General features: G+C 37.9%; 1 protein-coding gene across 1 annotated transcript; it reads left to right on the plus strand.

Annotated features, from left to right (window-relative positions):
* The first annotated feature begins 63,598 nt into the window (after positions 1-63,598).
* Positions 63,599-67,894, plus strand: LOC119878025 (spindlin-4). The gene has a single exon (XM_038586513.1). The coding sequence runs from the start codon at positions 64,222-64,224 to the stop codon at positions 64,969-64,971; it is 750 nt and encodes a 249-aa protein (XP_038442441.1). The 5' UTR covers positions 63,599-64,221; the 3' UTR covers positions 64,972-67,894.
* Positions 67,895-144,179: the final 76,285 nt, after the last annotated feature.

The following is a 144,179-nucleotide window of genomic DNA, read 5'->3' on the forward strand; positions in this document are numbered from 1 at the left end:
AGCCCCAATAGATGCTTTCATTTCCCTTGCCTCAGGAGACATTCCTAGTGAGAATTTGCTATGGCTGATGTCAGAGCAGTTACTGTCCTAGGATTTTGATGGTTTCCTGACTCACATTGAGGTCTTTTACCAATTTTAAGTTTATTTTTGTGTATGGTATAAGAAATTGGTCAAATTTCATTCTTTTGCATGTTGTCCAGTTTTCCCAACAACATTTGTTGGAGAGACATTTTTTTTTTTCCGTTGGATATCCATTCCTGCTTTGTTGAAGATTAATGGTCTACACATTGTGGGTTTATTTCTGGGTTTTCCATTCTATTCCATTGATCTATGTGTCTCTTTTTGTGTCAGTATCATACTGTCCTGATCACTACAACTTTTTAATATAGCTTGAATTCTGAAATTGTGATACCTCCAGCTTTGGTTTTCTTTTTCAGGATTGCTTTGGTTATTCAGAGGCTTTTTGTGGTTCCATACAAAGTTTAGTACTGTTTCTTCCAGCTCTGTGAAGGAAAGGTATTGGAATTGTGATAAGGAATGCATTAAAGGCATAGATTGCTTTGGGCAATAGAGACATTTTAACACTATTTTTTTCTTCTAATCCATGAGCATGGAATAGGTTTCCATGTCTTTGTGTCATATTCATATTCCATGTCTTTGTGTCATAATAAAACAGTTCATCACTGTTTTATAGTTCTCAGAGTACAGGTCTTTCACCACTTTGGTTAGGTTTCTTCCTAATTATCTTATTAGGTTTGGTACAATTATAAATGAGATTGTTTTCTTAATTTCTCTCTCTGCTGTTTCATTTCTCTCGTACAGAAATGCAACAGATGTCTGTATATTGCTTTGTAGACTGCAAGTTTACTGAATATAACTTTTCATAATCTAATTATTTCTATTTCTTTGGTGTTGGTTATTATTTCTCCTCTTTCATTTTTTATTTATTGCAATCTTTTCTATTTTCTTTATGATCAGTCTGGTGAGGGGTTTATCAAGTTTCTTAAATTTTTCAGAGATTCAGTTCTTGGTTTCTTTTATTTGTTGTATTGTTTTTTTTATCACTTCTATATCATTTATTTGTGCTCTAATCGTGATTATTTCCTGTCTTCCACTAGCTTTAGGCTTCACTTGTTGTTCTTTTTATTGCCCCTTTAGGTGTAAGTTGAGGCTTTTTATTTAAGATTTTAATTTTTTTTAATTTTTTTTTTTAATTTTTTTTTTTATTTATTTATGATAGTCACAGAGAGAGAGAGAGGCAGAGACATAGGCAGAGGGAGAAGCAGGCTCCATGCACCGGGAGCCCGATGTGGGATTCGATCCCGGGTCTCCAGGATCGCGCCCTGGGCCAAAGGCAGGCGCCAAACCGCTGCGCCACCCAGGGATCCCTATTTAAGATTTTAAAATACTTGCTTCATAAGGTGGGCATGTATTGCTATATATTTCCCTCTTAGGATAGCTTTTGCTGCACCTCAAGATTCCGCAGATTAGGGAAGTTTTCAGTTATTATTTACTCAAATAAACCTTCTGACCCCTTTACTCTCTCTTCTTCTTTTGGGACTCAAAAAATATGAATGTTATTATGTTTGATGGACTCACTGAGTTCCTTAAGTCTATTCTCATTTTCCATAATTCTTTCTTTTATTCAGCTTCATTATTTTCCATTAATTTGTCTTCTATCTCACTTATTCCTTCCTCTGCTTATTCCATACTTTTGTTCATGGCATCCACACATTTCTAATCTCAGTTATTGCATTTTTCATTCTAACTCACTTTTTTTAACAGAGGGGAGGGGGAAAAAGGAGAGGGAGAAATAGAGTCTTAAGCAGGTTCTATGCTCAGCACAGATCCCAATGCAGAGCTCAGCACAGACCCCAGTGCAGGGCTGGATGCTTCACTGACTGAGCCACCCAGGCACCTCTCTGACTGACACTTTTTAAAATTGCTTTATCCCAGTGATAAGGGCCTCTTTGAAGTCTTCCATTCTTGTCTCAAACCCGATGAGTATCCATATGATTGTTGCTTTAAATTCTCCATCAGGCATGTTACAAATATGTTTTTCATATAGATGTCTAACCATGGTCTTATCCTGTGCTTTCATTTTTGATAAATTCCTCTGTGTTGGCATAAGTTAGCATAAGTCTCTCCCTTCTTCTCTGTGTTAGGAAAGCCCATTGTGTCTCCTGTCCTTAACATAATGACCTTATGAATGTGAGGTCATGTAATGCCTGGGCCCTAGCACTTCAGGGAGTCTGTGCTGCCTGCACTCTGCTGTGGTGTTTTGGCTGCTCTATACTTCAGGGCAGTCGTCCATAGAGGCTCTCCTTGCCTGCAGTTGGCAGTGTTTTGTCCTTGGCCAGAATGTCACAAGTTAACTAGGTGTGCTGTGGTATGCTTTTGAGGTGAGACTTGATGATACTCCTACTAGAACTGGAGATTTGCAGAGACATCTGGGTGGCTCAGTGGTTGCGCATCTACCTTTGGCTCAGGTCGTGATTTGGGGGGTCCTGGAATCTAGTCCTGCATCAGGTTCCCTATAGGAACCTGCTTCTTCCTCTGCCTATGTCTCTGCCTCTCTCTGTGTGTATCTCATGAATAAATAAAATATTTAAAAAATGAACTAGAGATTTGCAGAACCATGGTCAGGAACTGTGGTGTGGGCATGGGTTTTTACTTGTCTTCTGGGAGAAGCCCGCCACACTAGGACTAAGAACATCTGGATGGGCAGAGCACGTAGATGTGGGACCTGTTAGCTGATAGGAAGCCATTGTTGGCACTGTGCTGATGATTACTGAAGGCAGTTTTCTGTTTATGCTAAGAGGTGGGGGAGTGAAATGGTGTTAGCCAGCTCATTTGTCTTCTCAGAGGGGTCTCTTTGCTTGCTGCTTTCAGGAAAGAACTCCAAGAAGAGTAAATAATCTTTCCCCTGTGTATTCCTGTTGTTTTTCAGATCCCTAATTTCATATTGTCTACTTCTGTGTTGTTTGCTTGCCTTCTTACAGAAACACTACCCTCTCATCTCTACCCTTGCCAAGCCTGTTGACTGAAAACTCAAAACTTTAGGGATCTCATGTGAGCAGTGGCCTTTGATGCTTTTCTGAGGGAGGGTCTGGCAGTGCTGGGACTGAGGAAGGTTCAATTAAGAAGGATAGTCATGCCAGTGTCAGGGACAGAAGAAGCAGTCTAGGCAGCCAGTGTCAAGGTTGGCAAATGGCTCTGCTTTTATGCTGAGGAGCGGGGAGGGAAAGGGTGTCTGCTGTCTCCTTTATCCTCATAACAGCATCTTCATGAATGTTATCTCTCATGGACATGCTCCAAGAAGAGCAAACAATCTCCCCACTGCGTTCCCTAGTCATTTCTCATGTCACTCCATCTGCTCCCTTGTTGTTTGCCTGCCTTCTCTCCTTGAGATGTGGGCGATACCGACCATTCTACATGAAACATTGAAGCATACTATTATTTTTCCTGCCAATTTCTTCCTGATATAGATAGATATAGATATAGATATAAAGATAGAGAGACGGACCACATCTTCTTTACCCATTCATCAGTCGAAGGACATCGAGGCTGCTTCCACAGTTTGGCTACTGTGGACATTACTGCTATAAACATTGGGGTGTAGGTGTCCTGACATTTAACTACATCAGCATTTCACTGGATCTGGATCTTTGGGGTAAATCCCCAGTAGCGAAATTGCTGGGTCCTAGGGTAGCTCTATTTTTAACTCTTTCAGGAACCTCCATGCTGAATTCCAGAGTGTCTGTACCAGTTTGCATTCCCACCAACAGCACAAGAGGGTTCCCCTTTCTCCACATCCTCTTCAGAATTTGTCTCATGTCTTGTGAATTTTCACCATTCTGACTGCTGTGAGGTGGTTTCTAATTGTGGTTTTGATTTTCCTTTCCCTGATGGCAAGTGATGCAGGCATTTTCTCATGTGCATGTTGGCCATGTCTATGTCTTCCTCTGTGAGATGTCTGTTCATGTCTTTTGCCCATTTCATAATTGGATTGTTTGTTTCATTGCTGTTGAGTTTAATAAGTTCTTTATAGATCTTGGAAACTAGCCTTTTATCTGATACGTCATTTGCAAATATCTTCTCCCATTCTCTAGGTTGGCTTTGAGTTTTGTTGACGGTATCTTTTACTGTGCAGAAGCTTCTTATCTCGATGAAGTGCCAATAGTTCATTTTTACTTTTGTTTCCCTTGCCTTCATGGATGAATCTTGCAAGAAGTTACTGTGGCCAAGTTCAAAAAGGGTGGTGCCTGTGTTCTCCTTTGATGGAATCTTGTCTCACAGTTGTTTTCTTTTTAAATTTATTTATGATAGACACAGAGAGAGAGAGAGAAAGAGGTAGAGACATAGGCAGAGGGAGAAGCAGGCTCCATGCACTGGGAGCCCGACGTGGGATTCGATCCTGGGTCTCCAGGATTGCACCTTGGGCCAAAGGCAGGCACCAAACCGCTGCGCCACCCAGGGATCCCTTGTCTCATATTTAGATCTTTCATCCATTTTGAGTTTATCTTTGTGTATGGTGCAAGAGAGTGGTCTAGTTTCCTTCTTCTGCATGTGGATGTCCAATTTTCCCAGCACTATTTATTTTTTCCAGTGGTTAGTCTTTCCTCCTTTGTCGAATATTAGTTGGCCATAAAGTTGAGGGTCCACTTCTGGATTCTCTATTCTGTTCCATTGATCTATGTGTCTGTTTCTGTGCCAGTACCCCACTGTCTTGATGACTACAGCTTTGTAGTACAACCTGAAATCTGGCATTGTGATGCCCCCAGATATGGTTTTCTTTTTTAAAGTTCCCCTCGCTATTCGGGGTCTTATCTGATTCCACACAAATCTTAAAATAATTTGTTCTAACTCTCCGAAGACAGTCCATTGTATTTTGATAGGGATTGCATTAAACGTGTAAATTGCCCTGGGTAACATGGACATTTTCACAATATTAATTCTTCCAATCCATGAGCATGGAATATTTTTCCATCACTTTGTGTCTTCCTCAATTTCTTTCAGAAGTGTTCTATAGTTTTGAGGGTATAGATCCTTTACCTCTTTGGTTAGGTTTATTCCTAGGTATCTTATGCTTTTGTAAATAGGATTGACTCCTTAATTTCTCTTTCTTCAGTGTCATAGTTAGTGTATAGAAATGCCACTGACTTCTGGGCATGGATTTTCTATTCTGTCACCCTGCCAAATTGCTGTATGAGTTCTAGCAATCTTAGGGTGAAGTTTTTTGGGTTTTCTATGTAGAGTATCATGTCATCAGTGAAGAGGGAGAGTTTGACTTCTTCTTTGCCAATCTGAATGCCTTTTATGTGTTTTTGTTGTCTGATTGCTGAGGCTAGGACTCCTAGTACTATGTTGAATAGCAGTGGTGAGAGTGGACATCCATGTCTTCTTCTTGATCATAGGGGAAAGGCTCCCAGTGCTTCCCCATTGAGAATGATATTTGCTGTGGGCTTTTCGTAGATGGCTTTTAAGATGGTGAGGAATGTTCCCTCTATCCCTACACTCTGAAGAGTTTTGGTCAGGAATCGATGCTATATTTTGTCAAATGATTTCTCTGCATCTATTGACAGGATCATATGGTTCTTGTTTTTTCTCTTGCTGATATGATGTAGCACATTGATTGTTTTATAAGTGTTGAACCAGCCTTGCATCCCAGGGATAAATCCAACTTGGACATGGTGAATAATCTTCTTAATGTATTGTTATATCCTATTGGCTAGTATGTTGTTGAGAACTTTTGCATCCATGTTCATCAGTCTATAATTCTCCTTTTTGGTGGGGTTTTGTCTGGTTTTGGAATTAAGGTGATGCTGGCCTCACAGAATGAGTTTGCAAGTACTCCATCTCTTTTAATCTTTCTGAACAGCTTTAGTAGAATAGGTATGGTTTCTTCTTCAAACGTTTGATAGAATTCCCCAGGGAAGCCATCTGGTCCTGGACTTTTGTGTCTTGGGAGGTTTTTGATGACTGCTTCAATTTCCTCCTGGTTATTGGCCTCTTCAGGTTTTCTAATTCTTCCAGATCCAGTTTTGGTAGTTTGTGGCTTTCCAGAAATGCATCCATTTCTTCTAGATTGCCTAATTTACTGACGTATAGCTGTTCATAATATGTTTTTAAAATCGTTTGTATTTCCTTGGTGTTGGTAGTGATCTCTCCTTTCTCATTCATGATTTTATTAATTTGAGTCTTCTCTCTCTTCTTTTTAATAAGGCTGGCTAAGGGATAATCTATCTTATTAATTCTTTCAAAGAACCAACTCCTGGATTTGTTGATCTGTTCCACAGTTCTTCTGGTCTCTATTTCATTGAGTTCTGCTCAAATCTTTATTAACTCTCTTCTTCTGCTGGGTGTAGGATCTATTTGCTTTTTTTTCTCTAGATCTTTTAGGTGTAAGGTTAGCTTTTGTATTTGAGTTCTTTCCAGTTTTGGATGGATGCTTGTATTGCGATGTATTTCCCCCTCAGGACTGCTTTTGCTGTATCCCAAAGATTTTGAACGGTTGTATCTTCATTCTCATTAGTTTCCATGAATCTTTTTAATTCTTCCTTAATTTCTTGGTTGACCCTTTCATCTTTTAGCAAGATGGTCGTTAACCTCCATGTGTTTGAGGTCCTTCCAAACTTCTTCTTGTGATTTAATTCTAATTTCAAGGCATTATGGTCTGAGAGTACGCAGACAATCCAATCTTTTGGTATCGGTCCAGACCTGACTTGTGACCCAGTATGTGGTCTATTCTGGAGAAAGTTCTATGTGCACTTGAGAAGAATGTGTATTCAGTTGCGTTTGGATGTAAAGTTTTATAAATATCTGTGAAATCCATCTGGTCCAGTGTATCATTTAAAGCTATTGTTTCTTTGGAGATGTTGTGCTTAGAAGACCTATCAAGTGTAGAAAGCGCTAGCTTGATGTCACCAAGTATAAGTGTATTATTATCTAGGTATGTCTTAACTTTGGTTATTAATTGATATATTTGGCAGCTCCCACATTCGGGGCATACATATTGAGGATTGTTAAGTCCTCTTCTTGGATAGATCCTTTAGTATGATATAATGTCCCTCTTTTCTCTCAGTACAGTCTTCGGGATAAATTTTAGTTCATCTGATGTAAGGATGGCTACCCCTGCTTTCTTTTGAGGACCATTGGAATGGTACATGGTTCTCCAACCTTTTATTTTCAGGTGGTCAGTTTCCTTATGTCTAAAATGAGTCTCTTGTAGACAGAAAATAAATGTTTCCTGCTTTTTTATCCAGTCTGAAACCCTGTGCCTTTTGATGGGGTCATTAAGCCCATTCACGTTCAGAGTTACCATTGAAAGATATGAGTTTAGTGTCATCATGATACCTATTCAGTCCCTGTTTTGTGGATTGTTCCATTGGAGTTCTTCTTAAAGAGGAATTTTAAGAGTCCCTCTTAAAATTTCTTGCAGAGCTGGTTTGGTGGTCACATATTCTTTCACTTACTGCCTATCTTGGAAGCTCTTTATCTCTCCTTCTATTTTGAATGAGAGCCTTGCTCCATAAAGTATTCTTGGCTGCATGTTCTTCTCATTTAGGACTCTGAATATATCCTGCAGCCCTTTCTGGCCTGCCAGGTCTCTGTGGAGAGGTCTGCTGTTAATCTAATATTTCTCCCCATTAAAGTTAGAGATTTCTTGTCTCTTGCTGCTTTAAGGATTTTCTCTTTATCTTTGGAATTTGCAAGCTTCACTATTAAATGTCGAGGTGTTGAACAGTTTTTATTGATTTTAGGGGGGGATCTCTCTATTTCCTCGATCTGAATGCCTGTTTCCCTTCCCAGGTTAGCAAAGTTTTCAGCTATGATTTGTTCAAATACATAATCTGGCCCTCTGTCCCTTTCTGTGCCCTCGGGAACCCCAATTAAACGTAGATTTTTCTTCCTCAGGCTGTCATTTATTTCTCTTAATCTATCTTCATGATCTTTTAATTGTTTATCTCTTTTTTCCTCATTTTCCCTCTTTGAAATCAACTTGTCTTCTATGTCACTCACTCGTTCTTCCACCTCGTTAACCCTCGTCGTTAGGACCTCTAGTTTGGATTGCATCTCATTTAATTGATTTTTAATTTCTGCCTGATTACATCTAAATTCTGCAGTCATGAAGTCTCTTGAGTCCTTTATGCTTTTTTCTAGAGCCACCAGTAGCTTTATCATTGTGCTTCTGAATTGGCTTTCTGACACTGAATTGTAATCCAAATTTAGTAACTCTGTGGGAGAGAGGACTGTTTCTGATTCTTTCTTTGAGGTGAGGTTTTCCTTCTAGTCATTTTGCTCAGTGCAGAGTGGCCAAAAAGAAGTTGTATTGGGAAAAGGAGAAAAAGAGAGAAGAGAAAGAAGAAAAGAAAAAGAAAAAAAGAAAAAAGGAAGAAAAAAAGGGAAAAAAGAGAAAAGGGGGGAAGCAAAGAGAAATCAAAAAACAAAAAACAAGGGGGAGTATCCTCTGATCTGTATACTGTAACTCCCTCGACTTCCCCTGGAACTTTCCAGTATGCTTGGTCAATAATTTGTTTTTCCCCTGTCGGTTTAGGTGGTCTTCTTGGGGAGGGGCTTGTTGTGTTGATTTTCAGGTGTTAGCACTTCCGGGAGCTGCTCACCCCCTGCCTGGTGCAGGGCTCAGTGAGTGATGTTTAAGCTGCTTATCTGGTGAGGCCTGTTGTGCTGGTTTTCAGGTGTTAGCACTTGGGGGAGCTGCTCTGCCCCCTGCCTGGTGCAGGGCTCAGTGAGTGATGTTTAAGCTGCTTATCCAGTGAGGCCACCGTGAGGCTCAGTGGGGGTTGTTTACCCAGTGAGGCCCCAGGAGGAACAACCACAGTGGTGGCGGCCAGCTCTGGAGCCCTGGATTCAGCTCCCGCAGTATCTATGGAGCTCTCAGTCTGTAGGGGCCTGGATGCTCCGGAGGTGGAGGCCTCTGCTCAGGTTGGGGCCGCCCGGAGGCTGGAGCGTCCTTGCTGTCCTGTGCCCTCTTGGCTTCTGCCTGTCTCAGGGGGGAGCACTGGATCTTGGGCTGTGTCCCGGCGTCCTGTGCTTCCGGGCCTGTGCTGTTGGAATGGAGCTCCCCCCGCGCAGCCCCTTGTGTGGAGCCTCTGACAGAGCAGCTTAGGAGCTGCTCCCGGGACCTCATAGCTCCCTTCCCACAGAGCCTCTGCCAGTGCCACCTCCGAACTGCTCCTGGGCCCGCGGGGTGCACACTGGTTGTCTGTTAGTGCCCCTGGGAGCCTGAGGGCATCCCCACCCCTCTTGGTATCCTGCTCTAACTCCCTGCCAGCACCTTTCTGTCTGGGAAGATTCCCCTGCTTCTCCATGGCGGGCCTTTCCTGTCCTGAGGTCACTCGCCCGGCCTTAGCCGGGCTCCTCGCGGGGCCCCTCCCCCTTGGATGCCTTTTGTTTCTTTATTTCTTTTTTCCCCTGTCTTCCTACCTGATACAAGCCTGAACTCTTCTCACTCTAGCAATCTCTTTAAATCTCAGGCCAAATTCCTAGGTTTTCAAGATGATTTGAAGGTTATCTAGGTAATTTGGTGGGGACAGGTGACTTGGGGACCCTACTCTTCCGCCATCTTGTTCTGCCTCCTATTAATCTACTCTTACAACCCAGGAGTAAATCTCATATGATCATGGTGAATTATTTTTGTTGTATTTTGTTATATTTAGTTTGGTAATGTTTTATTGAACATTTTTGCATCCATGTTCATCAGAGTTATTGGCTTGTATGTAGTTCTCTTTTTTAGTGAACACAATATTATTTTTTTGCATACTCTTTTTTTTTGATGGTCAATTTGCCAACATATAGTATGTAACACCTGGGGCTGATCCTGTCAAATGCACCCCTCAGTGCCCATCAACCAGTCACCCCATCATCCCACCTTCCTCCCCTTCCACTACCCCTTGTTCATTTCCAAGAGTTCAGAGTCTGTCATGTTTTGTCAACTCTCAAATTTTTTCCTACTCATTTTCCATCCTTTTCCTTATAATCCCTTTCACTATTTATATATTCCCCATATGAGTGAAATCATGATTGTCCTTCTCCGAATGACTTAATTCACTCAGCATAATACCCTCCAGTTCCATCCACATTGAAGCAAATGGGGGGTATTTGTCATTTCTAATGGCTGAGTAATATTCCATTGTATACATAAACCACATCTTTATCCATTCATCTTTCGATGGACACCAAGGCTCCTTCCACAGTTTGGCTGTTGTGGACATTGCTGCTATAAACATTGGGTGTAGGTGTTCCGGTGTTTCACTGCATCTGTATCTTTGGGGTAAATCCCCAGCAGTGCAATTGCTGGGTCGTAGGGCAGTTCTATTTTTAACTCTCTGAGGAACCTCCACACGGTTTTCCATAGTGGCTGTCCCAGTTCACATTCCCACCAACAGTGCAAGAGGCTTCCCCTTTCTCCACATCCTCTCCAACATTTGTGGTTTCCTCTCTTGTTAATTTTCCCCATTCTCACTGGTGTGAGGTAGTATCTCATTGTGGTTTTGATTTGTATTTCCTTGATGGCCAGTGATGCGAAACATTTTCTCATGTGCTTGTTGACCATGTCTATGTCTTCTTCTGTGAAATTTTTGTTCGTGTCTTTTGCCCATTTCAGGATTGGATTGTTTCTTTTTTGCTGTTGAGTTTAATAAGTTCTTTATAGATCTTGGATATTAGGCCTTTATCTGATAGGTCATTTGCAAATATCTTCTCCCATTCTGTAGGTTGTCTTTTAGTTTTCTAGACTGCTTCTTTTGCTGTGCAGAAGCATTTAATCTGGATTAAGTCCCAATAATTCATTTTTGCTTTTGTTTTCTTTGCCTCCATGGATGTATCTTGCAAGAAGTTGCTGTGGCCAAGTTCAAAAAGGGTGTTTCCTGTGCTCTCCTCTAGGATTTTGATGGATTCTTGTCTCACATTTAAATCTTTCATCCATTTTGAGTTTCTCTTTGTGTATAGTGTAAGAGAATGATCTAGTTTCATTCTTCTGCATGTGGATGTCCAATTTTCCCAGCACCATCTATTGAAGAGACTCTTTTTCCCAGTGGGTAGTCTTTCCTGCTTTGTCGAATATTAGTTGACCATAGAGTTGAGGGTCCACTTCTGGAATCTATTCTGTTCCATTGATCTATGTGTCTTTTTTTGTGCCAGTACCACACTGTCTTGATGATCACAGCTTTGTAGTACAACCTGAAATCTGGCATTGTGATGCCCCCAGATATGGCTTTCTTTTTTAATATTCCCCTGATGATTCGGGGTCTTTTCTGATTCCACACAAATCTTAAGATGATTTATTCCAACTCTCCTTAGGAAGTCCATGGTATTTTGATAGGGATTGGATTAAATGTGTATATTGCCCTGGGTTGCATTGACATTTTCACAATATTAATTCTTCCAATCCATGAGCATGGAATATTTTTACATCTCTTTGTGTCTTCCTCAATTTCTTTCAGAAGTGTTCTGTATTTTTTAGGGTATAGATCCTTTACCTCTTTTGGTTAGTTTTACTCCTAGTTATCTTATGCTTTTGGGTGCAATTATAAATGGTATTGACTCTTTAATTTCTCTTTTCTCAGTCTCATTGTTAATGCATAGAAATGCCATTGATTCCTGGGCATTGATTTTGTATCCTACCACACTGTCGAATTGCTGTCATATTGCTGAATTGCTGTATAAAGAACTCTTTAAACTCAACACCCAACGAACAAATAATCTGGTCAAGAAATGGGCAGAAGACATGAACAGATATTTCTCCAAAGAAGACATACAAACGTCTAATAGACATGTGAAAGAAAATGCTCAATATCACTTGTCATTCGGGAAATCTGTATCAAAACCATAATGAGATACGACCTCACATCCGTGAGAATGGCTAAAATTAACACGTCAGGAAACAACAAATGTTGGAGAGGATGTGGAGAAAGGGGAACCCTTTGGCCAAAATTTTTGCTGGAATAGCCACTCTGGAAAATAGTGTGGAGATTCCTCAAATAGTTAAAAAATAGAGTTACCCTATGGCCCAGCAATTGCCCTACTGGGTCTTTACCCCAAAGATACAAATGTTGTGATGTGAAGGGGCATCTGCTCCCCAATGTTTATAGTAGCAATGTCCCCAAAGGCCAAACTATATCAAGATCCCAGAGTTCCATCAATCATGAATAGATAAAGAAGAGGTGGTATATATAAAATAGAATATTACTCAGCCACAATACAAATGAAATCTTGCCATTTGCCATGACATGATTGGAACTAGAGGGTATTATGTAAAGCAAAATGAGTCAATTAGAGAAAGACAATATAGGATTTTACTCATATGTGGAATTTAAGAAACCAAACAGAGAGTATAGAGGAAGGTAAGGAAAAATAAATCAAGATGAAATCAGAGAGGGAGACAAACCATAATAGAGTCTTAACCAAAGAAAAGAAACTAAGGGCTGCCAGAAGAGAGGAGGGCTGGGGGATCAAGTATTAAGAAGGTCACTTGATTTGATTAGAAATGGGTGTTATTTTTTATATACAACTGATGAATTACTCAACTCGACCCCTGAAACTAGCAATACATTGTATGTTAATTAATTGAATGTAAATAAAATAAAATTAAATTTTAAAAATATATCTCATTTTTCTTCCCTTCAGTCTTTGTGTTCTAGTAGTCACAGTGTGATTTTTCAGTTTGTATTTATTTAGTAAATTTTAAAATTAATTTTTATTCAGGGTAAAGGGTAATTTTCTTAACACCTTTACCATATTGCTTTAATGTGTGTATGCCTATATATTTATTTGTGATTTGTGTGATTTCACATATTTTCATATTTTTGTTTAGCACATTTTATTTCAACTTTAAATTTCTTTCAGTTATTTCCTCTAGGTCAAGGTCTGGTATTGAAAAAATCTGTCAATTTTATCTGGAAAGACATTATTTCATTTTATTTTCTGATTTAATACAAGTTTTAGAATTTTACTTATAGGATAATACACAGTACAGAAAATTTACCATCAGCTATTTTTAAGTGTACAGATTAGTGATGTTGAGTACATTTATATTTTTGTATAACATACACTACCATTTACCACAAAACCTCATAACTTCTTTTTCCATTTTGTAAAACTGCCAAGTTTCATTAGCAATAACTGTATTCTCCCTTCTAACCAGCTCCTTACAACCACCATTTTGCTTTTTCTCTGCATGATTTTGACTGCTCTAAGTACCTTAATTATATGAGATTGTATATACTTGTTTTTCTGTGACTGGCTTATTTCACTTAGCATAATGTCCTCAAGTTCCATAAATGTTTTAGCTAATTGCAGTATTTCATTTCTTTTTAAGTCTGACAAAAGGAGGTTTTGTCAGACATTTTGCTTATCCATATTTCTGTTGATTAACATTTGATTTGCTTACATGTTTAATCTATTGTGAATAATAACGCTATGAACATGGATGTGCACATACCTTTTCAAAATCCAGATTTTGCTTCTTTTGTGTATATACACAGCAATGGACTTTCAGTATCATGTGTCAATTGCATTTTTAAATTTTTGAGAAACCACCATTCCGTTTTCCATTGTGGCTGTACATCTTACATTCCCCCTAAGTATACATAGGTGCTCAAAGATCTTAATATCCTTGCTGATACTTATTTTCTGTTTTTTTTTCCTTTTATCTTTTTCTCTTATTGTAGCCACCCTAGTGGGTGTGAAGTAGTATCTCATAGTAATTTTGATTTGCATTTTTCTAATGGTTAGTAATATCGAGCATCTTTTTTTGTAATTTTGGCCATTCATTCATATATCTTATTTGGAAAATTTCTATTCAAGTTCCTTGTCCATTTTTTAATCAGGTTGTTTTTGTTGTCAAGTGTTAGGTTTTCTCTTAATGATCTGGATTTTAATGATATATATATATAGATGGATGTAGATATAGATAGATATAGATATATCTATAGATATAGATAGATATAGATAGATATAGATATATAAATATATTTTCTCCCATTCTGTGTGTTGTGTTTTTAGTGTCTATAGTGTTTTTTATTGCATATTTTTCCCATTTTTTTTTGTTCTCTATGCCTTAGGTGTCATATCCAAAAAGATATTCCTAAATCCAAAGTCATGAAGTTTTTATCCTAGTTTTTTTTCTAAGAATTTTGATGAAATAATTCTTCCACTTAAGTACTTTATCCATTTGGAGTTGTTTTTATTAGGCAAATAATGAGGTGTTGGATAAGCGTCCAGCATCATTCTTTTGCTTGTGGAAATAGCTTTTTCCAGCAACAGTAGTTGAAAATACTATCTTGTCTTTACTTAATTTTTTGGAATCTTTGACAAAAATCATTTTATAATATATGCAATGGTTTATATCTGGGATCTTTATTCTGTTCCATTGGTACATATGTCTGCCTTTATGCCAGTGCCACACTATTGATTACTGTAACTCTGTAGTAAATTTTGAAAGTAGTGAGTCCTCCAGGTTTTCTCCTTTTAAAGATTGTTTCTGCTATGCAGAGTTACATGAGATTATATATGAAACTTAGGATGGGTTTTCTTATTTCTATGAAAAAAATCTGATTTTGATAAGGATTATAGTTTAATTTGCATTTCCCTGATGATTAGTGACATTGAGTATATTTTAGTGAATGTTTTGGCCCTTTGTGTGTCTGTGAAACTTCTTTGTAACTAGTATGAATTTATTAGTTTACTCACGGTCAGTTCAAATATAACTGCATATCTTTTAGCCTGCAAGGCATTTTCAATGGATTGATAAACCTAAGAATGACAAAGAACCACTACAATAGGTTAGTATTTGGGAATGAACAGAAACCAGTTTATTTATTGATTTATTTTTTATTTTTAGAAACCAGTTTATATGGGCATTCTGTCCAGGATTCACAAAGATGAAAGTACATGATGTTAAAGCCCCAAAGTCCCAAAGTACAGCCTGATATTTCTGATAATTTACATCAATAGCTGAGGCACATTATTCATTTGAAGGTGTATGATACATGGATCTAATGTATCTCAAAATTGCAATAAGTTCTCTTGTAGGATTTGGCATCTGTAGAATGTTAGAGACTCTGTTATGTGGCTAGTGTGTTTATTTGAGAGGTAACCTTCTGAGAGAATTTCTTGTTTTACTATAATACTTTAATCAATGTGTCTGTAGGATAAAGAAAAGCCAATTATTCCTTTGTCTGAAACATAAATTGGTCATTTTATCAACTCATAGTTCATTGGCAGTTTACTCACTGGATGCTTTTGGACCTAGTGCTCAAACCTGATATAATCCTATGGAGAGAGGGAAGCAAGGAGGAAACACAAGTGCAGTATATAGGCAACTTTGCCCCAGAAACAGCTCCATGTCACTTTTTTCAGTTGAGCTAAGAACAAGGAATTCCTTTCAAAAAGGGCAGTAGCTATGGAAAGCAAAAGTAAATGGGTTGCTTGTTATACCTAGTAAAAATCAACTTCTCCAGTACAGACCACAAAATATGCTAATTAGCCTCGACAGACATATAAAGAAATGTGTTCAAGACTATATATAAAACATATAAAATAAATATTGATCATTAAGTATAGTGTATGGAATTTTATGCAAATATTTACTGCTAACTGTGCAAAGGACACCAATTCAATACTGTGCAGTAAAACAGTTACATAAATCCAGTATCAAACAATAGCATATGGGATAAATCTAAAGCAGAGCACCATGTGCCTTTGAAACTGATTATCACAGAACATAACTTAGTTCAGACAATTCTTAAGAACCCGAAGAGCTCTCTCATTTAATATTTAGTTATCCAGAAGCAACTGCTCTTGGTTTTGTTTTTTATTTTCCAGAAAAAAGTGAAAGTTATTTCAGTTCTGCACGGTTTAGTATGTGTGACATCTGAACCAAAGAAATAGTTTGTATGATTTATTCCTTTTATCAACTGGAACCATCAGGTAATACAAAGTTGACAAGCTGGCTGACAGGAAAATAGCTGAATACAATGAAATTATGCTCAATATGGGGCTAGCTGTACATCCATCTCAATTTCCTTATCCACAACCAAAAGACCAAAGAGATGAAGGAACACTTCATTTCATAAGGTTAAAAAAAACCAGAAAGACATAAAAGAATCAGTCAACCAATTATGAAGTCTCATACTGTGATTAAAGACAATACAGGAAACTGGAGAGAACAGTCTCATTGAAAAACTTATTAGGATTTATTTATTTACTTATTTAAATTTGTGTATTTTTTTATTGGAGTTCCATTTGCCAACATACACTATAAAACGCAGTGCTCATCATATCAAGTGCCGCAGTCAGTGTGCTTCATCCAATCAAGCCATCCCCCTGCCCACATCCTCTACCACGACCTCTTGTTCCTTTCCAGAGTTAGGAGTCTCTCATGTTCTGTCACCCTCTCTGATATTTCCCACTCATTTTCTTTCCTTTCCCCTATGATCCTTTTCACTATTTTATTATATTTCCCATATGAGTGAAACCATATAATAATTGTCCTTCTCCAATTGACTTACTTCACTCAGCCTACTACCCTCCAATTCATCCACGTCAAAGCAAATGGTGGGTATTAGTCAATTCTAATGGCTGAGTAATGTTCCATTGTATACACATACCACATGTTCTTTATCCATTCATCATTCGATGGACACTGAGGTTCCATCCACAGTTTGGCTAATATGGATGCTGCTGCTATAAACATTGGGGTGCAGGTGTCTCAGCTTTTCACTGCATCTGTATCTTTGGGATAAATCCCCAGCAGTGCAATTGCTAGGTCATAGGGTAACTCTATTTTTAACTCTTTGAGGAACCTACACACAGTTTTCCAGAGTGGCTGTGCCAGTTCACATTCCCAAAAACAGTGCAGGAGGATTACCCTTTCTCCACATCCTCTCCAACGTTTGTTGTTTCCTGTCTTGTTAATTTTCACCATTCTCACTGGTGTGGGGTGGTGTCTTATGGTTTTGATTTGTATTTCCCTGATTCAGGGAAACAGTCAACAAAACTCAAAGACAACCTACAGAATGGGAGAAGATATTTGCCATGGACATATCAGATAAAGGGTTAGTATCCAACATCTATAAAACTATTAGCTCAACATGCAAAAAACAAATAAGCCTGTCAAGAAATGGGCAGAAGATATGAAGAGACATTTCACCAAAAAAGACATACACATGGCCAACAAATAGATGAAAAAATTCTCAACATCACTTGGCATCAGGGAAATACAAATCAAAACTGCAATTAGATACCACCTCACACCAATTAGAATGGCTAAAATTAACATGTCAGGAAACAACAAATGTTGGCAAGGGTGTGGATAAAGGGGAATCCTCTTACACCCTTGGTGGGAATGTAAACTGGTGCAGCCACTCTGGAAAACTGTATGGGAGTTCCTCAAAAAGTTAAATATATAGCTACCCTATGACCCAGCAATTTCACTATAGGTATTTAACCCTAAGGATACAATTGTAGTGATTCAAAAGCGTACATGTACCCCAATGTTCATAGCAGCAATGTCCACAATAGCCAAACTATGGAAAGAGCCAAGATATCCATTAACAGATGGTTGATGGTTGGATAAAGAAAAGGTGATATATATATATATATTATATATATATAATGGAATATTACTCAGCCATCAAAAGGAATGCAATTTTGCCATTTGCAATGACCTGGATAGAGCTAGAGGGTAACATGCTAAGCAAAATCTGTCAGATAGAGGAAGATGAACACCATGTAATTTCAGTTATATATGGAATTTAAGAAACAAATAGATTAACATAGGGGAATGGAAGGAAAAACAAAAGATAGAAACAGAGAGAGAGGTAAACCAGAAAGATCTCTTTAGGAAACTCCCTGAGGTTTACTGGAGGGTAGATGGATAGGAAATGGGGTAATTGGGTGATGGGCATTAAGGAGGGCACTTGATATAATGACCACTAGGTGTTATATGCAACTGATGAATCACTAAGTTATATCCCTGTAACTAGTAAATAACAAAATTTAATTTAAAAATGAATCAGAGAAATGTACATTTGTTTCCTTAATTTATTCAAATATTTCTATTTGAAACTATAAGACATATATGTTTCAAATATAGGCCTCTTACATTTTCTTCCTGCTCTAATTTGTCTCTCCAGGGTAGCTGGAGTAGATGCTAAAGGTGTCCTGAGTTTAAGAAGCCAATTGGATCTTCCCATGATTAGCATACTCTACTATCTGAGGCTTCATCTGTCCCCTTAGAATTTTATTGGCACAGTCTTTAATTACTCATATCTCAGGCTCTAATGATTTAATAAACTTACCATTTTATTGGTTGATTTATGGGAATAGGCATGTCTTCAACTATTTATGATATATCCAGGGAAGTCATAAAATACTCTCCTGATATCTTACAAGAAGCATATTGTTTACTGTCTTAATCTTTTAAAGGAGTAATCTGTTCCTGTCAAAACTTTGTTCTGTTTCTCCAGATGAATAATTTCTTGAGGTCATTTTAGAAGGCTTGACTATCATAATTGTTAATAAAATATTCTAAAGTTGCATGTAACTGTGTATTGGTAAGTATTAAATTTTATTTATGGAATGCCAATTGATTAGAAAAAAATGATGATTAGAAAAAATTTGAGATTATACAGTAACTGCAGGTGTTAGAAATGCTTGGTTACCTGTTAACAAAACATTGCAAGATTTTTGAATTTATTAACATAAACACTTAGGTAAAAATAATTGGCTCACTGCTGCCCTGGCCCCACATCTTTCCTGAAGTGATACAATATAAGTTTTGACTGTGTCGGGATCCCTGGGTGGCGTAGCGGTTTGGCGCCTGCCTTTGGCCCAGGGCGCGATCCTGGAGACCCTCGATCGAATCCCACGTCGGGCTCCCGGTGCATGGAGCCTGTGTCTCTGCCTCTCTCTCTCTCTCTCTGTGACTATCGTAAATAAATAAATAAAAAAAAAATTAAAAAAAAAAAGTTTTGACTGTGTCAATTAAAATAGGGCAATCACTTTAACAGAGCCTTGTGTCCTGAATGCAGTGGTGCGTGACTTACTTATGAATTCCAGCTGTTGGAGCCTTGTTCTCTCTGGCTGGGAAACAGATGGTCCAGAGATTAGAAGCATTCCCCTTATTCTCCACTTACTGTGCCAAATTTGTGTCTCTTTATCCTGCTAAAATTCCCAACCTCTTTTTTTTTGCGGGGGGGAATCTGGAAATTAGGGGTGGTGATTACTGGAAGAAAATAGTGTATTTGTCTAAGTGCCCATTCAGAATTTAATACAGAGAAAATTTACTCTTCACATATTTCTTTTGTGCATATCTCTAATTATCTTCCTTTTAGTTGACACTGGCATTTATTTACTGACAAGAAGTGGACACATATGCAACTTAAAAAGGATTTAGTAAGGAATCAAATGACACAGGAAAGCTTCAGGGGAACATAGTATAAAGTAAAATTTGAACTTCCATTATGGGTAGCATCTCCTATTATAGAAAGAAAATATTGGGTTTTTTTAAATTATTTACTTACAATAGTCAGAGACACAGGCAGAGGGAGAAGCAGGCTCCATGCACCGGGAGCCCAATGTGGGATTCGATCCCGGGACTCCAGGATCGCGCCCTGAGCCAAAGGCAGGCGCCAAACTGCTGCGCCACCCAGGGATCCCAGAAACAAGGTATTGTTGAGAGGGTACTGATACGGTAGCATAACATCATTTATGAAATAAACTTTTTAGATTAACCGTGATCCTGAATGCTCTAAGTAAAAGTAATGCAGTCTTAAAGGAGAATGTTTCTTAACTGTTCTTGGGTAAAAGCTGCTGACATTAAGGCCAAGAATAGACAAAACAATAATACCTAAGTGTAGTGACGTATGTTACCCTATCCCTTCCTAGTCTGGCTTCATGATTGTGAGATACATGGATCTTTTGAAAGTAACATGATGAAGTAAATAAAGAATTGTTATGAGAGCATATATTTATTGCCTAAAACAGTTGCCAGTCTTGCCGATATCGATATCTAAAATGATCTTTACGGTGCCTGGGTGGCTCAGTGGTTGAGCATCTGCCTTTGGCGCAGGTCATGATCCCGATGTTGTGGGATCGAGTTCTACATCAGGCTCTCTGCAGGGAGCCTGCTTCTCCCACTGCCTAAGTCTCTGTGTCTCTCGTGAATAAATATATACAATCTTTTAAAAAAATGATCTTTACTTAATTCAAGTATGGGAAAGAACTCAACTGGAATTTGCTAGAAATTGAGCAGTGTTGGAGAGAGACTAGGGAGATGGGATTAAAAGGGAGAGAAAAGGTTCTGTGCAATTCCAATACTAGCTGAAAAAGTTTTAGCATGGATGAAAGCTTCTACATGATGTGATTATGCCATCATTTGCTCCCAGTGAAGTTGCCTTTGGAAAGGTTCTTTTCTTACTCTTGTTTTGCATACATAGAAAAACAAAACAAACAAAACAAATCAGGGCTCCATTTTCTTTTTACCTTGACTGCCCAGGATAGTTTACGCTGCATTTTAAAGTTCTCTTGTTGAAGTTGCTTGTAATTAGATTTCGTCTTCTGAAGTATTGGCAACTATACCCAATTTCCTGTCACCTATAATTTAATTAATAGTTCTGTAATGCACTTTGTTACAAAAACAAAGAAACTTGATCTTCTTGGAATTGAGTCACTGTTTTTGTACAGATTTATGATCTAGACATCTAAAAGTAATAGATTAAAAACCACTCATCATTAAGTAAATCTGGATTAAATCTTTGCTTTGTTCTAAACTTGGAGTTAATATTAATGAAGCTGTTAATCCTTTCAATATTCTTATGATCAATTCCAACTACATTTATTTTTGCTTTACTCACTTTCTAATTAGAGGCTAGCCTTCAAATGAGCATGTACTTAAGTGAGTATAACCATGGTTATAAATAATGAGGGAAATTACTTTTTTTCTTAACTTTTATAGTAATAAGATCTACTTTCTTAACAGTATAGAAATCTATACTTGGTCTAGAAAACATTGTCAAACACATTGTTGGCTTAAATTAAGCTCTAATGAGTTCTACTTTGTTTCATATCTCTTTTCCTATATTTAACAAAACATAGTATCCCATTTACATTTTAGCTTGCATTTCTTTGACTACCATACAAGTTAAATATTTTCTGGCAACTACCTTCCTTCAGGAAATCATAACTTGTGTTGCAGTCAAGCTGACCTTCTTTTTCACCCCTTCACTAGCAGCCCTATTGTTTAACTCTGCTCCCTGATATTTAGGAGTTCTGTTATCCTAGTCCTTTTTAAGGAGCATCCCATGGTATGATATAATTAGTGAAAATGTTTCCTCAAAGTTATAATTGTCACTTTAAAAAAATAAACTGAGGGGACACCTAGGTGGCTCAATGGCTGAGTGTCTGCCTTCCGCTCAGGGTGTGATCCCAGAGTCCTGGGGTTGAGTTCTGCATCCGGCTCCTTGCATGGAGCCTGCTTGTCCTCCCTCTGCCTATGTCTCTGCCTCTCTCTCTTTCTATCATGAATAAATGAATAAAATCTTTAAAAAGATAAAAATAAAAAAATAAAATAAACCGAAGCTCCAGTTTATAAAACAGCTTTGAGACTGAAGTTTGCATAAATAATTCATTAAGACTTAATCAGAATAGTTTAAACTGAAACAAAAAAATATTTTTAACTGCAAATCTGAGGACAAAATTCAGGGGTTAAAGCAGCAGTGAAGTCACATTTTCAGTTACTCAGTTAAATTTTACTTATCTTGAGCCACTGTATTCTGTACCCACTATATGTTTAATATTGCTAAGTACTGAGGGTGCTCTAGAAATGCAGATCTTCTGCTTCAGAAAATTTATATTTTAATTAAGGAGTTTAAGCAGTTTGAGATGGCATATAATTAAATGTTAAATTGTGTAATAAGTAAGGGTTGTAGAAATTTAGAGAAAGGGTAACATTCCACTTGGACTTAAAAAATAATATGTGCTCACTTTATGTTTATAAAAATTGAAGCCTAGAACTGGTAAAAAAAAAAAAAAAAAAAAAAAAAGACTTGGCCAGAGTCACATAGTATTTAGCTTCACAACTGGTACTATAATCCCTATCTTTAGAATCATTCTAAGCTTCTTTCCACTAAAGGACATTCTCAGTTTGGGTCCCAGTTAATTCTTGGATAATGATTTCAAGAGAAAACTTGGGCCAGATTCTTTAAAAACAATACAAAACTTATTTATTTCTTTATTAGAGGGGGGGATCATGGGGGGAGCAGAGGAAGAAGGAGTGAGAATCGGAAACAGACTCCCTGCTGAACACAGAGGTGGGAAGCTTCAATCCCATGACCTTGAGATCACGACTTGAGCTGAAATCAAGAGTTGGACGCTGAACCATCCAGGTGCCCCTAGGCCAGATTATTATTTCCCAGAGATTTACATAATATTTTGGCATCACATTAATAGATACATATTGAATATTATAAATTAACAAAATCAATAATAAAAATAAATGAAAAGTAAATAAAATAATTATATCCATTTATAAATTATGTTAACTATATAAGATTAATTAAGATAGAATAGCTGAATATAAATGTTCTTTTTAAGGAAATGTACTGAAAAGCTGGATTCACTTAGATTCTTAAATAATAGTCCAAAGAAATTGGGATAAAATATGCCCTCTTTCTTTTTTCTTTTTTTGGTCTGGTAAATACCTCTGAAACAATTCATCATTGTTCCAAGAATGATTGAACTAAATTCAAAATTAGGGTTTTCTGTTTTGAAAATTTTTCATGTCATTTTATATGCATTCATATTTCTGAAGAAGTTTTAGTGTCATGTATTTGGAAAGAGGCAGTTTCAAAGCAATGTCTTCTTTTCTGATCTATTGCTCTTTCATTTCAACAAAAACAGCTGAGTCATTTCAGTTATAGACAGGCTTATCAGTGATGGTAATTGATATAATGAGGAGGGATTTGGGCTTTAGTGTTGGCATCAAAACAGTTCTTAGGCAGTCTAATAGAAATTTTGGCCACAAGTGAGGGAACACAAGTCAAGATATTTTACATCAGGAATTTTCTATATACTTTACTGAATATGAGGGTTGAAGAAGAGGCTAAAAAAAGGGAAGTACTGTGTGTTGGGCAGAAATGGGCAAGTGAAAAGGAAATTCTGCTGCTGATGATAAAAATAAACATGCATGTTTGTATTGATGCCTGCAGGGATAGTAAAGATCCTTGAATGACGATCTGGTGCCCTTTGGTTGATGTTATTCCTTATTACACCCTATCATGAGCCCACATATGTCACTCATCCCATCTCATCATATATTGTTTTGTGCTCTCTAGAGAAAGCTTTGTTTTGTTTTATTCTGTTTTTTTTTGAAAATGAAACTTGCAATTATTTCTTATGAAAACTATTCCTGAAAAGTTCACTGCAAGGGAGAATTGAAAAACCAAACAATCCTTGGTACCTGTGAGATTCTAGGAGACAGTGTTTCTGAGACACAATGTTTCTGAAACACCTATGTAGGCAGGAGCAAATTGAAAAGTAGCTAGTGGGCAGGGGTCATGCAAAGAGTATTTACATTTATTGTTATTGTGTGTGATTTTTTTTCCTCTCAATTTCTATTTTCATGCCAACTTTCTCTACTGTGAGTATGGAGCTTGAACATATTTTCCCAACTGGAGCACACATATTCCAGAGTATCACAATACAGCTTGCTAAAAGCTTTCACTCCATCTGCCTTACTCCCTTTCTGCGATAATATGAGCTCTTTGAAGGATGTTTATTTCTTACTGTGTCCTAAGGAGTCCCTAAGATTGACTCTTAGATAAAGTCTGGGCATCAATCAGCCTTTGTTGAAATTATTTACATGTTTTCCTTCCATACACATAAAGCAGAGTATGAGGAAATTAAGGGAGGAAGTATGATATAGAGAAAGAAAGAGGACAAACACCAAAGAAAAAAGGGCATGTGAATGAGGTCTTTCTTGAGAGAGTTTAAATGGTAAAAGATTAGAGAAAATATCCAAAGGGAAGAAAGATAGTGGGAACTAAAGTGACATCAGGTTGGAGAAGGGCTGTGAGAGTAAGAATTCATTTTTTTGTATGTGCTATCTAATTTCTGCTTTTCTTATTTTATTTTTAAAAATTGTAATCAAAATGCAATATTAAATATTCATGGGATACTTAACTATATATTTTAACACATTTGAAAGCATTTTTCAAATCCAGATTGTAGGAGAAAATAAATATTTTTCTCCACAAAAAGAATAGGCAGATTGCAGTTATCAGCTTTTAAAAATTTGAAAGACTATTCAAAATTCACTTATGTTCAGAGGTAGAGTGTGTCCTTAAATTTTTTTGTATGAGGTTCAGAAATCATTTCATAGCTTGAGGTATGCTGAATAATGTCCTCCAATGATACCAAGTCCGAATCCCTGGAAATTAGGAACGATGACATTTAAGATGGAGCAAATGTCAGTAAATAAAAGAACTTGAGATATTGCATTATATGCAATTACAAGTGTTATAAGAGAGAAGTAAAGGGAGATTTGACCCAGAGAAAACAGTGTGACCTCTGAAGCAAGATGCTATGCTACTGGTTTTGAAGACAGAAGAGATCACAAGCCAAAAAAAAAAAAAATGTAAGGGATGCAGCTCTAGAACTGGGAAAGAAAATTAAATTGATTCTTCCCTAAAGCCTCCAGAGGGTTTGTAGCCAAGTCCATATTTTGATTTCATATCAGTGAAGCTTATTTCAGTATTCTGACATACAGAACTGTAAGAGAATAAATGTGTGCCGTTTTAAGCCACTGAATTTTGGTGATTTCTTAGAGTAACCATAGAAAACTAATACATAACTCTTTTTGTTACTAATGAAATTATCTTAGAATCTAAGATATTCTTTGGGCATGACTGTACTACAGGAATATAGTATTTACTTAAAATATGCTGTTAAAATCCTTGAGAAATCAAAATACAATCTTCAAAAATGCTGCAGCCTTCCTTTTTTATAGTTAGTTGTATAATCACTTTAGAAACAAAGATTATTTTTCTGAATATTTTCACATCTTAAATGTGTAATAATTTTTATTAGTGAATTTATTACATTTTCACCACATTTTGAAATGCTTCAGAAAAATCCAAATATAAAAGATTTTGTATAATAAAATGTATGTAAACCTAAATTATGTAAATACCATTATCTAACCTGAAATTCCTACTCATTATCTCTGATTTGTCTTACAGAATGGAACCAAGTTAAAGGAAAAGGAAAAAAAATAAAGTGCTATCATTGTGTTAACTATTGATTTTTTTATGTAAGATACTGTGGTAGAGAAAAAGAAAATATAATGGGGATAAATAGGAAAGATGTTAAAATTGATGTAGATTTTCTAAAAGAATTTTTATCTTTTTTATTAAAGTATAATTAATATACAGTGTTTTATTAGTTTCAGTTGTACAACATAATGGTTCAACAATTTTTACATACTACTCAGTGCTCATCACAATAACTATAGTCACCAGCTATCACCAAACAACATTATTACCGTATTATTGATTATATTCCCTATGCTATACTTACCATCTCTCTGACTTATTTATTTCATAACTGGAAGTTTGTACCTCTTAATCCCCTTTATATCACCAATTCTCCTACCTACCTCTCCTCTGATAATCACCACTCTGTTCTCTGTATTTGTGAGTCTGTTTTTGTTTTGTGTTGTCTTTTCCCTTCTGTTTCTTAAATTACACATTTGAATGAAATAATGTGGTATTTATCCTTCTCTGCCTAAATTATGTCACTTAGCATTATACCTTCTAGGTCCATCCATATTGTCACAGGTGGCATGATCTCATTCTTTTTTGTTTTATTTTTTTTTAAGATTTTATTTATTCATTCATGAGAGACAGAGAGAGACAGACAGACAGACAGAGAGACATAGGCAGAGGGAAAAGCAGGTTCCCTGTGGGGAGCCTGGTGTAGGACTTGATCCCACAACCCCAGGATCATGACCTGAGCCAAAGGCAGACGCTCAACCATTGAGCCATCCAGGCTCCCCTATTTGGATTCTTTTTTCCCCTTTTGATAAACCTGGCTAGGAATTTATCAATTTAATTAATATTTTTCAAAGATCCACCTCCCCCAGTACCCCACAATCATGACGTGAGCCAAACGCAGAAACTCAACCACGGAGCCACTCAGGTGCCCCCTTTCTTGTTTGTTTTAATATAGATATTTGCAGCTTTAAATCTAGTGTCATCTTAGTGTTGCTTAGGCTACATCTTCTGTTTTGGTGTCATAATTTTTATTTATACCAAAGTATTTTTTTAGTTTCCACATAATTTCTTTTTTGATCAATTATTCATAGAATGTGTTTAATATATACACATTTGTGATCCAAATTTTCTTCTGTTATTAATTTCTAATGTCATTGCATTATGTGTGTACTGTTTGTGCTTATTATGATTTCATTAAAAAATAATTGTGGGAATTCGGCCTGAGAATTAAAGAGAGAACACCTGGAATGCTACAGTGAGAAGAGTTTGCGCTTCTATCAAGGTAGGAAGATGGGGAAAAAAGAAATAAAGAAACAAAGGCCTCCAAGGGGGAGGGGCCCCGCGAGGAGCCAGGCTGAGGCCGCGGCGAGTGTCCCCAGGACAGGAGAGCCCCGTCCCGGAGAAGCAGGAGCTGCACCAACCTTCCCGGGCGGAAAGGGGCTCGCAGGGAGTTGGAGCAGGACCCAGAAGGGCGAGGATGCCCTCGGGCTCCCCGGGACAGTAACAGAGCAACTGCGCGCCCAGGAGAGTGCGCCGAGCTCCCTAAGGGCTGCAGCGCGCACCGCGGGACCCGGCGGGACCCGGAGCAGCTCGGAGTGGCTCGGGCGGCGGCTCCGCAGAGGGGGCTGCGCGGCCCCGGGAGCAGCTCGGAGGCTTGGGCAGAGGAAGAGGCTCCATGCGGAGGGGGCTGTGGGGCGGGAGCAGCTCGGAGGGGCTCGGGCGGCGGCTCCGCGGAGGAAGCTGTGGCCCGGTAGCGCGAATCCAACAGCACAGGCTCCGGAGCACAGGGCGCCGGGACACAGCCCAGGATCCCGCCTCCCCCGGGACAGGCAGAGGCCGGGAGGGCCCAGGACAGCAAGGACGCTCCTGCCCCAGCTGAGCAGATCAGCGGCCCCGCCCCGGAGCGTCCAGGCCCTGCAGACGGAGACCTCCGGAGTTCCTGCGGGGGCTGAATCCAGGTTTCCAGAGCTGGCCCCGCCACTAGGGCTGTTGCTCCTGGGGCCTCACGGGGTGAACAACCCCCACTGAGCCCTGCACCAGGCAGGGGCAGAGCAGCTCCCCCAACTGCTAACACCTGAAAATCAGCACAGCAGGCCCCTCCCCCAGAAGACCAGCTAGACTGACTGACAACTTCCAGGGGAAGCCAAGGGACTTAAAGTACACAGAATCAGAAGATACTCCCCCGTGGTTCTTTTTTTTTTTTTTTTCTTTTCGATTTGTTTCCTTCCCCCACCCCCCTTTTTCTCCTTTCTTTCTTTTTCTTTCTCTTTTTCTTCTCTTTTTTCTTTTTTTTCTTCCTTTTTTTTCTCTTTTCTTTCCTTCTTTCTCTCCTCTCTTTTTCTCCTTTTCCCAAAACAACTTGCTTTTGGCCACTCTGCACTGAGCAAAATGACTAGAAGGAAAACCTCACCTCAAAAGAAAGAATCAGAAACAATCTTCTCTCCCACAGAGTTACAAAATCTGGATTACAATTAAATGTCAGAAAGCCAATTCAGAAGCACTATTATACAGCTACTGGTGGCTCTAGAAAAAAGCATAAAGGACTCAAGAGACTTCATGACTGCAGAATTTAGATCTACTCAGGCAGAAATTAAAAATCAATTGTATGAGATGCAATCCAAACTAGAAGTCCTAACGACGAGGGTTAACGAGGTGGAAGAACGAGTGAGTGACATAGAAGACAAGTTGATAGCAAAGAGGGAAACTGAGGGAAAAAAAAACAAACAATTAAAAGACCATGAAGATAGATTAAGGGAAATAAACGACAGCCTGAGGAAGAAAAACCTACGTTTAATTGGTGTTCCCGAGGGTGCCCAAAGGGACAGAGGGCCAGAATATGTATTTGAACAAATTCTAGCTGAAAACTGTCCTAATCTGGGAAGGGAAAGAGGCATTTAGATCCAGGAAATAGAGAGATCCCCCCCTAAAATCAATAAAAACCATTCAACACCTCGACATTTAATAGTGAAGCTTGCAAATTCCAAAGATAAAGAGAAGATCCTTAAAGCAGCAAGAGACAAGAAATCCCTGACTTTTATGGGGAGGAGTATTAGGGTAACAGCAGACCTCTCCACAGAGACCTGGCAGGCCAGAAAGGGCTGGCAGGATATATTCAGGGTCCTAAATGAGAAGAACATGCAACCAAGAATCCTTTATCCAGCAAGGCTCTCATTCAAAATGGAAGGAGAGATAAAGAGCTTCCAAGACAGGCAGCAACTAAAAGAATATGTGACCTCCAAACCAGCTCTGCAAGAAATTTTAAGGGGGACTCTTAAAATTCCCCTTTAAGAAGAAGTTCAGTGGAACATTCCACAAAAACAAGGACTGAATAGTTATCATGATGACACTAAATTCATATCTCTCAATAGTAACTCTGAATGTGAACGGGCTTAATGACCCCATCAAAAGGCGCAGGGTTTCAGACTGGATAAAAAAGCAGGACCCATCTATTTGCTGTCTACAAGAGACTCATTTTAGACAGAAGGACACCTACAGCCTGAAAATAAAAGGTTGGAGAACCATTTACCATTCGAATGGTCCTCAAAAGAAAGCAGGGGTAGCCATCCTTATATCAGATAAACTAAAATTTACCCCAAAGACTGTAGTGAGAGATGAAGAGGGACACTATATCATACTTAAAGGATCTATTCAACAAAAGGACTTAACAATCCTCAATATATATGCCCCGAATGTGGGAGCTGCCAAATATATAAATCAATTATTAACCAAAGTGAAGAAATACTTAGATAATAATACACTTATACTTGGTGACTTCAATCTAGCTCTTTCTATACTCGATAGGTCTTCTAAGCACAACATCTCCAAAGAAACGAAAGCTTTAAATGATACACTGGACCAGATGGATTTCACAGATATCTACAGAACTTTACATGCAAACTCAACTGAATACACATTCTTCTCAAGGGCACACGGAACTTTCTCCAGAATAGACCACATATTGGGTCACAAATCGGGTCTGAACCGATACCAAAAGATTGGGATTGTCCCCTGCATATTCTCGGACCATAATGCCTTGAAATTAGAACTAAATCACGACAAGAAGTTTGGAAGGACCTCAAACACATGGAGGTTAAGGACCATCCTGCTAAAAGATAAAAGGGTCAACCAGGAAATTAAGGAAGAATTAAAAAGATTCATGGAAACTAATGAGAATGAAGATACAACCGTTCAAAATCTTTGGGATGCAGCAAAAGCAGTCCTAAGGGGGAAATACATCGCAATACAAGCATCCATTCAAAAACTGGAAAGAACTCAAATACAAAAGCTAACCTTACACATAAAGGAGCTAGAGAAAAAACAGCAAATAGATCCTACACCCAAGAGAAGAAGGGAGTTAATAAAGATTCGAGCAGAACTCAACGAAATCGAGACCAGAAGAACTGTGGAACAGATCAACAGAACCAGGAGTTGGTTCTTTGAAAGAATTAATAAGATAGATAAACCATTAGCCAGCCTTATTAAAAAGAAGAGAGAGAAGACTCAAATTAATAAAATCATGAATGAGAAAGGAGAGATCACTACCAACACCAAGGAAATACAAACGATTTTAAAAACATATTATGAACAGCTATACGCCAATAAATTAGGCAATCTAGAAGAAATGGACGCATTCCTGGAAAGCCACAAACTACCAAAACTGGAACAGGAAGAAATAGAAAACCTGAACAGGCCAATAACCAGGGAGGAAATTGAAGCAGTCATCAAAAACCTCCCAAGACACAAGAGTCCAGGGCCAGATGGCTTCCCAGGAGAATTTTATCAAACGTTTAAAGAAGAAATCATACCTATTCTCCTAAAGCTGTTTGGAAAGATAGAAAGAGATGGAGTACTTCCAAATTCGTTCTATGAAGCCAGCATCACCTTAATTCCAAAGCCAGACAAAGACCCCGCCAAAAAGGAGAATTACAGACCAATATCCCTGATGAACATGGATGCAAAAATTCTCAACAAGATACTGGCCAATAGGATCCAACAGTACATTAAGAAAATTATTCACCATGACCAAGTAGGATTTATCCCTGGGACACAAGGCTGGTTCAACACCCGTAAAACAATCAATGTGATTCATCATATCAGCAAGAGAAAAACCAAGAACCATATGATCCTCTCATTGGATGCAGAGAAAGCATTTGACAAAATACAGCATCCATTCCTGATTAAAACTCTTCAGAGTGTAGGGATAGAGGGAATATTCCTCGACATCTTAAAAGCCATCTATGAAAAGCCCACAGCAAATATCATTCTCAATGGGGAAGCACTGGGAGCCTTTCCCCTAAGATCAGGAACAAGACAGGGATGTCCACTCTCACCACTGCTATTCAACATAGTACTGGAAGTCCTAGCCTCAGCAATCAGACAACAAAAAGACATTAAAGGCATTCAAATTGGCAAAGAAGAAGTCAAACTCTCTCTCTTCGCCGATGACATGATACTCTACATAGAAAACCCAAAAGTCTCCACCCCAAGATTGCTAGAACTCATACAGCAATTCGGTAGCGTGGCAGGATACAAAATCAATGCCCAGAAGTCAGTGGCATTTCTATACACTAACAATGAGACTGAAGAAAGAGAAATTAAGGAGTCAATCCCATTTACAATTGCACCCAAAAGCATAAGATACCTAGGAATAAACCTCACCAAAGATGTAAAGGATCTATACCCTCAAAACTATAGAACACTTCTGAAAGAAATTGAGGAAGACACAAAGAGATGGAAAAATATTCCATGCTCATGGATTGGCAGAATTAATATTGTGAAAATGTCAATGTTACCCAGGGCAATATACACGTTTAATGCAATCCCTATCAAAATACCATGGACTTTCTTCAGAGAGTTAGAACAAATTATTTTAAGATTTGTGTGGAATCAGTAAAGACCCCGAATAGCCAGGGGAATTTTAAAAAAGAAAACCATATCTGGGGGCATCACAATGCCAGATTTCAGGTTGTACTACAAAGCTGTGGTCATCAAGACAGTGTGGTACTGGCACAAAAACAGACACATAGATCAGTGGAACAGAATAGAGAATCCAGAAGTGGACCTTGAACTTTATGGGCAACTAATATTCGATAAAGGAGGAAAGACTATCCATTGGAAGAAAGACAGTCTCTGTAATAAATGGTGCTGGGAAAATTGGACATCCACATGCAGAAGAATGAAACTAGACCACTCTCTTTCACCATACACAAAGATAAACTCAAAATGGATGAAAGATCTAAATGTGAGACAAGATTCCATCAAAATCCTAGAGAAGAACACAGGCAACACCCTTTTTGAACTCGGCCATAGTAACTTCTTGCAAGATACATCCACAAAGGCAAAAGAAACAAAAGCAAAAATGAACTATTGGGACTTCATCAAGATAAGAAGCTTTTGTACAGCAAAGGATACAGTCAACAAAACTCAAAGACAACCTACAGAATGGGAGAAGATATTTGCAAATGACATATCAGATAAAGGGCTAGTTTCCAAGATCTATAAAGAACTTATTAAACTCAACACCAAAGAAACAAACAATCCAATCATGAAATGGGCAAAAGACATGAACAGAAATCTCACAGAGGAAGACATAGACATGGCCAACATGCATATGAGAAAATGCTCTGCATCACTTGCCATCAGGGAAATACAAATCAAAACTACAATGAGATACCACCTCACACCAGGGAGAATGGGGAAAATTAACAAGGCAGGAAACAACAAATGTTGGAGAGGATGCGGAGAAAAGGGAACCCTCTTACACTGTTGGTGGGAATGTGAACTGGTGCAGCCACTCTGGAAAAGTGTGTGGAGGTTCCTCAAACAGTTAAAAATATACCTGCCCTACGACCCAGCAATTGCACTGTTGGGGATTTACCCCAAAGATACAAATGCAATGAAACGCCGGGACACCTGCACCCCGATGTTTCTAGCAGCAATGGCCACTATAGCCAAACTGTGGAAGGAGCCTCGGTGTCCAACGAAAGATGAATGGATAAAGAAGATGTGGTTTATGTATACAATGGAATATTACTCAGCTATTAGAAATGACAAATACCCACCATTTGCTTCAACGTGGATGGAACTGGAGGGTATTATGCTGAGTGAAGTAAGTCAGTCGGAGAAGGACAAACATTATATGTTCTCATTCATTTGGGGAATATAAATAATAGTGAAAGGGAAAATAAGGGAAGGGAGAAGAAATGTGTGGGAAATATCAGAAAGGGAGACAGAACGTAAAGACTGCTAACTCTGGGAAACGAACTAGGGGTGGTAGAAGGGGAGGAGGGCGGGGGGTGGGAGTGAACGGGTGACGGGCACTGGGTATTATTCTGTATGTTAGTAAATTGAACACCAATAAAAAAAAAATAAAAAAAAAAGGTACAAACCACCATTATAAAATAAAGAAGTCGGAGAGATCTACTGTAAAAAAAAAAAAAAAAAAAAAAAAAAAAAAGACTGTAGTGAGAGATGAAGAGGGACACTATATCATACTTAAAGGATCTATTCAACAAAAGGACTTAACAATCCTCAATATATATGCCCCGAATGTGGGAGCTGCCAAATATATAAATCAATTATTAACCAAAGTGAAGAAATACTTAGATAATAATACACTTATACTTGGTGACTTCAATCTAGCTCTTTCTATACTCGATAGGTCTTCTAAGCACAACATCTCCAAAGAAACGAAAGCTTTAAATGATACACTAGACCAGATGGATTTCACAGATATCTACAGAACTTTACATGCAAACTCAACTGAATACACATTCTTCTCAAGGGCACATGGAACTTTCTCCAGAATAGACCACATATTGGGTCACAAATCGGGTATGAACCGATACCAAAAGATTGGGATCGTCCCTGCATATTCTCAGACCATAATGCCTTGAAATTAGAACTAAATCACAACAAGAAATTTGGAAGGACCTCAAACACGTGGAGGTTAAGGACCATTCTGCTAAAAGATGAAAGAGTCAACCAGGAAATTAAGGAAGAATTAAAAAGATTCATGGAAACTAATGAGAATGAAGATACAACCATCCAAAATCTTTGGGATGCAGCAAAAGCAGTCCTAAGGGGGAAATACATCGCAATACAAGCATCCATTCAAAAACTGGAAAGAACTCAAATACAAAAGCTAACCTTAAACCTAAAGGAGCTACAGAAAAAACAGCAAATAGATCCTACACCCAAGAGAAGAAGGGAGTTAATAAAGATTCGAGCAGAACTCAACGAAATCGAGACCAGAAGAACTGTGGAACAGATCAACAGAACCAGGAGTTGGTTCTTTGAAAGAATTAATAAGATAGATAAACCATTAGCCAGCCTTATTAAAAAGAAGAGAGAGAAGACTCAAATTAATAAAATCATGAATGAGAAAGGAGAGATCACTACCAACACCAAGGAAATACAAACGATTTTAAAAACATATTATGAACAGCTATACGCCAATAAATTAGGCAATCTAGGAGAAATGGACGCATTCCTGGAAAGCCACAAACTACCAAAACTGGAACAGGAAGAAATAGAAAACCTGAAGAGGCCAATAACCAGGGAGGAAATTGAAGCAGTCATCAAAAACCTCCCAAGACACAAGAGTCCAGGGCCAGATGGCTTCCCAGGGGAATTTTATCAAACGTTTAAAGAAGAAACCATACCTATTCTCCTAAAGCTGTTTGGAAAGATAGAAAGAGATGGAGTACTTCCAAATTTGTTCTATGAGGCCAGCATCACCTTAATTCCAAAACCAGACAAAGACCCCACCCAAAAGGAGAATTACAGACCAATATCGCTGATGAACATGGATGCAAAAATTCTCAACAAGATACTGGCCAATAGGATCCAACGGTACATTAAGAAAGTTATTCACCATGACCAAGTAGGATTTATCCCTGGGACACAAGGCTGGTTCAACACCCGTAAAACAATCAATGTGATTCATCATATCAGCAAGAGAAAAACCAAGAAACACATGATCCTCTCATTAGATGCAGAGAAAGCATTTGACAAAATACAGCATCCATTTCTGATCAAAACTCTTCAGAGTGTAGGGATAGAGGGAATATTCCTCGACATCTTAAAAGCCATCTATGAAAAGCCCACAGCAAATATCATTCTCAATGGGGAAGCACTGGGAGCCTTTCCCCTAAGATCAGGAACAAGACAGGGATGTCCACTCTCACCACTGCTGTTCAACATAGTACTGGAAGTCCTAGCCTCAGCAATCAGACAACAAAAAGACATTAAAGGCATTCAAATTGGCAAAGAAGAAGTCAAACTCTCCCTCTTCGCCGATGACATGATACTCTACATAGAAAACCCAAAAGCCTCCACCCCAAGATTGCTAGAACTCATACAGCAATTTGGTAGCGTGGCAGGATACAAAATCAATCCCCAGAAATCAGTGGCATTTCTATACACTAACAATGAGACTGAAGAAAGAGAAATTAAGGAGTCAATCCCATTTACAATTGCACCCAAAAGCATAAGATACCTAGGAATAAACCTCACCAAAGATGTAAAGGATCTATACCCTCAAAACTATAGAACACTTCTGAAAGAAATTGAGGAAGACACAAAGAGATGGAAAAATATTCCATGCTCATGGATTGGCAGAATTAATATTGTGAAAATGTCAATGTTACCCAAGGCAATATACACGTTTAATGCAATCCCTATCAAAATACCATGGACTTTCTTCAGAGAGTTAGAACAAATTATTTTAAGATTTGTGTGGAATCAGAAAAGACCCCGAATAGCCAGGGGAATTTTAAAAAAGAAAACCATATCTGGGGGCATCACAATGCAAGATTTCAGGTTCTACTACAAAGCTGTGGTCATCAGGACAGCGTGATACTGGCACAAAAACAGACACATAGATCAGTGGAACAGAATAGAGAATCCAGAAGTGGACCCTGAACTTTATGGTCAACTAATATTCGATAAAGGAGGAAAGACTATCCATTGGAAGAAAGACAGTCTCTTCAATAAATGGTGCTGGGAAAATTGGACATCCACATGCAGAAGAATGAAACTAGACCACTCTCTTTCACCATACACAAAGATAAACTCAAAATGGATGAAAATCTAAATGTGAGACAAGATTCCATCAAAATCCTAGAGAAGAACACAGGCAACACCCTTTTTGAACTTGGCCATAGTAACTTCTTGCAAAATACATCCACGAAGGCAAAAGAAACAAAAGCAAAAATGAACTATTGGGACTTCATCAAGATAAGAAGCTTTTGCACAGCAAAGGATACAGTCAACAAAACTCAAAGACAACCTACAGAATGGGAGAAGATATTTGCAAATGACATATCAGATAAAGGGCTAGTATCCAAGATCTATAAAGAACTTATTAAACTCAACACCAAAGAAACAAACAATCCAATCATGAAATGGGCAAAAGACATGAACAGAAATCTCACAGAGGAAGACATAGACATGGCCAACATGCATATGAGAAAATGCTCTGCATCACTTGCCATCAGGGAAATACAAATCAAAACCACAATGAGATACCACCTCACACCAGGGAGAATGGGGAAAATTAACAAGGCAAGAAACAACAAATGTTGGAGAGGATGCGGAGAAAAGGGAACCCTCTTACACTGTTGGTGGGAATGTGAACTGGTGCAGCCACTCTGGAAAACTGTGTGGAGGTTCCTCAAACAGTTAAAAATATACCTGCCCTACGACCCAGCAATTGCACTGTTGGGGATTTACCCCAAAGGTACAAATGCAATGAAACGCCGGGACACCTGCACCCCGATGTTTATAGCAGCAATGGCCACGATAGCCAAACTGTGGAAGGAGCCTCGGTGTCCAACGAAAGATGAATGGATAAAGAAGATGTGGTTTATGTATACAATGGAATATTACTCAGCCATTAGAAATGACAAATACCCACCATTTGCTTCAACGTGGATGGAACTGGAGGGTATTATGCTGAGTGAAGTAAGTCAGTCGGAGAAGGACAAACATTATATGTTCTCATTCATTTGGGGAATATAAATAGTAGTGAAAGGGAATATAAGGGAAGGGAGAAGAAATGTGTGGGAAATATCAGAAAGGGAGACAGAACGTAAAGACTACTAACTCTGGGAAACGAACTAGGGGTGGTAGAAGGGGAGGAGGGCGGGGGGTGGGAGTGAATGGGTGACTGGCACTGGGGTTTATTCTGTATGTTAGTAAATTGAACACCAATAAAAAATAAATTTAAAAAAATTAAAAATTATTTATTTATATATATTTATATATATTTATAATAATAATTATAATTATTATTAAAAAATAAGAAATGACAAATACCCACCGTTTGCTTCAACGTGGATGGAACTGGAGGTTATTATGCTGAGTGAAATGAGTGCTAACTCTGGGAAACGAACTAGGGGTGGTAGAAGGGGAGAATGGCGAGGGGTGGGAGTGAATGGGTGACGGGCACTGGGGGTTATTTTGTATGTTAGTAAATTGAACACCAATAAAAAATAAATTAAAAAAATAATTGTGGCTTATTTTATATTCTAGCATGTTATATCCCCCCAAAATCATATCCTAAATTCTTAACCTTCAGAAACTTAGAATGTGACTATGTTTGAAGATAAAGCATTAAAAAGGTAATTAAAATTAAATGAGGGCATATGGATGGGCCCTAATCCAATATGGCTGGTGTCCTAATAAGGAGAAGAAAGGACACCAGGGTTCTACATGCACAGAGGAAAGGAAATGAGGACATAGTGTAAAAAATGCTCATATGCAAACCACCAAGAGAGGCCTCAAAGAAAATAAACCTGTTAAAACAACAACTTTAATTTCTAGACTGCAAAACTGTGCAAAAAATGAAGTTTTGGTATTTAAGCCCCCCAACTTATGGTATTTTGCTGTGGCAGCTCTAGCAAATTAATAATACTCTTGATCTATCACGAAGAACATTTCATACACACAAAAAATAATGTACATTGTACTGTTGTTGGCTCGATTGATCTAAGGTTAGGTCTAATTTGCTTATTTAATTATTCAAATCTTCTGTTTCTTCTTTGATCTTCTACCTAGTTCTAATCATTCTTTTATTTTTTAACTTCAAGTTTTTATTTAAATTCTAGTCAGTTAACATATAGTGTAATATTTGTTTCAGGAATAGAATTTAGTGATCCATCACTTACATATAACACCCAGTGCTCATCACAATAAGCGCTCTCCTTAACACCCATCATCCGTTTAGCCCATCCCTGCCCGCCTCCCCTCCAGCAACCTTCAGTTTGTTCTCTATAGTTAATAGTCTCTTATGGTTTGCCTCCCTCTCTCTCTTTTTTCTCCCTTCTCTTAATCTTTAATTAATGTTTTGTCTTAAATGTCTCATGAGTTAAATCATATAAAAATTGTCTTTCTTTGACTTATTTTGCTTAACATGATACATTCCAGGTCCATTTACATCAATACAAATGGCATAATTTCATTCTTTTGTTTGACTAATATTCCATTGAATATATACACCATATCTCTATCAATTCATCAGCTGATGGATATTTGGTCTCTAACCAAAAATTGGTTATTGTTGATAATGCTACTATAAACATTGGGGTGTGTGCATCCCTTTGAATTAGTATTTTTGTATTCTTTGGGTAGATACCTAGCAGTGCAATTACTGGATCATAGGGTAGTTGCATTTTTAACTTTTTGAGGAACCTCCATACTGCTTTCCAGAGTGACTGCACCACATCACATTCCCACCAAAATTGTAAGATATTTCCCCCTTTTCCGCTTTCTCACCAACACCTGTAGTTTTGATTTGTATTTTAATTATGATGAGTGACTTTGAACATATTTTCATGTATCTGTTGGCCATCTGTAAGTCTTCTTTGGAGAAATTGCTATTCATTTATTTTAAGCAATTTTGAACTGGATTATTCATTTTTTCAGTGTTGGGTTTTATAAGTTTTTTGTATATTTTGTGCACTAACACCTTATCAGATATGTTATTTGCCGATATATTCTCCTATTCCATAAGTTGTCTTTGGTTTTGTTGACTTCACTATGCAGAAACATTTTTTTAAAAATAAACTCCCAATAATTTATTTTTGTTTTTGTTTCCCTTAACTCAGGAAGTATATCTATGGCTGAGGTCAAAGAAGTTTCTACCTTTGTTTTCCTCCAGGATTTTGATAGATTCCTATCTTGCATTTAGGTCTTTCATCCTCTTTGAATTTATCTTTGTGTATGGTGTAAGGAAGTGGTCCACTTTCATTCTTTCAAATGTTGCTGTCCAGTTTTCCCAACACCATTTGTTGAAGAAAGTATCATTTCTCCATTAGATAGTCTTTCCTTCTTTGTTGAAGATTAGTTGACCATATAGTTATAAGTTTGTTTCTGGGTTTTCTATTCTGTGTAATATATGTCAGTACCATACTCTCTTGATTGCTATAGCTTTGTAATAAATACAACTTGAAGTATACAATTGTGATGCCTCCAGCTTTGCTTTTTTCTTTTTAAGGATAGTTTGGCTATGTGGTTCCATACAAATTTGATGGTTGTTTGCTCTAGCTCTGTAAAAAATGTTGTTGGTATTTTGATAGAGATTCCATAAAATGTGCTGTGGGTAGTGGGTAGTATAGGCATTTATATTATATATATTCTTCCTATCCATGAGCATGGACTATCTTTCCTTTTTGTTATGTCATCTTCAGTTTCTTTCATCAGTATTTTACAGTTTTCAGAGTACAGAAACCTTTGGTTTCTTCCTAGATATCTTATGGTATTGGTGCAAGTATAAATGAGATTCTTTTGTTCAGTACTCTTTCTGCTGCTTCATTATTGGTGTATAGAAATACAACAGATTTCTGTATATTGATTTTGTATCTCATCACTTCACTGAATTTATTAGTTTTAGCAGTTTTTTTTGTTTTTTGTTTTTTTTGGTGGAGTCTCTAGGGCTTTCCTTATAGAGTATCATATCATCTGGAAATAGTGAAAGTTTTACTTTTTCCTTGCTGATTTGGACATATTTCATTTTTTTGTTGTCCAATTGTTGTGTCTTGGACTTACAGAATTATGCTAAGTAAAAGTGGTGAGAGTGGACATTCTTGTCTTGTTCCTCACCTTAGGGTGAAAGCTCTCAGTTTTTCTGACTTTTGTATGATGTTAGCTGTGTGTGTGTGAGTGTGTGTGTGCGTGTTTTATGTATCATCTTTATGTTTAGGCATGTTCCCTCTAAACTTACTTTGTTGAGTGTTTTGATCATGAGTGGATGCTGTACTTTGTCAACTGCTTTTTCTACATCTATTGAAATGTTCATATGGGTCTTATCATTTCTCTTATTGATGTGTTATATCAAATTATTGATTTGTAAATATTGAACCACCCTTGCATACCAGGAATAAATGCCACTTGACCATGGTGAATAATTTTTTCAATGTATTGTTGGATTCTATTTGCAAATATTTTCTTGAGGATGTTTGTGTCTATATTGATGAGAGATACTGACTTGTAGTTCTCTTTTTAGTGAAGTCTATATCTGTTTTTTTTAACTGGATGATACTGGTCTCATAGAATGAATTTAGAAGTTTTCTTTTTTAAAAATATTTTTTGTAATAGTTTGAGAATAATAGGTATTAACACTTCTATAAAATTTTTGGTGGAATTCACCTGTGAAGCTGTCTGGTCCTGGACTTTTGTTTTCTAGTAGTATTTTGATTACTCAGTCTCCTTTCTGGTAATCAGTATATTGAAGTTTTCTATCTCCCTGCTTCAGTTTTGGCAGTTTATACGTTTTTAGGAATTTATCCATTTTTTCTAGGTTGTCTCATTTTTGGCACATATTTTTTTTCAAAATATTTTCTTTTTTTAATATTTTATTTATTTATTCATGAGAGACACAGAGAGAGAGAGAAAGAGCCAGAGACACAGGCAGAGGGAGAAGCAGGCTCCAACATGGGACTCGATCCTGGGTCTCCAGTATCACACCCTGGGCTGAAGGGGGCACTAAACCACAGAGCCACCAGGGCTGCCCCAAATATTTTCTTATAGTTACTTGTATTTCTGTGGTGTTGATTATTTCTTCTCTCTCATTTTTGATTTTATATACTTGAGTGTTTTTCTCCTTTTTTTATGAGTCTACCTGGCTAAAGGTTTACGAATTTTCTTTATCTTCTCAAAGAACAAGCTCCTGGTTTCATTTATCTCTTCTGTTATTTTAGTTTCTATATCACTTATTTCCACTTTAATCTTTATTAATTCCTTCCTTCTGCTGTTTTGGGTTTTTCTTTATTATTTTTTTCTAGCTCCTACGTGTAAGGTTAGGTTGTTTATTTGAGATTTTTCTCGCTTCCTGAGTTAGGCCTGTACTATAAACTTCCCTCTTTGAATAGCTTTTGCTGCATCTCAAAGATTTTGGATCATTATGTTTTCATTTTCATCTGTTTCCATGTACTTTTGGATTTTTTCTTTGATTTCTTGGTTAGTCCATTCATTGTTTAGTAGAATGATGTTTAACCTTCATGTATTTGTGGTCTTTCCATATTTTTTCTTGTGGTTGTTATCCAGTTTCATAGCATTCTTGTTAGAAAAGATAGATGTATGACTTTGATCTTTTTGAAGTTGTTGAGACTTGCTTTCTGGCCTATTTTTGGCATATTCAGGGGAATGTTCATATGCACTTGAAAATAATGTGTATTCTGCTGTTTTAAGATGAAATGTTATTAAATATATTTGTTAAATCCACGATTCAACGTGTCATTCAAGGTCATTGTTTCCTTGTTGATTTTATGATTAGATGATCTGTCCAGTGAGGTTAGCAGAGTGTTAATAATGCCCCCCTACTAGTATTGTATTACTATTGATTAGTTTTTGTATGTATTTTAACTGTTTTATGTATTTGTATGCTCCCATTATGGGTGGATAAGTGTTTACAATTGTTTTAGATTCATGTTGGATTATCTCCTTTATTATTATATATTATTTGTCTTTTATTACAGTCCTTTTTTAAATATTTTATTTATTCATGAGAGACACACAGAGAGACAGGCAGAGATGCAGGCAGAGGGAGAAACAGGCTCCATGCAGGAGCCCAGTGTGGGACTCAATTCCTAATTCCATTAGGATCATGGCCTGAGCCAAAGGCAGATGCTCAACTGCTGAGTCACCCAGGAGTCCCTTTTATTACAATCCTTAAAGTCTATTTTTCTCTGATGTAAATATTGCTACACAGGTTTCTTTTAACATCCATTTGCATGAGAAACATTTCTCTATCCTCTTAGTTTCAATCTGTAGGTGTCTTTAGGGCTAAAAGGAGTCTCCTGTAGGCAGCATATATATGTGTTTCATATATATGTTTTTTTATATGTGTGTTTGTGTTTTTAATCCGTTTTGTCACCCTTGGTCTTCTGAGTGGAGCATTTATTACATTGCATTCAAAAAATCATGATTGATATATATTGACATATATTGATTGATATATATTGACACTTTATTATTTGTCACTTTTTCTGACCTTTTTTCCTATCCTTCCTTCTCTTTCTCTTTCATGATTTCCAAGCTTTCTGAATGATATATTTGAATTTATTCTTTTTATGCTTTGCATAACTATGAGTGATTCAGATATGTTATTACCATTAGGTTTGTATATAACATCTTCTGCATATAGCATTTATATTACGATGATAGTTGTTTAATACTGAATCCATTGTTTACTCCTATATTCCCTATGTCTTAGGTATATGGTGTCATATTTTACATCCTTTCATTTGGTGAGTTCCTGGACTAAACTTTTACAGAAATATTAACTTTTACTGCATTTCTGTTTCCTATTTTCATACTGCTGTGTAGTTTTCTTTCCACTCAAAATTTTCCCTTTAATATAACCTATAGGGCTACTTTAGTGATTATGAACACTTTTAGTTTTTGTTTGCCCTGGAAACTTTTTTATCGCTCTTATTTTGGATGATAGAATATTATTGGCTGCAGACCCATGCAGCACATTAAACATATAATACCACTCCTTTCTGGCCTAGAATGTCTGCTGAAAAATCTACTGATAGCTTTATGGGTTTTCCTTGTATGTAACTGTTTTCTTTTTTTCTTCCTTCTTTTAACTTTTTTTCTTTATCACTATATTTAGCCATTTTAATTACTATGTAACTTGATGTGTATCTGCTTTTGTTGATTTTGTTGGGGGTTCCCTGCATCCCTCGGATGTGGATATCTGTTTCCTTCCCCAGAGTAGGGATATTTTCAGCTATTATTTCTTTAGATAAATTTTCTGCCCTCTTTTCTGTCTCTTCTTCCTCTAGGATGCTTATAAAGCAAATACATTTGACAGATTTGCTGAGTTCTCTAAACCTATTTTCTTTTTGCATAATTCTTTTTACTCTCTTTTGTTTAGCTTGATTACTATCCATTACTCTACCTTCTTGGTCATTAATTTATTCCTCTGCTTTTTCCTGCCTGTCATGAATTCTATCAAGCATGCTTCTATTTGTTCATTGAGCATATTATTTCTATTATGTTGTTCCTTATCTGCCTGTTAGGGGTCTCACTGATGCCTTCCACTCTTTTCTCAAGTCCAGCATCTTTATGATAATTTATTTGAATTTTTAACCTGTCATTTTTAATTTATAGCTGTCTTACTTAGAGCCGGGGCCTTATCCTGTTATTTCATTTGGGTTAAATTTTTCTGTTATCTCACTTTTCCAATCTCTGTAACTGTTTTGCTGTTTAAGGGGTCAGCTATGTCTCCTGTTCTTGAAGTTAATGGCCTTAAGAAGAAGAGATCCTGTAGTGCCTGCTGTGTAGTGATTCCACTTCTGCAAGGCATTGTGTTTTATTATATAAATAGAGATTTGCCAACATATACTATAACACCAGTGCTCATCCCATCAAGTGCCCTCCTCACAGCCTGACACCCAGTCACCCCATCCCCCTGCATGCCTCCGTTTCCACTACCCCTTGTTCCTTTCCCAGAGTTAGGACTCTAGTGTTTTGTCAACCTCTCTAATTTTTCCCACTCACTTTCTCTCCTTTCCCCTATAATCCCTTTCACTATTTATTATAGTCTCCATATGAGTGAAACCATATAATGATTGTCCTCTGATTGACTTATTTAACTCAGCATAATACCTTCCAGGTCCATCCACATCAAAGAAAATGGCGGGTATTCATCAATTCTAATGGCAGAGTAATATTCCAATGTAAATCTATACCACATCTTCTTTATCTATTTATCCTTTTATGTACACTGAGGTTCCTTCCACAGATTGGCAATTGGGGACGTTGATGTTATAAACAATGGGTGCAGGTGTCCTGGTGTTTCATTGCATCTCTATCATTGGGGTAAATACCACTAGTGCAATTGCTGGGTCGTAGGGTAGCTGTATTTTTAACTCTTTGAGGAACAGGCCGATAACCAGAGGGGAAATTGAAGCAGTCATCAAAAACCTCCCCAGACACAAAAGTCCAGGGCCAGGTGGCTTCCCAGGGGATTCCTATCAACTGTTTAAAGTAGAAAGAATACCTATTCTACTAAAGTGTTCCAAAAGATTGAAAGGGATGGAATACTTCCAAACTCCTTCTATGAGGCCAGCATCACCTTAAGTCCAAAACCAGACAAAGACCCCACCAAAAAGGAGAATTATAGACCAATATCCTTGATGAGCACAGATGCAAAAATTATCAACAAATTACTAGCCAATAGGATTCAACACTACATTAAGAACATTATTCACCATGACCAAGTAGGATTTATTCCCGGGACACAAGGCTAGTTCAACACTCGTAAAACAATCAATGTGATTCATCATATCAGCAAGAGAAAAACCAAGAACCATATGATCCTCTCAATAGATGCAGAGAAAGCATTTGACAAAATACAGCATCCATTCCTGATCAAAAATTTTCAGAGTGTAGGGACAGAGGGAACATTCCTCAGCACCTTAAAAGCCATCTACAAAAAGCTCAAAGCAAATATCATTCAAATGGAGAAACACTAAGAGGCTTCTTTCCCCTAAGGTCAGGAACAAGACGGGGATGTCCACTCTCACTACTGCTGTTCAACATAGTACTAGAAATCCTAGCCTCAGCAATCAGGCAACAAAAAGAAATAAAAGGCATTCAAATTGGCAAAGAAGAAGTCAAACTCTCCCTCTTCGCAGATGACATGATACTCTACATAGAAAACCCAAGCCTCCACCCCAAGATTGCTAGAACTCATACAGCAATTCTGCAGAGTGGCAGGATACAAAATCAATGCCCAGAAGTCAGTGGCATTTCTATACCCTAACAATGAGAATTAAGAAAGAGAAATTAAGGAATCAATCCCATTAACAATTGCACCCCAAAGCATAAGATACCTAGGAATAAACCCAACCAAAGAGGTAAAGGATCTATACCCTAAAAGCTACAGAACAGTTCTGAAAGAAATTGAGGAAGACACAAAGAGATGGAAAAATATTTCATACTAATGGATTGCAAGAATTAATATTGTGAAAATGTCAATGCTACCCAGGGCAATTTACACATTTAATGCAATCCTTATCAAAGTACCCTGGACTTTCTTCAGAGAGTTGGAATAAATCATCTTAAGATTTGTGTGGAATCAAAAAAGACCCCAATTAGCCAGGGGAATATTGAAAAAGAAAACTAGAGCTGGGGGCATTACAATGCCAGATTTAAGGTTGTACTACAAAGCTGTGGTCATCATGGCAGTGTGGCACTGGCACAAAAGCAGACACATAGTTCAATGGAACAGAATAGAGAATCCAGTAGTGGATCCCCAACTGTAAGTTCAACTAATATTCAACAAAGCAGGAAAGACTATCCACTGGAAAAAGGACAGTCTCTTCAATAAATGGTGCTGGGAATATTGGACAGCCACATACAGAAGAATGAAACTAGACCATTCTCTTACACCATACACAAAGATAAACTCAAAATGGATGAAATATCTCAATGTGAGAAAAGATTCCATCAAAATCCTAGAGGAGAAAACTTGGCCACAGCAACTTCTTGCAAGGTACATCCATGAAGGCAAGAGAAACAAAAGCAAAAATGAATTATTGGGATTTCATCAAGATAAGAAGCTTCTGCACCACAAAAGAAACAGTCAACAAAATTAAAAGACAACCTACAGAATGGGAGAAGATATTGCAAATGACCTATCAGATAAAGGGCTAGTATCCAAGATCTATAAAGAACTTATTAAAATCAACATCAAAGAAACAAACAATCCAATCCTGAAATGGGTAAAAAACATGCACAGAAATTTCACAGAGTAAGACATAGACCTGGCCAACAAGCACATGAGAAAGTGCTCCTCATCACTGGCCATCAGGAAAATACAAATCAAAACCACAATGAGATACCACCTCACACCAGTGAGAATGGGGAAAATTAACAAAGCAGGAAACCACAAATGTTGGAGAGGATGCGGAGAAAGGACCTTTTTACACTGTTGGTGGGAATGTGAACTGGTGCAGCCACTCTGGAAAACTGTGTGGAGGTTCCTCATAGAGTTAAAAATAGAAGTGCCCTGCCACCCAGCAGTTGCACTGCTGGGGATTTACCCCAAAGATACAGATGCAGTGAAACGCCGGGAGACCTGCACTCCGATGTTTATAGCAGCAATGTCTACAATAGCCAAACTGTGGAAGGAGCCTCGGTGTCCAACGAAAGATGAATGGATAAAGAAGATGTGGTATATTAGTACAATGGAATATTACTCAGCCATCAGAAACGAGAAATACCCACCATTTGCTTCGACGTGGATGGAACTGGAGGGTGTTATGCTGAGTGAAATAAGTCAATCAGAGAAGCACAAACATTATATGGTCTCATTCATTTGGGGAGTATAAAAAATAGTGAAAGAGAATAAAAGAGAAAGGAGAGAAAATGAGTGAAATTATCATTGAGTGTTATAAAAAATGAGAGACACCTAACTCTGGGAAATGATCAAGGGGTAGTGGAAGGGGAGGTGGGCGGGGGTTTGGGGTGACTGGGTGAGGGGCATTAGGGGGGCACTTGGTGGGATGAGCACTGGGTGTTATGCTATATGTTGGCAAACTGAATTCCAATAAATAAGATAAGAAACAAACAAACAAAAAAAGATATAGTGCCGAATACCATAAGGGAATGGAGGGAAAAATGAATGGGAAAAAAGTCATAAAAGGAGAGAATCCATGAGAGACTCTTAATTCTGAGAAACAACCTGAGGATTGTTGAAGGGGATGTGGGTTTGTTGTTGGAATAAGTGGGTGATGGTCATTAAGGAGGGCACATAATGTGATGAACATTGGGTTTTATATGCAATTGATGCATTATTGAAAACTACATCTGAAATTAATGACATACTATATGTTGGCTAATTGAATTTAAATAAAAATATAGAGAAATATTTTACTGAAAGAAAAAGATAAAAAGTAATTGAGGGGATAGAAAGTAATTTATCAATCAAATGGACAACAAAAGAAACCAGAGAGGTAATACCTATATTGGACAAACTGGACTTTAAACCAAAGACTAACAAGAGATTAAGAAACTCACCATATCTTAATACTGAGTACAATCCACCAAAAAGATCTAATAATTGTAGACAATCGTGCACAAAACTTGGGAGTGTATAACAAAAAAGAAGTCATTGATAATATAATAAGAGTAAGGGAATTTAACATCCCAATTACATTAAAGTACAGATAATATAAGCACGGAATGAACAAGGAAACAATGGCTTGGAGTCACACACTGGACATGATGTACTAAACAGATATATTCAGAATATTATTACCCTAATGCATCTGGATTCTTATTATTTTTCAGTGCACATGTGACATTATCCAAAATAGATCACATACAAGTTCACAAATCAGGCCTCAACAGAACAAAAATTGAGATCATACCATGCATATTATCAGACCATAACAACATGAAATTTAGTCAATCACAAGAAAAAGATTGGAAAGACCACAAATATATGGAGGTTAATCAACATGCTGTTTGACAATGAATGTATCAACCAGGAAAACAAGAAGAAATTAAAAAGTACATGGAAACAAAAGAAAATGAAGACACAATGGTCCAAAACTATTGGGATGCAGCAAAATCAGTCATAAGAGGGAAGTATATAGCAATACAGGCCTAACTCAAGAAACAAGAAGACTCATACAGTCTAACCTTTACACCTAAAGAAGCTAGAAAAAGAACAACAAATGAAAGCAAATATCAGGAGAATAAGAGAAATAATAAATATTAGAGCAGAAATAAATTATATCAAAACTTAAAAACAGTAGAAAAGGTTGATGAAACTTTGATCTAGTGATTGAAAAAAATTAAGAAAATTGATAAACCCCTAGTCATACTCATCAAAAAACAATGAGAAAGGACCCAAATACATAAAAGCACAAATGAGAGAGAAGGAATAACAAACAATACCACAGATATGAAAAAAAATGCAAGAAACAATTATGGAAAACTATATGCCAACAGATTGGATGACCATGAAGAAATTGATAAATTTCTAGAAACATATATATATATAACTGCCAAAATTGAAACAGGAAGAATTAGAAAAATTGAACAGACAAATAACCTGCAAATACATTGAATCATTAATCAAAAATCCTCCAACAAGCAAAAGTCCAGGACCAGATGGCTTTACAGGGTAATTTCTTTTAATTTAAATTCAATTTCATTAACATACAGTTTATTATTAGTTTCAGAGGTAGAATTTAGTGATTCATCAGTTGCATATAATACCCAGTGCTCCTTACATCAAGTGCCCTCCTTAATACCCATCACAGTTACCCAAACCCCCCCCATCCACCTCCCTTCCAGCAAACCTCAATTTGTTTTCTATAGTTAGTACTCTCTTATGGTTGGTTTCCCTCTCTGATTTTGTCTCATTTTATTTTTCCTTCCCTACCCTTATGTTCATCTGTTTTGTTTCTTAAATTCCATATATAAAAGAAATCAAATATTTGTCTTTCTCTGACTAATGTATATTGCTTAGCATTATACCCTCTAGTTCCATCCACATCATTGCAAAGGGCAAGATTTCATTCTATTACATGGCTGAATAATATTTATATATATATATATATATATATATATATATATATATATATATATATATAAAATCAACCACTTCTTTATCCTTTCTTCTGTCGATGGACACCTGGGCCCTTTCCATATTTTGGCTATTGTGGACATTGCTGCTATAAACATTGGGGTCCATGTGCCCCTGTGAATCACTGTTTGTATCCTTTGGGGGTTTTTTGTTTGTTTGTTTTTCTTTTAAAGATTTTATTTATTTATTCATGTGAGACACAGAGACATAGTCAGAGGGAGAAGCAGGCTCCATGCAGGGAGCCCCATGTGGGACTGGATCCTGGGTTTCTGGGATCATACCCAGAGCTGAAGGCAGATGCTTAACTGCTAAGCCACTCAGACGTCCCCAAAATCTGAACTTTTAGAAGTCTGCTACCATGGGGGATGTGCCTGGCTTTAAGGTGCTTGGGTAATGAAGCAGGGAGGAATCTCAGGAGGGACAGGAGAGTCTGAGGACACTCTTGATTTAAAGAACAGGAGGTGCCAACCTGCTGCATTGTTCTCAGGCATAGGAGCAGGGAAGCCAGCTCAGAACAGCGGGTCTCGAGATCCCTGGGTGGCACAGCGGTTTAGCGCCTGCCTTTGGCCCAGGGCGCGATCCTGGAGACCCGGGATCGAATCCCACGTCGGGCTCCCGGTGCATGGAGCCTGCTTCTCCCTCTGCCTGTGTCTCTGCCTCTCTCTCTCTCTCTCTGTGGCTATCATAAATAAATAAAAATTAAGAAAAAAGAACAGTGGGTCTCGATGCCAGTTTTGTGCTTTGTTTTACCATAATCTGCAAAGTGCTGCATGGTCATGCGACCACTTTCATGGGACTAGTTAGCAAATGGCAAAAGGGAGGTAACAGCCTCCCCAGAGAAACAGCACAAATACACACCAGAATGACTAAAATCTGGAGTTTTGAAACTCAGTCGCACACCTGAGTTAAAGCTTGGACACAGGGAGGGTGAAAACAGGGTTCAGACAGAGACTGGGGACCCACAAAATTGTGATCGCTATTCCCTGAAGACTCACTGAAGTGTGGGGATTTGAAATTTTCTGCTCCAAGGGTAGAGAACTAGGAGCCAACATTTTCATCCCGCCCATCAGTGTTGAAACACTTCCGGGAGGAAAACAATGCCACCTAGTGGAGACTAAAGCAGCATACGCCAGCCCCACCCCTTGCACTCAGGAAAGTGCACTTCCAAGGAAACAAGTCGGCTTGAGATTTGGTCCAGCAAGCACCTTCCCCAGAAGATCAGCACAAACACTAGCACACACCAGGTCTACAAATCAAATAGTGCTGCAAAGCTGCAGTTCTAGGGGAAACAGTATCTAGGTTCCTTTAAAATTTTATTCTTTGTTTCTTATTATTTTTTCATTTATTTTATTTTTTCAATTCCTTTTTTTAAATAAAAATTTTATTTATTTATTTATTTACTTATTTATTTATTTATTCCTGAGAGACGAGAGAGAGAGAAAGAGAGAGAGAGAGGAAGAGACATACGTGGAGAGAGAAGCAGGCTCCCTCTAGGGAGCCTGATACAGGACTCTATCCCAGGACCCGGGATCATGGCCTGAGCCAAAGGCAGACACTCAACAGAGCCACCAGGTGCCCCTTATTTAAATTATTTTTAGCTAATATAGAGTACATCATTAGTCTCAGATGTAGTGTTTAACAATTTCTCAGTTGTGTATAACAAATGTATAACACCCCGTGCTCATCACATCACATGAACTCAATGCTCACCATCCAGTTACCCCATTCCCCTACCCACCTCCCCTCCAGCAACCCTCAGTTTGTTTCCTATAGTTAAGAGTCTCTCATGGTTTTTGGACCTTTGATGACTTTCCATTCAGTTTTCCCTCCCTTTCTCTATGATCTTCTGTGCTGTTTCCTATATTCCACATATGAGTGAAGCCATAAAATAATTCTTTCTTTGATTGACTTATTTCCCTCCAGTTACATTCATGTCAGTTCAAATAGTAAGTAATCATCCCTTCTGATGGCTGAGTAATATACATATAATATATACATCATATATTATATATATAATCTCAATCTACTTTTGTTCAAAGATATTTATTTATTTATTTATTTATTTATTTATTTATTTGAGAGAGACAGAGATTGAGAAAGATAGAGCACACAAGCAGGAGGTAGAAGCAAAGGGAGAGGGAGAAACAGGGAGCCTGATGCAGGACTTGATCCCAGGACCCTGGGATCATGACCTGAGCCAAAGATAGATGCTTAACTAACTGAGCCACCCAGACACCCATACCACATCATGGATTGAGAGAACAAACATTGTTAAAATGTTTATAGTGCCCAAAGCAATCTACACATTTAATGCAGTCCTTTTCAAAATATCGCCAACATTTTCCACAAAGCTAGAACAAATGATATTCAAATTTCTATGGGACCACAAAGGCCCCAGAATAGCAAAAGAAATGAAAAAAAGAATTGGAGGCATTAGAATTCCAGATTTCAATCTATATTACAAAGCTGGAACCCTCAAGACAGCATGGTACTAGCAAGGAAACCAACACATAGATAATTGGAACAGAATAGAAAACCCAGAAATGGGCCAAAAACTATATGGTTAACTATTCTTCAACAAAGGAAGAAAGAATATCCAATGGAAAAAAGACGGTCTCTCCAACAAATGATGTTGGGAAATTGGATAGCAACATGCATAATAATGAAACTACACCACTTTCTTACACCATACAAAAAATAAATTCAAAATGGATGAAAGACCTAAATGTGAGACAGGAAACCATCAAAATCCTAGAGGAGAATACAGGCAGCAACCTCTCTGACCTCAGCTATAGCCACTTCTTACTAGACACTTTGCCAGAGGCAAGGGAAACAAAAGCAAAAATGAACTACTGGGAGTTCATCAAGATAGAAAGCAATGAAGAAAATGTACAATGAAGAAAAACAATCAACAAAACTAAAAGAAACTCTACAGCATAGGGGAGACATTTGCAAATGATATTTATTTATTTATTTATTTATTTATTTATTTATTTATTTATTTTTGCAAATGATATATCTGATAAAGGGTTAGTATCCCAGATCTATAATAAAATTATAAATCTCAACCCCCAAAATAAAACAATCCAGTTAAGAAATGGGCAAAAGACATGAATAGACACTTTTCCAAAGAAGGCATACAGAGGGCTAACAAACACATGAAAAGATGGTCAACATTACTCATTATCAGGGAAATATAAATGAAGACCACCTGAATGAGCCTGCACCTCACACCTGTCAGAATGTCTAAAACTAACAAACACACAAAAAAACAAGAGGTGTAGGTGGGGCAAAACAGGAACTCTCTTGCACTGTTGATGGGAATACAAATTGCTAAAGCCACTCTGGAGAACAGTATGGAGGCTCCTCAAGAGGTTCACAATAGACCTACCACACAATCCAGCAATTGCTCTACTCTGTATAGGTATTGATCCAAAGGATACAAAAATATAGATTTTTAAGGGGTACATGCATCCCAATATTTATAACAGCATAAGCAACATATAGCCAAACTATGGAGAGAGCCTAAATGACCATATATTAAATGGATAAAGAAGAAGTGGTATATATACACAATGGAATACTGCTGAGCCATCAAAAATGAAATCTTGCCATTACAGAATGTGGATGGAGCTAGAGTTTGTTAAACTAAGTGAAGTGTGTTAGTCAGAGAAAGACAAATACCATATGATCTCATTCATATGTGGACTTTAAGAAAGAAAACAAATTAACATATGGGAAGGCAGAATAAAAAAAGGAGGGAGGGAAATAAGCCATAAGAGACTATTACTAATAGAGAATAGGATATACTGAGGGTTGAGTGAAGGAGGTGGGTGGAGGATGGGCTAATAGGTGGTAAGTATTTGAGGGCATTTGTTGTGATGAGCACTGGGTATGTGAGTGAGAGTCACTGAATTCTACTCCAGAAACCAATATTGCACTGTATGTTAAGTAACTAAAAGTTAAATAGAGTTCACTAAAGAAGAGAACTGCAGGCCAATATCCTTTATAAACATTGATGTGAATATCCTCTCCAAAATACTAGCAAGGTGAATCCAACAGTACATTAAAAGAATCATTCACCATGAAGAGGTGGGATTTATTCCTGGGCTGCAAGAGTATTTTGATATTCACAAATCAATCAGCGTGATACACTACATTGAAAAAAGACAGGGTAAAAAACATATGATCCTCTGAATAGATGGAGAAAAAGCTTTTGACAAAGTACAACATGCATTCATGCTAAAAGCCCTCAGCAAAGTAGGGTTAGAGGGAACATACCTCAACATCATAAAGACCATATATGAAACACTCACAGCTAATAGTATCCTGAATGTAGAGAAACTGAGAGCTTTTACTATATGACCAGGAACAAGACAAAGATATCTAGTCTAACCACTATCATTTAACATAGTACTGGAAGTACTTGCCACAGTCATCAGAAAACAAAAAGTTATAAAAAGCATCCAATTTGGCAAGGAGGAAGTGAAAATTTTACTTTTTGCAGATGACTTGATACTCTCTATAGGGAACCCAAAAGATTCCACCAAAAATTTGCTAGAATTGATACACGAATTCAGTAAAGTTGCAGGATACAAAATCAATGTATAGAAATCTGTTGTACTTCTATGCACCAATAATTAATGATCAGAAAGAGAAAACAAGTAAACAATATCATTTACAATTGCATCAAAACCATATGATATCTAGGAATAAACCTGACCAAAGCAGTTTTTTTATATGCAATCTAAAAACTGTAAACTGAAAATTTATTTTATAAATGACAAAAAATGGAGATACCTTACAAATTCATGGATTGGAAGAACAATTATTGTTAAAATGCCCATAGCAAGAAGGAAAAACATTATATGGTCTCATTCATTTGGGGAATATAAAAAATAGTGAAAGGGAATAAAGGGGAAAGGAGAAAAAATAAGTGGGAAATATCAAAAAGGGAGACAGAACATGAAAGACTCCTAACTCTGGGAAACGAACTAGGGGTGGTGGAAGGGGAGGAGGGCGAGGGTGGGGGTGACCGGGTGGCGGGCACTGAGGGGGGCACTTGACGGGATGAGCACTGGGTGTTATTCTGTATGTTGACAAATTGAACACCAATAAAAAATAAATTTATTTTTAAAAATGCCCATAGTATCCAAAGCAATCTACATATTCAATACAATCTCTATTAAAATACCACTGGTATTTTACACAGAGCTAGAAAAATCCCATCATTTTTATCAAACCACAAAAGACCCTAAATAGCCAAAGCAACCTGAAAAAGAAAAGCAAAATTGGAAGCATCAGAATTCTGGACTTCAGGTTATATTACAAACTATAATGATCAAAACAGTATGGTACTGGCACAAAGGTGGATAGATACATGGATTGATCAATAGCAACAACAACAGCAACAAAAACCCAGAAATGAACCCACAACTATATGGTCAATTAATTTTTAACAAAGCATGAAAGAATATTTTTTTTAATAATAAATTTATTTTTTATTGGTGTTCAATTTGCCAACATACAGAATAACACCCAGCGCTCATCCCATCAAGTGCCCCCCTCAGTGCCCGCCACCCAGTCACCCCCACCCCCCGCCCTCCTCCCCTTCCACCACCCATAGTTCGTTTCCCAGAGTTAGGAGTCTTTCATGTTCTGTCCCCCTTTCTGATATTTCCTACCCATGAAAGAATATCTTATGGAGAAAAGATAGTCTCTTCAACAGATGGTGTTTGGATACCTGGATAGCAACATGCAAAAGAATGAAACTGGACCACTCTCTTACACCATACAAAAAAGTAAATTCAAAATGAATTAAAAACGTGAGACAGGAAACCGTGAAAATCCTAGAGGAGAACACAGGCAGTAATCTCTGTGACATCAGCCCCAGAAACTTCTTACTAGATATGTCTCCTAAGACAAGGGAGAAAAAAAAAATTCAGACCATCAGAATGAAAATCTTCTGAACAGCAAAGGAAACAATGAATAATGCTAAAAGGTAACCTTAAGAATGTGAAATATATTTGTAAATTATATATCTGATTAAGAATTAGTATTCAAAATCTATAAAGAATTTATTAAACTCAACATTTCCCCAAGTAATCCATTTTAAAAATGGAAAACATGAATAGACATTTATCCAAAGGCATACAGATGGCTGATAGACACATGAGAGGGTGCTCAACATGACACTTATCATCAGAGAAAATACAAATCAAAACTGAAATGTGATATCACCTTATACCAGTAAGAATGGCTGAAATAACAACACAGGAAATAACATGTGTTGTCGAGTATGCAGAGAAAGGTGAACACTCTTACACTGTTGGTGGTAATTCAAACTGGTGTAACTCTGGAAAACAGTATGGAGGTTCCTCAAAAAGTTAAAAATAGACCTAGGTTATGACCTAGCAATTGCATTACTAGGTATTTTTCTTAAGACTTACATAAATCCACAATTTTACTTAGTATAAAGATTTATTGATAATGTTAAGGACATAAGCAATTGCAAATCACTGGCACAGCAGTATAGTTCTTGGTTCTCCAACACACTCCTCAGATCCTTTCTTGCTGCAGCATGATGCACTCTTGGTGCCAAATATATAGTATCATATGCAAAAGGATTTATTTTCATCTGGAAATATCTCCATTTATTGTTCTATAATTGCATATCTTTCCTGCCATTTCTCAGGGAGCCACACCCCATAAATCTGTAGATTCCATGTTTTTTACTTATAAGCCATCCTGGATAAATAAGGTATATACAGTTTAAAGCATTCCAAAGATAAAGACTCTCCAGCAAAAACCATTATTGTGTTTGCCAGAGTTGACATCTCTCTCCCTTGATGCCTCCTCCCTCTGCTGAAGAGAAAATACAGATTGCAGACCAGCATGTTAACCATTTTCTTCCCAGATGTCTCTGATGAGTCTCCATCTTGTACATCCAGATCTTTAATAAATAATATGTGAGATGTATGTAGTAACAGTCCTTGGTTTAACCAGAGTTCAGTGGGAAAGTCTGAAGGAGGTAACCAGGCTCACTTTTCTTGATGTGATCTAGAATTAGCATCATACTTACTACCTCCCTTTCAAGAACAGTTGATATAAAGTGCTTATGGATATAAGCTAGGAAAATTAATACCTTCTGGTCATTAGTAGGGGTTAGAGAAGTGTTTAATGCTGCTGCCCCTTTTGGCTACTTGATGGGCCATCTACTTGAACTGTGGCTTATGTCAACTCTTTGAGATGAACAAAACTATCATCCCTTTGTCTGTGGAGTCAGCAGAAAACGTGTCATGCGTATGAGAAATAAATGCTGAGCAGTCCTATACTAGACTGTATCTATATATCTTGCTATAGATGCTTTTTTATGTATTCTATAGTTAAAACCTAAAGTGTATTCCACTTTTCTTTTACCCTTTTATTTTGCAATAAATTTTTAATGCACCTATGAACCAAAAAAGTGCATTTTCAACTAAAAAAATATGGAATTTTCAATTCTAAAAGAAAGTTGCTAATGAATATGTAATTTTCCTCAACTCTTTGTCATCAATTAATACATTTAACATATACAAAAGAGTGGGGAGGCATACTGGTATTACAGATCAGATGAAGACAAAAATTACCAAAGAAGTTTTAGTGGCTAATTGAAAAGTTAAATATTTTAAGATTATTTCTAAAGGTAAGATTTTAATTACAGCTGCAGATTTCATGTTTTTATTTTCAAAATTTTATTTAAATTGGTTGGTTAACATAAAGTGTCATATTGTTCTCAGGAGTAGAATTTAGTGAATCATCACTTACATATAACACGCAGTACTCAACAGGGCAAGTGACCTCCTTAATACCTATCACCCATTTAGCCCATCTCCCACTTACCTCCCTCCATAAATGATAGTTTGTTCTGTATCATTGAGTCTCTTATGGTTTGTTTCTCTCTCTCTCTCTTTTACCTCCTTCCCATAAGTTCATCTGTTTTGTTCTTTAAACTCCACATATGCATGAGATCATGTTGTATTTGTCTTTCTCTGACTAACTTATTTTGTTTAGCATAACACAGTCTAGTTCCATCCATATTATTACAAATAGCAAGAGGTCATTAATTTTGATAGCTGAATAATATTCCTATATAGGAATATTATTATATTATATACATTATATATGTGATATATATATAGCACATCTTTATCCATTCATTAATTGATTGTCATTTGGGCTTTTTCCATATTTTGGCATTGTTGATAATGCAGCTATAAACACTGGGGTACATGTACCCCTTCAAATTTGTATTTTTGTATTCTTTGGATGTATACCTACTAGTGCAATTGCTGGGTCATAGGGGAGTTCTATTTTTAACTTTTTGAGAAATTTTCATACTGTTTTCCAGAATGGCTGCATCAGTTTGCATTCTCACCAACAGTGCAAGAGGGTTCCCCTTTCTCTGCATCCTTACCAACATCTGTTGTTTCTTGTGTTAATTGTAGCCATTCTGACAGGTGTGAAGTGGGTATTTATTCATATATATATACATATACATACATGTATACAAACATCACTCAGCCCTAAAAAAGAATTTCTTTCAATTTGTTGTGACATGGATAACTAGAAGTAAACCTTATCAAAGAGGCAAAGGATCTGTACTCAGGAGATTATAGAACACTCATGAAAGAGATTGAGGAAGACACAAAGAAATGGAAAAAGACTATGCTCATGAATTGGAAGAACAAATATTGTTAAAATCCTTATACTTCCCAAAGCAATCTTTACATTCAACACAATCCCTATGAAAATACCATCAACATTTTTCACAGAGCTGTAACAATCCTGAAATTTGTATTGAACTAAGACTCTGAATAGTTAAAGTAACATTGAAACAGAAAAGCAAAGCTGGAGGCATCAGGATTCCAGACTTGAAGTTGTATTACAAAGCTATAACCATCAAGACAGTATGGCACTGGCACAAAAGCAGACACATAGATCGATGGAACAGAATAAAGAACCCAGAAATAGACCCACAGCTATATGGTCAACTAATCTTCAACAAGTAAGTAAAGAATATCCAGTGGAAAAAAAGATGGTCCCATCAATAAATGATGTTGGGAAAATTGGATAGCTACATGCAGAATAATGAAACTAGACCATTTTCTTGCACCATACACATAATAAATTCAAAGTAGATGAAAGACCTAAATGTGAGCCAGGAATCCATCAAAATCCTAGAAAAGAACATAAGCAGCAACCTCCTTGAGATCAGCTATAGGAAGTTCTTGCTAGACTGGCAAGAGACTAGGCTAGACTCCAAAGGCAAGAGAATCTTAGCAGAAATGAACTATTGGGACTTTATCAGGATAAAATTTTTTTTGCACAGCAAACAGCAAACAAAACTAAAAGGCAACCTACAGAATGGGAGAAGATATTTGCAAATGTCTTATCAGATAAAATCTAATATCCAAATCTATAAAGAACCTAACAAATTCAACACCCCAAAAATAAAATTCCAGTGAAGAAATGGGCAGAAGACCTGAACAGATATTTCTCCAAAGAAGACATCCAAATGGCCAACAGACACAGGAAGAGATGCTCAACATCACTCATTATTGGGGAAATGCAAATTAAAGCTGCAATATTACTTCATATTTGTCTGAATGACCAAAATAAAAAACACAAGAAACATTGATTGTTGCTGAAGATTGAAAAAAGGAGCCCTCTTGCACTGTAGGTGGGAATGCAATCTGGTGTAGCCACTCTGGGAAAGAGTATGGCATGTCCTCAGAAAGTTAGAAATAAAACTGCTCTATAATCCAGTAATTGTTCTAATGGGTACTTACCCTAAAAATACAAAAACACTAATTCAAGGAGATACATGCATCCCTATGTTTATAGCAGCATTATTTATAATAGCCAAATTATGGAAGCACCCCACATGTACACTGACAAATGAATGGATAAAAAAAGATGGAGTAGGGATGCCTGGGTGGCTCAGCAGTTAAGCTTCTGCCTTTGGCTCAGGGCGTGATCCTGGAGTCCCCGGATCGAGTCCCACATCGGGCTCCCTGCATGGAGCCTGCTTCTCTGCCTGTGTCTCTGCCTCTCTCTCTCTCTCTGTCTCTCTCATGAATAAATAAATAAAAATCTTAAAAAAAGATGGAGTACTTATATACAATAGAATATTATTTGGCCATAATCAGGAATTAAATCTTGCTGTTTGCAGTGACATGGATGTAGCTAGAGTATAATGTCAAGTGAAATAATTCAGTCAGAGAAAGTCAAATACCATATGATTTCATTCATATGTGGAATTCATGAAACAAAACAAATGAGCAAAGGGGGTGGAGGATAAAAAGAGAGTAAGAGAAAGAGAGATAGAGAGAGAGAGAAGCCAAAAAAACACTCTTAATTATAAAGAACAAATTGATGGTTACCAGAGGGGCAGTGAATGGGCAGATGAGAGACATAGGTAATGTGGATTAAGGAGTGCACTTGTCATAATAAGTACTTTGGTGATGTATTGAATTGTTGAATCACTACATTGCATACTTGATACTGATATAACAATGTAGAGACGCCTAGGTTGGTTCAGTCAGTTAAGTGTCAAACTCTTGTATTCATCTCAGGTCATGATCTCATGGTCATGATATCAAGCATTCCAGCAGCTCCATGCTCAGCTCAGAACCAGCTTGAGATTCTCTCTCTCCCTCCTCCACTTCCCCTTCCCCCCACTCTTTCTCTCACTCACTTTCTCGAATAAATAAATAAGTCTTTAAAAATGTATATTGACTATACTGGAAAACATTTTTAAAAATTGTTCCAATCCCAGGAGATCTTTATTTTTATTTTATTGTCTATTCTAAAGTTTCTGTTTGGCTCTTTTTTTATACCTTCCATTATTTGCTGAGGTTTTCTCTTTTTCCATTTGTTTCGAGATAATTAATATTTGCTTATTGAAGCATTTTTGTGATAGCTGCTTTAGAATCTGTTTCAGATAATTTCAATGCTTGATTTATCTCAGTCTTGACATCTATTAATTGTCTTCCACCATTCAAGTTGTGATTTCCCTCGATCTTTGTATGACTTGTCATTTTCATCACATTCTTGTCATTTTTGATATTATAATACGAGGCTCTGTAATCTAACCTTTGTTTTTTAAATCAGAGAGTATCTCTGTTGTGATGTAGCTGGATGCTCAGGTGCGTGTACATGTCAACTTCTAGTGAGATTTCCTGACACCCTCCTTTGCAAAAGTAGAACACTGACTTACACTGCCTCATTGCACATGTGTGAAATAGAAGTTTAGCTCCCTTGTCTGATCTGCCATGGTGAAAGTTGGGTACTGACTCATACCATCTCACTGCCTCCAAGTGGATGTAGATGCTTATCTGACCAGTGGACCTCACCAACACCAAAGGTAGAGGGAAAGTTGAGTACCATCTCGTCCCATCTTATTCTCCTGATTCAGTCTCATTGATGATAGATAGGGAAGTACTTTCAGCTCCTCACTGGCTTTCACTAACACCAAGATTGTTGGAAATTGGAGTGCTGACTAGCCCTGCCATGTTCTGTTATTCATAGTTCCATTGCTGTTGTGTTGATATGGGGGCAGGGTGAGAAGAGGCTATAGAATAGAGGTCACTAGGAACAACATATCATTGAACCTCACTGATACTACACAAGGAAATCAGAACACCATATTGCTTGCTTCTGCTGAGTGGGGGATGGAAGATCAGTTCTGTGCTCAGCACCACTTATAGTAACTACTGTGACAGGGAAGCACTGCCATCTTAGGGAATCACTGCCTGCTTCTACCAGATAGGTCATGGAAAATCAGCTCACTAGTTGGTCCTGCCAACACTACAGTATCAGAGGAATTGGAACATCTTCTGCTTCCACTTAACAGTGGATAGAAGATCAAATTCCTCCACAGTGGATGGAAGATGAATTACCTGCATTTGAGGCTGTTAACTAAGCTTGTTTCCCACCACAAACCACATACCTTGTTTCTTAGTCTAGCATACTCAGTGCTCCAGCTACCAGCTTCTGACCGGCTTTTCATATATCCTATGCCCATGCATCCCTCTGTGCCTTTCCTTCAGCCGTTTTATACTTAGACTGAAAAGGCCTCAATATTCTACCACCTTCGAAATGTCTTCCTTTTGTTTTATTGCTCTTTCAAGTTGTCTTTTCCAATCTCCCCATCCTAACAAATCACTACCTCCTTTGGGTCCCCAGTGCTTAATTTGTACCTGTCATAGTATGTATTATAATCTGGCTTATACAATGGAATTAACAACATTTATGCCTATCTCCACCAGCCATCTAATTATAATTATCACTGTATCTCCCAAATTTATTTTCAATAATATTTTAATTTATCCAGAATTTGGGCTTCCAGAAAATTACAGCATTTGAAAGATTGCTCTGAAACTGGCTATAAGGGACAAAATCCTGCCATAATCCCTTCTTGATTTATGCTCAGGTTCTGAGCAAAATGTTCTGAGTGTGAAATGGAGCAAAGGTTTAGAGGTGGGACATGAGCCAGGTGGTTTATAGACAGATCTGGTAAGAAAAAGGGCTTATTTTAGGGGATGACTGGTTAGGAGATCACAAGTACTTACCATGAGTGGTTTATGTGCTAAGAAATGTACTTTTATTTATTTTATTTAATCTTTACAGCTATCCTTTGAGATAAATGTTATTATTATCCACATATTGTTGGTTGATGGCACTCTTAATCATTTTCAGATTTCTGGGGGTTTTGAAGAGGTAAATAAAGCTGCTGTGAGAGATTTTGAGTCACTAGGACTTTACAGAGACTGTGTAAGAGTACTTGTTTCATTAGAGAGGATTTCTTTGGATTGGAGCAAGGCAGCTAAAACCACTTATTTATTTATTCAATAAATATTTATTGAGTTCCTACTCTGTGTAAGATACTTGACATGCAAGATAAAAGTTCTTTCTTGAATGGTTTTATAGTCAAGTAAGCAGATATACAAAATACACATTACATCACAGTGTGGTAAGGTCCACTGAACCTGAATTTGTAACATTGGATAACGATTTAACATTAGAATCATAGTTCTAGAGAAGAAATGATACTAGAAATTGCCTTTTCAGGCTGCTTTGCAGAATTCCCATGAAGTATATAACCAAAGGGCCTGAGTGAATTGTCTGCCCTCCATTTGTGTGACCTGGTAGTCTTCTTCTCCTACCTGTCAACTGCTTTTTTAAGCAAAAAGAGCTTGGCATTTCTTGGTATGGGAAATTACTTGGGACACGGTCTTTGTGGAACATAATGGCATGACATTTACACATGCTTTCTTTTACTCACTGTGTAAGTTGTACATATATGTGAATATGTATACACCACTATGTCATTCTAAAGAGTATAGAAGTACCTCTTAGTGCATGTAGTTTTCTTGCTTCCTTAGAGTTACTTTCTCAATGTGTAGTATTGGAGAATTATCCCATATTCAAAGTCTTTGGCCTGGGAAACATGGAGAATTGGGGGATCCAGGATATTCTGCCCTTTTAGCTATTAAATGGTACAAGGGGATCACTGGGTGGCTCAGCAGTTTGGCACCTGCCTTTGGCCCAGGGAGTGATCCTGGAGTCCTGGGATCAAGTCCCACATGAGGCTTCCTGAATGGAGCCTGCTTCTCCCTCTGCCTGTGTCTCTGCCTCTCTTTCTTTCTGTGCCTCTCATGAATAAATAAATAAAATCTTTAAAAAAAATAAATGGTACAAAGACTAGGTTTTCCCGTCCCAGCCTTGGAAGGTATGAAATGTGGAGGCAGCCTGTATTGTCATCTTGCAACTCTCTCCCCTACCTTTCTACATTTCTAGATAAATTAATGGCCTTTATTTTATCTGTGATGACATAAGGTTATTCTCTTCTCACCAGTGAAGGGTGGAGGAATGAGAATTAGGGGGATAGACTTCCCTGGTTTTAATTGCCATCTTGTAAAGTAGGATACAAGGCTAAAAGCTTTACAGACATTCTCATTTAATCTTCATAACAGGGGATCCCTGGGTGGCTCAGAGGTTTAGAGCCTGCCTTGGGCCCAGGGTGTGATCCTAGAGTCCCAGGATTGAGTCCCACATCGGGCTTACTGCATGGAGCCTGCTTCTCCCTCTGCCTGTGTCTCTGCCTCTCTCTCTCTCTGTGGCTCTTGTGAATAAATGAATAAAATCTTTAAAAAATAATCTTCATAACAGTCCTGTGACTTGAGGTAGGTGAAATTATAGACACTTTCTTTTCTATCTTTCAGATTTTCCATATGAGGATGCAGTAGTTCTATAAGCAGAAAAACAGCAAATATATACAACAAAAATCCATTCATTTCTCTCTCTACAAAATTTGTTTTCCCACAATATTTTCTCAATAGCTTGCTTTTTCACAGACCGTTCTTATCTCATATGTGGATTTCCGTGACATTAAATATTATTTGTAAGTATGGTTTATACTAGCTCAATAAATCCATGTGTGAAGGTAAATTAACTTCATTGTTTCTTTTGTCATAGGTCATTTAACATAAATAATGGGCCATCCATACAAAGAAACATGAGGCAATTAAAAAATCCTGCTTTCAGGGTATTTAATAAGCTTGGAAAATACTCTTGATATATATGGGAAAAATTAAGCAATAAACGTATGAAATATCCCAATTTTGTAAAATATAAGCATAGACTTATTAATGAGGAAGAAATCATACCTAACATTTTACTGTATGTCTAGATAGTAAGATTAAAGTTAGTTTTGTCTTTTATTTCGCTGAATTTCAGGAATTCTCCACAATGTCAGTACATTTCTTTTACATTCAGAAAAGATCATTAAAAAAGGCATGACTGGGAGAGATCAGGTAGAAGAAATAAAGGGGAGTTTGGATCGAGATGGTGGGCTGTGCACAGGCTTTTTCTTCACTGCTCTCATATTCCTTAAACTGAAAGAAAATAATTTGTACATACAAATTATGTTTGTGTATGAGTGTACTGTACTGAATATAATTTTAAAGGCTTTGTAAGGAATTCCTGTAAGATAGAAAGCAGATGGCGTGGCTGTGGAGAAGGCTGACGGACGAGAGGGGGCCAGAAAGAAGGACCAGGGGAGCCGGCCTGTCTGGCTCCAGTTTGAGGAAAGCGATCGGAAGTGCGTGAGGAAATGGAGCGAGAGCCCGTGACTGTGTGTTTTGAAAGCGGGTGCGCGCACTGACCCGCCCTGCAGCTGCAAGCCAAGCGGAAGACCGAATGGCAGGGGGCGGGGCCGAGGCGCAGGCGGGCTCAGAGGAGTCGGATTCCTGAAGCAGCAAAAACCCTGGCGCCAGAGCTAGGCCAAGCAGAGCAGCGCTGCAAAGCCGAGGCCGCGCGGACTTGTCAGAGACCCACCGCTGCCTGCGCCTTTGCTGCTGCAGTCATCTCTCTTATCCCTTGCCTACCTTTCGTGTCGCCTCCTCAATCACCGTTTTGCAGCTGCAGCACCATCGATAACAGCTAAGTGGTCAATTCTGGGACTCAGGGTTGGGAGTTGGGGCGGGTGCAAGGCGTAGGCAGTACAAGCTAGCCCGCCATCTCCTGCGGCTACCGCCACTGCTGCAGACACTTCTCCTGGGCGGGAAAGAACCCTGTCAAAAGGCCCACGCTGTCCCAGTGCCCACGGTCAGAGGATTTCTGTCAAGCCTTGGTGAGAGCCTTGCGCTTGGGGAAGGGAGGACGGACACGGAGATCACGAAAAAAGATCTCATATTGGATAGTGTTGACATTTTGTCAGCTTAATTGAGCAAGTGGCAGCTTTGCTTGAGCCTCCTTAAACCCTGAGCCATGTCACCCCCAACTGTGCCCCCGATGGGTGTCGATGGCGTCTCTGCATACTTGATGAAGAAAAGGCACACCCACAGGAAGCAGAGGCGCAAGCCCACTTTCCTCACGCGTAGGAACATCGTGGGCTGCCGCATTCAACACGGCTGGAAGGAAGGCAATGAGCCCGTGGAGCAGTGGAAGGGTACAGTGCTTGAGCAGGTTTCCGTGAAGCCCACTCTCTACATCATCAAATATGATGGCAAAGATAGTGTGTATGGACTAGAGCTGCACCGAGATAAGAGAGTTTTAGCGCTAGAAATCCTTCCTGAAAGAGTGCCAACTCCTCGCATTGATTCGCGTCTGGCAGATTCCCTGATTGGCAAAGCAGTGGGGCATGTATTTGAGGGTGAACACGGTACGAAAGATGAATGGAAGGGCATGGTCCTGGCGCGAGCCCCTGTGATGGACACTTGGTTTTACATCACTTATGAGAAAGATCCTGTCCTTTATATGTACACACTGCTGGATGACTACAAAGATGGTGACCTGCGCATCATTCCAGATTCCAACTACTATTTTCCTACAGCAGAAAGGGAGCCCGGAGAAGTGGTCGACAGTCTTGTGGGCAAGCAAGTAGAACACGCCAAAGATGACGGGTCCAAGAGAACCGGCATTTTTATCCATCAAGTGGTGGCCAAGCCATCCGTCTACTTCATTAAGTTTGATGATGATATTCACATTTATGTCTATGGCTTGGTAAAAACCCCCTAAATTCATTTTTTTTTTTTTTGCAAAAGTCGTGGAACTATTAGATGTAAAATATGTCATGTTCTTGTAATTGTGAATTTTTGAGAACAATGTTGGTGTCAGAGATTCAGGAATTTATTAGTTGTTACTTATTGTGCCTCCAAATTTTACATGGACTAGTCCCACGGTTTTGTCCCAAGCCTATGTTGGTACTTTTGATAATTGCCTTGTTCTGTAATTGAAGATTAAATTTGGGGGTTAATAGAAAATCGAAAAGTATTCATGACCATTGGAACAATGAAAAACTAAGAAAAATTATTGGTGTAACCCCACTCCAGATCCTTTCCCCTACTTTATCTCCCCTCTTCTTCCCATGTAACATGTATTAAGAACATGATATATAATCTTCCACGTTTTCCCCATCCACTTACAGAAAGTTTGTTGCAGTCTCTTCTGTAAAAATGAAAAGCCACATCATTTCTCTGTAATTGCTTTTCACATTTGGAATATCCATGGTATCTTTTCTAATCATTAGTTGCAAGTTTCTCTCCTTCCCTCTCCCCTTTCCCTCCTCTCCTCTCCCAGTCCCCCTATGCCTCTGGAATTTATTTTTGTAAATGGTATAACATAGAGATCTAATTACACATTTTGTTCATATCAGGTACTGATTATGCCATCACATTTGTTAAATAAATCACCCATTTCTCTTCTTCTCTCTCTCCTTCCCTCTAGCAGCTGCATATACAATATATTTATAAACCAAAAAGGAATTCAACCATTTTATTATTGATGGTCACTTAAATTATTTCCCTCCCTTTTTTCATCATAACACTGCTGCTATAAATACTGGTGCTTTTATTTCTTTTGGGTAGATCCCCAGAAATGGGATTGCTAGGTAGGAGGTATATTTAATTCTAAAGGATATTACAAAATTATGATACAAAATGAAAGTGCTCATTTCCCAGTATCCTCTCCAGCACTCTTTCAAGTTTGCAAATCTGGAGGGTGAAAAATTACATAATATTTTTAATTGACAAATTCAAGGAGGTTTGTTTGTTTGACTATTTGGATTTTTCGTTTTTGTGATTTGCCAGTACTTATCCTTTGCTCATTTGTTTATTGAAGTTTTGTTCTTATAAATTTGTAGGAGTTCTTATTACATTTCTCTAGGGTACATATTAATCATTTGTAGCACATTTGTATTTTTCACATTCTGTCATTGATCTTAACTGTATTGATGGTATCTTTTACTTTACAATTGTTGCTGTCATTTTTAATTTTTAGGTAGACTACTACCTACTTTTTGGCTTTTGAGTTTACTGTCTTTTTCAGATGAATGTCATGCAAATATTCACCTACATTTTTTTTTCTAAAATTTTCATTAATTTTAAGGCTTTAACTCCATCTGGAGTTTATTTTGTATATGGTATAAGACGAAGGTTCAGATATACATTTTGTTCACATTGGATTCCTGATTACACTATCATTTATTAAATAAACCACCCATTTTCAAGTTTGTGAGTCAGTATTCTAATCATTTAACTCTAGTGGCTTGACCATAAATTTTGAACTCTGGTAAAGCAAGTTTCCTTTCATGAGGTATTTTGTTTTGTTTTCCATTTCTTCTTTTATATAAATTGTTCTAGCCATTCATTCTTTCTATAAAAATTGAAAGCATTCTTTCCACATTTTAAAAATCCTAATATCTTAGAGTTGTGTTACATTTCTACATTTCTATTTGTTTTTTCCTACATTTCTATTTAGAGGACAATTTTAATGGTATTAACCCTTAAGGCTCCAGAGTTGTGGTACATCATTAAAATCTTTTGGTTTTGGTTTTGTTATGTTCTTCATAAGGATCCATTATATCTGATTAAATTTATTTCTAAATATTTTTACAGATATTGTCACATTTTGACATTTTGAATTGGGTGTTTTTTCCTCCTCATTTGTAACTTTTTATTTTTAACAATATAGACAAACCACAGATCATTTAAAAAAAATTTACCTTATATTGAATCAGCTTACTAAAGTCTCTTATTACACTTAAAAAATGGAATATTTAGAATATTTTCAGTCTTGTAGGTATATAGTCATTTCATCTGCAAATGAAGATAATTTTATTTATTCAAAGTAATGTTAACTAATGATTATGACAGATATGCTTCTCTGGTATTAATTTTCACAGAATTGTCTTTAGTGCTATTAATATGACATTTGCTATTGGTTATTGGCAAATAGTCACTAGCCGTTAGAATGTTTAAGGAGTTTATTTTATTCCATTTTTTAAAAAATTCCTGTTTAAAAAAATTTTTTTTAATTTAAATAAATAAAAAATTCCTGTTTCCATTAGGGGGCTTACTAAAAATGGCTCCTGAAAATTATCTAATGTCTTTCAGCATCCATTGACAAAATCATATGATTTTGTTTTCCTTTAATTTGTTGATATAATGAATTAGAGGAGTAAGTATTTGATGTTGAACCAAACTTGTGTTTCTGGAATAAATCCTACTTGGTCATGTTGTAATAATCATTTGATATATTGCTGAGTTTTATTTGCTAATATTTTATTTAGAATTATTGCATTTATAATTCAAACTGAAATTGTATTTTTTTCTTTCTTACACTGTCTTTATCAAGTTTTATTTTTAAAATCGTGCTAGTTTTAAAAATGAATTGTTGACTTTTCAGTCATTTTTGTGGTCTGAAATAACTTAAAAAGCATTGGAATTGTTTTTCTTTTTTAAAATTTTTCTATTTCAAATTCCAGGTTTTTTTTAATTAGCTAGTACTAAGCTATAAAACAATTTAATCCTGGTAACAATTTTGATGGTAGATCCTTAGTCAGCCTTCTTATCTCTCCAATGGTAATTGGTTTATTTACGCTTTCTATTAAAAAGGAATGTATAGTTTCTGTAAAAAATAAAATTTAAAATTTTCTCTATTATCAAGCTTCTTGATTGTATTTTTCAGATGCTTTATGATCTTGCATATTGCATATGCATATTTCCTAAATATGTTCAATAGTGAAAACATTATAATAAATCAGTTATAATGGTGTTTTAAAGAGTTATAAAACCTCTTTATATTTTATTTATTTTGAAAAATTAAAACATAATATGGAAAGTATGTGAAATATGACATTTGTTTACTTTTGCCCCAAATCAACAATGTCAATATTTTTTTAACAATGTCAATATTTAAGTAATTAAATTTATCAACATTTTGGCATATTTGCTTTAGATATAGATTTATGTATTTTTTAAAGTCAGAACATTACATATAATAAATCCTTTTCCCAATACTTCCTCTTCTACTTTGCTTCCTCTGCTGAAGGAAACACTAATATGAATTTAGTGTGAATCTTGGCTATGTCTTACACATTTATTTCAGATATAACCATAATTGATGATAGCATTGGTTTTTGTGCTTTTAAAAATTTTGACATAAATGGGAAACTTTAAGTCATGTGGAATTTATTTTCTTTTTTATTATAGAAAAAAATTTTTTTCTATTCTTTTACCACTTTTGACACTCAGGAATGCTTGGCCCTAGCCACAGCACTGGCTACTGACTAAAAAAAAAAAATTTCATTTCTCATAGAATTTGTATCTTGGTCGTAGCTGAGATAGATATCTACTACCAAACCTGACCTCAAGACCAGAAACAGGACTTACATTTTCCCGTGATAATACTGGGGCCACCTGACATTCAGACAGACACTCAGAGGAAAGTTGGCCCTAATTCTGGTACTGTTTTAAGAGTTTGGGATGTAGCAGTAAAAAACAAAACAAAACAACCCTTCCTTTCTTAACACATGGTCTTTTATCCTTTTAAAAAAGATTTTATTTATTTATTCATGAGAGACACAGAGAGAGAGGCAGAGACACAGGCAGAGGGAGAAACAGGTTCCGCCCTGCCTGTTGTGGGGATCCCTGGATCCCAGGTTCACACCCTGAGCAGACTCTCAACCCCTGAGCGACCCAGGCATTCCTGTCTTTTATCCTTTAAGTAGTCTTCAGTCCAATAATGAAGATATAAGGTGAATATAAAACATCACAGAATAATAAAAAACAAGATATAAATAACGGGTTAAAGTATATGTTAGATACAAAAAATAGAAATGCATATCCTTTTCAGATATATAATAATGCTTTTTAGCCCCTGTTCTCCCACTAGGCCCCAAGTCCTGAACCAAGTATTATATTGTTTCATGATGGCATTAGGTTATTAATACATAATCAGATAGAGGCTCAGCCCTGCCCTAGGACCTGAGGATTGAATGGCAAACAATCTAGGCAAAGTTCTTGATGTCGTAGAGCATATATCTTAGTGGGGGAAGGAAGACAGTCATCACTACCCTTATACCTCTGGCCCATAGGACTTATATTATTTTACAGGGATTTGGGGATATCCACAGCTTGTTAATCAGAGAAAGATTTCATCATACTTCTGATTCTGTTTTATATATTGAATATACAGCAGTGAGCAAAATATGAAACTATGTTTAGTGGGAGGAAGACAGAAAAAAAATCAATGTACTGTGTTCACCTACTATGATTTACCCCCTTATTTTTTTTATAACTTTTTAATTGGAGTTAAATTTGCCAACATATAGATTAACACCCAGTGCTCATCCTGCCAAGTGCCCCTCTCAGTGCCCATCACCCAGTCACCCCAACCCCCCGCCCACCTTCCCTTCCATTGCCCCTTGTTCATTTCCCAGAGTCAGGAGTCTCTCATGGTCTGTCACCCTCACCGATATTTTTCACTTATTTTCTCTCCTTTCCATTTATTCCCTTTCACTAATTTTTATATTGCCCAAATGAGTGAGACCACATAATGTATGTCCTTTTCCGATTGACTTATTTCATTCAGCATAATACCCTCCAGGTCCCTCCACGTAGAGATGAAAGGTGGGTATTTGTCCCTTCTAATGACTGAATAATATTCCATTGTATACATATACCACATCTTCTTTGTCCATTCATCTTTCGACGGACACTGAGGCTCCTTCCACAGTTTGGCTATTGTGGACATTGCTGCTATAAATATCAGGGTGCAGGTGTCCTGGCGTTTCACTGCATCTGTATTTTTCAGGGTAAATCCCCAGCAGTGCAATTCCTGGTTGTAGGGCAGATCTATTTTTAACTCTGTGGAACTCCACACAGTTTTCCAGAGTGGCTGCACAAGTTCACATTCCCACCAACAGTGCAAGAGGGTTCCCCTTTCTCCACATCCATCCAACATTAGTTTTTTCCTGCCTTGTTAATTTTCCCCATTCACACTGGTGTGAGGTGGTATCTCATTGTGGTTTTGATTTGTATTTCCCTGATGGCCAGTGATGCGGAGCATTTTCTCACGTGCTTGTTGGCCATGTCTATGTCTTCCTCTGTGAAATTTCTGTGCATGTCGTTTACCCATTTCAGGATTGGATTGTTTGTTTCTTTGCTGTTGAGTTTAAAAGTTCTTTATAGATCTTGGATACCAGCCCTTTATCTGATACGTCATTTGCGAATATCTTCTCCCATTCTTTAGGGTGTCTTAGTTTTGTTGACTGTATCCTTTGCTGTGCAAAAGCTTCTTATCTTGATGAAGTCCCAATAGTTCATTTTTGCTTTTGTTTCTTTTGCCTTCGTGGATGTATCTTGCAAGAAGGTACTGTGGCCAAGCTCAAAAAGGGTGTTGCATGTGTTCTCCTCTAGGATTTTGATGGAATCCTGTCTCACATTTAGATCTTTCATCCATTTTGAGTTTATCTTTGTGTATGGTGAATGAGAGTGGTTTAGTTTCATTCTTCTGCATGTGGATGTCCAATTTTCCCAGCACCATTTATTGAAGAGACTGTCTTTTCTCCAGTGGATACTCTTTCCTCCTTTGTCGAAAATTAGTTGACCATAAAGTTCAAGGTCCACTTCTGGGTTTTCTATTCTGTTCCATTGATCTATGTGTCTGCTTTTGTGCCAGTACCACACTGTCTTGATGACCACAGCTTTGTAGTACAACCTGAAATCTGGCATTGTGATGCCCCCAGCTATGGTTTTCTTTTTTAAAATTCCCCTGGCTATTCGGGGTCTTTTCTGATTCCATACAAATCTTAAAATAATTTGTTCTAACTCTCTGAAGAAAGTCCATGGTATTTTGATAGGGATTGCATTAAACCTGTAAATTGCCCTGGGTAACCTTGACATTTTCACAATATTAATTCTTCCAATCCATGAGCATGGAATATTTTTCCATCTCTTTGTGTCTTCCTCAATTTCTTTCAGAAGTGTTCTATAGTTTTTAGGGTTATAGATCCTTTACCTCTTTGGTGAGGTTTATTCCTAGGTATCTTCTGATTTGGGGTGCAATTGTTAATGGGATTGATTCCTTAATTTCTCTTTCTTCATTCTCATTGTTAGGGTATAGAAATGCCATTGATTTCTGGGCATTGATTTTGTATCCTGCCACACTGCCAAATGGCTGTATGAGTTCTAGCAATCCTGGGGTGGAGGCTTTTGGGTTTTCTATGTACACTATCATGTCATCTGCGAAGAGGGAGAGTTTGACTTCCTTTTTGCCAATTTGAATGCCTTTAATGTCTTTTTGTTGCCTGATTGCTGAGGCTAGGACTTCTAATACTATGTCGAATAACACTGGTGAGAGTGAACATCCCTGTCTTGTTCCTTATCTTAGGGGAAAGGCTCCCAGTGTTTCCCCATTGAGAATGATATTTGCTGTGGGCTTTTCATAGATGGCTTTTAAGATGTTGAGGAATGTTCCCTCTGTCTCTACACTCTGAAGAGTTTTGATCAGGAATGGATGCTGTATTTTGTCAGATGCTTTCTCTGCATCTATTGAGAGGATCATATGGTTCTTGGTTTTTCTCCTGCTGATATGATGAATCACATTGAATGTTTTACGAGTGTTGAACCAGCCTTGCATCCCGGAGATAAATCCCACTTCGTCATGGTGAATAAAATTAATGTAATGTTGGATTCGATTGGCTAGTATCTTCTGAGAATTGTTGCATCTGTGTTCATCAGGGATACTGGTCTATAATTCTCCTTTTTGGTGGGGTCTTTGTCTGGTTTTGGAATTAAGGTGATGCTGGCCTCATAGAACAAGTTTGGAAGTACTCCACCTCTTTCTATCTTTCTGAACAGCTTTAGTAGATAGGCATGGTTTCTTCTTTACACGTTTGATAGAATTCCCTTGGGAAGCCATCTGGCCCTGGACTATTGTGTCCTGGGACGTTTTTAATGACTGCTTCAATTTCCTCCCTCCATAATGGCCTGCTCAGCTTTTCTACTTTTCCAGTTCCAGTTTTGGTAGTTTGTGGTTTTCCAGAAATGGGTCCATTTCTTATAGCTTGTCTAATTTATTGGCATATAGCTGCTCATTATAAGCTTTTAAAATCATTTTTATTTCCTTGGTATTGGTAGTGATCTCTCCTTTCTCATTCATGATTTTATTAATTTGAGTCTTTTCTCTCTTCTTTTTAATAATTATGGCTAATGGTTTATCATCTTATTAATTGTTTCAAAGAACTAACTCCTGGTTTTGTTGATCTGTTCCACAGTTCTTCTGGTCTCTATTTCATTGAGTTCTGCTCGAATCTTTATTAATTCTCTTCTTCTGCTGTGTGTAGGATCTATTTTCTGTCTAGCTCCTTTAGGTGTAAGGTTAGCTTTTGTATTTGAGTTCTTTCCAGTTTTCAGATGGATGCTTGTATTGCGATGTATTTCCCCCTCAGGACTGCTTTTGCTGCATCCCAAAGATTTTGAACGGTTGTATCTTCATTCTCATTAGTTTCCAGGAATCTTTTTAATTCTTCCTTAATTTCCTGGTTGACCTTTTCATCTTTTAGCAAGATTGTCCTTAACCTCCACGTGTTTGTCTAATTTCAAGGCGTTATGGTCTGAGAATACCCAGGGGACGATCCCAATCTTTTGGTATCGGTTAAGACCTGATTTCTGACCCAGTATGTGGTCTATTCTGGAGAAAGTTCCATGTGCACTTGAGAAGAATGTGTATTCAGTTGAATTTGGATGTAAAGTTATGTAGATATCTGTGAAATCCATCTGGTCCAGTGTATAATTTAAAGCTCTTGTTTCTTTGAAGATGTTGTGTTTAGAAGATGTATCAAGTGTAGAAAGCGCTAGATTGAAGTCACCAAGTATAAGTGTATTATTATCTAAGTATGCCTTAACTTTGGTTATTAATTGATTGATATATTTGGCAGTTCCTACATTCGGGGCATATATATTGAGGATTGTTAAGTCCTCTTTTTGGATCGATCCTTTAAGTATGATATAGTGCCCCTCTTCATCTCTCACTACAGTCTTCGGGGTAAATTTTAGTTTATCTGATATAAGGATGGTGACCCTTGCTTTCTTTTTTTTTTAAAGATTTATTTATTTATTTATGATATCGATGGAGACACAGAGAGAGAGGCAGAGACACAGGAGGAGGGAGAAGCAGGCTCCATGCAGGGAGCCCAATGTGGGACTCGATCCGGGACTCCAGGATTGTGCCCTGGGCCAAAGGCTGGCACTAAACCGCTGAGCCACCCAGGGATCCCCTCTTGCTTTCTTTTGAGGACCATTTGAGTGGTAAATGGTACTCCAACCTTTTATTTTCAGGCTGTCGGTTTCCTTATGTCTAAAATGAGTCTCTTGTAGATAGCAAATAGATGAGTCCTGCTTTTTTATCCAGTCTGACAACCTGCGCCTTTTGATGGGGTCATTAAGCCCATTCACATTCAGAGTTACTATTGAAAGATATGAGTTTAGTGTCATCATGATATCTGTTCAGTCCTTGTTTTTGTGGATTGTTCCATTGGACTTCTTCTTAAAGAGGAATTTTCAGAGTCCCCCTTAAAATTTCTTGCAGACCTTACTTGGAGGTCACATATTCTTTCAGTTCTTGCCTGTCTTGGAAGCTCTTTATCTCTCCTTCCATTTTGAATGAGAGCCTTGCTCGATAAAGTATTCTTGGTTGCATGTTCTTCTCATTTAGGACCCCGAATATATCCTGCCAGCCCTTTCTGGCCTGCCAGGTCTCTGTGGAGAGGTCTGCTGTTACCCTAATATTCCTCCCCATAAAAGTCAGGGATTTCTTGTCTCTTGCTGCTTTAAGGATCTTCTCTTTATCTTTGGAATTTGCAAGCTTCACTATAAAATGTCGAGGTGTTGAATGATTTTTATTGATTTTAGGGGGGGATCTCTCTATTTCCTGGATCTGAATGCCTGTTTCCCTTCCCAGATTAGGAAAGTTTTCAGCTATGATTTGTTCAAATACATATTCTGGCCCTCTGTCCCTTTCAGCGCCCTTGGGAACCCCAGTTAAATGTAGGTTTTTCTTCCTCAGGCTGTCGTTTATTTCCCTTAATCTATCCTCATGGTCTTTTAATTGTTTGTCCCTTTTTTCCTCAGTTTCCCTCTTTGCTATCAACTTGTCTTCTATGTCACTCACTCGTTCTTCCACCTCGTTAACCCTCGTCGTTAGGACCTCTAGTTTGGATTGCATCTCATTCAATTGATTTTTAATTTCTGCCTGATTGGATCTAAATTCTGCAGTCATGAAGTCTCTTGAGTCCTTTCTGCTTTTTTCTAGAGCCACCAGTAGGTGTATAATAGTGCTTCTGAATTGGCTTTCTGACATTGAATTGTAATCCAGATTTTGTAACTCTGTGGGAGAGAGAACTGTTTCTGATTCTTTCTTTTGAGGTGAGGTTTTCCTTCTAGACATTTTGCTCAGTGCAGAGTGGTCAAAAACAACTTGTATTGGGAAAAGGAGAAAAAGAGAGAAGAGAAAGAAGGGAAAAAAGAAAAAAGAAAAAAGGAAAAATGGAGAAAAAAAGGAAAAAAACAGACGAAAAAGAGAAAAAAAAGAAATAAAGGAAAAAAAGGGGTGGGGGGAAGCAAACAGAAATCAAAAAGCAAATAAAATAAATTAAATAAAATAAATAAAATAATATAAAGCAAGGGGGAGTATCCTGATTCTGTATACTGTAAGTCCCTTGACTTCCCCTGGAACTTTCCAGTGCTGCTTGGTCAATAATTTGTTTTTCCCCTGTCCATCTAGCTGGTCTTCTGGGGGAGGGGCCTGTTGTGCTGGTTTTCAGGTGTTAGCACTTGGGGGAGCTGCTCTGCCCCCTGCCTGGTGCAGGGCTCAGTGAGTGATGTTTAAGCTGCTTATCCAGTGAGGCCACCGTGAGGCTCAGTGGGGGTTGTTTACCCTGTGAGGCCCCGGGAGGAACAACCACAGTGGTGGCGGCCAGCTCTGGAGCCCTGGATTCAGCTCCCGCAGTAACGGAGCTCTCAGTCTGCAGGGGCCTGGATGCTCCGGGGGCGGGGCCGCTGATCTGCTCAGCTTGGGGCAGGAGGGTCCTTGCTGTCCTGTGCCTTCCTGGCCTCTGCCTGTCCCGGGGAGAGGCCAGATCCTGGGCTGTGTCCCCAGCGCCCTGTCCTCCTGGGCCTGCGCTGTTGGATTCACGCTCCGGCCGGCCGGGCAGCCCCCTCTCCATGGAGCCTCCGCCTGAGCCCCTCAGAGCTGCTCCCAGGTCCAGCCCTGCGCGCTGCAGCGGTTTAGGGAGCTCGGCGCACTCTCCCGGGGTGCAGGTGTCTGTTAGTGTCCCAGGGAGCCTGAGGGCATCCCCGCCCCTCCTGGGGTCCTGCTCTAACTCCCTGCGAGCGCCTTTCCGCCCGGGAAGATTGGTGAACCTCCTGCTTTTCTGGGACGGTGCTTTCCTGTCCTGGGGGCACTCGCCCCAGCCTTAGCCTGGCTCCTTGCAGGGCCCCTCCCCCTTGGATGCCTTTTGTTTCTTTATTTCTTTTTTCCCCCGTCTTCCTACCTTGATAGAAGCGTGAACTCTTCTCACTGTAGCATTCCAGCTGTTCTCTCTTTAAATCTCAGGCCGAATTCGTAGATTTTCAGGATGATTTGAAGGTTATCTAGGTAATTTGGTGGGGACAGGTGACTTGGGTACCCTACTCTTCCGCTATCTTGCCCCTCCCCTCCATCTAGCCCATAGTTTTTAAATCAAATGTCTTATGCACCTTATTAATGACCCCTTGGCCATTAGTAACCTCTTCAATGGGAAAAATTAACTGATATTCTGGTTCAGAAAAAGGATTACCTGCTGAATTGGCAATAGCTTGCTGAAATGAAGTTTGACCCTCAAAGGAGGGGATAGGTTTGGTAAGAAAAATTTTCTCCTCAGGTTCTACAAAAGGGTTACAGGGAGGTAAAGGGAATGGGGCTAGAGGTGCCCAATATTCATGCTTTGATTTTGTTTTCTCCCCTTCCAACACTGTTTTAACCTAAGCCCAGGCAGTGAAGACCAAATTTGGAACATTCAAACTCTGTCTGTATTGTTGCTGTAAAGTTTTCCCTATTTGATCCCATGTTTCTACATCTAGTATAATTTCTTCTGGAAACCAAGCACAACAGCATGTTATATATTGGACCAGTTCCTGCAAATGTTCAGTGCTACGTGTGCCTCAGCTTGTTGGAGCAAATATTTTAGAAAGAAAACATAATGCGTTAGACTAAATGAATTCTGCCCCATTGTTACCTTACCTGAAGGATACAACACAATCCTCTGCCTTGTTACATGACCCAAGTTACAGAGTATCACGCTGTAGTACTCATGATTATCAACTTCAGGTCCCTGTTCAGGCAGGCACCACTTGCTACAGATCCAGGATAGTCAGAGGCAACCTTATGAAGACTCAGAATCTCACTGAATTTTAATCTGGGGGGCAGGCAGACCAAGACTCCAACTCGGACTCAAACCGGAGGCTTTGTCTCCTCCAGTTTTCTCTAAGAGAACTAACAGATTAGCTATAGGAATGCTTAACTTTGGGAAGCAGAGAAAAACATGTTTACTTCAAAAGGTAAAAGAATAGGCTATTGGCTCAAGGAGAGGGGAGCAGAGGAGCTGTATCTGGAGAACAATGTGGTTTAGTCAGTGTGCTGACTCAGGACCTCCCATATCCCCAGTGTGCCAGGACTACGAGATTCACTTTTCAGATAGGCTCTGCAGCTGTTTCCCCAGAGCTTGCTAACTCTGGTTCTTGGCTTTCTTCAGATAAGAAGAATGAAGCGTGATGATGTCAAAATGAGTATCATATTTCCGTAGCTCCAGGAATCCAGAACTCCTAAATGATGTCATGAAAATGTCAAGACAGGGACAAATAATCATAGCTGGGGGTTGTAGTAGCAATTCACAGGAATTTGTGAGCTAATAACTTTAGAAAGGAATATTGAGGTTCATTGTGAAGAGAAATTAATATTGAGGCTGATTAACTCTGTAAGGAAAGATTTCTGGGATTATGAATTATCTGTACAGATCAGAGAGTTAATGTGTGGGATTGGGGAAGTTTTGAGAGAGTGAATTTAAAGGAAAGGACACAAATAAAAGCTATAGTAAAAATAGGTGTAAAATTATCTTTCTTCCCCCTTCATTTTAGTCTATATCTGCACAGGCTCAAAACAAGTGAATGAGGAGCAAAATGTATGTTTTCTGTTGTTTGAACAAAATCTCTTTTATAAAGATAGATAAAAGTTTGTTATCACTAAATTTGCCAAATATTTTAGTGAGCTAATTAATTCTAAATGTGTTTTGGATTTACCCATGACTGCCTAAACTATATTCAAGGTTTTTGAAAATGGAAGGAATCAATATTTTCATTCCTTTGCACATTTTCCACATCCATCCTTCATTTTCTCATTAAGCACTCAGATCATAAAGGATATAGACTCATTTTTAAAAAACCTCTTCTATGTAATCCCCCAAAAAACAACATAAGACTTTTTCATAAATCAGGCTTGCTGCTGTTATTACTTTAATTTACTTTAATTTTTTATTTAAATTCAATTTGCCAACATATAGCATTACACCCAGTGGTCATCCCATCAAGTGCCCTCGTTAGTGCCCATCACACAGTTACCCCATCTCTCTACCCACCTCCCCTTTTGAAACCTTTTGTTTGTTTCCCAGAGTTAGGAGTCTCTCATGGTTTGTCTCCCTCTTCAATTTTTCCCACTCATTTCCCCTCCTTTCCTTTATAATCCCTTTCACTATTTCTTATATTCCATGTATGAGTGAAACCATGCTGAGTGATGTTGTTTCTTTGATTCATACTTCTTTATCATTCATTCATTCATTTAGAGGATGAAACAAAATGTACAAGACCTTTTTCTAGAGGCTGAAATACCAAGACAAATAACACTCTTTATGCTTTATGTAGCCTTCAGACCATTGACAAAGATATGATGTGGGTATGAAACACTACAAAACAAAGTAAAAATAATGTGATAAATATCATTAAATGGTTAAGAGGGTGCATATGTACTATGTGAATTCATATGAGAGAGGTAAAGAGAGAGATAGAAACAGGGATAGAGAGAGAGATCATTCCATTTGAGGTTGACCTTCATTATGCAAAGCAATTGTATTATTCAGGGTTCACCAAAGGAACAAAACTATAGAATTAAATCATTCATTCGTTGTGGGAATTGTCTCATGCAAATATGGAAGCCAAGAAGTCAATCGGAGAAAGACAAACATTATATGGTCTCATTCATTTGGGGAATATGGATAATAGTGAAAGGGAATAGAGGGGAAGGGAGAAGAAATGGGTAGGAAATATCAGAAAGGGATACAGAACATGGAAGACTCCTAACTTTGGGAAATGAACTAGGGGTTGTGAAAGGGGAGGAGGGCGGGGGGTGTGGGTGACTGGGTGGCGGGCACTGAGGGGGGCACTTGACGTGATGAGCACTGGGTGTTATTCTGTATGTTGGCAAATTGAACACCAATAAAAAATAAATTTATTATTACAAAAAAAAGAAAAAAGAAAAATTTGGATAGTAATAAAACCAGAGGCTTGAAACGTTAAAAAAAAAAAAAAAAGAAGTCCCATGACTTCTTTCCTGGTTAGAGGAGGTCCAGATCCTTCACTTACCCTTCACTTTAGAAGGGATATCATGACATATTCTATACCACTGAAGGTAGAAGTCCCCTGAATTTCTGTTGGATTTATTTCCCACTCTCTGACATGCAAATAAATGCTTTACCAACAAGTCTAGAGGAGTTATTACTTTTTATCACTATCAGTGCAATATCTTGTGGAATAAAAGTGATTAAAGCCTTTATGAAAAAAAATGACTTAGGGTTGGAAAATTGATATACCCCTGAGGTAGGAATATGAGAGTGTGTTACTGGAATTGTCAGCTGAAAGGAAACTATATCTGGTGGGCCTTATGCACAAGGATGGAGAAAAAAACATTAACAAGATCAATAGCTGCATACTGGGTACTAGGGAATGTGTTAATTTGCCCAAGCAATAAAACCACATCTGGTACATTGGCTTCAATTGCAGTCACCATCTTTTTTTTTTTTTTTTTTTTTTTTTTTTTTTGCAGTCACCAACTTCTTAATGTATTAATAATCCACTGACATTTTCAAGGTCTGTCTTCCACACTGGCCAAGTAGGAGTTGAATGGGTTGTGGTGAGAATCACTACTCCTGCACCTTTCAAGTCCTTGCTGGCACTAATCTTTGCAACCCCTCTAGAAATACAATATTCCTATTAATTTACTAGTTTCCTAGGTAGAGGCAATTCTAATCTTTTCCCCTTATCCTTTCTCACCTTTACATTTTTCACTGCACAGGTCAGGGAGTCTCTCTGGGGATTCTGCCAACTGCTAAATATGCCTAATTCAATTATGCATTCCAGAACTGTGGAAGTAAACCATGGAATGAGTTCAGGGAACCAGACTAAAACTCCATAGGTCACCAGACCTCCATAAACCCCTACTCCAGTGATGTTTGGGTCTTCTAAAATCACTATTGGTTCAGAGCCAGTATCCAGTAGTCTCTAAAGGTTTGATTACTTCCTTTCCTTCAATGTACAGTTACCCTGACAAAAAGCCAGAGGTTCCTATGAGGAAGTTCCTTTGGGTAAAACTAACAGTATAAATAAATATTCCATACTGTATTGGGGTCCTTCTATAAGGGAAAATGGCCTCCCCTGAATTCAAAAAATTCTGTGTATGGAAATAGGCTCAATTCTGAAAGTTGTTTGAGGGCCCATGACTCTCTATCTTTATGATTCAAGTTATATTTTTGTTCACATAACTAGGACCTTTCTGCTTATAAAGACCAAGTAAGGGGACGCCTGGGTGGTTCAGCAGTTAAATGTCTGCCTTCAGCCCATGGCGTGATCCTGGAGTCCGGGGATTGAGTCCCACATCAGGCTCCCTGCATTGAGCCTATTTATATCTCTGCCTATGTCTCTTTCTTTCTCTCTCTGTGTCTCTCATGAATAAGTAAATAAAATCTTTTAAAAAAAAAACCCAAGTAAGAATTTAGTAAGCTGCTTATTTATTTCACTTCTAGGAGCATCCTGCTTAATTAGCCCATGCCATAAGTAAGCATGAGCCGAACTCTTGATTGCTGCTTTGACTCTTCTGTCCATTATGGTAATCACATCTATGTTGCCTTTGGTGGTTGAGTGTCACCACTTGGCTCATGACACCCCAATTCAGTTATCTCAATTTCCAAAGTGGCTGTGTTTTCCACTGTAAGGTCAGGCCTACAGAGAATTTTGATTACAAAGTTCTTCAAGGAAAAACAAAACAAAACAAAAACAAAAACAAAAAAACAAAGTTCTTCAAGGATGTTGGGGCTCCCCTCACAGATTTATTTCTCAAAGCATGGAGAAAAGGTATGCCTCCTGTACTTTCAATGTATGTGAGTAGGTCTTAAATCACAAATCCACTCAAACATTCTAATCTCCATATGCCTCTGAATCCTTTACATTAAACCAAGAGAAGTTGGTCATTTCCAATCAAAGTATTGCAGGCTCTCTTAGTCCATGTTTCAGCCAACCAACCAAACTGTTAGAGACCTTTTTTATTTTTTTATTTATTTTTATTTATTTTAAAGATTTTATTTATTTATTCATGAGACACACACACACACACACACACAGAGAGAGAGAGAGAGAGAGAGAGAGAGGCAGAGACACAGGCAGAGGGAGAAGCAGGCACCATGCAGAGAGCCCGACCTGGGACTCAATCCTGGGTCCCCAGGATCATGCCCTGGGCTAAAGGTGGTGCTAAACTGCTGAGCCACTCAGGCTGCCCCTAGGGACCTTTTTTAGAGAGTACTCTAACCTTCAACATTAAATGCCTGGGGTCATCTGGGCAGCTCTGTGGTTGAGCATTTGCCTTTGGCTCAGGTCATGATCCCAGGGCCCAGGGATCGAGTCCCACATCAGGCTTCTTGCAGGGAACCTGCTTCTCCCCCTGCCTATGTCTCTGCCCCTCTCTGTGTCTCTCACGAATAAATAGATAAAATCTTTTTTTAAAAAAAGAAAATAAAGAAGTCATCTTTTAAAAAAACATTAAATGCCTAATCTTTGCTTAATAAACCCATCAACACATTTGGCCTGATCCAATTTTATTTTCTTTCTACCATTATCCCACACACATTCCCAAATATGTTCTCAGAATTTCCACTTGTATAAATTAGAAAATTCAAGTGGTTCACTTAGAATATAACACCCTTCCTCATGGGTCACAATCTATACTTTGTTTTTTAGGATAATCTACTCGTAGGTCTAGAAGCAAAAGAGGGTAGTAGAGGTGGGTCCTGAGGAAAATAAGCATTGTCTTGTATGGCAACTAACTCAAGGAAGGCCATTGTCATTTCCTCAGGCAATTCAGGGTTAATCCCCTCAGACAGAGGTGGAAATGCTGATACCAATGTTGGTGGGAAGGTCAATATAACTTGGGATATTGATGCACCTGCTGTTGGGTGTCAAGAGGTGATGTCCATGGAAGTTATTGAAACCACTTGTGCTGGAGGTGGAAAGGCCACTTTCACTGGAAGGAAAGAACTCTTCCACTGGCATTAAAAACTCATCAGGATTTAGGGACTCAATATCCCCAACTCCATCCGTATTGCCCCATATATTATTATCCCAACTTACAGGATACCATTATTTTCTAATACATGTTCACACTAACAGGAAACATCTTGCAGGGCTGGGAGTTCAATTTGCATTGTAATTCAACCAGTACAGAATTAGGATCTGCATATGATTTTTCTCAATTTCAGTCCTGTAGCTACAGGAGATATAGGATGCTTTCAGGGCATTCAGAGTAGCTCTTTGCTCATTTTGCACCTATTGAGCTGATATTCACATTTCTGAGTTCATCTTTTTCTTTCACCACATCATCCAGCAACACTGGGAGCAACCGGTTTTCTAAAAATGTGACATAAAGTGTCATATACAGAGTTACTTAGCCTCTGGCTTCAGATTAGTGATTGATTAGAAGTATCCAATCCAGATATTTTACATATCTCTGCAAACAAATTATGCCATAAAGTAGGAATACTCTCTTTACTACAGAAAATAAAGTCAATAGATTTAGTTAGCTAATTTGTACTTTAATTCCACTTAGTTAACATACAGTGATGTATTTGTTTCAGGGGTACAATATAGTGATTCAACAATTACATACATCACTCAGTTCTCATCACAAGTGCACTCCTTAATTGCCAACAGATATTCAACCCATTTCCAGCCCCTCCCCTCTGATAACCATTAGATTACTCTCTGTGATTAAGAGTCTCTTTCTTTGTTTCTCTCTATTTTCCCCTTTCCTCATTTGTTTGGAATCTTAAATTCCACATATGACTGAACTCATATGGTATTTGTTTTTCTCTGACTGATGTATTTCCTTAGCATCATACTCTACCACTGTCTATGTCATTGCAATTAGCAAAATTTCATTTTTTTAAATGGCTGAATAATATCTCAACTCTTCTTTATGCACTCATCTGAGGAAGGATACCTTGGCTCCATCCACACTTTGGCTATTGTGGACATTGCTGCTATAAACATGGGGTCAGGTGTCCGATCGTTTCACTACATCTGTAATGTTGGGGTAAGTGCCCATTAGTGCAATTCCTGGCTCATAAAGTAGCTCTATTTTTAACTTCTTGAGGAATACCCACACTGCTTTCTGGAGTGGCTGCACCAGCTTACATTACCACCAACAGTGTGAGAGTGTTCCCTTTTCTCCATATCTTCACCAAAATTTGTTCTTTCCTGTCATGTTAGTTTTAGCCATTCAAACCAGGGTAAAGTGGTATTTCATTGTGGTTGTGAATTGTATTTGCTTCATGGTAAGTGATGTGGAGCACTTATTCATATTCTTTTTAATTTCCATATGATTTATTGTTGTTCCTTGTACATAAGAAACAGTAATATACAACTTACACTGTTTTAGAATGTAAAATGGATAAAAATGTGTACAAAAAAAAGCACATTCCTAGAAAAAGGTATTGGCAAATAGTAAAAACTGGGGAGAAGGGGTAACAAGCAAAAAACAAATCAAAAAACAAAAACTTTTTTTTAAGGGCAAATCATTCATTTATTGTTTAAAGATCGCAAGACAACATCTGGATTTCTGTAGCACAATTTAAATGTTTTACTTTTTTGATAAAGCAGAGTATAATAGAAAAAACAATTAGTTTCCAGTAATATCTATATCTCTATTCAGAATTAAGTCTTCCACAGACATGTTACCTGGAAACAAAAGCCTATTACAATAGAGAACTCTGGCCTGTCTAAAACACTGAGTGAGAACAAGATTATGTGTAGCACTCTGCAAAGAGAAAAAGAGAGGTTGGAAAAAGAAAATGATCTTTTGAAGAGGGAGAACAGCAGATTGCTGAGTTACATGGGTCTGGATTTTGACTCTTTGCCATATCAAGCACCTACTTTAGATCAAGGAGGTGCAGGACAAAACCCAGCACTTGTCTATGGAAACCCATATTCTGGTATCCAGGAAAGTTCAGCCCCAAGCCTGCGCACCATGAAGAGATGCCCCACCTGCAAATCAGACTTGGCTGACGACATTTTTGGTCCCACCTTGGAGCAGCAGCACATGGAGGCTCTTTGTTTGAATTGTCCAATTGTGACAAGACCTTCCCAGCAAGAGAGAAGCAGATCTTCGAAGACCATGTGTTTTGCCACACTCTCTGAGTGTCCCAGCCTCGGGTCTATACCGTACTCGGGTTTTCATAGAGTAGAACCTATAGCTTCTACTTAGGAGTTACGACCCATGATCCTGCCTAACATGAAATTATTAGGGATTTAACTCAGTCCTGCTGCCCTAAGGATGGAGTCACGTCGATTATCTGAAGAATAGTGGTGAGCTCTTACTTCCATCCTTGTGAGTTACTACCTTTTAGATCACACAACTAGCTGGGTCATCCTCACCTCTGGTGCCCAGTCTTCTGAGGGCCTCCGGTGTAAGGGCCCTGGGCTGGAACTGAGCGGGCCCTTCATTCACAACAGGCTTGACTTGAGTACGAAGGGATTCCTTTTCTGAGTTGGCCCAGTGCCCATCAAGGTCAGCCCTTGAGTATATTTGCAGTCAGCTCTCAGTCCTAACCTTGTGGCTGGTGATTGAGCAGAGATTGATAATTTCTTCCTCCTCCTCCTCCTCCTCCTCCTCCTCCTCCACCTTCACCTCCTCGTCCCCAGGTCTCTTTCTCCCACTGATTGAATTAAAGTAGCCAAAAAGGACACCACAGACAACTCCAACATCCAATTGCAATACCAAAGGTTTCTCATCTTGATTTCTCAGCTCCCAGCAGAAACATCTTATTCCTGAACCATGGACACAAAATATTATTTCAGTCACAGAAAGCCTTCTTTGTCTCTGGATACCTCTGGCATTTTCTACTCTTTGATCTTTCCTATTCACATAATCTTTATTGTAACTCCTTTCCTAATTATTAGTAGGACTTGTTAGAAACTGTCTGGATCTGCCTCTTTCTGAGCAGGTGAGTTTGAATATGGATAAGTCAGAATAATGAGAACTATTGTTAACCTCTTTAATACTAAAAATAAACTTGTCCTCTATTTCGAGGACTTTGGTCATTTAAAAAAAAAAAACTATCCTATCCCTGCTCCACCTTGCTCTCCTGGTCCTGATCTTCATGACCTCCCTGCCCCTGGCTGTGCCTTGGGTGGGGGGAAGTTGGGAAACTCTGCAGGTTTCCAGGCCTCCTCTCGGGTGTTAGTTTCAGGGCATGTAGGATGGCAGAGACCCCCCCCCCCCCTTCTCGGTAAACCAAGGCAGGGCCAAGGGACAGGAGACAGTAGAAGCCGTCAGGATGGTCAAAGTCTGCAGTGGAAGGACGTGACCCTTCCTCCACCTCACCAAGGACATGATCAATAAATTGGATTGATGACACCAAAAAAAAAAAAAAACTGGAGGTATTTTTGGAGAAATGTATGTTCATGTCTTCTGCCCATTTCTTGACTGTACTGTTTGTTTCTTGAGAGTTGAGTTTGATAAGTACTTTATAGATCTTGGATACTAGCCCTTTATCTGATATGTCCTTTGCAAATATCTTCTCCAATTCTGTAGGTTGTGTTTAATTTTGTTGACTGTTTCCTTTGCTGTGCAGAAACTTTTTATCTTGTGGAAGTCCCAATACTCCATTTTTTAGTTTCCCTTGCCTTCTTAGATGTGTCTTGCAAGAAGTTGCAGTGGCAAAGTTCAAAAAGGTTGTTTCCTGTATTCTCCTCAAGGATTTTAATGGATTCTTTTTTTTTTTAATTTTTTATTTATTTATGATAGTCATACAGAGAGAAAGAGAGAGAGCCAGAGACACAGGCAGAGGGAGAAGCAGGCTCCATGCACCGGGAGCCCGACGTGGGATTCGATCCCGGTCTCCAGGATCACGCCCTGGGCCAAAGGCAGGCGCCAAACCGCTGGGCCACCCAGGGATCCCATTTTAATGGATTCTTGTCTCACATTTAGATCTTTCAAATATTTTGAGTTTATCGTTGTACATGGTATAAGAAAATAGTCCAGTTTCATTCTTCTGCATGTGGCTGTCCAATTTTCCCAACACAATTTATCAAAAAAGAATGTTTTTTTTTCCATTGGATATTCGTTTCTGATTTGTCGAAGATGAGTTGACCATACAGTTGACAGTCCATTTCTGAATTCTCTATTCTGATCCATTGATCTACGTGTCTGTTTTTGTGCCAGTACAATACTGTCTTGATGATCACGGCTTTGTGATACAGCTTGAAGTCACGCATTGTGGTGATCCCTTCTGTGGTTTTCTTTTTCAACATGGTTCTGCCTGCTTGGGGTTGTTTCTGGTTCTGGTTTCTGGTTCTATACACAGCTTAGGATTAATTGTTCCAACTCTGTGAAGAAAGTCCATGTATTTTGATAGGGATTGCAATGAATATGTAAATTGTCCTGGGTAGCATAGACATTTCCACAATATTCATTATTCCCATCCATGAGCATGGAATGCTTGTCCATCTCTTTGTGTCTGCCTCGATTGCTTTCACAAGTGCTCTGCAGTTTTTAGAGTATAGACCCTTCACATCTTTGGTTAGATTTATTCCTAGGTACCTTGTGGTTTGGATGCAATTGAAAATATGATTGATTCTTTAAGTTCTCTTTCTTCACTCTCATTCTTAGTGTATAGGAATGCAACTGATAACTGTGCATTAATTTTGTGTCCTGCCACATTGCTAGATTGCTCTATGAGTTCCAAAATTTTGGGCTGGAACATTTTGGACTTTCTATATAGAATATCATGTCAATGCAAAGATGGAGAGTTTGACTTCTTCTTTGCCAATATGAATGCCTTTTATATAGTTGTATTATCTGATTGCTGAGCCTAAGACTTCTAGTCCTATGTGAAACAAAAGTGATGAGAGTGGGCATCCCGTTCATGTTCCTGACCTTAGGGGAAAAGATCTCAGTTTTTTTTTTAATGAAAATGATATTCACTGGGGGCATTTCATAGATATTTTTTATAATATTGGGGAATGTTCCCTCTATCCCTACACTTTGAAGAGTTTTAATCAGGAATGTTTGCTGTATTTTGACAAATACTTTCACTGCATCTATTTTTTAAAAATATTTTATTTATTTATTCATGAGAGATACAGAGAGAGGCAGAAGGAGAAGCAGGCTCTCTGCAAGGAGCCTGATATGGGACTCAATCCCAGACTCTGGGATCATGCCCTGAGCTGAAGGCAGACAGTCAGTTGCTGAGCCACCCAGGCATCCCTCACTGCATCTATTGAGAGGATCATATGGTTCTTGTCTTTTCTTTTATTGATTTGACTATCATGGGGATTATTTTATGAATGTTGAACCACTCTAGTATGCCAGGGATAAGTCCCACCTGGAAGTGGTGAATATATCTCTTAATGTACCATTGGATCCCATTGGTTAGTAACTTGGTGAGAATTTTTGTATCCATGTTCATCAGGGATATTGGTCAGTAATTCTCCGTTTTGGTGGGGTTATCGTCTAGTTTTGTGAACAATGTAATTCTGCTCTCATACAATGCATTTGGAAGTATTCCTTCCATTTCTATCCTTTGAAACCGCTTTAGTAGAATAAGTATTATTTCTTCTTTGAATGTTTGGTAGAATTATCCTGGGAAGTGATTTGGCCCTGGACTTTTGTGTCTTGGGAGGTTTTTGATGACTGCTACAATTTCCTCACTGGTAATTGGCGTGTTCAGGTTTTCTATTTCTCCCTGTTCAAGTTTGGGTAATTTGTGATTTTCCTGAAATCTATCCATTTCTTCCAGATTGCCTAATTTATTGGCATATAGCTGCTCATAATACGTTTTTAAAATCGTTTATATTTCCTTGGTATTGGTTGTGATCTCTCTTCTTTCATTAGTGATTTTATTAATTTGACTCTTTTTTCTTTTTAATAAGGCTGGTTAATGGTTTGTCTATCTCATTAATTCTTTCAAAGAACCAACTCCTGGTTTTGTTGATCTATAGTGGAGTTTTTCTGGTCTCTATTTCATTGAGTTCTGCTCGAATCTTTATTATCTCTCTTCTTCTGCTTGGTGTAGGTTTTATTTGCTGTTCTTTTTCCAGTTCCTTTAGGTGAGAGGTTAGCTTGTGCATTTGAGTGTTTTCCAGTTTTTTGAGGGAGGCTTGGATTGTGATGTATTTCCCTCTTAGGAACATTTATGCTGTATCCCAAAGATTTTGAATGGTTATATCTTCATTTTAATTAGTTTCCATGAATCTTTTTAAACATTTCTCTAATTTCCTCGTTGGCCAATTCCTCTTTTAGTAGGAAGCTCTTTAAACTCCATGTGTTTGAGCTTCTTCCAATTTTCTTCTTGTGATTGAGTTCTAGTTTCAAAGCATTGCAGTCTGAAAATATTCAGCGAATAATATAAATCTATTAGTAATTGTAGAGTCATGATTTGTGATCCACTATGTGGTCTATTCTGGAGAAAGTTCCATATGCACTTGAGAAGAATGTGTATTATGTTGCATTAGAATGAAATGTTCTGTATATATCTATGAAATCCATTTGGTGATTGTGTCATTCAAAGCCCTTTTTCTTTGGTGATTTTCTGCTTAGAAGATCTGTCCTATGCTGAGAATGCAATATAGAAATTTCCTACTGTTAATGTATTATTATCTATGTATATCTTTCCTTTGGTTATTAATTGATTGATACACTTGGTTGCTCCCTCATTAGATGCATAAATATGCATAATTGTTAGTTCTTCTTGCTGGATAGACCCTTTATGTATGATATAGTGTCACTCTTCATCTTTTATTACAGACTTTGTATAAACTCTAATTTACTTGATATGAGGATTGTTCCCCCAGCTTTCTTTTAATGACCATTTTAATGATAAATCGTTCTCCACCCCTTCCTTTTCAGTCTGGAGGTGTCCTTAGGTCTAAAATGAATCTCTTTTTTTAAATTATTTATGATAGTCACAGAGAGAGAGAGAGAGAGAGAGAGAGAGAGAGGCAGAGACACAGGCAGAGGGAGAAGCAGGCTCCATGCACTGGGAACCCGACGTGGGATTCGATCCTGGGTCTCCAGGATCACACCCTGGGCCAAAGGCAGGCGCTCCCAACTGCTGCGCCACCCAGGGATCCCCTAAAATGAATCTCTTATAGATAGCAAATAGATGGATCTTATTTTTTTATCCAATTGGATATCATTTAGTCCATTCACATTCAGAGTAGTTATTGAAAAATATGAATTTATTGTCATAGTATTACCTACACAGTCCCTGTTTCTGTGGATTCTTTCTTTGTCTCCCTATTTCTTTTACAAGGTCCCCCTTGATATTTCTTGCAGAGCTGGTTTGATGGTCACATATTATTTCAGTTTCTGTCTATCTTGGAAGCTCTTTATCTCTCCTTCTATTCTGAATGACAGTCTTGCTCAATAAAGTATTCTTGGTTGCATATATCATGAATATATCATGCCAGCCCTTTCTGGCTTGCCAGGTCTCTATGGATAGGTCTGCTGTTAATCTGATATTTCTTCCTTTATGAGTTAAGAATCTCTTGTCTTGAGCTGCTTTAAGAATTTTCTCTTTATCTTTGAAATTTGCCAGTTTCACTATTGAATGTCAAGGTGTTGAACAGTTTTTGTTTACTTGGGAGAGGTCCTCTGTAACTCTTGGATATGAATGCCTATTTCTTTTAGGGCAGTTCTCAGCTATAACTTGTTTAAATATACTTTGTGGTCCTCTCTCTCTCTCTCTCTCTCTCTCTCAGCCTCTTCTGGAATCCCAAATATTATTACTTTTCAAGCTATCATTTATTTCCCGAAGCCTTTCCTCATGGGTTCTTAAGTGTTTTTCTCTTTTTCCCAAGCTTCCTTCCTTTCCATCAACTTGTCTTCTATGTCACTCACTCTCTCTTCCACCTTATTAACCTTAGCAGTTAGGACATCCAGTTTGGATTGCATCTCATTTAATCTATTTTTAATTTCGGCCTGATTGGATCTCAATTCTGCAGTGACAAAGTCTCTAAAGTCCTTTATGCTTTTTTTCCAGAGACAACAGTAACTTTATAATTGTACTTCTGAATTGTATTTCTGACATGGTATTTGAATCGACGTCTAGGAAATCTGTGGTAGAGAGTATTACTTCCAGTTTTTTCTTTTGTGGTGAATTCTTCCATCTAGTCATTTTGTCCAGTGGAGAATGGCTGTATGAGCGAGCAGAGTCAAAAATATCAACCATGACTTAAGTAAAATACACTCTAGATGATTCCAAAGAGTTCAGAGACCAGAAAATAAAAGAAAAAGAACAACAGAACAAAATAAATTAAAACGACCACCAAAATGAAAAATGAATTTAAAAAATAACAGAATTAAAAAAAAGAAAAACAAACAGAAAAAAAACACAAAAAAGCAGAAAAGGAAAAAAAGGGGGGGTTAGGATGTGGTGGTGGAGAGAGAATATAAACAGTCCACAGAGGGGGCCTAGAGTGTGATCCTCTTGATTCTATTTTGTTCTGTATGTTAGAAGATGCTAAATTCCAAATTCATATAAACCAGCAAATCTTATATAGAGACCCAGTATTGACCATAAAAACAGAAACAAAAGAGTGGGGCAGAATGGGAAGGAAGAGAGAATATAGTCTCACAGAATATACCAACATTGTCTTCCACTTGGTTCTGGGTGTATTTTGGTCTGTGTGTTACAAGGTACTAACTTCCACCATTATATAACAAAAGAAGACACAAAACCCCCCAAAAACCTGTAACTCGTATATCTACCCAAATTAAATTAACTACATTGCAGGGAATCCAAAAATGGAGAATATATCTAAGTCATGTAATTGTAGAAATTTGAAAGTCAAAGGAGAAAAAGCTTAAAAATGAAGAGTTTGTAAAATATTGTAGTTAAGGCAAAAAGGGTAGATATTGGAATTTTTAATCTGAAAAAGAAATGAATCGTAATGGAAAAAAAATCTCTAGTTCTATATACTATTTTCCCTCAGTCCTGGAGCTTTCCAGTGCTGCTTTGTGAGTAAACTGGCTCTTCTCTTGTTCTTCTAGCAGTTCTTCTGGGGGTGGGGTCCGCTAATCTGATTCTCAGACGTCTGTGCCTTGGTGCAGATGCCCCGTCCTTTGCCAGTGGCAGAGCTTATTGTGAAGCTGTTTATCCTGTGAGGTATTTGTTCCCTAGAGGCTGCACCTCTCCTAGGCTAGAGACGAAATGAAGAAAGAAATAAAAAATCATGGCAGCCATATCTCTAGCTCTGGAGCCAAGAGCTTCAGGAGAGTACCAAATCAGTCTCCCAGTGCACACTGGCCTAGATAATTCTAGGAGCAGGCATGGGGGCACTGATCTGCACAAATTGAAGGGTGCCCAGCAGCAGGAGAGTTCTTGCTGTCCTGTGCCCTCCCTGGGGTCTGCCTCTCCTGAAGGAAATGGAGGATAGCCACCTCTGTTGCCAGGTTCTCAGGTAAAGGGAACTCCAGCAATCGCCCAGGTAACCGGCCGGCTTCTCCCACATGCCCCAGAAGGTTTCGGCATTCCAGCCCTTTAATTAGATCAGAATGTGGTTTCTGGTGAGCTTTCTCCTGGGCCTGCCTATTCTTATTGTGTCTCTGGGAATATTGAGGCTTCACTGTCCCACCTGTGATTCTGCCCTATTTCCCTGCTGAGCACTTTTCAGGCAGGGAAGACTCTTTCAGGAACAGATTTCTAAGGGATCCAATTGTACACCCTAGTTCTGTACAGCTTTCCAGCAGCAAGCTTACAAAGGCTCTCCTCCCCTGCCTTATTTTTTTCTCCCCTGCCTTTTATCTTCTGATATATCCCTTCCATTTCTCTTCTCCTCACTCCTACCTTGTAAGAAGTGATCACTTTTCTCTATAAAGTGTTCCAGCTATTCTTTCTTTATGTATCAGGTTGAATTCATAGGTTTTTAAGATGGTTTGAAAGTTATCTAGCTAAATTTGGGGGACCAGATGAAACAAGGGCCCCAACTCTTCTGCCATCTTGCCTCCAGTCCTCAGTTTGTTTCCTATAGTTAAGTATCTCTCATGGTTTGTCTCCCTCTCTCATCTGCACCAAGGCACAGACATCTGAGAATCAGATTAGCGGACCCCTCCCCAAGAAAAACTGCTAGAAGAACAAGAGAAGAGCCAGTTTACTCACAAAGCAGCACTGGAAAGCTCCAGGACTGAGGGAAAATAGTATATAGAACTAGAGATTTTTTTTCATTACGATTCATTTCTTTTTCAGATTAAAAATTCCAATATCTACCCTTTTTGCCTTAACTACAATATTTTACAAACTCTTCATTTTTAAGCTTTTTCTCCTTTGACTTTCAAATTTCTACAATTACATGACTTAGATATATTCTTCATTTTTGGATTCCCTGCAATGTAGTTAATTTAATTTGGGTAGATATACGAGTTACAGGTTTTTGGGGGGTCTTCTTTTGCTGTATAATGGTAGAAGTTAGTACCTTGTAACATACAGACCAAAATACACCCAGAACCAAATGGAAGACAACTGGATTTCTTTCCAGTTTTCCCTCTCTTCACCTATAATCCTCTGCACTGTTTCTTATATTCCACATAAGAGTGAGACAATATGATAGTTATCTTTCTCCGATTGACCTATTTTGCTCAGCATAATACCCTCCAGTTCCATCCATGTGGCACATCTTCTTTATCCACTCAATTTTCTTTTTTTTAAGATTTTATTTATTTATTCATGAGAGACACACAGAGAGAGAGGCAGAGACAGAGGCAGAGGAAGAAGCAGGCTCAACACAGGAGCCCAATGTGGGACTTGATCCCAGGACTGTGGGATCAACCCGAAGGCAGATGCTCAACCGCTGAGCCACCCAGGGGATCCCCCCTATCCATTCAATTTTCAATGGACTTCTGGGCTACTTCCATAGTTTGGTTATTGTGCACATTGCTGCTATACACATTGGGTTCAGGTGCCCCTTTAGATCACTACATTTGTATCACTGGGGTAAATACATAGTGCAATTGCTGGGTCATAGGGTTGCTCTATTTTAACTTTTGAGAAATCCCAATATTATTTTCCAGAATGACTATACCAGGTTGCACTCACATCAACAGTGTAAGAGGGTTCCCCTTTCTCCACATCCTCACCAACACTTGTTGTTTCCTGTCTTGTTACTTTTAGTCTTTCTGACTGTTGTGAGGTGGTGTCTCTGTGTGGTTTTGATTTCTATTTCCCTGATGCCAAATGATGTGGGGTATTTTTTCATGTGTCTGTTTGCCATTTGTGTGTCTTCTTTAGGGAAGTGTCTGTTCATGTCTTCTGCCCATTTTTTAAAATATTTTGTATGGTGTGAGGAAATTGTCCGTTTTCATTCTTCTGCATGTGACTGTCCAATTTACAAGCACCATTTATTGAAGAGACTATGATTATTTTTGTTATCTGATAGCTATGGCTAGGATTTCCAATACCAAGTCAAATAAAAGTAGTGAGAATAGACATTCTAGTCTTGTTCCCGACTTTAGAGGAAAAACTAAGAGTTTTTATGTTAGCTATGGGATTATTTTATATTGCCTTTATAAAATTGACATATATTCCCTCTAAATCTACTTTGTTGAAGTTTTTTAAAATCATGAATGGATATTGGTTTCAAATTATTTTTCTGAGTCTATTGAAATGATATGGCTCTTATACTTTGTTTTATTGGTATGACGTATCATTTTGAATTATTTGCAAATATTGAATCAACCTTACAACGCACAAATAAATCCCATTAGATTTTGGTGAATTTTTAAAAAAATTTTAATGTATTGTTGGATTCTGCATGTTAGTACTTTAAAGTATTCTGTATATATATTCATCCAAGTTATTGGTCTGTAGTTCTTTTTTGTTGTGGTGCCTTTAACAAGATTGGTCTTATTATCAGGGCAATATTGTCCTCATATAATAAAGTTAGTTTTCCTTCCTTTTCTATTTATGAAATAGTTTGAGAAGAATAGGTATTCTTTAATACGTTTAATACCAACTCTTTAAATGTTTGGTTAGAGGGGCACCTCCTGGTTGGCTCAGTCAGGTAAGAATCCAACTCTTGATTTCCGTTCAGGTCATGATCTCAGGATCATGGAATTGACCTCTACATAGGACTCCACACTCAGCAGGGAGCCTATTTGGTATTCTCTCTCTCCCTCAGCCACTTCCCCTGTGCTCTCTGTCTCTTAAATAAATAAATAAACATTTTTTAAAAAATAAAATAAAAATAATGTTTGGTAGAATTTACTTGTGAAACCTTCTGGTCCTGGTCTTTTGTTTGTTGAGCATTTTTTTTCTTTTTTTCTTTCCGTTGTGAATTTTTTGATTACTGATTCAATTTCTTTGTTGGCCATCAGTCTGTTCAAATTTTCTATTTGTTTCTGCTTCTGTCTTGGTAGTTTATATGTTTCTTTTTTAAAGATTTGTTTATTTATTTGAGAGAAAGAGAGTGCAAGCAGGGGGAGGGGCAGAGGGAGTGGGAGAGAGAAAGAATTTCAAGCAGACTCCATGCTGAGTATGGAGTCTGATGCAGGGCTTGATCCCACAACCTCCAGATCATGACCTGAGCCAAAAATCAAGAGTCAGTTTAACCACCTAAGCAACCCAGGCACCCCAAGGCATTTATACGTTTCTAATAATTTATCCATTTTTTCTAGTTTGTCCAATTTGTTGGCATATATTTATTTCACAATATTCTCTTATAATTGTTTGTATTTTTTAGTGTTGGTTGGTATTTTTCCTCTTTTTTATTTTTTATTTAAAGACTGTCATTTTTTATAAGTCTACCTAGATGTTTATTATTTCTTTTAATGATCTCAAAGAAACAGCTACCATTTTCATTTATCTCTTCTACTGTTTTTTAGTTCCTATATTATTTATGTCTGCTCTAATCTGTATTATTTCCATCATTTTGCTGGTTTTAGATTTAGTTTGTTCTTTCTCTCCATCCTTGAGGTGTAAGGTTTGGTTGATTATCTGAACTTTTTCTAGCTTTCTAAGCATGCTTATATTGCTATAAACTTTCCTTTTGTTTGCATTTCTTGGGTTTTTAAAAATATTTTACTTTTATTTGTTCAAGAGAGAGACAGAGACATAGGCAGAGGGAGAAGCAGGCTCCCTGTGGGAGCCTGATGTAGGACTCAATCCCAGGACCCTGGGATCATGATCCTAGCCAAAGGGAGATGTTGTACCACTGAGCCACCCAGGTACCCCTAAACTTCCCTTTTGGAACTCTTTTGCTGTATCTCAAAAGTTTTCAACCACTGTGTTTTCATATTTATTTGTTTTTATGTACTTTTTATTTCTCTTGATTTTATTGTTGACCCTTTCATTGTTCGGTAGTACACTATTTAACCTCCATATATTTGTGATCTTTCCAGATTTTTAGTTGTGGTTTTATCCACTTTCACAACATTGTTTTCAGAAAAGATGCATGACATGACTTCAATCTAGAATTTGCTGAGACTTGTTTGGTGACCTAATATGTGATCTATTCTGGAGACTATTCCATGTGCCCTTAAAAGAATGTATATTCTTCTGTATTAGGATAGAATATGTTCTGAATATGTCATTAAAATTCATCTGTTCCAGTGGGTTATTAAAAGCCACTGTTTCCTTGTTGACTTTTGTTTAGATGATCTGTCCATTAATGCAAGTAGGGTTTTAAAGTCCTCTGCTACAATTACATTATTATTGATTAGTTCCTTTATGTTTGTTATTAAGAGTTTTCTGTAGTTTGGTGCTTCCATGTTGAGTGCTTAAATATTTACAATTATATCTTCCTCTTTGAATGTTCTCTTTATTATTATATGATGTCCTTCTTTGTTTTTTATTGCAGTGTTTTTAAAATGTCTATTTTGCCAATACAACATCCATTCATGATAAAAACCTTCAACAAAACAGTTTTAGAGGGAACAGATCTCAGCATAATAAAGACAATATATGACAATTACTCAGCTAGTATCATCCTCAATGGGGGAAAAAACTGAGAGCATTTCCTTTGCAGTCAGGTATAAGATAGGGATGTCCACTCCAACCATAGTATTGGAAGTTCTAGCCACAGCAATTAGACAATATAATAAATAAAAGGGACCCAAATCAGCACTGAAGAAGTCAAACTTTCACTATGTCCACACAACATGATTCTGTATACAGAAAAGGCAAAGGATTCCACAAAAACTTGCTAGAATAGATACCCAAATTTAGTAAAGTCACAGCATACAAAATTTATGTGCAGAAATCTATTGCATTTCTATATAAGAATAATGAAGGAGCAGAAAGAGAAAATAGCAATCAGTCTCATTTATAGGAATCAATCTCATTTACAATTGCACCAATTGGAATGAGATTCCTAGGAAGAAACCTAACCAAAGGGACTTCTACTCTGAAAACTGTAAATCACTAATGAAAGAAAATAAAGATGACACAAAGAAATGGAAAGATAAAAAAGGAAATATATTCCATGCTCATGGATCAGAAGAACATATATTGTTAAATTGTCTATACTATCCAAAGCAATCTAGACATATGATGAAATCCCTATCAAAGTAGCAACAGCATTTTTTACTCAGATGGAACAAACAATACTAAAATTTGAATGGAACCACAAAACATTCCAAATAGCCAAGGCAACCTTGAAAAATAAAAGAAAACTTGGAGGCATTGCAATTCCACACTGCAAGTTATATTACAAAGCTATAGTGATACAGTATGGTACCAAACAAACAGCAACAACAACAAAACCCTAGATCAATGGAACAGAATATGAAACACAGAAATGAACCCACAGTTATTTGGTCAACTAATCTTCAACAAAGCAGAAGGAATATCCAATGGGATAAAGACAGTCTCTTCAACAAATGTTGTGGGAAAACTGGATAGAAACATGCAAATTAATTAAACTGGACCACTTTCTTACACCACACATAAAATAAATTCAAAATGGATTAAATACCTAAATGTGAGTTCTGATAACATTAAAATCTTAGAGGAGAACATAAGCAGTAATCTCGTTGACATTGACTGCAAAAACCTGCTCCTAGATATGTCTCCTGAGGCATGGAAAACAAAGCAAAAATAAACATTTGTGACTTCATAAAAAAGTCCACACAAGGAAGAAAACAATCAATAAATCCAAAAGGAAACACATGGAGTGTGGAAAGATATATGCAAATGACATATCTGGTAAAGGATTAGCATCCAAAATATATAAAGATCTTTAAAAAATTAAATGCAAAAAAATGAATAATCTAATTTCAAATGGGCAGGAAAACATGAACTGATATTTTCCCCAAAAAGACATACAGATGGTCAACAGACACAAGAAAGGGTGCTCAACATCACTGATCATCAGGAAAATACAAGTCAAAACTATAGTGAGATATCACCTCACAACCATCAGAATGGATAAAATTAAGAACACAAGAAAAAAACAGGTGTTGGCAAGGATATGCCACCCTCCAGCACTATTGGTGGTAATGAAACTGGTGCAGCCACTCTGGAAAACAGTATGGACATTTCTCATGAAGTTATAAATAGAACTACCCTATGATTCAGCAATGGCACTACTGTGTTTTTTACAAACAAATACAAAAATGTTAATTGGAAGGAATACAGGCATCTCAGTGTTTATAGTAGCATTATATACAATAGCCAAATTATGGAAAGATGCCCAATGTCCATGAAGTGATGAAGAGATAAATAAGAGGTGGCATTAAGAAAAGAATATGAGATGGTATATATATATATTTTTTTCCCTTCAATCATAAAAATGAAATCTTTCCCTTTGTGGATGGAGCTAAAAGTATTATAAGTTTGCTTAAGTAGTCAGAGAAAGACAAATACCATATAATTTCAGTCATGCGCAATTTAATAAACAAAACAAAGGTGCATGGGGAAAAAAGAGAAGGGTAAACCAAAACTCTTTTTAAAAAGATTTTTTAGGGACGCCTAGGTGGCTCAGTGGTTGAGCGTCTGCCTTCGACTCAGGGCCTGATCTCAGAGTCCTGGGACCGAATCCCACATCAGGCTCCCTGCATGGAGCCTGCTTCTCCCTCTGTCTGTACCTCTGCCTCTCTCTCTGTCTCTCATGAATAAATAAAATCTTTAATAAAATAAAAATAAAAATATTTTTTAAAAATTTATTTATTTGAGTACAGGGAGAGTATGAGCAAGGTGAGGGGCACAGGGAGAAGCAGCCTCTGAGCTAAACAAGGAGTCTGTTGTGGTGCTTGATCTCAGCACCATAGGATCATGGCATGAGCTGAAGGCAGAGGATTAACTGACTGAGCCACCCAGGTACCCCTTGAAACAACCTCTTAACTATGGGGAACAACTTGATGGTGTCCAGGGGGAGGTGGTTAAGGAGATGGGTTAAATAGGTGATGGGGATTAAGGAGTGCACTTGTTGTGATGAGAACCGGATATTGTATAGAAGTGTTGAATCACTAAATTATACACATGAAATTATATTACACATTAACTGGAATTTATATTGAAACATAAAAAGTAAAGTACATTTTGCAAATAAAGTATTGTAACTCTTTCTTTTGACACCCATTTCTACAATACATGTTTTTCAATCCCCTCATATTCATCCTACAGCCATATTATGTCTAAAATGAAGATGTTGTAATCAGCATATAGATGGATCTTGTCATTTTTATCCATTCTATCACCTGATATCTTTTGATGGAGCATTTTAGTGCATTTACATTCAGAGTGATTATTGATAGTGCCATTGTATTACTTTTAAATTAATTTCTGGAGATTTTCTCTGTTCCTGTCTAGTCTTTGTCACTTTTGGTCTTTTACACTCAAAGAGTTCTCCTTAATATTTCTTGCAGGGCTGTTTTAGTTGTCTCAAACTCCTTTAGTTTTTATTTGGGAAACTTTATCTCTCCTTTTATTCAGAATGACAGCCCTACTGGATAAAATATTCTTGACTGCGTATTTTCCCCCTTCATTACATTAAATATATCATGCCACTCCCATCTAACCTGCCAAGTTTCTATAGATAGTGGAGATAGGCTGATAACCTTATTTGTCTTCCTTTGTAAGTTAGGGATTTATTTTCCCTTGCTGCTTTTCAGATTTTTCTTTATGTATGTATTTTGCAAATTTTACTATGATATATCTTGGTGTTGGCCGGCTTCTGTTGATTTGAAAGAAGTTCCATGTGCCTCCTCCATTTGGATGTCTATTTACGTTCCCAGATTAGGGAAGATTTCAACTATAATTTGCTCAAATAAACCTTCTGTCCCTTTTCCCCCCTCTCTTCTTGTGGGACTCCTATGATATTCTTTATGGAGTCGCTCAGTTCCCTAAGTCTACATTTATGATCCAATATCTGAAATTCCAGTCTTTGACAACACTGGTTGCAATTTGGCCTCTCATTATCCCAGCCAATGACTTTATGGAAGAGTTCTCTGTGTGTTTATACGTGCACTTCTCTCTCTCTCTCTCTCTCTCTCTCTCTCAATTCTCTATGACCAGGTGTTCTCCCCTCTGCAGGATCTGGGATCCATTTTCCCCCCAAACTTCATTTCTGCACTTCGTATCTTCCTCAAGGTGTCCTCTTCACTCCCTCTAGTTGAGCAATTTGTTCTATTTGTCCTCATGATGATTTATTGAGTATTCGGAGTGAATTGATAGTTATCTTGCTGTTTTTAAGGGATGAGGGAAGCCTAGGGTCCTCCTACTACACTGCCATCTTAGCTTCCCTTAGTTCATTTGGTTTAAATGTCTGATTCTATGCCAATAACATAGTGCATTGACTGTTATAGCTTTGCAGTATTGTTTGAAACCAGGAAGTATGATGCCTCTGGCTTTGCTCTCCCTATTCAAGTTTGTTTTGGCTAGTTTCAGTCCATTGAAATTACATATGATTTTTAAGATGGTTTTCCTTTTTCTGCAAAAAGTCATTCAGATTTTGATAGAAATTACATTAAATCTGTAGATTCCTTTTTGTAGTATTGCACTTTAATGGAATTGTTTCATAATTTCCTTCTCATATTGTTTATGTTGAGAAATGTAACTGATTTTTGCATGTCAAATTTTACCTTGCTTCTTTGCTCAAATGAATTATTAATTTTAACAACTTTTTAGTGATGTATTTAGCATTTTCGACACATAATATCATATCATCTATAGAGATAATTTAGGTTCTTCCTTTCTAATTTGGATGTCTTTCACTAATTTTTCATGCGTTATTACTCTGACTTGAGCATCCAGTACTATGTTGAACACAAATATTGAAAATAAATATCCTTGGAGTATTCCTAACCTAAAGGAAATAGCTTTCATCTTCTTACCATTGAGTAGGATATTAGCCGTGGGTTTTTCCATATATGGCTTTTATTATGTTCAGGTAGTTTCTCTCTAAGCTCAATTTGTTCAGCTTATTATATCATTAAAGTTTGTTGAATTTAGTCAAGTGCTTTTCCAACATCAATTTAGGAAATTATGTGTTTTCTCTCTACTCGGTTAATGTGGTATACCACATTATATATACATTGATTTTACATTATATATTACATTGATTTTCATATATTGAACCATCTTTGAATTCCAGGAATAATTCTTATTTTGTCAGGGTCATGTTGTATAATTCCTTTTATAAGCTGATTTATTTTGTTTTCCAAATTCTTTATGAGCTTTCCTTCCTATTTTATAAGGGATATTAGTCAACAGATTTTGTTTTGTTTATATATATATATATATATATAGATGTTTCTATATATATATGTTTTGTTTCTATATATATATATATATATATATATATATATATATATATTTAGGTATCAGTGTACTACACCTCACATATGATGAGTTATAAAATGTTTCATATTCATACGTTTTTAGAAAAAATGGAAAAGGCTTGGTATTCATCCTTAAATATTTGGTAGACTACATTTACTTAAGCCATAAGTTCTAGGCCTTTCAAATTTTGAGGCAATTTTTTATTGCTAATTCAATTGTTTTTGCTGGATATGGTCCTTTTCAGATATTCAATTTTTCATGCTTTAGACCTGGTAGGTGTTTTTGCCTCTAGGAATGTGTCCATTTACATAGGTTATCTAAACTGTTATTGTAAGATAATTCATAGTACTCTCATAATCCTTTTATAATCTGTGACTAGGGAGGGCAGGGCAAGATGGCAGAGGAGTAGGGTCCCCAAGTCACCTGTCCCCACCAACTTACCTACATAACTTTCAAATCATCCAAAAAACCTACAAATTTGACCTGAGATTTAAAAAGAGAACAGCTGGAAGTCTACAGAGAGAAGAGTATGCACTTCTAACAAGACTCTGCACTGAGCAAAATGACTAGAAGAAGAACTCACCACAAAAGAAAGAATCAGAAACAGTACTCTCTGCTAAAGAGGTAAACAATTTGGATTACAATTCAATGTCGATGTCAGAAAGCCAATTCAGAAGCACAATTATACAGCTACTAATGGCTCTGGAAAACAGAAAAAAGGATTGGAGAGACTTCATGACTGCAGAATTTAGATCCAATCAGGCAGAAATTAAAAATCAATTAAATGAGATTCAATCGAAACTGGTGGTCCTAATGATGAGAGCTAATGAGGTAGAAGAAATAGTGAGTGACATAGAAGACAGGTTCATGGCAAGGAAGGAACCTGAGGAAAAAAGAGAAAAACAATGAAAAGAGCACGAGGAAACATTAGGGGAAACAAATGACAGCCTCAGAAGTATAAATCTATGTTTAATTGGGGTTCCAGAGGGCGCTGAAAGTGACAAAGGTCCAGAAACTGTATTTGAACAAATCATAGCAGAGAACTTCCCTAACTTGGGAAGGAAAAAAGCATTCAGATCCAGGAGATAGAGAGATCCGCCCTAAAATCAATAAACACTGCTCAACACCTCGACATTTAAGAGTAAAACCTGCAAATTCCAAAGATAAAAAGAAAATCCTCAAAGCAACAAGATACAAGAGATGGTTAAATTAAAAGGGGAGATATTAGATTAACAGTAGATCTCTCCACATAGACCTGGCAGGCCAGAAAAGGCTGGCAGGATATATTCAGGGTCCTAAACAACAAGAACATGCAGCCAAGAATACTTTATCCAGCAACGCTCTCATTCAAAATAGGAGAGATAACGAGCTTCCAAGATAGGCAGAAACTGAAAGAATATGTGACTACCACCCATCTCTGCAATAAATATTAAGGGGGACCCTGTTAAACAAAGAGGATGCCCAAAGAAATAATCCACAAAAACGGGGACTGAATAGGTATATTGATGGCACTAAATTCATATCTTTTAATAGTAACTCTGAACGTGAATGGGTTTAATGATCCCATCAAAAGGAGCACGGTTTCACACTAGATAAAAAATCAAACCTAATCTATTTGTTGTCTACAAGAGACTCATTTGAGACCCAAGGACAACTCCAGCCTGAAAATGAAAGATTGGAGAACCATTTACCATTCAAATTGTCCTGAAAAGAAAGCAAGAGTAGCAATCTCCATATCAGATAAACTAAACTTTATCCCAAACAATTTAGTAAGTAAGAGATGAAGAGGGACACTATATCATACTTAAAGGATCTATCCAACAAGGGGACTTAACAATCATGAATATTTATCCCCTGAATGTGGGAGCTGCCAAGTATATCAATAAACTAATAAGGAAGTAAAGAGATACTTAGATAATAATCCACTTATACTTGGTGACTTCAATCTAGTGCTTTCTACACTCGATAGGTTTTCTAAACACAACATCTCCAAAGAAACGAGAGCTTTAAATGATACACTAGACCAGATGGATTTCACAGATATCTACAGAACTTTAATCCAAATTCAACTGAATACACATTCTTCTCAAGTGCACATGGAACTTTCTCCAGAATAGACCACATACTGGGTCACAAATCAGGTCTGAACCCATACCAAAAGATTGGGATCGTCCCCTGCATATTCTCAGGCAATAATGCCTTGAAATTAGGACTAAATCACAACAAGAAGTTTGGAAGGACTTCAAACACGAGGAGGTTAAGGACCATCCTGCTAAAAGATGAAACAGTCAACCAGGAAATTAAGGAAGAATTAAAAAGATTCATGGAAACTAATGAGAATGAAGATACACCATTCAAAATCTTTGGGATGCAGCAAAAGCAGTCCTGAGGGGGAAATACATCGCAATACAAGCATCCATCCAAAATGGGAAAGAACTCAAATACAAAAGCTAACCTTGCACTTGAAGGAGCTAGAGAAAAAACAGCAAATAGATCCTACACCCAGCAGAAGAAGAGAATTAATAAAGATTCGAGCAGAACTCAATGAAATAGAGACCAGAACTGTGGAACAGATTAACAAACCAGGAGTTGGTTCTTTGAAAGAATTAATAAGATAGATAAACCATTAGCCAGCCTTATTAAAAAGAAGACAGAGAAGACTCAAATTAATAAAATCATGAATGAGAAAGGAGAGATCACTACCAACACCAAGGAAATACAACGATATTAAAAGCATATTATGAACAGCTATACACCAATAAATTAGACAATCTAGAGGAAATGAACGCATTCCTGGAAAGCCACAAACTACCAAAACTGGAACAGGAAGAAATAGAAAACCTGAACAGGCCAATAGCCAGGGAGGATATTGAAGCAGTCAACAAAAAACTCCCAAGACACAAAATTCCAGGGTCAGATGGCTTCCCTGGGGAATTCTAGCAAATGCTTAAAAAAGAAACCATACCTATTCTACTAAAGCTGTTTGGAAAGATAGAAAGAGATGGAGTACTTCCAAATTCGTTCTGAGGCCAGCATCACCTTAATTCCAAAACCAGACAAAGACCCCACCAAAAAGGAGAATTACAGACCAATATCCATGATGAACATGGGTACAAAAATTCTCAACAAGATACTAGCCAATAGGATCGAACAGTACATTAAGGAAATTATTCAGCATGACCAAGTAGGATATATTCCCGGGACACAAGGCTGGTTCAACACTCGTAAAACAATCAATGTGATTCATCATATCAGCAAGAGAAATATCAAGAACCATGTGATCCTCTCATTGGATGCAGAGAAAGCATCTGACAAAATACAGCATTCATTCCTGATCAAAACTCTTCAGAGTGTAGGGATAGAGGGAACATACCTCAATATCTTAAAGCCATCTACAAAAAGCCCACAGCAAATATCATTCTCAATGGGGAAACACTGGGAGCCTTTCCCTTAAGATCAGGAACAAGACGGGGATGTCCACTCTCACCACTGATATTCAACATAGTACTGGAAGTCCTAGCCTCAGCAATCAGACAACAAAAAGACATTGAAGGCATTCGAATTGGCAAAGAAGAAGTCCAACTCTCCCTCTTCGCTGATGACATAATACTCTACATAAAAAACCCAAAAGCCTCCCCCCCAAGATTGCTAGAACTCATACAGCAATGTGGCCGTGTGGCAGGATACAAAATAAATGCCCAGAAGTCAGTGGCATTTCTATACACTAACAATGAGACTGAAGAAAGAGAAATGAAGGAGTCAATCCCCTTTACAATTGCACCCAAAAGCATAAGATACCTAGGAATAAACCTAACCAAAGAGGTAAAGGATCTATACCCTCAAAACTATAGAACACTTCTGAAAGAAATTGAGGAAGACACAAAGAGATGAAAAATATTCCATGCTCATGGATTGGCAGAATTAATATTGTGAAAATGTCAATGTTACCCAGGGCAATTTACACGTTTAATGCAATCCCTATCAAAATACCATGGACTTTCTTCAGAGAGTTAGAACAAATCATTTTAAGATTTGTGTGGAATCAGAAAAGACCCCGAATAGCCAGGGGAATTTTAAAAAAGAAAACCATATCTGGGGGCATCACAATGCCAGATTTCAGGTTGTACTACAAAGCTTTGGTCATCAAGACAGTGTGGTACTGGCACAAAGACACCTAGATCAATGGAACAGAATAGAGAATCCAGAAGCGGACCCTCAACTTTATGGTCAACTAATATTCGATAAAAGAGGAAAGACTATCCACTGGAAGAAAGACAGTCTCTTCAGTAAATGGTGCTTGGAAAATTGGACATCCACATGCAGAAGAATGAAACTAGACCACTCCCTTTCACCATACACAAAGGTAAACTCAAAATGGATGAAAGATCTAAATGTGAGACAAGATTCCATCAAAATCCTAGAGGAGAACACAGGCAACACCCTTTTTGAACTCTGCCACATTATCTTCTTGCAAGATACATCCATGAAGGCAAAAGAAACAAAAGCAAAAATGAACTATTGGGACTTCATCAAGATAAGAAGCTTTTCTAGCAGCAATGGCCACGATAGCCAAACTGTGGAAGGAGCCTCGGTGTCCAACAAAAGATGAATGGATAAAGAAGATGTGGTTTATGTATACAATGGAATATTACTCAGCTATTAGAAATGACAAATACCCACCATTTGCTTCAACGTGGATGGAACTGGAGGGTATTATGCTGAGTGAAGTAAGTCAGTCGGAGAAGGACAAACATTATATGTTCTCATTCATTTGGGGAATATGAATAATAGTGAAAGGGAATATAAGGGAAGGGAGAAGAAATGTGTGGGAAATATCAGAAAGGGAGACAGAACGTAAAGACTGCTAACTCTGGGAAACGAACTAGGGGTGGTAGAAGGGGAGGAGGGCGGGGAGTGGGAGTGAATGGGTGACGGGCACTGGGGGTTATTCTGTATGTTAGTAAATTGAACACCAATAAAAAATTAAAAAAAAAGATAAGAAGCTTTTCCACAGCAAGGATACAGTTAACAAAATTAAAAGACAACCTACAGAATGGGAGAAGATATTTGCAAATGACGTATCAGATAAAGGACTAGTTTCCAAGATGTATAAAGAAGTTATTAAACTTAACACCAAAGAAACAAACAATCCAATCGTGAAATGGGCAAAGGAACAGAAATCTCATAGAGGAAGACATAGACATGGCCAACATGCACATGAGAAAATGCTCTGCATCACTTGCTGTCAGGGAAATACAAATCAAAACCACAATGAGTTACTCCTTCACACCAGTGAAAATGGGGAAAATTTACAAGGCAGGAAATCACAAATGTTGGAGAGGATGCGGAGAAAAGGGAACTTCTTGCACTGTTGGTGGGAATGTGAAATGGTGCAGCCACTCTGGAAAATTGTGTGGAGGTTCCTCAAAGAGTTAAAAATAGACCTGCCCTACGACCCAGCAATTGCATTGCTGGGGATTTACCCCAAAGATTCAGATGCAATGAAACGCCGGGACATCTGCACCCCGATGTTTCTAGCAGCAATGTCCACAATATCCAAGATGTGGACGGAGCCTCGGTGTCCACTGATAGATGAATGGATAAAGAAGATGTGGTTTATATATACAATGGAATATTACTCAGCCATTAGAAATGACAAATACCCACCATTTGCTTCAACGTGGATGGAACTGGAGGGTATTATGCTGAGTGAAATAAGTCAATCGGAGCAGGACAAACATTATATGTTCTCATTCATTTGGGAAATATAAATAATAATGAGAGGGAGTAGAAGGGAAGGGAGAAGAAATGGGTAGGAAATATCAGAAAGGGAGACAACATAAAGACTCCTAACTCTGGGAAACGAACTAGGGGTGGTGGAAGGGGAGGGGGGAGGGGAGTGTGGGTGAATGGGTGACGGGCACTGAGGGGGGTACTTGACGGGATGAGCACTGGGTGTTATTCTGTATGTTGGTAAATTGAACACCAATAAAAAATAAATTTATTATTTAAAAAAGAAAACAAGAGGTGGAAAAAAAAGACACAATTAGTATAGGGATGCCCAGGAGGAAGCTCACCACAAATTGAGGTGGAATAATGGTAAAGGGTTGAAATGCTGCAATCCCCGGGGGGTGGGGCCTGGCAGAATCTAGACGGTTGCACAGGCTGGCACCAGAGCTCTCTTTGCCCTATATCCCAGCAACTGAGAGAGGTGAGCTGTCCTCCATTCTCTTCAGGAGACACAAACCCTGGGACCCTGGATTGAGCTGTGCAGGGCCTTCGAACTGAGAGTGACCCAGCAGATGAAGCTTGCTATCTTCCATTTCCCCTGGTATAGGCAGAACAGGGGAGGGCATGGGACAATGAGAACACTTCTGCCACTGGGCACCCTTCAGTTTGTGCAAATCAGTGCCCCTGCACCTGCCCTTAGGAGGATCTAAGCCACTGTACAGGGGGAGACTATGGTTCAGTACTCTGAGGGAGTTCTTTGACTCCAAGGTTGGGGAGCTGGCTGCCTTCATTTTTTATTTTTGCCTTTTACCTGGGAGAGGTGGGGCCTCTAGGGAACAAAGGCCTCAGAGGATAAACCCCTTCACACTGAGCCCAGCCATCTGGCAAAGTGTGGGACATCTCCAACCAGGCACAGACACCTGAGAATCAGAGCAAGAGACCCTTCCCCCAGAAGAAATGCTGGAAAAACAGGGAAAGAGCAAGTGTACTGACCAAGCAGCACTGGAAAGTTCAAGAACTGAGGGAAAATAGTATATAGAACTCAAAGGGTTTTTTTATATGATTTTTTTTTAATTTCAGGTTAAAATTTATCAATATTTTTCTCTTTTCCTGCCTTAACTACCGTATTTTATCAACTCTTCATTTTTAAGTTTTTTTTTCCTGTTTTGACTTTCATAATACTACAATTACATGTCTTAGATATATTCTTCATTTTTGTATTCCTTTCATCACATTCAAATTAATTTTGGTAGTTATACATGTTATGGGATTTTGTTTTCTGGTTTTTTTTTTTAAGTCTAGATTCATTTTATAATGGTGGAAGTTAGTATCTCCTAATACACGACCAAAATATACCCAGAATGAAGTAGAACACAATGTTGGTTCATGCTGTGAGACTACATTCTCTCCTATTTCCCATTCTGCCCCCTCTCTTTTAACTTGTTTCTGTTTGGGGGAGGGGTCAATGATTGGTCTCTATATAAGTTTTGCTGATTTAAATGAATTTGGAAATTAACATCTTTCTAGAACAAAATACACTCAGAACCAAGAGGATCACCCTCTAGGTCCATTTGGTGAGACTATATTCTCTCTCCACCACCTCATCCTCTCCACCTTTTTTTGAATTCTTATTATTTTTTTTAAATTTTAATTTCCCCTTTCATAATCCTTCTGTTTTATTTTGTTTTGTTTTTCCTTTCCTTTCCTTTTCTGACTTCTGACTTTGGAATTGTTTGAGGAGTATTTTACTTAGGTCGTGGCACATTTTTTTTTACTCTGCTCACTCATACAGCTAATATGCACTGAAAAAAATGAGTAGAAGGAAGAATTCATCACAAAAGAAAGAACTGGAAGTAATACTTTCTGACACAGACCTGCTAGATATGGATTAAAGTATCATGTCAGAGATACAATTCAGAGGTACAATTATAAAATTACTGATGTCTCTGAAAAAAAAGCATAAAGGACTCTAGAGATTCTCTTATTGCAGAATTGAGAACTAATCAGGCTGAAATTAAAAATATTTTTCTGAGAAGCAGTTTAAACTGGATTCTCTAACTTCTAGGGTTAATGAGGTAGAAAAGAGAGTGAGTGACATAGAAGACAAGTTGATGGAAAAGAAGGAAGCTGAGGAAAAAAGGGAAAAGCAATTAAGAACCCATGAGGAAAGGATTAGGGGAATAAATGATAGCTTGAGAAGGAATAATATTGGTTTTATTATGATTCCAGAAGAGGTAGAGAGAGGCAGAGGACCACAGCATATATTTGAACAAATCATAGCTAGAACTTCCCTAATCTGGGGGAAAAAAAGGGCATTGATATACAAGAGATAAAGAGGGACCCCAACAAAATCAACAAAAAACAATCAACACCCCAACATATACTAGTGAAGCTTGCAAAATTCAAAGATAAAGAGAAAATTCTAAAAGCTCTTGAGACAAGAATTCTTAATTTATATGGGGAGAAATATCAGAATAACAGAAGACCTCTCCACAAGCACCTGGCAGACCAGAAAGGGCTGGCATGATATATTCATGATATATGCAGCCAAAAATACTTTATCCAGCAAGGCTGTCATTCAGAATAGAAGGAGAGAGAAAAAGCTTCCAAGATAAGCAGAAACTGAAAGAATATGTGACCATCAAACTAGCTCTGCAAGAAATATTAAGGGGGACACTGTAAAAGAAAGGGAAGACCAAAGAAATAATCCACAAAAACAGGGACTGAATAGGATTACAAGGACACTAAATTCATAACTTTCAATACTTACTCTGAATGCAAATATGCTAAATCATCCCATCAAAAGATGCAGGGTTTCAGACTGGATAAAAAAGCAAGACCCATCTATTTGTTGTCTACAAGAAACTCATTTAAGAACTAAGGACACCTCCAGCCTGAAAATAAAAGGTTGGTGAACCATTTATCATTCAAACGTTCCTGAGAAGAAAGCTGTGGTAGCAGTCCTCATATCAGATAAAGTAGAGTTTATACCAAAACTGTAATAAGAGATGAAGAAGAACACTATATCATACTTAAAGCGTCTATCCAACAAGAAGAACTAACAATTATGAATATTTATTCCCCTAATGTGGGAGCAGCAAACTATATCAATTAATAACCAAAGTAAAGAGATACATAGATAATGATACATTAATCGTAGAAGATTTCAACATGACACTCTCAGAAAAAGACGAATTATCTAATCATAACATCACCAAGGAAACAAGGGCCTTGAAGGATACATTAGACCAAACAGATTTCACAGATATACACAGAACATTCCATCCTAATGCAACTGAATACACATTAATCTCAATTGCACATGGAACTTTCTCCAGAATAGACCGCATGCTGGGTCACAAATAAGGTTTCAACTGATACGAAAAGATTGGGATTATAGCCTGCATATTTTCAGACCATAATTTTTTGAAACTTGAACTCAATCACAAGAAGAAATTTGGAAGAAACTCAAACACGTGGAGGCTAAAGAGCATCCTTCTAAAAGATGAATGGGTCAACCAGGAAATTGGAGAAGAATTAAAAAGATTCATGGAAACTTATGAAAATGAAGATACAACTTTTCAAAATCGTTGGGATACAGCAAAGGCAGTCCTGAGAAGGAAATACATCACAATGCAAGACTCCCTCAAAAAATTGGAAAACACAAATACACAACCTAACCTTGCACCTAAGGGAAATCGAGAAAGAACAACAAATAAAGCCTATACCAAGCAGAAGAGAGATAATAAAGATTCAAGTAGAACTCAATGAAATTGAGACCAGAAGATTTGAAGAACAGACCATTAAAACCAGGAACTGGTTCTTTGAGATAATCAACATCAACAAGATATATAAACCCCTAGCCAATCCTATTTTTTAAAGATTTTTTAAATTATTATTCATGTGAAACAGAGAGAGAGGCTGAGACACAGGCAGCGGAAGAAGCAGGCTTCCTGCAGGGAGCCTGATGCGGGACTTGATCCCTGGACTGTGAATCACTCCCTAAGCTGAAGGCAGAGGCTCAACTGCTGAGCCACCCAGGCATCCCTTTAGCCTGTCTTATTAAAAAGAGAAAAGACTCAAATTAATAAAATCACAATGAAAAGAGGAGAGGCCACAACCAACACCAAGGAAATAGAAATGATTTTTAAAACATATGAGTGATTACATACCAAAAAATTATGCAATCTGGAAGGAATGGATGCATTTCTGGGAATCTACAAATTAGCAAAACTGGAACAGAAAGAAATAGAAACCTGCACAGGCAAATATCCAGTGAGGAAATTGAAGCAGTCATCAAAAACCTCTTGTGTCCCAAGACACAAAAGTCCAAGGCCAGGTGGGAAGCCAAAATGCAAAAATGCAAATAAGAAGTAATATCTATTCTACTAAAGCTGTTTCAAAGGATAGAAATGAGAATACTACCCAATGTATTCTATGAAGCCAGCATTACCTTGATCCCAAAACCAGACAAACACCCCACCAAGAAGGAGAATTATTGACCAATATCCCTGATGAACACAGATGCAAAAATCCTCACCACGATATTAACCAACAGGAGACAACAGAACATTAAGAAGATTATTCACCACGACCTAGTGGGATTTACCACTGGGATGTAAGGGTCGTTCAACACTCGTAAAAGAGTCAATGTGATAGATCACATCAATAAGAGTAAAAAGAAAAAAAATTAAAATTTAAAAAAAATTAAAAATAAGAGAAAAAAGAAGATCCATATAATCCTCTCAATAGATGCAGAGAAAGCATCTGACAAAATACAGCATCCATTCCTGATCAAAACTCTTCAGAGTGTAGGCATAGAGGGAACATTCCTCAGCATCTTAAAAGTCATCTATTAAAAGTCCACAGGAAATTTCATTCTCAATGGGGAAACACTGGGAGCCTTTCCCTTAAGATCAGGAACATGACAGGGATGTACACTCTCACCACTGCCATTCATCATAGTACTAGAAGTCCTAGCCTCAGCAATCAGACAACAAAAAGAAATAAAATGCATTTAAATTGGCAAAGATGAAATCAAACTCTCCCTCTTCTCAGATGATGATACTATATGTAGAAAACCCAAAAGACTCTATGCTAGATTGCTAGAACTCATACAGCAATTCAGCAATGTGGCAGGATACAAAATCAATGCCCAGAAATCAGTGGCATTTCTAAACACTAACAATGAGACAGAAGAAAGAGAAATTAAGTAATTTATGCTATTTAAAATTGCACCAAATTCCATAAGATACCTAGGAATAAACCTAATCAACGACATTGCGATTTGTACTCTATAAACTACAGAATACTCAAGAAAGAAATTGAGAAAGACACAAAGATCTCGAAAAATATTCCATGCTCATTAATTAGAAGAATAAATATTGTTAAAATATCTATGCTACTCAGATCTACCTACACGTTCAATGAAATTTCTATCAAAATAGTATGAACATTTTTTTCAGAGTTGGATCAAATAATTCTAAGATTTTTATGGAACCAGAAAATACCACAAATAGGAAGGTTGAAAAAGAAAACCAAAGTTAAGGACATCACAATAATTTCAAGCTATATTGAAAAGCTGTGTTCATCAAGACACCATGGTACTTGCACAAAAATTGACACATAGATCAATGTAACAGAATAGAGATTCCAGTAATGGACCATCACTTCTATGGCCATCTATTCTTTCACAAAGCAGGAGATACTGTACACTGGGAAAACAACAGTCTCTTCAATAAATGGTGTTGGGAAAATTGGACAGCCATATGCAGAAAATTTCATTCTCTTACACCATAACCAAATATAAACTTAAAATGGATGAAAGACCTAAATGTGAGATAAGTCTCCATCAAAATCCTAGAGAACACAGGCAGCAACATCTTCTCCTCTGCTGCAGGAACTTCTTGTAAGACATATCTATAAAGACAAGGGGAACAAAGTCGAAAATGAACCACTGGGATTCATTATGATTAAAAGCTTTTGCACAGCAAAGGAAATAGTCATTGAAACTTAAAGTCAAACTACAGAACAGGAGAAGATATTTGCAAATGTAATTTCAGATAAAAGGATACTATCTAAGACCTATAAAGAATTTTTCAAAATCAGTACCCAATAAACAAAAAATAAAGTCAAGAAATGGGTAGAAGAAAAGAACAAACATTTCTCCAAGGAGGACATACAAATGGCATCAGACACATGAAAAAATGCCCAAGAACACATCCTCAGGAAAACACAAATCAAAACCACAATGAGATTACGATTACACCAGTTAAAATGGCTAAACTTAACAAGATAGGAAAAAAACAAATTTCATGAGGATGTGGAGGAAGGGGAACCCTTTTACACTGTTGGTGGGAATGCAATCTGGTATAGATACCCTGGAAATCATTATGGATATTCCTCAAGACTTTAAAAATCGAGCTACCCTACAATGCAGCAATTACACTGCTGGCTGTTTACCACAAAGATACAGATGTAGGGAAACAAAGGAGCACCTGCACCCCAATTTTTTAGCAGCAATGTCCATGATAGCCAAAATGTAGAAGGAGTCACAATGACCTTCAACAACTGAATAGAGAAGATATCATGTATATATACAATGGAATATTACTCAGACATCAGAAAGTATGAATACCTACCATTTACAATGTGAATGGAACTCAAGAGTATTATGTTAAGTGAAATATGTCAATAAGAGAATGAAAATTATGATATGGTTTCATTGATATGCAAAATATAAGAAATATTTCAGAAGACCATATGAGAAGGGAGGCAAAAGTGAATTTTAAAAAATCAGAGAGAGGGACGCCTGGGTGACTCAGTGGTTGAGCGTCTGCCTTCGGCTCAGGGCGTGATCCCGGGATCTGGGATTGAGTCCCGCTTCGGGCTCCTTGCAGGGAGCCTGCTTCTCCCTCTGCCTATGTCTCTGCCTCTCTCTCTGTGTCTTTCATGAATGAATGAATGAATTAATTAATTAATTAATTAATATCAGAGAGACAGACCTTCAGTGACTTAACTCTGAGAAACAAACTAACATATATAAAAGAGAAGTGTGGGGTGGGTAGGGTAACTAGGTGATGGCATTAAGAGGGGTACGTGATGTGATGAGCGCTGGGAACTGAAGAATTATTGAAAACTTTATCTGAAACTAATGATGTCCTATATGTTGGCTAATTTAACTTATATTTTAAAAGATTATTTTTTTATTTATTTGAGACAGAGAGAGAAAGAGATCATGCACAAGCAAGGGGGAGGAATAGAGGGAGAAGCAGACTCCCAGCTGAGCAGGAAACCCAAAACGGGGCTCAATCCCAGCACTCTAGTATAAAGACCTGATCAGGAGTCAGGTGCCCAATCAACTGAGCAACCCAGGTGCGCCTGGCTAATTGAATTTAAATTTTAAAAAATGATATATGTTCTTGCTATTTCAAACATTTTAAAAATATATAATATACTTGTCTGTTGTGACCCTTTTTTATTTAAAATATATTTTACCTTATATTAGTATAGGAACTCCTGCTTTCATCTCATAACTACTTAAATGAAAGATGTTTTAAATTTTTTTCAAATATTTTTTTCAAATTTTTATTTAAATTCAAGTTAGTTAACATATAGTTTAATATTGGCTACAGGAGTAGAATTTAGTGATTATTTACATATAACACCCATTGCCTAACACAACAGCTGCCCTCCATAATACACATCACACATTTAGTACATCCATCCAACCACCACCCCTCCTTGAATCATCAGTTTGTCCTCTATAGTTAAGTGTCTCCAGAAATTGATTTCTGTCTTTTTTCTCTTCCCTTATTCCCCCATTTGTTTTGTTTCTTAAATTTCACATATGAGTGAAATCATATAGTATTTGTCTTACTCTGACCAAATTATTTCACTCAGCAAAATGCACACTAGCTGCATCCACTTTCTTGCAAATAGTAGTATTTCATTCCTTTTCATGGCTGAGTAATTATATATATATATATATATATATATATATATATATATATATATCACTTTTCTTTATCAATTCATCAATTGATGGACATTTGGGCTCTGTCCATAATCTGGCTATTGTTAATAATGCTGTTATACGTAAGGGGTCATGTGCCCCTTCTAACCAGTATTTTTGTATCTTCTGGGTAAACACCTATTAGTGCAAATGATGGGTCATAGATTACCTCTATTTTTAACTTTTTATTTTTAAAAATTTTTAAAGATTTTATTTATTTATTTATTCATGAGAGACAGAGAGACAGACAGAGAGAGAGAGAGAGAGAGAGGCATAGAGACACAGGCAGAGGGAGAAGCCGGTTCCATGCAGGGAGCCTGATGCGAGACTTGATCCCGGGACCCTAGGATCAGGCCGTGGGCTTTAGGTGGTGCTAAACCACTGAGCAACCCAGGCTGCCCTTTTAACTTTTTTTTAAAGATTTATTTATTCATGAGAGTCACAGAAAGAAAGAGGCAGAGACACAGGTAGAGAGAGAAGCAGGCTTCTCACAGGGAGCCTGATGCAGGACTTGATCCTGGATCCCAGGACCATGACCTGAGTCAAAGGGAGGCACCCAACCACTGATCCACCCAGGCATCCTTATTTTTAATTTTTTAAGGAGCTTCTATACATTTTTCCAGAGTGGCTGCTCTAATTTACATTCCCACCAACAGTTGAAGAGGGTTTCCCTTTCTCTGCATCCTCACCAACAGCTGTTGTTTCCTGTATTAATTTTAGCCATTCTGACTGATGTGAGGTGATATCTCATTGTAGTTTTAATTTATATTCCCCGATGATAAGTGATGCTGAGCATCTTCATTTGTCTTCTTTGGAGAAGTGACTATTCATGTCTTCTGCCCATTTTTTAACTGGATTATTTGATGTCAGGGTTTTGTGTCTGGTAAGTTCTTTATAGTTCTTTATACTCACCCTTTATCAGATGTGTCATTTGCGAGTATCTCCTCCCATTCCATAGGCTGTCTTTTAGTTTAACTGATTGCTTACTTGGCTGTGCAGAAGCTTTATACCTTGATGAAGTCCCAGTAGTTCATTTTGGCTTTTGTTTCCCTTGCCTGCAGATATGTATCTAGTAAGAAGTTGCTACAGCCAAGATCCAAGAGCTTGCTTCCTATGATGTCCTCTAGGATTGTAATGGTTTCCTGACTTACATTTTGGTCTTTAGTTCACTTTACATTTATTTTTGTGTGTGGTGTAAGACAGTGACCCAGTTTCATTCTTTTGCTGTCCAATTTCCCCTATGCTGCTTGTTGAAGAGACTCATTTTCCCATTGGATACTCTTTCATGCTTTGTTGAAGATTAGTTGACCATATAGTTGTGGTTCCATTTCTGGATCTTCCATTCTGTTCCATTGATCTGTCTCTGTTTTTGTGTTTATACCATACTGTCTTGATGACTACAGCTTTGTAATATAGCTTGAATTCCCTGAATTGTGATGCTTCCAGTATTGTTTTTCTTTTCTTTTTTTTTAAAGATTTTATTTATTCATGAGAGACACAGAAAGAGGCAGAGACATAGGCAGAGAGAGAAGCAGGCTCCATGCAGGGAGCCTGATGTGGGACTCCATCCAGGGACTCGAGGATCACGCCCTGGGCCAAAGGCAGGTGCTCAACTGCTGATTCAACCAAGTCTCCCTCAGTATTGTTTTTAATTTAAAATTTGCCTTGGCTATTCTGGTTCATTTGTGGTTCCATACAAATTTTAGGATTATTTCCTTCCTCTGTGAAATATGCTCGTGGTATTTCAATAAGGATTCCATTAAATGTGTGGATTGCTTTGGGTAGTGTAAAGATGTTAAAAATACTGGTTTTTCCAATCCTTGAGCATGGAATTTTTCCATTTTTCTTTTTGTTATCTTCAATATCATCCATAAGTTGTCTATTGTTTTCAGAGTACAGAACTTTTATCATTTATTCAGGTTTATTTATAGGTATATTATTGCTTTTGGTGTAATTGTAAAAGGGATCAGTTCTTTGATTTCTATTTCTACTACTTCATTATTGGTGTACAGAAATGCAATAGATTTTTGTACATAGATTTTATATCCTGAGACTTTGTTGTTGTTTTTTTTTCAGTACTAGCAATTATTGGTGATGTCTTTTGGGTTTTCTACATAGAGTATCATGTTGTCTGTAAGTAGCAAAATTTTTGACTTCTCCCTTGATGCTTTGGATGTACTTTATTTCATTTTGTTGTCTCTTGCCAAGACTACTAGTTCCAGTACTATGTTAAATAACAATGTTGAAAATATATATTCTTATCTTATCTCTTATCATACAGGTAAAGCTCTCAATTTGTCCCCATTTAGGGATGATATCAGCTGTTGGTCTTTTGTATATTTCCTTTTTGATGTTGAGATATTTTCCCTCTATCCCTCTTTGTTGATTATTTTCTTATCAAGAATGGATGCTATACTTTGTCAAATGTTTTTTATGCATATTACTCTTATTTTATTAATGATGCTTGTTTTATTAATTTGGTGCATGACGTTGACTGATTTGTGAGTATTGAATCACCCCTGCAGTCTGTGAATAAATCCCACTTGATTGCTGTGAATGTTTCTTTTAATGTACTGTTAGATTCATTTTGATGGAATTTTGTTGAGAATTTTTGCAATCATGTTCATCAGGGATATTTTCCTTTAATTTAAAAAAAATATTTATTTATTTATGTATTTATGCATTTATCTGTCTGTTTGAGAAAGAGCACACAAGTCAGAGGGGCAGGAAGAGAGAGAGAGAATCTCAAACAGACACTGTACTGAGCATGGAACCTGACATATGGCTTCATCTCACCACTCTGAGATCAGGACTGGACCTGAAATCAAGAACCGGATGTTTAACTGACTGTGCCCCCCAGGTGCCCTGTAATTCTTCTTTTTAATGGCGTCTTTTTCTTGTTTTGGAATAGAGATTCTGTTCAATACGTTTGGAAGTTTTCTTTTCATTGCTATTTTTTGGAACATTTTGTGAAGAATTAACTCTGCTTTACATGTCTGGTAGAATTCCTGTGGAAAATCATCTAGCACTGGTATTTGTTGGATTTTTGACTACTGATTCAATTTCTTTGCTAGTTATAGATCTGTTAAATTTTTCTATTTTTTTTCCTGTTTCAGTTTTGGTAGTTTGAATGTTCTAGGAATTTATCCATTTTTTTCAGATTGTCCAGTCTGTTGGCATATAATTTTCCATAATATTCTCTTATTATTGTTTCTGTGGTGTTTCCTGTTATTTCTCCTCTTTCATTCATGAATTTATTTATTTCGGTCATTTCTCTTTTCTTTTTGATAAGTCAGGGTAGGGGTTTATCAAATTTTAATTCTTTCAAATATCCTGCTCTTAGTTTTCTTGAGCTGTTCTACTGGGTTTTTGTTGTTGTTTTTGTTTCTATATAATTGATTGTTGCTCTAATCTTTATTATTTCTCTTCTTCTGGCTTTCTGCTTTATCTGATGCTCTTTTTCCCACTCCTTTAGGTGAAAGGGTAGGATGTGTATTTGAGATTTTCTTGATTCTTGAAGCAGGCTTATATTGCTTTATTCTTCCCTCTTTTTATCATCTTTGCTGCATCCCAAAGGTTCTGGACTATCATGTTTTCCTTTTTATTTGGTAACATGTCATTTATTATTTTTTCTTTAATTTCCCAGTTAGCTCATTCATTCTGTGGAAGGATGTTATTTAAACTCCATGTATTTGAGGTCTTTCTAAATTTTCTCTTGTGGTTAACTTCAGATTTAATTGATTTGTGGTCTGAAAATATGCATGGTATAATCTCAGTCTTATTGCACTTGTTGAAGGCTGATTTGTGACCCAGTATGTGATCTCTTCTGGAGGATGTTCCATGTACTCTAAAAGGATGTGTATTCTGCTACTTAAGGATGAAATGTTCTGAATATAACTGTTAAGTCCATCTGGTTCAGGCTATAATTCAAAAACATTGCTTCCTTGTTGATTTTCGGCTTAGATGATTGGCCCATTGTTGTACATGGGAGTGTTTAGATCACTTACTATTATTTTTTCCCATGACTGTTAGATCTTCTTGTTAGATAAGCCCCTTAATTATAATATAGTGCCCTTCTTCATCTCTTTTTACAGTTCTTGGTTTAAAATCCAGTTTGTCTGATGTAAGTGTGGCGGCTAAGGGTATCTTTTGATGTCCATTAACATGACACATGGTTCTCCATCCCCTCATTTCAATCTACAGGTATCTTTAGGTCTAAAGTGAGTCTCCTGTAGACAGTATATAAATGGGTCTTATAGTTTATCCATGCTGATACCGTGTGTCTTTAGATTGGAGCATTTAGTCCATTTACATTCAGAGTGGTTATTGATCTATATATGAAATTAGTGTCATTGTATTATCTGTAAATTTGTTGTTTCTGGAGATTTTCTCTGCTCCTTTCTAGTCTTTGTTGTGTTTGGTCTTTTTTTCCTTGCTAAAAGCATGCCCTTTAATATTTCTTGGCTGCATACTTTTCCCATTCAATACATTCAATATATCATAACCATTTTTTTGCTAAGTTTCTGTGGATTGTTCTGCTGCTAAACTTATTTTTCTTCCCTTGTAAATTAGAGATTTCTTTTATCATGATGAATTTAGGTTTTCACCCTTAAATCTGTATTTTGCAAATTGTACTATGATAAATCTTGTTTGTCAGCTTTTGTTCATTTTGATGACAGTTCTTTGAGCCTCCTGGATTGGAAGTCTGTTTCCTTCCCCGGATTCAGGTCGTTTTCAGCTATAATTTCCTCAGATAAATCTATTGCTCACTTTTCCCTATCTTATTCTTTTGGGACTGTTAGGAATATTATTATGCTGTATGGAGTCACTGAGTTCCCTATGTCTACATTTATGATCCAAGACTTTCCTTTCTGCTTCTTTTTACCTTCATGATTATTTTCCATTATGGTATCTTCTATACCATTTATTCCTTCCTCTGATTCTTCCATCCTTGTGGTCACTTCATTCAGCTAGGTTTGTATCCATGTACCACTTTTTTATTTAAGCCTGACTATATTTTAGGTATCTTATCATTTCATTAAGGATCTCTCTGGTTTCACCAATGCTTTTTTCTTTTTTTTGTTTCCAAATTTTTATTTTTAATTGTTTTCATTTGTTTTTATTGAAATTAGACTTGCCAACATATAGTATAACACTCAGTGCTCCTGGGTGTTATTCTGTATGTTGGCAAATTGAACACCAATAAAAAATAAATTTATTATAAAAAAAACACTCAGTGCTCATCCCATCAAGTGCCCTCCTCAGTGCCCATCACCCATATCCCCAATCCCCAGAACACCTCCCCTTCTGCAACCCTTTGTTCATTTCTGAGAATTATGAGTCTCTCATAGTTTGTCTCCTTCTCTAATTTTTCCCAGTGAGTTCCCCTTCTTTCCCTTAAAAATCCCTTTCATTAATTCTTATAATCTCGTATGTGTGAAACCATATGATGATTGTCCTCCAATTGACTTACTTCGCTCAGCATAATGCCCTCCAGGTCCATCCACATCAAAGCAAATGGTGGGTATTTGTACTTTCTGATGGCTGAGTAATATTCCATTGTATATACCACATCTTATTTATCCATTCATCTGTTAAAAGATAACGTGATTCCTTCCACAGTTTGGCTACTGTGGACATTGCTATGGTGAACATTGGGGTGCCAGAACCAAGTGGTCTGGCGTTTCACTACATCTGTATATTTGGGGTAAATACCCAGTATGCAATTGCTGGTTTATAGGGTACCTCTGTTTTGAACTTTTTGAGGAACCTCCACACTGTTTTCCACAGTGGCTATACCAGTTTGCATTCCCAACAGTGCAAAAGGGATCCCCTTCTCACATCCTCTCCAACGTTTGTTGTTCCTAGTCTTGTTAATTTTCACCATTCTCACTGGTTTTAGGTGGTATCTCATTGTGATTTTGACTTGTGTTTCCCTGATGACAAGTGATGCAGAGTATTTTATCATGTGCTTGTTGGCCGTGTGTATGTTTTCTTTGGTGAAATTTCTGTTTATGTCTTCTTCCCACTTCATGATTAGATTTTTCATTTCTTTGGTGGTGAGATTAATAAATTCTTTATAGATTTTTGGATACTAGGCCTTTATCTGATACATTGTAAATATCTTCTCCTATTCTGTAGGTTGTCTTTGAGTTTTGTTGACTGTTTCTTTTGCTGTGCAGAGCTTTTTATCTTGATTAAGTCCCAATAGCTCATTACTGCTTTTATTTCCCTTGCCTTCATAAATGTATCTTCCAAGAAGTTACAGTGGCCAAGTTCAAAAAGGTTGTTGCCTGTGTTCTCCTCTAGGATTTTGATGGATTCTTGTGTCACATTTAGATCTTTCAATAATCTTCAGTTTATCTTTATATAGTCTAGTTTCATTCTTCTGCACATGCTGTCCAATTTTCCTAACACCATTTATTAAAGATACTATCCTTTTTCCAGTGGATATTTTATCCTGCTTTGTTGAACACTGGTTGACCATAGAGTTGAGAGTCCATTTCTGGAGTCTCTATTCTGTTCCATTGCTCTGTTTCTCTGTTTTTATGCCAGTACCATACTGTCTTGATGATCACAGCTTTGTAATACAGCTTGAAATCCAACATTGTGACAGCCCCAGCATTCCTTTTTTTTTTTTCAATATTCCCCTGGGTATTCGGGGTCTTTTCTAATTCCATACAGTCTTAACATTATTTGTTCCAACTCTGTGAAGAAAGTCCATAGTATTTAGGCAGGGATTGCATTAAACATGTGAATTACCCTGGTTAGGATAGACATTTTCACAATATTTAGTCTTCTAGTCCCAAACATGTAATATTTTTCCATCTCTTTGTTTCTTCCTCAATTTGCTTGATAAGTATTTTGTAGTTTTTAGAGCATAGATCCTTTATCTCTTGGGTTAGGTTATTTCTAGGTATCTTTTGCTTTTATGTGCAAATGTAAATGGGATTTATTTCTTAATTTCCATTTCTTCAGTCTCAATGTTAGTGTATAGAAATGCCACTGATTTCTGGGCATTGATTTTGTATCCTGCCACATTGCTGAATTGCTGTATGAGTCTGAGCAATTATGAGTTGGAGACTTTGGGGTTTTCTATATTCAGTACCAAGTTATCTGAAAAGAGGGAGAGTTTCACTTCCTCTTTACCAATTTGAATGCCTTTTATTTCTTTTTATTGTCTGATTGCTGAGGCTAGGACTTCTAGTACTATGATAAATAATAGTGGTGAGAGTCGACATCACTGTCATTTTCCTGGTCTTAGAGGAAAGATTTTCAGATTTCCCCATTGAGAATATACCCTGTGGGCTTTTCATAAATGGCTTTTATGATATTTATGAAATGTTCCCTCTATCCCTACAATCTGAAGAGTTTTTCTTTTAGGATTTATTTATGTATTTATGATAGACATAGAGAAAGAGAGAGGCATAGACACAGGAGGAGGGAGAAGCAGGCTCCATGCCGGGAGCCCGACGTGGGACTCGATCCCGGGACTCCAGGATCGCACCCTGGGCCAAAGGCAGGCGCCAAACTGCTGAGCCACCCAGGGATCCCCCTGAAGAGTTTTAATCCAGAATGTGTACTGTATTTTGTCAAATGCTTTATCTTCATCTACTGCGAGGATCATATGGTTCTTGTTTTTGTCTTGATGTGATCTATCACACTGATTGTTTTACGAGTGTTGAACCACCCTTGCATCCCTGGGATAAATCCCACTTGGTCATGGTGAATAATCTTCTTAATGTACTGTTGGATCCTATTGGCTAGTATCTTGGTGAAAATTTTTGCATCCATGTTCATCAGGGAAATTGGTCTATAATTCTCCTTTTTGGTGGGGTCTTTGTCTGGTTTTGGAATTATGATAATGGTGGCCTCATAAAACGAGTTTGGAACTATTCCATCCCTTTCTATCCTTCGGTACAGCTTTAGTAAAATAGGTATTATTTCGTCTTTTAATATTTGGTAGAATTCCACTGGGAAGCCATCTGGCCCTGGACTTTTGTGTCTTGAGCAGTTATTGATGACTGCTTCAATTTCCTCCCTGGTTATCGGCCTGTTCAGGTTTTCTGTTTCTTCCTGTTCCAGTTTTGGTAGTTTGTGGTTTTGCAGAAATGCATCCATTTCTTCTAGATTGCCTAATTTGTTGGCATAGAGCTGCTTGTAATATGTCTTTAAAATACCTTATATTTCCTTGGTATTGGTTGCTATCTCCCCTCTTTCCTTCGTGATTTTATCAATTTGAGTCTTTCTTTTTAATAAGGCTGGCTTGGGTTTGTTTATCTTATTAATTCGTTCAAAGAACCACCTCCTGGTTTTGTTCATCTGTTTCTAATCTCTATTTAATTAAGTTCTGCTCGAATCTTTATTATCCCTCTTCTTCAGCTAGGTGTAGGCTTTACCTGCTTTTCTTTCTGCAATTGCTTTACGTTCGAGGTTAGCTTGTGTATTTGAGTTTTTTCCAATTTTTTGAGGGATGCTTGTATTGCGATGTATTCCCTCTTAGGACTGCTATTGCTATATCCCAAAGATTTTGAATGGTTATATCTTCATTTTCATTAGTTTTCATGAATCTTTTTAATTCTCTCACTTTCTGGTTGACCCATTAATCTCTCAAAGTTTCTTCCGGTTATTGAGTTCTAGTTTCAAAGCACAGTGGTATGAAAATATGCAGGACATAATCCCAATCTTTGATATCAGTTGAGACCTGATTTGTGACCTAGTAAGTACATGGTCAATTCTGGAGAAAGTCCATGTCCACATGAGAAGAATGTGTATTCAGTTGCATCAGATAGAAAGTTCTATATGTATCTCTGAAATCTATTTGGTTCAGTGTACCATTTAAGGCCCTTGTTTCTTTTGACATATTCTGCTTTAAAGTTCTGTCTTTTGCTGAACATGCCTTGTTGAATTCCCCTACTATTAGAATATTATTATCTAAGTATGTCATTACTTTGGTTATTAATTGATTGATATACTTGGCAGATCCCACATTAGGGGCATAAATATTCATGATTGTTAGGTCTTCCTGTTGGATAGACTCTTTAATATGATATAGTTACCACTTCATCTCCCATTACAATCTTTGGTATAAACTCTAATTCATCTGATATGAGGATTGCTACCCCAGCTTTCTTTTGATGAACATTTGAATGGTAAATTATTCTCCATTGTTTCATTTTCAGGCTGGAAGTATCCTTAGGTCTAAAATGAGTCTCTTATAGATAGCATATAGATGGGTCTAGCTTTTTTATGCATTCTGATACCCCGTGTCTTTTGATGGGATCATTTAACCCATTCATGTTCAGATTAACTATTGAAAGATATGAATTTAGTGTCATTGTAATACCTATTCAGTCCCTGTTTTTGTGGATTGTTTCTTTATGCTCCCTCTTTCTTTTACAGCGTCCCCCTTAATAATTCTTTCAGAGCCAATTTGGTGGTCACATATTCTTTCAGTGCCTGCTTATCTTGGAAGCTCTTTATCTCTCCTTCTATTCTGAATGGGAGCCTTGCTGGATAAAGTATTCTTGGCTACATGTTCTTCTCATTTAGGACCCTGAAAATATCCTGCCAGCCCTTTCTGCCTGCCAGGTCTCTGAGAACTCTGCTGTTAATCTAATATTTCTCCCCCACATACATTTAGAATCTCTTGTCTTTAGCTGCTTTAAGAATTTCCCCTTTATCTCTGAAATTTGCAAGTCTCACTATTAAACATGGAGGTGTTGAATGGCTTTTATTGATCTTTGGGGGGTCCTCTCTAACTCTTGGATCTGAATTCCTGTTTCCTTCCCCAGATTTGTGACAGTCTCAGCTATGATTTGTTCAAATATACTTTGTGGTCCCCTCTCGCTCTTAGCTTACTCTGGAATCCCAATTATTTGTAAATTTTTCCTTGTCAAGCTATCATTTATTTTCCTTAATCTTTCCTCATGGCCTTTTAATTGTTTTCTCCTTTTTCCCGCAGCTTCCTTCGTTACCATCAACTTGTCTTATGTGTTACTCACTGTCTCTTCCACCTCATTAACCTCTAGCAGTTGGCACATCCAGTTTGGATTGCATCTCATTTACTCTGTTTGTTAATTTTGGCCTGATTAGATCTCAATTATGCAAGGATAAAGTCTCTAGAGTGTTTTATGCCTTTTACCAGAGCCACCAGTAGCTTTATAATTGTACTTCTGAATTGAATTTCTGACATCATATTGAAATTCAAACTCTGTGGCTGAGAGTACTATTTCTGGTTCTTTCTTTTGTGGCGAATTCTTCCTTCCAATCATTTTTTCCTGTGCAGTGTGGCTGTATGAGTCAAAAATATCAACCACAACCTAAGTAAAAAACAAAACAAAACAACAAAAAAAAACCACTGCATGATTTCGAAGAGGTCAGAGACCAGAAACTAAAACAAAAAGAAGAAATGAACAAAATAAAAAGTCCACTAAAGTGAAAAAAAATTTTAAAACACACTAGTAAAAACAAAAAGACAAAAAACAAAGAAGAAGAAAAAAGAAAAAGAACAAAAAAATAAAAGTAAAGACAAAAGGAAAAAGAGAAAAAAAAGGAGGGCATGGTGGTGATGAAGTTGTAGTGGAGAGAGATTATAGTCTACCTGAGGGGTCCTAAAGGGTTATCCTCTTGGTTCTGAGTGTATTTTGTTCTGTATGTTTGAAGATGCTCTCTCCCAAATTTATATAAACCAGCAATACTTATAAAAAGCCCAATATTGACCACCAAAACACAAACAAGATAAAAGAAGGGGGGCAGAATGGGAAGGAAGAGAGAATATAATGTTACAGAATGAACCAACATGGTTTTCCACTTGGTTCTGGGAGTATGTTGGTGGTGTTTTAGAAGGTACTAACTTCCAACATTGTAAAACAAAACACGGCTGAAAAAACAACAACAACAAAAAACCCCACAAAAACCCATATGTCATATATCTTGAATACGTTGAAAAGAATCCAGAAGTAAAAAATATATCTAAGACATGTAATTGTAGAAATATGAAAGTCAAAAAGGAAAAAAAATTAAAAATGAGGAGCTGGTAAAATATTGTAGTTAATGTGGGGAAGGAGAAAAAGTACTGAAAATTTTAAGTCTGATACAAAAACGAGTCATTGGGGGGAGGGTCAATATGGTGGAGGAGTAGGGTCCCCAAGTCACCTGTCCCCACCAACTTACCTAGATAATTTTCAAATTATCCTGAAAACCTACGAATTCAACCTGAGATTTATTATATTTTTTTAAAAAATATTTTATCTATTTATTCATGATAGAAAGAGAGAGAGAGAGAGGCAGAGACACAGGCAGAGGGAGAAGCAGGTCCCATGCCGGGAGCCCGACAAAGGACTTCATCCTGGGACCCTAGAATCACGCCCGGGGCCAAAGGCAGGAACTGAACCACCGAGCCACCCAGGGATCCCCTTAACCTGAGATTTAAAGAGAGAAAGGCTGGAACGCTGCAGAGAGGAGTTTGCGCTTGAAACAAAGTAGGAAGGCAGGGGGGAAAAATAAAAAAATCAACTGGGGGAGGGGCCTTCTGCAAGGATCCAGGCTAAGAACCGGAGGTGAAAGCCTCCTGGGACAGGAAAGCCCAGTCTGGAGAAGTAGGAAATTTACAAATCCCCAGCGGATTCTTCCCACATGGAAAAGTGCTTAGCAGGGAACTCGGGCAGAACTGCAGGAGGGGCAGTGGAACCTCCAGTCTCCCGGAGTCACTAAGAAAGGAAGTGCAACCTGGGGAAGAGCGCACCACAGACTGTGGGCATATCTGGGTAAAGGGCTGGGGCATGAGCCCGGTGGGGTCTCAGGAGAAGCTCAGTCAGTGGCTAAGGGCAGAGGGGGCTGCACCCTGCTGCCTTCAGGAGCCACACCCTGTGATCGTGCTTCCAGCAACACAGGCCCCGGATTCCAGGGCACCAAGCGGACACAGCCCAGGATCCTGTGCTCTCCCCGGGGTTGGGCGGAGGTGGGGAGGGCACAGGACAGTGAGTACTCTACTGCCACTGGGCACCCCCAAGCTGTGCAGAGCAGCACCCTTAGCCCCGGAGTATCCAAGCCAGTGTGGACTGACAGACTGTGTTAGTTACTGTGGGAGCAGACTCCAGAGCTAGGGAGCTGGCGGCCACCAGTGTTGTTCCCCCTGGTGTCACCTTGAGCCAAGGACAGAGCGAGACCACCAGGGAAGAGGGGCCTCACAGGATAAACAGCTCCGACTGAGCCCTGCAACTGGCAGGGGGCAGAGCAGATCCAACTGAGCCATGCACACACCTGAGAATCAGCACAGTAGGCCTCTCCCCCAGAAGACCAGCTGGAAGGACAGGGGAAGAACAAGTTACTGACTGAGCAGCACTGGAAAGCTCCAGCGGAACTTGAGGGATTGACAGTATATAAAACCAGAGGACACACCTTTTTTTCTTTCTTTTTATTTTATTTTTTCCTTTTTCTAGTAAAACTCGCTTTTACCAAATCTGCACTGAGCAAAATGACTAGAAAGAAGAACGCACCACTAAAGAAATAATCAGAAGCAGTACTCTCTGCCAAAGAGGTACACAACTTGGATTACAATTCGATGTCAGAAAGCCGATTCAGAAGCGCAATTATAAAGCTACTGGTGGCTCTGAAAAAAAGCATAAAGGATTCAAGAGACTTCATGACTGCAGAATTCAGACCTAATCAGGCCGAAATTAAAAATCAATTAAATGAGATGCAATCCAAACTGGAGGTCCTAATGATGAGGGATAATGAAGTAGAAGAAAGAGTGAGTGACATAGAAGACAAGTTGATGGCAAGGAAGGAAACTGAGGAAAAAACAGAAAAACAATTAAAAGGCCATGAGGAAAGGTTAAAGAATATAAATGACAGCCTCAGAAGGAAAAATCTACTTTTAATTGCGGTTCCAGAGGACTGAGAGGGACAGAGGACCAGAAAGTGTATTTGAACAAATCATAGTTGAGAACTTCCCTAATTTAGGGAGGGAAACAGGCATGCACATCCAGGAGATAGAGAGGTTCCCCCCTAAAATCAATAAAAACAGTTCAACACCTCGAAATTTACTAGTGAAACCTGCAAATTCCAAAGATAAAGAGAAACTTCTTAAAGCAGCAAGAGACAAGATATGGCTAATTTATATGGGGAAAAATATTAGATTAATAGCAGTCCTCTCCACAGGGCCTGGCAGTCCAGGAAAGGCTGGCAGGATATATTCAGGGTCCTAAATGAGAAGAACATGCAGCCAAGAATACTTTATCCAGCAAAGCTCCCATTCAGAATAGGAGAGATAAAGAGCTTCCACGATAGGCAGGCACTGAAAGAATATGTGACCACCAAACCAGCTCTACAAGAAATATTAAGTACGCCCAAAGAAATAAGCCACAAAAACAGGGGCTGAATAGGTATCATGATGGCGCTAAATCCATAAGTTTCAATGGTAACTCTGAATGTGAATGGGATTAATGATCCTATCAAAGGACACAGGGTCTGAGACTGCACAAAACAGCAAGACCCATCTATTTCCTGTCTATAAGAGATTCATTTAAGACCAAAGGACACCTACAGCCTGAAAACGAAAGTTTGGAGAACCATTTACCATTCAAATGGTCCTCAAAAGAAAGCAGGGGTAGCAATCCTCATATCAGATACATTAAAGTATATACCAAAGCCTGTAATAAAAGATGAAGAGGGACACTAGATCATACTTAAAGGATCTATCCAGCAAGAGGACCTAACAATCATGAATATTTATGCCCCTAATGTGGGAGCTGCCAAGTATATCAATCAATTAATAACCCCCATAAACACATGCTAAGATAATAATACACTAATACTGGGAGACTTTGGGACACCTGGGTGGCTCAGTGGTTGAGCGTCTGCCTTTGGCCAGGGCATGATCCTGGAGACCCGGGATCAAGTCCCACATCGGGCTCCCTGCATGTAGCCTGCTTCTCCCTCTGCCTGTGTCTCTGCTTCTCTCTCTCTGTGTCTCTCATGAATAAATAAATAAAATCTTAAAAAAATACGGGGAGACTTTAATATGGCACTTTCTGCAAAGACAGATCTTCTAAGCACAACATCTCCAAAGAAACAAGACCTTTAAATCATACACTGGACCAGATGGATTTCACAGATATTTACAGAACTTTAATAGCAAACGCAACTGAATACACATTCTTCGCAAGTGCACATGGAACTTTCTCCAGAATACACCACACACTGGGTCACAAATCAGGTATTAACCGATACCAAAAGATTGGGATTGTCCCCTGCATGTTTTCAAACCATAATGCTTTCAAACTGGAACTAAATCACAAGAAAAAATTTGGAAGAAAATCAAACACGTGGTGGTTAAGGAGCATCTTCCTAAAAGATGAAAAGGTCAACAAGGAAATTAGAGATGGAATAAAAAGATTCAGGGAAACTAATGAAAATGAAGATACAATTGTTCAAACCTTTGGGATACAGCCAAAGCACTCCTAAGAGGCAAATACATCACAATACAAGCATCCCTCAAAAACTTGGAAAAATCTCAAATATACAAGATAACCTTGCACTTAAAGGAAGTGGAAAAAGAACAGCAAATAAAAGCTACACCAAACATAAGAAGAGAACTAATAAAGATTCAAGCAGAGCTCAATGAAATAGAGACCAGAAGGATTGTAGAACAGATCAACAAAACCAGGAGTTGGTTCTTTGAAAGAATTAATAAGATAGAAAAACCATTAGCCAGCCTTATTAAAAACAAAAGAGAAAAGACTCAAATTAATAAAATCATGCATGAGAAAGGAAAGATCACAACCCCTACCAAGGAAATACAAAAGATTTTTAAATATTATGAGCAGCTATATGTCAATAAATTAGGTAATCTAGAAGGAATGGACGCATTTCTGGAAAACCACAAACAACCAAAACTGGAACTGGAAGAAATAGAAAACCTGAACAGGCCAATAACCAGGGAGAAAATTGAAGCAGTCATCAAAAACCTCCCAAGACACAAAAGTCCAGGGCCACATGGCTTCCCAGGGAAATTCTATCAAACCTTTAAAGAAGAAATAATACCTTTTCTACTAAAGCTGTTCCGAAAGTAAGAAAGGGATGGAACACATCCAAACTTGTTTTATGAGGCCAGAGTCACCTTAATTCCAAAACCAGACAAACGTCTCACCAAAAAGGAGAATTATAGACCAATATCCCTGATGCACACAGATGCAAAAATTCTCAACAAGATACTACCCAATAGGATCCAACAGTACATTAAGATTATTCACCACGACCAAGTGGGATTTATCCCTGGGATGCCAAGCTGGTTCAACACTCCTAAACTGATCAACGGGATTGACCATATCAACAAGAGTAAAAACAAGAACCATATGATCCTCTCAATAGATGAAGAGAAAGCATTTGACAAAAGACAGCATCCATTCCTGATCAAAACTCTTCAGAGTGCAGGCATAGAGGGAACGTTCTTCAGCACCTTAAAAGCCATCTACAAAAAGCCCACAGCAAATATCATTCTCAATGGGGAAACACTGGGAGCCTTTCCCCTAAGATCAGGAACAAGACAGTGATGTGCACTCTCACTACTGCTATTCAACATAGTACTATATGTTATAGCTTCAGCAATCAGGCAATGAAAAGAAATAAAAGGCATTCAAATTGGCAAAGAAGGGATCCCTTGGTGGCTCAGCGGTTTAGCGCCTGCCTTTGGCCCAGGGCGCGATCCTGGAGTTCCGGGATCGAGTCCCACATCGGGCTCCCGGCATGGAGCCTGCTTCTCCCTCCTCCTGTGTCTCTCCCTCTCTCTCTCTCTCTCTCTCTCTCTCTCTCTCTCTCTCTCTGTCTATCATAAATAAATAAATCTTTAAAAAAAACAAATTGGCAAAGAAGAAGTCAAACTCTCCCTCTTCGCAGATGACATGATACTGTACATAGAAAACCCAAAGACTCCACCTCAACTCATGCAGCAATTCGGCAGTGTGGCAGGATAGAAAATCAAATCAGTGGCATTTCTATACACTAACAATGAGACTGAGGAAAGAGAAATTAGAGTCAATCCAATTATAATTGCACCCAAAAGTATAAGATACCTAGGGATAAAGCTAACCAAGAGATAAAGGTTCTATACCCTAAAAACTACAGAATACTTCTGAAAGAAATTGAGGACGACACAAAAGCATGGCAAAATATTCCATGCTTATGGATTGGAAGAATTAATATTGTGAATATGTCAATGCTAACCGGGGCAATTTACACATTTAATGTAATCCTATCAAAATCCCATGGAATTTCTTCAGAGAGTTGGAATAAATCATCTTAAGATTTGTATGGAATCAGAAAAGACCCCGAATAGCCAGGGGAATTTTGAGAAAGAAAACCAGAGCCGGGGGCATCACAATGCGCGTGTTCAAGTTGTACTGCAAAGCTGTGATCATCAATACAGTGTGGTACTGGCACAAAACCAGACAATGGAACAGAATAGAGAACCCAGAAATGGGCCCTCAACTCTATGGTCAACTAATATTCAACAAAGCAGGAAAGACTATCCATTGGGAAAAGGACACTCTGTTCAATAAATGGTGCTGCGAAAATTAGACAGCCAAGTGCAGAAGAATGAGACTGGACCATTCTCATACACCATACACAAAGAGAAACTCAAAATGGATGAAAGATCTAAATGTGAGACAGGAATGCATCAAAATCCTAGAGGAGAGCACAGGCAATACCATTTTTGAACTTTGCCACAGCAACTTTTTGCAAGATACATCTATGAAGGCAAGGAATACAACAGCAAAAATGATCTATTGGGACTTAATCAGGATAAAAACCTTCTGCACAGCAAAAGAAACAGTCAACAAAACTAAAAGACAACCTACAGAATCGGAGAAGATAATTGCAAATGACCTATCAGATAAAGGGCTAGTATCCAAGATCTATAAAGAACTTATTAAACTCAACAGCAAAGAAAAAAATCAATCCAATTATGAAATGAGCAAAAGATATGAATAGAAGTTTCACCTAAGAAGACATAGACATGGTCAATAAGCACATGAGAAAATGCTCCAAATCACTTGCCCTTAGGGAAAGCAAATCAAATCGACAATGAGATACCACCTCACACCAGTGAAAATGGGGAAAATTAACAAGACAGGAAACAACAAATGTTGGAGAGGATGTGGAGAAAGGGGAACCCTCTTGCACTGTTGGTGGGAATATGTACTGGTACAGCCACTCTGGAAAACTGTGTACAGATTCCTCAAAGAGTTAAAAATAGATGTGCCCTACCACCCAGCAGTTGCACTGCTGGGGATTTACCTCAAAGATACAGATGCAGTGAAATGGCAGGACACCTGCACCCCATTGTTGGCAGCAATGTCCACAATAGCCAAACTGTGGAAGGAGCCCCGGTATCCATCGAAAGATGAATGGATAAAGAAGATGTGGTTTATGTATACAATGGAATATTACTCAGCCATTAGAAACGACAAATACCCACCATTTGCTTCAACATGGATGGAATTGGGGGGTATTATGCTGAATGAAGTGAGTCAATCGGAGAAGGACAAACATTATATGGTCTCATTCATTTGGGGAATATAAAAAATAATGAAAGTCAATAAAGGGGAAAGCAGAGAAAATGAGTGGGAAATATCAGTGACAGAACATGAGAGACACCTAACTCTGGGATACTAACAAGGGGTGGTTGAAGGGATGTGGGCAGGTGGTTGGGGTGCCTCGGTGACGGGCACTGAGGGTGCAGTTGACTGGATGCGTACTGAGTGTTATTCTATATTTTGGCACATCGAACTCCAATAAAAAAGTATACAAAAATAAAAGAAAGAAAAAAATGAGTCGTAATAAAAAAAGAAATGGAAAAAAAAAGAAATAATAAAGGATCTCCTTGTCCTATATACTATTTTCTCTCAATCTTTGAGCTTTCCAGTGCTTCTTGGTGAGTAAACTTGATCTTTCCTTGTTCTTCCAGCTGGTCTTCTGCGGGAGGGATCTGCTGTGCTGTTTCTCAGGGGTCTGTGCCTGGGCGGAGATGCCCCACCCCTTGTCAGGTGCCAGTCTCCATGTGAGCTGTTTATCCTGTGATGCCTCTGTTCCCTAGAGCCTCAACCTCTCCCAGACACAAGATGAAACAAAGAGGAAAAACAATGAAGGTGGCCAGATTTCCAGCTCTGGAGTTGATCTCCCTGCAAGTAACTACCTGCAGCTACCAGTCCTCACTGGCCTAGATGCTCCTGGGGGCAGGTGCAAGTGCACTGATCTGCACAGCCTGTGGGGCCCCCAGTAGCAGGAGAGTTCTTGCTCTCCTGTGCTCTCCCCGATTCCGCCTGTCCCAGGGGGAATGTAGAATCACTGGCTTTGTCAGCTTGGAGGCCCTGGGATCCCGGGCCCTGTGCTGCTGGACCCGAGCTCTTGGGGACTGCCTCTCCCAAAGGGAATGGGGCACAGCCACCTCCGCCCAGAGCTGGCCTGCCTAACCAACTGGCTTCTTCCAAATGCCCCAGAGGGCTGTGGTTCTCCAGCCCTTTACCGATATCAGATTGAGGTTTGCAGTGAGCTTTCCCCCACACGCCCCTCTTCTTACAGTGACTCGGGGAATCTTGAGGCTTCACTGCCCTTCCTGTGATTCTGCCCAATTTCCCTGCTAATCACTTTTCTGTCAGGGAAAACTCCAGCGTGGATTTTTAAAGTTCCCACTTGTCCAGAGCTGGGCTCCAGCCCTGGAGACTTTTGCCACTCTGCTTTAGCCTGGCTACTTACGGTTCCCCTCCCCCACTTTATTTATTTATTTAGTTACTTACTTATTTATTTATTTATTTTTCCTCCTTCCTCCCTTGTTAGAAGTGAAAGCTTTTCTCTAACTTTCCAGATGCTCTCTCTTTAAATCTCAGGTCAAATTCATAGGTGTTCAGGATATTTTGAAGTTATCTAGGGGGTAATCCCTGGGTGGCTCAGTGGTTTAGCACCTGCCTTTGGCCCAGGGTGTGATCCAGGAGTCCTGGGATCGAGTCCCACATCAGGCTCCCTGCGTGGAGCCTACTTCTCCCTCTGCCTGTGTCTCTGCCTCTCTCTCTCTCTCTCTCTCTTTCTCTCTCTCTGTCTTTCATGAAAAAATAAATAAAATCTTAAAATAAAAAACGAAAGTTATCTAGGTAAGTGTGTAGGGCTAGGTGAGTTGAGGATCCCTACTCTTCAGCCATCTTGCCCCTCCCTCTGTTCTATGCTTTTATCAAGCCCAGCTAGTATCCTTCTGATTGTTGTTTTCAATATCTATTTTGATTAGCCTTCTGGCTGTGACCTCTTCTTGTTCTGTCTTGTGATTTTTTTTCTAGGTCTCTGTTCTTTGTGTGTTGGGAAAGCTTGTTGTTTATCCTATTTTTGCCAGAGCTGAAACTTTGTAGCCCTCTATGATCAATAGACCTGTTGTGTGTGTGGGGGGGGGGCGGGGTGGGGAAGCAGGTTTATCCTTATCTTCTTATGGAGACACCTACTGCTGCTCTGGCTCTTGATCACACTTGCCCTAAGAAAAAATGTTCCTGCAAAGCGTAAGGGGATAGGGCTTAGTGCAAGCATCCACCATTGTTTGTGCTATGCCACTTGTGATGTTTGTCTGTGCTGATGGGAGTGATGAAAAATGGGGTTAGCCCCTTCTCCTCCTTAAGAAGGGAGTATCCCAGGCTTCAGTTTGATCAATGCCTTCACCCTGTCTTTGTCTGAGCTGACTGCCCACCTGGCAGTGCTGTGCTCCTTGGTTTTATCTGAGGTGCAGCTCTGCATTTCTAACTGCAAACTTTAGGTACTTGGCTTGCAATGGATCTGCACTGATCCCTTAGGGAGGGTCTCTATGTACTGTGGCTGGTCTCACTTTTTCCCAGAAAAGCAGTTGCATGAACTCACAAGTATTTGAATTTTATAGTAATGTGTAGTAAAAAGCCAGCATCCAGGTTAGACACCGCCTTCAGCAGGTGTCTCTCCATGTATGCTATTAAACAGGACACCTAAAAGATGCTTGTTGGCACTTTTTTCCTCTGAGAAACAATGCCACCTCTTCCAAAAGCACTCCAAGGAGGGGAACTTTCTCTCTCTCAGGGAGATCCATGGGATGTTCAGAGCATACTGTCTGTCTGCTTCTGGGCTTCTGCCCTCCTTCTCCACAGGAATACTGCCACACCCACCAGGTTCCACTCTGACATTGTTGCAGATTTCTACAACTTCAGACTTTTCGGTTGTGCTACTTTTAAACCTTGGTAATAATCAGTCAATTGTTTGGGGGAAATGTTTTTCTTGTACAATGTGTGCTTCTCTCTCTCTCTCTCTCTCTCTCTCTCTCTCTCTCTCCTCTCTCCATGACCAAGGTTCTCTCCCCTCCACAGAACTCATGATTTTTTTTCTCCCAAATCATATCACCTCATCTATCTTCTACGATGTAGCCTCTTTTCTCCCTCTCATTGTGTAGTAGGTTCTCTGGGTCCTCCGACTGATAATTCTGGTATTTGGAATGATTTGACAATTGTCTAGCTGTGTTGGAGTACTGAAGCAAGCATAACGTCCTCCCAATGCTCAGACATCTTAACTCCTCTCCCACTTTTTTTTCATTTTTTCACTTTTAACCTATTTATGTCTTTTGATCTCAGGTGAGTCATTTGCACATAGCATATAGTTAGATCATGTGGTTTAATCCGTTCTATCTAGCTTTGTCTTTTGCTTGAAAAGTTTAATTATTTTATGTTTTAGGTAATTACTTATATAGAGAAATGTACTTATTTCAAAGATTGTTCTATTTATTTGCTATATTTCTTATAGATTTTTTCTCCCTCATTTCTTGAATCATTGTCACTGATATTTTGTAGTGAAACGTTTGGGTGTCACTGATTTTTTTGTAGTGAAATGTTTGAATTCCTTTTCCATTTCATTTTGTCTGTATTGTATAGATATTTTCCTTCTGGTTACCATGATGATTTCATTTAGCAACCTAAACCTTTAACATTCTTATTTAAATTTATACTAACAACAATTATTTCTCTAAATATCTCTCTGTTCTTTTCTTTCTCACTTCCCTTTCTGGTACTGCCACAATATGTGCATTAATACACTTGATGGTCTTCCACACATTCTCAACACTCTGTTTACTTTTATTCATTTTTTTTCTTTCTGTTCTTCAGACTCAATAATTTCCACTCTTCCAGTTTACAAATTATTTCTTCTTCTTGCTCAAATCTGCTTTAGAATCTCTCTAGTGAATTTTTCATTTCAGATATTATATGTTACTTCAGAGTTCCTTTATTTTTTTTTAGTTTTTGTATCTCTTTACTGTTATTTCCATTTTATTTATATATTGTTTTCTTGACTTTGTCTACACCATCTTTTAGTTGAGAATCTTTAAGACAGTCATTCTCAAATCATTGTTGAGTATATACACCATTATATATCTAGCATCAAGACTTTTACAAGGACAGTTTCAGTTATTTTTCCCCTTAAAAGTGTAATATTTCAAAAAAGGGCAATATTTGTTTCTTTGTATGTTTTGCATTTTTTGTTAAAAGCTGGATATTGGAATTAAATAACATGGTAACTGGCAATCAGTTTATCCTCCTTCCCGAGTGTTTGTAATTTTTGTGGTTTCTGATATACTTTTTAATTTTTATAAACTGTTCCAACCATCAGCCTGAGGTATAAATTTAAGATCTCAGATTTTTTTTCTGAACTTTTCACTGATGATCTTGTTCTAATTTTCCCCATATAAGATGTGGTTTTGTAATGTCTAAGTCTTTAATGTCTGAATTCCTAAAGGAGAAAAATGAAAGGGGAAAGGAGGTAACCCTTTAAATACCACAGAAGTCACTCAGCCGAGAGAGAGAGAGAGAGAGAGAGAGAGAGAGAGATTTGCAACAGTAGGTGAAGGTGCAACAACAATGGCCACCATCTTCTTTGCATCTCTGTGCTCAGAAGCAGCAATCAGCATAGTATAGTTCCCCAGTGTTTGAAGGACAAGGTCTATTTTGTCCAAGCTGCATGCAAGCTGATATGGAAAATTATTCACATCTGTCTTTTATGGGCCAGGGGTGGGGGATTCGTACCTGGTGCTATGCTAAGAGCTGATACTAAAACAAATAAACCCAATTTACTATCTAAGATTTCTTCTGGAAATTACAAGTCCTCAATGTTTTCTAAAGTTCCAAAGGCATTACATCAGAAAGAATCGGTCAGTACAATTGTTGTATAGGTGGAGATAGATTCCGGATGCTGCCTGCTCCACCATTTCCCTGACACCATTGTTCTGTCAATTCTTGTAGCTTTTTTGGCCTGAGTTACACATTAAGTAAAACATAGGTCAGAGCCTTGTGTCAGTCCTTCAGACAGTGCCAAGAAAGTATAGAACATACATATACAATATTTTTTTAAATTAAGGTTTGCTTTTAACTCTAATAAACTAGGAAAAGAAAGGTCCCCAAACTGGCAATACAGGCTATTGTGGCTTCCAAATCAACACCACTATTGTGCCAGAGAGAGGGTGTAGCAACAGAAAGTAAAGTAAGCAAAAATTCCTAAAGTTTTGAGGAGTCTGTTTGTTTCACCTTTTACTTTGTTATAGTATTTTTCTATTGTTTCCCAGAGTTCTGATAAAATTCCTTCACACAATATCTGCTTGTTGCTCTATGTTTCTATGAAAGTACTAGAGCACTGATCTGCCTACTCTGTCATTTTCCTATTGTCACGTTCTTCCTTGGTTTTAACTTGCATTTCTCTGACAACTAATCATGTTCAGCATCTTTTCATATGATTATTGGCTCTATTTCTGGAGAAATGTCTCTTTCAAGTCTTTTCTCCTGTTTTTATTGAGGTCTTTGTCTTACTAGAATTTTGTTGTAAGAAATCTTTATATATTCTAAATACAAATTTTTATCATATACATACAAATATGTTCTTTATAAAATACATACATATATATGTAACAAATGCTTTCTCATTTTCTGTACGCTATTTATTTTTATAATTCATTTCAATGAGCAAGATGTTTAAATTTGATAAAACTCACTTTATTAATTTTTTTTTGTGCTTTTTCAGATATACTTTCATTCTCCAAAGTACCAATGATTTTCTCCTAGGTGTTTTCTAGGAACTTTATTGTTCTAACATTCATGCTTATGCCTTAATCCACTTTGAGTCCATTTTTGTCTAGGGTGTGATGTATGAGTCCAGATACATAGATAGGTAGTTAGATAGACCGATAGGTTTTTAAATTGTTTTATTTCCAATTATTCCAGCAAAATTTATCGAAAAATATTCATTTCATCACTGAGTTTCTTAGTGTATTTTATGAAACTATTTTACCTTATAATGTAGTCTTATTCTGTATTCTATTGTGTTTATAGCTGTATTTGTCTATTCTTCTGACATTAGAATACTACCTTGATTAATGTACCTTCATATATTAGTGTATTTTATGAAACTATTTTACCTTATAATATAGTCTTATCCTGTATTCTATTGTGTTTTATAGATGTATTTGTCTATTCTTCTGACATTAGAATACTACCTTGATTAATGTACCTTCATACAAAATTTAAAATCCGATAATGTAAGTACTCCAACTTTGTTCTTCTTATTATTTTTTCCATATTTTTTTAAAAACTAATGTTCTTTTTCAGTTTATATTTGTTTCAGGACCCAGTTCATATTCCTTAGTCTCTAGTGACAGTTTCTCAGGCTTTACAGTGTTTTATAAGCTTATGCCTATAAAAAGTATTCATTAGAGGGATGCCTGAATGGCTCAGTCAGTTAAGCATCTGATTCTAGGTTTTCACTCAGGTCATGATTTCAGTGTCGTGAGACTGATCCTCCCCTCAGGCTCCATGATCAGCATGGAGCCTGCTTGAGATTTTCTGCCTCTCTCTCTCCCTCTGTCCCTCCCCCTGCTCGTGCTTTCTCTCTCTAAAATACATAGGCAGAGTTAATGTAGTAGAGTAGTAGGAGGCTTTTGAGCTTGCCTCATCCTTCAAACACAGTGAGATTAACATCCAACTATTTCGAATAACTCAAAATACAATGAGGATTAAGAAAACGGAAGCAAGTTTCACAACTGTGAATTGGGGGACAAAAAAGCCACAGGGCCCCTGTGACATAACTGAGAAAAGAGCAGAGACACTCACTGGTATACTGCACATAACCTGATCACCACTTTTCACTGTCTGCCACAATGGATACAAGCCTCTGAGAAAGTGCTTTTTTGGGACAGAACAGAGTAGGGGACTGAGTCAGACACAGAGGGCCAGTAACTTGGATCCAGCTTTTTGCTGTGCCTCACAAACTAGCGTCCATGAGCACACTGTATGACTACTGATTTGGGACAGGACAGTGCTGGGTGCATTTGCAAGGCTCTCCTCCAGGGGAGGAGAGTGGGTCTACACCTTGCAAGGCCCATAAAACCGTGGGAGTTTTGAATCCTGGCCACTGGCCAGAGATAAAAATACAAGAGATTTCTGTGGTGCAGGCACAGTGACAGACTGAAAACAGAAAGATTAATAGGAGATTGTTTTATTTTCACAGGACCTTCTGAACAGTAATAGCCAAGAGTTCCCTTCTCCAGGGATAAGAGGGTGGGATGATGCCATATTCTTCCTTCTCCACTACCCATCCCTCACTCCATCCATTAGCACAGTCAGATTTCAGAGAGAAATATATTGCCTTCTGTGGAGGATGGAGTTCACTGAACCCAAACCCCCTGCACCTGGCATGGGAATCTATAAAAGGGCAAGCCAGTTTGTGACCCAGTCCAGCAAGCCTCTCCCTCAGAAGACCAATACAGACCCCCTGCATATACCAAGTCTATTGATTAGAGAGTATGCCAAAACATCAGATTCTGTTGGAAAGAGAACCAGGGATCCCTGGGTGGCTCAGTGATTTGGTGCCTGCATTTGGCCCAGGGCGTGATCCTGGAGTCCCAGGATCAGGTCCCACATCGGGCTCCCTGCTTGGAGCCTGCTTCTTTCTCTGCCTGTGTCTCTGCCTCTCTCTCTCTCTCTCTTTCTCTCTCTCTCTCTCTCTCGGTGTCTCTCATGAATAAATAAATAATATCTTTAAAAAAAAAAAAGGAAAGAGAACCAGATTTGCTTCTGTTTTTTTCTTTCTTCTTAATTTAAATTTTTTAATTTTTCTATTTATTTTTTAAATCTTCTATCTATACACACACACACACACACACACCCATATGTTTCTCCATTATCTTTTTTTTTTTTTTTTTTGGATATCAAGCTTATAACCTTTTGTTCATTTGTTGGTTTGCTTGTTTAGTTCTCTTATTTTTTCAATCAGGCTCTCTCTCTCTCTCTCTCTCTCTCTCCTCTTATTGTTTTTTTCCTTATTTTCTTTTTATTCTTTGAATTAGGTTCGTAGTCATTTGTTTGTCTCCTTGTTTGTATTTTTGTTATTTTTAGTGTTCTCTTATCTAGGATTAGGCTTTTTTTAAACAATTTCCAGGTTTACATACGCAAATAAATCAAAGTACACCTTGTTAAAGGTCCAAACAACCCCCACTGCAAGGACAAACCAGAGGGGAAGTGCAGCCTAATTGCAACAGCAGACTGACTGCACATGGCATACACCAAAAACATTTCTTGAAGTTGTTGTTGCTAGTGTTGTTTTGTTCTTTTTCTGCTTCTTGCATTCTTTCATTTCTGAACAAAATGACAAGAGAGAGTAACTCACACCAAAAGAAAGAACATGAGGTAGCACTCTCTGCCAGGAATTTAATCAATACACATATAAGTAAGATGTTTGAACTGGAATTTGAAACAAGAATTATAAAGACACAAGATAGGCTTGTTGAAGAAAGCATTAAAAACACTAGAGGATCCCTACCTATAGAGAAAAACTGAAATTTCCTCATGCTAAAATTAAAAATGCTATTATTAAGATTCAGTCTCAAGTGGAGGCCATAAAAAGGAGAATAAACAAACTAAAAGAGAAAATTAGTGATATAGAGGATAAAATGATGAGGGGGAAAAGAATTAAAAGAAGAGAAAAATAAAAATATTAAATAATGAAGAGAGATATAGGGAACTTAGCAATTCCATAAAGTGAAATAACGTCAATCTTATAGGGATCCCAGAAGATGAGGAGAGGGAGAAAGGGGCAGACAGTTGATTTGAACAATTTATATCTGACAACTTCTCTAATCTGGGGAAAGAAAAAGGCACTCAATACAAGAAGGCACAGAAAACCCCATCAAAATCAATAAAAATAGTCTAACCCCTCCACATATTAGAGTGAAGCTTGAAAATTTCAAAGATAAAGAAAAAATACTGAAAGCAGCTTGGGACAAGATTCCTTAACCTTCAAGTGTAGACACATAAGCCTGGCAGCAGACCGGTCATGAAGAACTGGCAAGCCAGAAAGGACTAGCACGATATACTGCTCAACATGTTAACTGGAAAACATATGCGGCCAAGAAAAGCTTATACAGCAAGGCTATCATTAAGAACATAAGGAAATATAAACAGTACAAGACAAACAAAAACCAAAAGAATTTGTGAACACTAAACTAGCCATGCAAAAAAGTTTGAAAAGGATTTTTTAGCAGAGAGAGCAAATAATAACAAAGACCACAAAGAAACAGAAACAATCTAAAGGAAGAGCACTTTACAAGTAATAGAGTGGCATTAAGTTAATATCTTTCAATAATTACTCTGAATATAAAGGGACTAAACACTCCAAAAAAGTATAGAATATCAAAATGGAAAAAGCAAAGAACGATCAATATGCTGCTGACAAGACCATTCAATTTAGACCAAAATAAAGATTGTACCTGAGGGGGGTAAGGACACATGCATCATGCTAATGGACAAATAAATAAATAAATAAATAAATGTGTGTGTGTGTGTGTGTATATATATAAAATATATATATATATAACAACTCAGTTATCTTGCTCAGCATAATACCCTCCAGTCTTATTCAATCATTGCAAATGGTAAGATTTCATTCTTTTTGATGACTGAGTAATATTCCATTATATACATATCTCACCTCTTCTTTGTCCATTCATTTGTTGATGGACATCTGGACTCTTTCCATATTTTGGCTGTTATGGACATTGCTGCTGTAAACATTGGGGTGTATGTGCCCCCTTTGAATCACTGTATTTGTATCCTTTGGGGTAAATACTTAGTAGTGCAATTGCTGGGGTATAGGGTAGTTCTATTTTTAACTTTTTGAGAAATCTCCATAGTTTTCCAAACTGGCTGCCCCAGTTTGCATTCTGACCAAGAATGTAAGAGGATTCCCCTTTCTCTGCATCTGTTGTTTCCTCCATTGCTAAATTTAGCCATTCTGACCGGTGTGAGTTGGTATCTCATTGTGGTTTTGATTTGGATTTCCCTGATGCCGAGAGATGTTGATCATTTTATCTGTTGTCCATTTGTATGTCTTTAGAGAAATGGCTATTTATGTCTTCTGCCCATTTCTTGACCTGATGTGTGTGTGTGTGTGTGTGTGTGTGTGTTTTATGGGTCTTGAGTTTGATAAGTTCTTTATAGAGTTTGGATACTAGTCCTTTATCTAAGAAGACATTTGCCAATATCTTCACCCATTCTGGAGGTCGTTTTTTAGTTTTGTTAACTGTTTCCTTTGCTGTGTAAAAGATTTAGCATAATTCTTAAGGATTTTCAGGATGGCAAATAAGCATTGGCTTCAAATGAAAGTTACCAGCTTTCTTAGACTCCAGCGAGAGAGTTATCCTGTCCTTTGAAGTATTGAAGTGAACCATTCACTTTTCCTCTCTGACAGTCGTAGATGCCATCCTATTCCAATAAAAGGTTATTTCATCTACACTGAAAATCTCTTGTTTAGTGTAGCCACTTTGGTTAATTATCTTAGCTAGATCTTCTGGATAACTTTCTGCAGTTTCTATATCACCACTTAATGCTTCAACTTGTATGTTTTTGTTTTGGAGATGTGTTCTTTCCTTAAACCTTATGAATCGACTTCTGCTAGCTTCAAACTTTTCTTCTGCAGCTTCCTTACTTCTCTCAGTCTTCAAAGAATTGAAGAGAGTTAGGGCCTTGTTCTAGATTAGCCTTTGGCTTACGAGAATATTGTAGGTGGTTTGGATTCCTATCCTGACCACTGAAATGTTTTTTTATGTCACCAGCAAATCTGTTTTGTTTACTTATCAGTCATGTGTTCACTTGGCTCACACTTTTAATTTCTTTCAAAAGCTTTTATTTGCATTCACAATTTGGATCACCATTTGGCACAAGAGGCCAAATGCTTTGGTATATCTTCACTTTTAACGTGCCTTCCTTACTAAGTTTAATCATTTCTAAGTTTTAATTTAAAGTAAGAGATGTGTGGCTCATTCATTAACCTGAAAATGTAGAGGCCATTATAGGGTTATTGATTGGCCTAATTTCAATATTGTGTCTTATGGAATAGGGAGCCCCAGTGGTAGGAAGAAAAATTTGGGAACAGGTGGTCAGTGGAGCAGTTAGAACACACATATTTCCTGATTAAATTTACCACCTCATATGTGGCCCATCATGCCTCAAAAACAATTATAACACTAATATCAAGGAACAGTGATCATCATAACAAATATAGTAATACTTATATGTCGTTATCATATAATAATAGTTATAAATTTTGAAATATTGTGATAATTATCAAAATGTGACACAGGGACACAGAGTAAGAAAATGTTCTTGGAAAAATGGTGGCAATATATTTGCTAATGCAGAGTTGCTACAAACCTTCAATCTGTAAAAAAGAAAATATCTGTAAAACGTAATAAAGTATAATTAAACAAGGTATGTTTGAATCTCAAGAATAAGTTACTTTCCAAATTTGCACTGCAACTCCTTACTATCATCAAAGGGAAATTAATAAAAACAAAGTCTAAAACATATACCATATATATGAGGTCATGTAGAAAGAGTAATGTCTTTCATCCTTAAAGTCACCAGTAAAGCCATCTGGTCCTGGGTTTTTCTTTGTTGGGAGATTCTGGATTACTGAAAGCCATACAGCTTTCCAGGTGCTCAGATCAGGCCCCTTTTTTTGAGGAGCTACACTTAGCAGAGGGTGGAGCTATGAATTAGCTCCCCTGCCCAGGTAGAGCAGGACAGCCAGCTCTAAAGATGACAAAGCGCTTTGTTTCTGGTCTTGATCCACAATAATCTGATCCCTAAATCTTCTGGCCAAATGGGCCCACTGGATTTGCTATGCAAACAATCAGCTCTGCCTGCTGGATTCTCTACTCAAGCATTGCTGGACTCTATACCTTCCCTAGGTGTAGAAAAGGCTTTCTGGTTGTGAGAAGCCAGGAGCTACACTCAGGAGTGGGTAGGATTATATGATCTCTTCTGCCCAGGCAGAGCAGGAGATCCAGATCCAAACAGCCTCCTAGGTGTTTTGGTCAGGCTTTCGGGTCATGTGGGAACAGGAACAACACTCATCCATGGATAGGGCTATGAATTATCACCCCTGCCTGAGGAGGGGGGCCAATCAGAGTCTAGGGCCTACAAGGCTCTTTGTTTGAGGTACCAAATGAGGCAGACCTGTATTCTGACAAGTTCTCTAATCAGACTGCACCACTGTCTTGGGTCTGCAGATAAAGAAGAGCTATTGACTGAGACTAGTACTTGGGTCCTGCAGGTATGACCTTGGTCTGCCAAGATTCAACTGCTGATGTTGGAAGTCCTTCCCCACATCTCCATCATAATCTGATTCCCACTGGTCAAGCTCTGCAGATTTCCCCCATAATCTCCAGTAGGCAAAACCAGAGTAGGACTCCTAGGAGGTAACTCACAATGCTGGGAGAGACAGAAATTTGTCCTGGGATATCTTTTCCCACTAGAGGAA

This window comes from Canis lupus, chromosome X (genome assembly GCF_011100685.1).
Source record: "Canis lupus familiaris isolate Mischka breed German Shepherd chromosome X, alternate assembly UU_Cfam_GSD_1.0, whole genome shotgun sequence".
NCBI classification, from domain to species: Eukaryota; Metazoa; Chordata; class Mammalia; order Carnivora; family Canidae; genus Canis; species Canis lupus.

Bases quoted from the DNA above. Each gene is read 5' to 3' on its own strand.
- LOC119878025 (XM_038586513.1), top strand. From the start codon at position 64,222: ATGTCACCCCCAACTGTGCCCCCGATGGGTGTCGATGGCGTCTCTGCA.